The sequence below is a fragment of the Dioscorea cayenensis genome, chromosome 5, assembly GCF_009730915.1.
Source record: "Dioscorea cayenensis subsp. rotundata cultivar TDr96_F1 chromosome 5, TDr96_F1_v2_PseudoChromosome.rev07_lg8_w22 25.fasta, whole genome shotgun sequence".
NCBI lineage: Eukaryota > Viridiplantae > Streptophyta > Magnoliopsida > Dioscoreales > Dioscoreaceae > Dioscorea > Dioscorea cayenensis.
In genome coordinates this window covers 31,843,074-31,982,242 of record NC_052475.1, presented here as the reverse complement: position 1 = coordinate 31,982,242, position 139,169 = coordinate 31,843,074, and the positions used below count along the sequence as shown (strand labels likewise).

General features: G+C 33.6%; 21 protein-coding genes and 2 pseudogenes across 34 annotated transcripts in view; 15 read left to right on the top strand and 8 right to left on the bottom strand.

Moving 5' to 3' along the window:
- Positions 1–4,770, top strand: part of LOC120260356 (39S ribosomal protein L46, mitochondrial) — a 5,532-nt gene extending 762 nt beyond the window's left edge. Inside the window, exons 3-7 of the mRNA XM_039267808.1 lie at positions 272–346; positions 1,183–1,312; positions 1,453–1,578; positions 3,762–3,930; positions 4,418–4,770. Of these exons, the coding sequence (XP_039123742.1) occupies positions 272–346; positions 1,183–1,312; positions 1,453–1,578; positions 3,762–3,905 (475 nt within the window). The 3' untranslated portion in view covers positions 3,906–3,930; positions 4,418–4,770. The remainder of the gene's footprint in view (positions 1–271; positions 347–1,182; positions 1,313–1,452; positions 1,579–3,761; positions 3,931–4,417) is intronic.
- A 1,485-nt stretch (positions 4,771–6,255) lies between these two features.
- LOC120261828 (E3 ubiquitin-protein ligase RGLG2-like) lies at positions 6,256–10,843 on the top strand. 4 transcript variants are annotated; one of them, XM_039269822.1, is made up of 12 exons: positions 6,256–6,344; positions 7,512–7,737; positions 8,730–8,814; positions 8,943–9,083; positions 9,193–9,306; positions 9,386–9,483; positions 9,564–9,643; positions 9,753–9,858; positions 9,958–10,085; positions 10,161–10,302; positions 10,398–10,454; positions 10,538–10,843. In XM_039269822.1, the coding sequence occupies exons 2-12, from the start codon at positions 7,555–7,557 to the stop codon at positions 10,616–10,618; spliced, it is 1,215 nt and encodes a 404-aa protein (XP_039125756.1). In that variant the 5' UTR covers positions 6,256–6,344; positions 7,512–7,554; the 3' UTR covers positions 10,619–10,843. The 4 variants fall into 4 exon arrangements, with proteins under 4 accessions (XP_039125756.1, XP_039125758.1, XP_039125757.1 ...); XM_039269824.1 differs by lacking the exon at positions 6,256–6,344 and adding an exon at positions 6,427–6,545; XM_039269823.1 differs by lacking the exon at positions 6,256–6,344 and adding an exon at positions 7,024–7,094.
- Positions 10,844–13,035: 2,192 nt separating this feature from the next.
- Positions 13,036–15,576, top strand: LOC120260292 (disease resistance protein Pik-1-like). Its single transcript, XM_039267727.1, has 4 exons — positions 13,036–13,098; positions 13,260–13,338; positions 13,450–13,657; positions 15,462–15,576. Exons 1-4 carry the CDS (start codon positions 13,090–13,092, stop codon positions 15,574–15,576), a joined length of 411 nt encoding a protein of 136 aa, XP_039123661.1. The 5' UTR covers positions 13,036–13,089.
- Positions 15,577–22,765: 7,189 nt separating this feature from the next.
- Positions 22,766–23,599, top strand: LOC120262087 (heavy metal-associated isoprenylated plant protein 47-like). The gene is made up of 3 exons (XM_039270142.1): positions 22,766–22,878; positions 22,996–23,074; positions 23,218–23,599. Exons 1-3 carry the CDS (start codon positions 22,870–22,872, stop codon positions 23,499–23,501), a joined length of 372 nt encoding a protein of 123 aa, XP_039126076.1. The 5' UTR covers positions 22,766–22,869; the 3' UTR covers positions 23,502–23,599.
- An 8,254-nt stretch (positions 23,600–31,853) lies between these two features.
- On the top strand, positions 31,854–32,756 carry LOC120261751 (heavy metal-associated isoprenylated plant protein 47-like). Its single transcript, XM_039269732.1, has 3 exons — positions 31,854–32,028; positions 32,102–32,180; positions 32,276–32,756. Exons 1-3 carry the CDS (start codon positions 32,020–32,022, stop codon positions 32,575–32,577), a joined length of 390 nt encoding a protein of 129 aa, XP_039125666.1. The 5' UTR covers positions 31,854–32,019; the 3' UTR covers positions 32,578–32,756.
- An 8,526-nt stretch (positions 32,757–41,282) lies between these two features.
- Positions 41,283–41,707, top strand: LOC120260291 (heavy metal-associated isoprenylated plant protein 47-like). The gene is made up of 2 exons (XM_039267726.1): positions 41,283–41,355; positions 41,448–41,707. The coding sequence occupies exons 1-2, from the start codon at positions 41,283–41,285 to the stop codon at positions 41,705–41,707; spliced, it is 333 nt and encodes a 110-aa protein (XP_039123660.1).
- Positions 41,708–44,307: 2,600 nt separating this feature from the next.
- On the top strand, positions 44,308–45,055 carry LOC120261878 (heavy metal-associated isoprenylated plant protein 47-like). Its single transcript, XM_039269886.1, has 3 exons — positions 44,308–44,417; positions 44,530–44,608; positions 44,708–45,055. The coding sequence occupies exons 1-3, from the start codon at positions 44,409–44,411 to the stop codon at positions 45,031–45,033; spliced, it is 414 nt and encodes a 137-aa protein (XP_039125820.1). The 5' UTR covers positions 44,308–44,408; the 3' UTR covers positions 45,034–45,055.
- A 2,879-nt stretch (positions 45,056–47,934) lies between these two features.
- On the bottom strand, positions 47,935–51,591 carry LOC120260444 (heavy metal-associated isoprenylated plant protein 41). Of its 4 annotated transcripts, XM_039267922.1 has the most exons (5): positions 51,374–51,591; positions 50,838–51,036; positions 49,729–50,759; positions 49,578–49,653; positions 47,935–48,255 (listed from the first exon to the last, which is right to left on the bottom strand). In XM_039267922.1, exons 1-4 carry the CDS (start codon positions 51,543–51,545, stop codon positions 49,604–49,606), a joined length of 1,452 nt encoding a protein of 483 aa, XP_039123856.1. In that variant the 5' UTR covers positions 51,546–51,591; the 3' UTR covers positions 47,935–48,255; positions 49,578–49,603. The 4 variants fall into 4 exon arrangements, with proteins under 4 accessions (XP_039123856.1, XP_039123855.1, XP_039123857.1 ...); XM_039267921.1 differs by having other exon boundaries at positions 49,578–50,759; XM_039267923.1 differs by having other exon boundaries at positions 49,578–50,759; positions 50,838–51,059; positions 51,374–51,468.
- Positions 51,592–53,813: 2,222 nt separating this feature from the next.
- Positions 53,814–55,038, top strand: LOC120262386 (MADS-box transcription factor 5-like). Its single transcript, XM_039270486.1, has 2 exons — positions 53,814–53,888; positions 54,482–55,038. The coding sequence occupies exon 2, from the start codon at positions 54,512–54,514 to the stop codon at positions 54,959–54,961; it is 450 nt and encodes a 149-aa protein (XP_039126420.1). The 5' UTR covers positions 53,814–53,888; positions 54,482–54,511; the 3' UTR covers positions 54,962–55,038.
- Positions 55,039–55,640: 602 nt separating this feature from the next.
- On the top strand, positions 55,641–56,555 carry LOC120260290. The gene has a single exon (XM_039267725.1). It carries the CDS (start codon positions 55,641–55,643, stop codon positions 56,553–56,555), a length of 915 nt encoding a protein of 304 aa, XP_039123659.1.
- Positions 56,556–57,142: 587 nt separating this feature from the next.
- On the top strand, positions 57,143–61,049 carry LOC120261939 (regulatory protein RecX). Its single transcript, XM_039269961.1, is given in 8 exon segments — positions 57,143–57,311; positions 57,493–57,701; positions 58,278–58,504; positions 58,693–58,785; positions 59,300–59,321; positions 59,323–59,388; positions 60,272–60,740; positions 60,832–61,049. Coding segments are annotated over 5 exon segments (504 nt in total). The 5' UTR covers positions 57,143–57,311; positions 57,493–57,701; positions 58,278–58,466; the 3' UTR covers positions 60,557–60,740; positions 60,832–61,049.
- A 670-nt stretch (positions 61,050–61,719) lies between these two features.
- LOC120261937 (110 kDa U5 small nuclear ribonucleoprotein component CLO-like) lies at positions 61,720–66,810 on the top strand. Its single transcript, XM_039269957.1, is given in 13 exon segments — positions 61,720–62,599; positions 63,104–63,172; positions 63,264–63,731; positions 63,733–63,837; positions 63,839–64,225; positions 64,227–64,460; positions 64,551–64,649; positions 64,757–64,915; positions 65,470–65,555; positions 65,698–65,896; positions 66,017–66,127; positions 66,204–66,410; positions 66,493–66,810. Coding segments are annotated over 13 exon segments (2,982 nt in total). The 5' UTR covers positions 61,720–61,840; the 3' UTR covers positions 66,592–66,810.
- On the bottom strand, positions 66,789–68,976 carry LOC120261938 (peptidyl-prolyl cis-trans isomerase FKBP16-1, chloroplastic). 2 transcript variants are annotated; one of them, XM_039269959.1, is made up of 8 exons: positions 68,869–68,976; positions 68,457–68,642; positions 68,041–68,075; positions 67,829–67,922; positions 67,573–67,633; positions 67,378–67,423; positions 67,016–67,086; positions 66,789–66,929 (listed from the first exon to the last, which is right to left on the bottom strand). In XM_039269959.1, the coding sequence occupies exons 1-8, from the start codon at positions 68,922–68,924 to the stop codon at positions 66,852–66,854; spliced, it is 627 nt and encodes a 208-aa protein (XP_039125893.1). In that variant the 5' UTR covers positions 68,925–68,976; the 3' UTR covers positions 66,789–66,851. The 2 variants fall into 2 exon arrangements, with proteins under 2 accessions (XP_039125893.1, XP_039125894.1); XM_039269960.1 differs by having other exon boundaries at positions 68,457–68,633.
- Positions 68,977–69,928: 952 nt separating this feature from the next.
- On the top strand, positions 69,929–73,534 carry LOC120260489 (zinc finger protein CONSTANS-LIKE 10-like). Of its 2 annotated transcripts, none has more exons than XM_039267975.1 (5): positions 69,929–69,996; positions 70,580–71,407; positions 71,886–72,107; positions 72,555–72,847; positions 73,096–73,534. In XM_039267975.1, exons 2-5 carry the CDS (start codon positions 70,829–70,831, stop codon positions 73,223–73,225), a joined length of 1,224 nt encoding a protein of 407 aa, XP_039123909.1. In that variant the 5' UTR covers positions 69,929–69,996; positions 70,580–70,828; the 3' UTR covers positions 73,226–73,534. The 2 variants fall into 2 exon arrangements, with proteins under 2 accessions (XP_039123909.1, XP_039123908.1); XM_039267974.1 differs by having other exon boundaries at positions 72,540–72,847.
- A 267-nt stretch (positions 73,535–73,801) lies between these two features.
- On the bottom strand, positions 73,802–77,034 carry LOC120259851 (protein YELLOW LEAF 1, choloroplastic-like). Its single transcript, XM_039267300.1, has 5 exons — positions 76,951–77,034; positions 75,869–75,954; positions 74,974–75,122; positions 74,290–74,365; positions 73,802–74,178 (listed from the first exon to the last, which is right to left on the bottom strand). Exons 2-5 carry the CDS (start codon positions 75,927–75,929, stop codon positions 73,979–73,981), a joined length of 486 nt encoding a protein of 161 aa, XP_039123234.1. The 5' UTR covers positions 75,930–75,954; positions 76,951–77,034; the 3' UTR covers positions 73,802–73,978.
- A 494-nt stretch (positions 77,035–77,528) lies between these two features.
- Positions 77,529–81,372, top strand: LOC120261329 (pentatricopeptide repeat-containing protein At5g15980, mitochondrial-like). Of its 3 annotated transcripts, XR_005536596.1 has the most exons (4): positions 77,643–77,756; positions 77,828–79,427; positions 80,370–80,480; positions 81,250–81,372. XR_005536596.1 is itself a non-coding variant. In XM_039269183.1 (2 exons), exon 1 carries the CDS (start codon positions 77,633–77,635, stop codon positions 79,391–79,393), a length of 1,761 nt encoding a protein of 586 aa, XP_039125117.1. In that variant the 5' UTR covers positions 77,529–77,632; the 3' UTR covers positions 79,394–79,427; positions 81,250–81,355. The 3 variants fall into 3 exon arrangements, 1 of the variants encoding a protein (XP_039125117.1); XR_005536595.1 differs by having other exon boundaries at positions 77,529–79,427; XM_039269183.1 differs by lacking the exon at positions 80,370–80,480 and having other exon boundaries at positions 77,529–79,427; positions 81,250–81,355.
- A 2,998-nt stretch (positions 81,373–84,370) lies between these two features.
- On the bottom strand, positions 84,371–87,111 carry LOC120262248 (protein phosphatase 1 regulatory inhibitor subunit PPP1R8 homolog). The gene is given in 4 exon segments (XM_039270331.1): positions 84,371–85,134; positions 85,136–85,426; positions 85,875–86,355; positions 87,011–87,111. Coding segments are annotated over 3 exon segments (1,281 nt in total). The 5' UTR covers positions 86,342–86,355; positions 87,011–87,111; the 3' UTR covers positions 84,371–84,611.
- A 470-nt stretch (positions 87,112–87,581) lies between these two features.
- On the bottom strand, positions 87,582–90,625 carry LOC120262241 (U-box domain-containing protein 14). The gene is made up of 2 exons (XM_039270322.1): positions 90,239–90,625; positions 87,582–88,620 (listed from the first exon to the last, which is right to left on the bottom strand). Exons 1-2 carry the CDS (start codon positions 90,541–90,543, stop codon positions 87,798–87,800), a joined length of 1,128 nt encoding a protein of 375 aa, XP_039126256.1. The 5' UTR covers positions 90,544–90,625; the 3' UTR covers positions 87,582–87,797.
- A 698-nt stretch (positions 90,626–91,323) lies between these two features.
- LOC120260862 (GPI inositol-deacylase) lies at positions 91,324–104,524 on the bottom strand. Its single transcript, XM_039268437.1, is given in 19 exon segments — positions 91,324–92,250; positions 93,193–93,457; positions 94,345–94,484; positions 94,658–94,739; positions 95,588–95,916; positions 96,043–96,129; positions 96,284–96,447; positions 97,257–97,401; positions 97,536–97,655; positions 98,001–98,111; positions 98,397–98,426; positions 98,428–98,580; positions 98,788–98,939; positions 99,278–99,464; positions 99,552–99,689; positions 101,048–101,219; positions 101,381–101,571; positions 103,150–103,404; positions 104,003–104,524. Coding segments are annotated over 19 exon segments (3,348 nt in total). The 5' UTR covers positions 104,294–104,524; the 3' UTR covers positions 91,324–91,914.
- Positions 104,525–105,897: 1,373 nt separating this feature from the next.
- LOC120261034 (GBF-interacting protein 1-like) lies at positions 105,898–118,665 on the bottom strand. 3 transcript variants are annotated; one of them, XM_039268692.1, is made up of 10 exons: positions 118,446–118,665; positions 117,398–117,441; positions 116,090–116,189; positions 115,072–115,201; positions 113,543–114,144; positions 111,194–111,584; positions 110,288–110,597; positions 108,982–109,146; positions 107,965–108,468; positions 105,898–106,916 (listed from the first exon to the last, which is right to left on the bottom strand). In XM_039268692.1, exons 1-10 carry the CDS (start codon positions 118,597–118,599, stop codon positions 106,617–106,619), a joined length of 2,700 nt encoding a protein of 899 aa, XP_039124626.1. In that variant the 5' UTR covers positions 118,600–118,665; the 3' UTR covers positions 105,898–106,616. The 3 variants fall into 3 exon arrangements, with proteins under 3 accessions (XP_039124626.1, XP_039124627.1, XP_039124629.1); XM_039268693.1 differs by having other exon boundaries at positions 105,898–106,913; XM_039268695.1 differs by having other exon boundaries at positions 111,194–111,575.
- A 1,140-nt stretch (positions 118,666–119,805) lies between these two features.
- LOC120260289 lies at positions 119,806–121,248 on the bottom strand (annotated as a pseudogene).
- Positions 121,249–122,544: 1,296 nt separating this feature from the next.
- On the top strand, positions 122,545–127,641 carry LOC120260330 (DNA-directed RNA polymerases I and III subunit RPAC1). 2 transcript variants are annotated; one of them, XM_039267771.1, is made up of 9 exons: positions 122,545–122,735; positions 123,344–123,529; positions 123,732–123,861; positions 123,962–124,042; positions 124,311–124,498; positions 124,589–124,684; positions 124,772–124,865; positions 126,294–126,407; positions 127,300–127,641. In XM_039267771.1, the coding sequence occupies exons 1-9, from the start codon at positions 122,625–122,627 to the stop codon at positions 127,401–127,403; spliced, it is 1,104 nt and encodes a 367-aa protein (XP_039123705.1). In that variant the 5' UTR covers positions 122,545–122,624; the 3' UTR covers positions 127,404–127,641. The 2 variants fall into 2 exon arrangements, with proteins under 2 accessions (XP_039123705.1, XP_039123706.1); XM_039267772.1 differs by having other exon boundaries at positions 122,589–122,735; positions 123,348–123,529.
- Positions 127,642–132,401: 4,760 nt separating this feature from the next.
- On the top strand, positions 132,402–136,942 carry LOC120261220 (annotated as a pseudogene).
- Positions 136,943–139,169: the final 2,227 nt, after the last annotated feature.

Sequence of the window (139,169 nt, the reverse complement as noted above, 5' to 3'; positions counted from 1 at the left end):
CACTGTCCACTCCATGTGAGATTTTCTGTAAGTTTTTTTCCAATCCTGCTCACATTTCATTTCTCAGATGTTAACATCATGAAAGAGCACAAAAGTAAGAATTGCATATGGGCACTCACAGCAAGGAGTAGGTTGTGTGGGACATCAGTATAATATGTTACTATTTTATCATAAAGAATCTCAGATAAAAACTTGTTTTTCCTATGTATGATTGTCATTGCCTATAGATAATTTTTTTCTTGAATATTCATGTTGGTTTGATTTTGGCCAGGGGAAAGGGTGATTACCAAATAGATTATGTCCCAGCTCCTAGAATCACTGAAGCTGACAAGACAAATGATCGCAAGTATGTTTGTGTGCATGAGTTTATTTGAATGTTGTTTAATGCAACATGATATGACAAATGTATAGATATTTTCACACGTAAGTTTCCTTTGAAAAGGAATATGCTTTACATATAGCATCCATATCCCGTTGAATTATTGTTCTTGGTTGCAAGGTAAATGTTGTTTGTATATAATTTGGCTCCTTATTGTTATCTAATTTAGTTAGCCAACCAAATAGTTGGGACTAATGGCCTGTTGTTGGTGTTGTTGTTGTATTGTTATCTAATTTAGTATTGGCACCTCAGACAATGGTGTCATTTGCTTGATAGACTTGTGATACTTGGACTATGTCTCGGCTCTTCAACATGTTTACGCCTAAAATCATTTGGAGTATCATTAACTTGAATTTGTTTGACCTAGATATGTCTGTGAATCTTTGTAATTGAGACATTAAACCATATTTGAACTTTTAGATGTGTTTCAACTTGTCTAATTGACTACAAAATCCTAAGAGGACTGTTGATAGTTCATCTCTTAAGAACACAAAAGCATGCTTTCCAAATAATTTACTATAGTTTTGTCTGACAAGATCAATGCCCATTTTCTTCTTCTTTTATGATGAGATGATTAGCTTCAAAAAATAAAATCAAAGTTTCAGTTTATGTTTATTATGATTTATGTAATGTGGTGTTCACTTTTAAAATAATAAGCAGCTTCCTAAAATAATGGTGGGTCTTACAATTATTTGTTATTATCCTTGTGAATTTTCCTTAATCATGCTTTTCAGAATGTGTTCTGATTTTGATGTGTTCTGCAACTTTAGTCACTCATATCGTTTGATTCGTTTATTCTCAAGGTCCTTACAAAGAGCATTGGACAGAAGACTTTATCTTCTACTCTATGGTAGACCATATGGTGCAGCTGACACGAAACCTACTTGGCACTTTCCTGAGAAAGTTTATGATAATGAAGAGACTTTAAGAAAGGTAATATATGCCTTTTTCCATTTATTAAAGGTGGAGTAGTTGCCTATATGTGGTCTTTAGGTTGTTGTTTGAAGCATCATTTATTCAATAAGGATGTCAGATTCACATTCGTGTTCATTTTGTAAATCCTTGAAATTTAGTGTGCAGAATCAGCACTGGAATCTGTAATTGGAGGGCTTTCACATACCTATTTTGTTGGCAATGCTCCTTTTGCTCACATGACTTTGGGACCAACAGATGACTCATCCGACGTTCCATCCTTTAAGGTGCTTAATTAATTTTATGGCTTCAAGACATACTCATTATCTTCACAATTTCAACTGTTTTTTAACGGTTTGTTGTCCTTGAATATAAGGATGCAATGACCTTACCTGTTCAGTAGTTGGTATAGACATGTCTAGCCCGTGTTCTAACTGTACCAGGCCAGCATAACCCACCAACCCCAGAGGTTGGCACAGCACGGCCTGCGGCCCATTCAGTTTTAATTTTTTTTAAAAAAATAAAAATTCCAAAAAATCTCAAAAAAAAAAAGTAAAAATTTTAAATAATAAATAGGTAAATTTTGGGAGCGTTTACCAAAATAAAAAAAAATTAAAATAATTATGCACATAAAAGGAAAATCCATTAATAAGATAGCACCGTGTCGGGGTGGGCATGATGATGGCCGATTGACAACTCTAGACATGTCCTTTATGCTACTAAAGCATGCATTTTTAGGTATTTTTAACTGTAAATTAGCATGCTTCTTTTGTTTTGATATTCCAGTGGTTATTTACAATTAGCCATCCAGCAGTTTTGAGTTTTCTTTCCTGAATTCCATTTAGTTTCATTTGTTTTGTAATTCAAGGATTGATATACAACACGAAATTTCAATTTAAAGCCAATGCCCATCTTGGTTTGTGAACTGTTTTTCTGTATGCATTACACCATAACATAGTGTTTGGATTCAAAAGTAGAAAGGAAAGCAATGGGAGGGAAAGTAAGGAAAAGGAAAGGAAGGGTTCAATCTTTATTTGGATAGACAAATTTTATTGAGAGAAAAGAAAAGAGAGTTTTCTGATAAATCTTATTTGGTTAAGGAAGTGAAAGGAAAGGAAAATGATATATAATAATATTATTTACCAATTATACCTTTATTATTAATAAAAAATTATTTATTTCTACTTAAAACACATGCATTATAACTATCTCAAATAAATTCACACTTTTAATAGATTTTTTAATAAATATTGAAATTATTACAATTATCATTATTATGTTGATGTTGATTTTTATACTTTAATTTTGCCCATTCTCAAATACCACCATTTATTATTTTTTTTTGGGAAATATATCATATATTATTGTCTTGTATAAGATAAAAAAATGTTGTTATTTACATCATCACAATGGACTGATGCTTGATTAGGTCTACTAAAATATAAAATAATTAAATTAACATTAAAGCAAAAAAGAAATACATAAAAACAAGGATATACGATAGGTGTCATGTGAATACTTGATTAAAATAATATTAGATCGAAAAAAGTGAAAGCAAAAACTTATGAAGTGACATTATGTAATTAATTTAAAAAATTAAAAGGATTAAGGTCTTTTAAAATATTTTAAAATTTTTAGGAGGTTCTCCCTTCCCCGTCAAATGGGGTTTTGGAGGGTCAGAGTTAACCTCTTTCGTTATACTAAAAATATCTATCCAAACGAGGGAATGACTCACTCTGATCCTCCAAAACCCTCGGTTTACTTTATTTTCTCTCGCTGGCTTTCAATCCAAACATAGTATAGCACACCATGATATGTGATATTCCAGGTTCCATCTATATCAATACAGTGCATATATTTGTAGAACTAGCTCTACAAACCACCTATTCATTCCCTCTTTTCTTCTGCAAGTTGTGGTGAGATTGATCATTTTCCAACTTAAGTTGGTTACATGCTTCTCACTGCGCCGCACTTAGTCATGGGTCTCTTTTTTTTTTTTTGTGGTTCAATACTCTCGACTAACTTTCCTATCAGGTTTTAGGAAATTCTAAAATATACTTGGCATGTCGATTTTAACAGTATAGTTTGAACAGATGTGGTTCTACTTTAGTGAATTGAAGTTTTCCTTAGGAACAACAAGAAATATTGCTTGTTAACGTGGGTGATTTCTTTAGCAGGAGGAACTTACCTTGGTTCCCATTCCTTTTCCATTAGTATATACCTATTTAATGAACATAAATGGTACCAAGCTTCCTAGTGCCTGGCCAAGAAGTTTCTGTTGGCTGTAAATGGTGATCCCAACAACTGAACAGATTAGTATTTTTTCCAAACAAGTTCATTTTGTAAATTAGGAGCTACAGAGTATGATTTTATTTGAGAACTTCTTCTACCCTTCTATTTATTTTGAAATCTGACTTTGGAACTAACTATTTTCTTTTTCCCTGACTCTTTTCTCTGCAAAATTTTTCAGCGTTTCTTTTTCAAATCACAAGTTATTGGCACTAGCAAATACAACATCAGGAAATGTGAAGATCATGTCTGGGTTACCAAGGATGAATTGATGGAATATTTTCCTGAGCAAGCTTCTTTCCTCAATAAGATGATTATTAGCTGAGATTCATGATAATCTTGTTGATGATGTGAGTTTTTATCTGTTGCTTCAATATTATCCTGTTGTCTGCTGACTTAATTACCAATGCTCATTCTATGTATTGATCAATGACCATCTTGGCGTATTCTTGCATTTCTGCAGGACAAACTCACGTAAACCCTTTGACAGAACATTTATCTGCCCTATTTAAGGGTACAAATTTTTGAGGATCTCTATTAGCCTGTCAAAACTTATCATCCCTACATAATAACTGGGCCACTTTTTTTAGTTTAGGAACAGATAACAATCTTTGGCACTTGAGATACTGAATTGTTTTTTGATGTTCTGAACTGAACATTTGTCTATATTACCCTGATGTATCAACAGGATGAACGAATATAGCCTTCCAGATATCAATTGTTTTTATCAGTCAATAGTGTGTTGGAAATAGTCATACTTAACCATTGAAATTAAGCACGATCTTCCGTCATGATTTCCATTATCAGTGGCTTACTAACTGCTTGTTTTGTTTGCAGGCATTACTATCGTCAACCAACTGATGTCTTTTTCTGATTATTGGATTGTATTTTTTTAATAGCCAGAGCCAGACCGTACAACAAACTTAAACTATGCTCCATATGATCTTGTTTCATTTTGCTTCGTAGATCATCAAGGTTTGGCCTTGATTGCGTTTTACCTGAATGTTGGCATGGGGTTTGCAGCGCTTCATACATGAATGCGTAACCATTATAGTCTCCATCTGATTATTTAAACATAGAAAGTTTAGTAAAAGCCCAGTTGTCTTCTCAAATTTTGTGTTTAATCTCTTGGCACAGTTTGTAGAAGTTGGCAAAAATGAAGTGATTCAGGAGACACTGTTGTGTGAATATATTTGCAAAGCTTCTTGCAAATCGATTTTTACGGTGATCAAACTGATTCTCCGGTGAAATTTTTCATTGATGATGTTGAAGATTAATGGGGACTAAAAAGCCTCAGTCATCCCAATCTATATCTGTGTGTGTTTCTTTTTGCCATTTTAATCTGCAATTTTTTTCAGGGTTCAATATTCAGGGGTCAAGATAGTTGTGTGATTGTTAAAAATTTCTAGCTTTTATTATATCTTAAAACAGCAAACTTTCCTAGAAAATTAATAATAATATTAATAACAATAAATGCTAAATAATCTTATTTAAATTTTTATTGGAAAAATATAAAGATGACATTCAGAAGGACGCTTTTAGATCGCTGCATGAAATTAGTAATTATATATATACGCGCATGTTCTTTTGATGTACTTTTTAAATTTTTGTGTTTTTTTTAACATGATTTTTTAATTATGTAGATTTGCAGGTTTGCTTGCCTACCTACCCAAGCAACAACCGTCATTATTTTGGCTAATTAAAAATTATTATGAGTCAAAAGTGTAATCAAGTCTCTAATATTGCACTAATTATTATTTAATTTATAACTTCAATATATTATTGAGTGTCTTCTTCTGGACAACTCAAATAAAAATATATGAGCACTTCTTTCGTGAAACAATCGTTGTAAGCATTGTACTATTATTTTTCTTTATTTAGATTGATATCAAAATAAAAAATAAATAAATTAAGATCTATTTAATTTAATTACCTTGATGTTTTGCAGTAATAAAAAGTGGTAATTATATATATATTACTCATATAAACACAAAGCACGTAAAAACATTAACTTCACCAGAAAATAAATTTTAATTACCTCATCCATCACTTTTTTTAACCAAATCATCCATCACTTTCTACTTAAATATCTCTAAAAAAAAAAAAGAAACTTATCAAAACCTCAATCAAAAATCCTTTTGTCAACAAGTTTCGCAGTGGGCCCCATAATGATTTTGAGTTTGATTGAAGTTCATTAAATTGGATATATATCGATAAAATTTCTATTTACTAATATGCCCACAAAATTTCAAATAATTGCATTTATATACTTAAGAATAACATTATTATTATCTTCCCCGTCCTCATTCTCATTCTTCGTTTTTTAAAAAACGGATAAATTGCTTAAATTAAATAAATAAAAATAAAATTCACTCTGAAAAACAATACAAAAAACACCAAAATGTCTATTAGATATGGAACATAAATAACAACACAAAACAGAGAAACAAATGGGACTCATTCTTCTCTCTTTAAACCAAAATAAATATGAATAATTTTATTTTATTAAAATAATTTTAATTATTTTAAGACAAGAGGTGGAAGGATTGAAGTTTTTGTGGGGACATATATGAAAATATCTCACACCACGAAAAGGGCGTTTTGGTCTTTTCAAGTTAGATATATCTTTAATTTTGCAATGACACCCCCATACTTGAGGGTATTTACGTAATTGTAACATCCGCTAAGGAAACTTCAAAGAAATCGAGTCTTTGGAGTTTATTTTCAGGGAAAAGAAAAGGTCTTGGGCTAGTGCTCGGATTTGGTACGTAAATTTCTCAACTTTTTTTTTTCCGATGATTTAATTTTCACAATAATTATTAGAATAATTCATACGAAAGTTTATTTTGATTGACTACGTCGCTTTCTCTGGTCTATGCTGATTTATTTTTTATTGATTTTTTTTTTGTTTGGTATATCTTTCAATTTGGATTATTGTTTGGAAAATCCCCAATGCTTAATGCAGGTATGTCTTTTGGTTTTTTAATCTTAGGATTAGGGTTTTTTTCAGATCTGATGATTGTTTTTCATGTCAAAATTTGATCTTTTTTGCAAGGGGCTTGGGACTGGATTGTGTTGTTGTTGGACTGTGGGATTTTTTTTTTTTGGGAAAAAAGAAAATTAGGTTTTGTGATTTGATTCTTGTATATTTTCTCATGTTGTGTTTGTGGAATTTCTCCCTTTTTTTTCTCCGATGAAATTTGATTGTTAGATGTATTGGAGATGACAACCAAATTCCTATACTCTCTATGATAACCGCAAACTATCTAGTCTTATCATTCATGTTGCTTTTCAATGTCTCAGTGTGTTATTTTTTCTCCCATGGCTCTTTCGTTGCACTTTCATAAGACTTTTATGTGTTAAGCTTTCTCCACTTAGTGTCGCTTATTCATGATATATATATATATATATATATATATATATAATGTTCTTTGTTTCTTCAGTGCTTCATCCTGGTTTCGGTTTCATGGTGAATCCATAGGCTGGACTAGAGATGCTTGGTTTTGTTATGCTGGTATTGAAATTTAATGTTGTTAAATTTGTGTATTAAGGGAAATTTTTTTTTTGGTTTACTCCCTTTCAGAATTCAGTTTGGTCATTTGTCTCATCTTTTTCTCCTGTGCTATTATTTAGCAGTTCCATTTATTACTGAAGTTGATTATTTTGCTCTTGTATACCTTGTAACTATTTCTGTATTATTTTATTAATTTTGGCTTGGATTGCCTAAGCTTTTTTAGGGGCTTGTAATTGGTATGATTTCACACTTCTCTGTTTTCTCTTTAACAAAATTTTGGTTTTGGGTTTACAAAATAGGAAATTTTGTTTTGTTATCGGAGTTCAAATTGAGATGGAATAATTTTCTTTTTCTTTTTCTTTTTGGGTGGCCATGGTTAGAGGTTTTAACTTTGGTGGGGAATTGGTATTCTTGTAGCACATTACTCTCTGAAGAGTTTCCAAAGGACTGAATTGAGAGAATGGGTGGAAAATTCTCAAAAACACAGAGTTACTACAGCCCTTCGTATGAAAGTAGGCAAGCAACTCCAAGGAGTACCTCAAGATATACTCCCTTCCATCAGACCCATGCACAACCAGATGTTGCTGAAAGGTTGCAGAGGAAGTATGCAAAGATCGGTGATCACTATAGCTCCCTTAGTCAGGTATGAAGAGATACATGCAAAGTTTTGACTTTATCACATTTTATGTATCTCGTAGAAAATATTGTTTTCCTTTGTTTATGCTATGGGTCCATTGATGGAATTTTTTGTTGTTAAATTCTATGAACTCTGAATGTGGGATTGATACACATGCCAATCATTTACTTTAGTGAAATAAGGTCTGCTTACTGTGAAGGTGGAAATATGCTTCTCAATGATGATTTATACTCAAATAAGCTTTTATCAAAATTTTCATGAATATTTGATCTTTAATCAATTCCATATCTGGGCTGCTTTTGAAAAAACTTTAAATTCAGCTAGAACTGTTTGAGGGCAATACAGATGGTAATCAATTTGTGTTTCCAACTGTTTGCCTGCATCATAATGGCTGTATTTTGTTCAAATGTGGTGTATTTTGTTGAGAATCAAAATCCTTATTTTGTGATTATTTGACAGGAAGAACTATGTGGTTGTATTAAATATCAAAAGATTGTCCTAATGATTATCAGTTATGGTTGGCTTATCACTTCGAGTTAACATCTTTGATTCGAAGCCAAGAGCTATAACCTTGTTCCAAAATAATGTGATCCATGTGCTTGGCATTTTCCATACTGATGGGAGATAGTCAGTCATCTCATATAATGCTAAATCTCTAATTAATAGATGATATTCTCTCTGAAGAAGTACTAATAAACTACAGGGCGATCAATATGTATGGCTCAATCAGAAATTAGTGCTATGAACTCCTTGAATGTTGAATGATGTATGCCTGTCAGTTTATACCTTTTTTATTGTAAACTGAGTGAATCATCAGGTTTTTTGAAAAGTAGTCATTAATGTTCCAGTGGTTTGCTTTCTTGTTGATTGTCCATAGCATATTGTAAAACTTAGTTTTCTGTTAATTGAAATTTGGATATCCTTTTTATGCTTTTTAATCCAAACCTAACCTACCCTATGTCAATTATTTATTAACTTCTCTATGGATTACATCCTAGGTGACAGATGCTCTTGCACAAGCTGGTCTTGAATCCTCAAATCTCATAGTGGGGATCGATTTTACCAAAAGCAATGAATGGACAGGTTTAGCCCCTCAGTTCTATTTTCTTTCCGCTCTTGGGTTTTTTTTTTGGATCTATACACTTGACACCTCTAGGATTTAGTTTCTTAATGTACGGTAGAGGTTACAGTGAATATCCTTTTATATTCAGGTAAAGTCTCTTTCAACCGTCGGTCCTTGCATCACATAGGAGAGTTCCAAAATCCATACGAGCAGGCTATCTCTATTATTGGAAGGACCCTCTCAGCTTTTGATGAGGATGACCTTATTCCTTGTTTTGGATTTGGTGATGGTTAGTGTTACCATCATTTGCCTTACGTTTGATATTCCCTAATCATGTCACCTCCCATAACAGTTAAAAGTTGATGTTAAAGCTTTTATTGTTGTGTTCTCTATGTCAGCATCAACCCATGATCAAGAGGTATTTAGCTTTCATCCTGACCAACGATCATGTAATGGGTTTGAAGAAGCATTGGAAAGATACAGAGAAATAGTGCCAGAACTCAGGCTAGCAGGTTAGTGTTCTGTTCGCATTTTCACCCTTTGTGTAGGCTTTTATGAGGTCATTCATGAGATGTTGTCTTTTCCATGAAGGACCAACATCCTTTGCGCCGATGATTGAACAAGCCATTAGCATTGTAGATGGCACAGGTGGTCAGTATCATGTCCTACTAATAATTGCTGATGGACAGGTATGTTAAGATTCATTTTTTTACCCTTTTTTTCATAGTATTTACACACAACTTTCCTAAATATTTATGAGTCAATCCAGGTGACACGGAGTGTTGACACACAAAGTGGCGTATTAAGCTCACAAGAACGTCACACTATGGATGCCATTGTTGAAGCAAGGTAATTAATCATCAAGTTTCAGGGGATGATGCCTTGATCTGTTCCTTTTGCCCCCTTTTTGATAGACGTCTTTACCTTTAAATAACTACTTTCTGATTTTTTTTTGTAGTAATTACCCATTGTCAATTGTTCTGGTTGGAGTTGGTGATGGACCTTGGGACATGATGAGAGAGTTTGATGACAATATACCATCCCGGCAATTTGATAATTTTCAGGTTTTTTTTTTAATCTATCGCTTGCACGAAGAGGATGAATGTTTTTTTTTCTCCCCTTTTCTGGGGCCTCCATGCCGAACTTTTTTTTCTTCCATGCAGTTTGTGAACTTCACTGAGATAATGTCTAGAAATGTCCCTTTTACACAAAAAGAGACAGATTTTGCACTTGCGGCATTGATGGAAATTCCCGCACAATATAAAGCGACTATTGATTTGCAACTTCTCGGGTATCATATTTACTTCTGAAATTAGTCCAATTTATATTACCATATTTAACCATATGTGTGTATATATTTTTCCAGTCGACGTAGAGGAATTGAGTCGAGGTTCTGCCTCCCAACACCAGTGAGAAACAATGATCGAATGCCTTCACGAGCCAACAGCTTTGCTCAAAGACCTTCAGTCCACAAAAGTGTTACTTCTGCTCCGCCCAGTGATCGTCAGGTAAGAAAATTTTTATCTTGTTCCATTTTGTGCTCTCAAACAAGTGAAATTTCATGAGATGACTAATTGCTTCCAATCGAGTATAACGTATGCAGATATGTACCATTTGTTGCTGGCAGAAGAAAGATCTCGCCTTTGGTTGCGGACATCAGGTAAAAAAAAACAACACTCTTGCTGTTCTTCCACTTCATTATTTTTAAGGCGAAAAAGTAAGATTGTTTATCGTTCATTGCAGACCTGCTTTGACTGTGGGAAAGATTTAAGAGATTGCCCCGAGTGTTTTTCCCGTATATCGACCAGAATAAAACTTTATTAATGCTCCGAAGCAATAAATCAACTCGTTGCCGGCAATGTTTCAGATAATGACTGCAATACACAATTATATGAATCGATAGAACTTCGAACAAGTTGATGTATATGTTTATAATCAACCATACAGTTTCGGTTTTGATTTTCATTTTGTTATGTATATATTCATTGCAGTTGAATGAGAAACTGTTTTATCATTCATTGAAGGAATAAATTTGATGCTATTTCTCTACTTGTCCAATGTTGCTGATGGCACTCGATTGCAAATTATGAAAATTTTTTCAGGTTTTTTTTTCATATAGACCCCTTTGGAATTTGTAATTGTTTGTATATGCCTGTAGGTCATATATGTAATTATCAAGTTTGTTTAAGATGCATATGCAAAAAAGATATTAATCAAATATTTATATATTTTATTAAAAAAATAGATAAACCAAAGATAGAAACACAAACAGGCCTTAACCTTTTCTTTAGGGAATTTTATAATATATTATTATTATTTTCATAAATAATACAAAAGGTTTGACACATGGTATTTATCTTATTTAATTATTAATAATTTAATTTGAGTCATTTCCTTGTGTTGAGAATAAAATCAAAGAAAACCATTAATTGGTGTCAATTCTATCAATGTCCTTATCAATTCTGTAGCTACCTAAAGTCACAAATGAATAATGATTGATCACAACAACTAATGAACTAAAAATTAATGCAATGACATGTGCTTATCAAAAAAACAGTAAAAAGAGTATGGTAAATAGAAACAATTAGTAGTGAAAAAAGTCACAAACTAAACACAAAATCCTCACCAGAGGTGAGAGAAACTCAAGAAAAGACAAATAGGAGAAAACAAAGACATAAGATGAAGACAACAAAACCTGCGAAGACAATTGTCTAGTGACACATGTCTGTCTTAGCTACTAGAAGGGGACTACTCTTGATCAACTTTGCCTTATCATTAACTCTTGACAATTTTTTCTACTCCAAAAAATTGTTTTCAAAAACTTATTTTAAACAATGATATCATCATCTATGCGGTGTTTATTAATTAGCTAATTAATACCAAAATTTGTGAAATGTTAATCTTCAAATATACAAAAAGGTCAAGGAAAAAAATGGAATTGCATTCTTTTTAATTTTCAAAGGCATAGTAATTATGATATATATATATATATAATAATAATAATAATAATAAAACTAAATAAACTACTTTATATTATCCTCTATATAAACAATTACAAATATGAAAACAAAAAAACAAAAAAACAAATAGACATGGTGTAATATTGAACTCACAATATATGAAAAGAAATTCATGAAAGTGGGATTTTATTACTTTATGTTCTCAAATACATGTTAAATATGTTACAATATTATTTTACATATTAAGAGCCGATTGAACTCACTTGTTTACATCATCGTCATAATAATTATAATAATAATAATAATAATAATAATAATAATAATAATAATAGTCACATCCCCCAACCTCTTAGAACCACCCACTTTAGTTTAGAAAATAATTAATAAATAAAAAGAATCCTTAAAGAGATGATCAACTTCTTGTGTGTGTTAGGCCAGACTCTTTGCCGACCAAGTTGAATATCATGATCTTCAATGCTTAAGAAAGCTCATGGTCATGCTCATGATAAAAAAGTTAGGACCATATATCTAAATTAGATCTCTCATGGCCAAGTATTTTTTGGTATTTGAGTCAAATAAGAAAGTTGTTAGCTTTGCACACTTTCAATTTTGATAAAATAATAATAATAATAATAATATTAATAATAATAATAATATTAATATTAATAGTTTTGTTTGATTTATCTAGACAGATTTTGAAAATAATAATATTTGATCTGATATTTGAAATTTATCAAGCGTTTTATTTGATAAAAGATGGCTTTCCAAATGCATTCTTCTATTGAAATTAAAAACTTTAAATAACTTCTAGATTTCTTTATCTATGTTATAAGTGCATACACATTTTCTTTGGTCGGTTTAGAATTAAAGAATAGATTTTCATAAAATAATATAATTTCATATAGAAATTTCAAAGAAAATTCTTACATTAATTAATCGCATGCCACTCTTGTTATTAATTATTTATTAAATTATTTATTTAATGTTAATTATTGTACTAATTTGGATACAATGTTTTCGGTAAATTAAGATATTCATGTTTAAGCAAAGGATTAAGGATTTGACAGCAGATTAAAAGTACGTTTAATTAGTCCACAAATTTGAATTAAGTTATTATCATTTTCTCAGTTTCTAGTATGGAAAAAAATCATTTAAAAAGCAAAACCAAACAAGCATCAATATAATTCAAACTTTATATATATAAATATATATATAAAAAAAGTAAGCTGTTCCTTTCTATAAATAGAGAGGAGATATCTTGTTTCATTGAAAAGAAACAAGGCAAGCTAGCCCTCACTTCCACAAGACAAGACAGCAGCTTTAATCTCCTCCAACATGGTTAAGGTAAATCAAAATCCTTTCATATATTTCTTTCAATTGCCAATCTTTCAATACTAATTATTTAATTAGTTGCTAAACATCAAAGATAAATATTATGTAATATATATGTTTTTTATATATATATATATATATATATATAACTTGGTGTGTTTAATATGTTTTAGCAAAAGATGGTAATGAAGCTCACCATGGAAGATGCTAAGAAGCACTCGAAAGCCTTAAAAACGGCCGTTAGTTTTTCAGGTAATGATATCTTAAATTGATAAGATGAAAAACTCAAGCTTATATATACAATAATAAGAGCATTATAGAAACTTTTGATTAAATTTTCTTTTGTTATTGTTCTTTAATTAGGTGTTATATCAGCTGGACTAGAAGGAGAAGCGAAAGACCGTCTCGTAGTGATTGGAGATGGAGTAGACTCGATAAGTTTGACAATAACATTGAGGAAGAAGATGGGGCATGTGGAGCTAGTTAGTGTCTCTTCTTATGATGAGAAGAAAGATGGGAAGAAGGAGAACAATAATAATAATAATAATAAGTCTAAAGGGGAAGATACTAAGTATGTATTGCCTTATCAGTATCATTTTGTGTCACAGCCATACATGCATGGCTGTTATGATAATAGATATGACCCTTCTTGTTCCTTGCTGTGAAGCAAAATTCAAATATTGACCTTTTGATGAATAATCCATGAGGGTATTAGAAATTATTCATAGATTAATTGTGAAGTTATATATATATATATATATATATATAAATAGATATAGTATAATTAAAATATGAAACAGAAGCTAGCTAAATGACTTAGGACTCAACCATCACCATCTAATCCAACAGGGCCTCAATTTCACTATCATATGTGCTATTACTTCGGACAAGCATTCTATATTAGATATTGAAGATAGAGCTTAATCCTGATCAGTTTTTGCCAGGTTGATATGAATATATGGATGATCTTCGTAAGCGATTATTTTCTGGGAATTTTTGTTAGCTTAGCATTAATTATAATTCCTTTTGTTCTTGTTTCCTTAGACTACTAGTGATTGAGATCTCTTTCTGTTTTTTTTTTGTCTTCTATTGTTATGGCTTTATATCTATTACTTTTTTTTAATAAATTCTAATTATTTACCTATATATATATATATATATATATATATATATATATATATATATATCATCGATAATAAGTTTTATGTCTGAATTTTATTAGTTGGTTATTCATTATTTATGAATCACCTCATTTAAAATCTAATCAAATTAATAAATTTTTAAAAAATCAATAAGTCATCATAATTAATGTATCAGTATATTTTCCTCCTTGTGGGGTGGCACTTATCACCTTTGTCAAAAAACAATTAATAATAAATATAATTTTAATGTTAAATATATATAATATAAATAAAAAATCAATTATATATATATAGCCGGTGAAATAGATAATTTAATGACACTGGTTAGTAAACCAATATAAATTAATAAACCACGCATGAGATTGATAAGATCAGGAGAGATTTTTTGTGGAAGGGGCCAGATCTTGGACCAAAGGGTATCAGATTGGTTGCACGGAAAAGGATTTGCCGTCCCCGTAATATGGGTGGTTGGGGAATTCTTGATTTTCAGGAATTCAACAAAGCTTTTACTTGGAAAGTGGTGGTGGAAGATCACTACTATATCGAATTCCTGTTGGTCCAAGATTATCAACGCAAACTATTCTACTAGTGAATTTCCTGCATTATTATTTCAAAATCCACCAAGAAATAAATCTTTTTTCTGGGCAGAGATTAACACCATTATACCTTCTTTTCGATCATGCATTAATTACCAAGAGAACACATATTCTTAGCCTCTTGAGAAAAATGGTATTTTCACTATTAAATCATTCTACAATTTCTTAATCGATGGAGGACTTTGCAGTCAGCTATATTCTCATTTTTGGAAACTCAAATCTCCAAGCAAAGTAACTTTATTCTGTTGGCTAGTCAGGGAAAACAAAATTCTTACTCTTGAAAATTTATTCAAAAAAGGCTGCAATCCAAACGCCACTGACACATGCATTCTATGTCACAATAACTCAGAAACAGTGGAACACCTCTTCCTGGAGTGTAAATTCACGGAGCCTATTTGGTCTTTTTTCAGACAAATCCTTGATATTGATTCCTCTCCACCCTCAGTTTCCAATATCTGGTCCAATTGGATCCCCACTTTACCTTCTTCTTTTAGGAACCTGTGGGATCTTTGTTCTAGAGCTATCTTCTGGACTATTTCGCTGGAAAGAAACAATCGCATCTTTAATCATAATTGTTCACCTGTCTTCTCTATAATTTACAAGTCTGCTAATATGCTGCTCTCTTGGTTTTCAACAGATACCTGGTCTCATCAGCAGGAAGCTTCAGAGGCCTCCTAGAGAATCAAGCGCTCCCTCAACTTTTTGAGCACCAGACATACAGATCATATCGGCGATTCGGCGCACATTACTGATTCAGAGTAGTTCTTCTCTATTTGCTGCTGGGCAAGCCTATGTCTCCATAAGATAGCCTTCGCCGATCCAGCCTATTACCTTACTCTTGTTGTCCCTCTCTACTTTTTTATTGTTCTGTTCGTTATTCTCCTCATCTCTGGTGAGGATTTCATACCGTTTTTATTTTCTAGTTCATACCGATCTAGCCTATTAATATGTTTTACAACTTAATAATTTAGAGTTTTTTATTTTTCCTCTTTGTTTAGTCTTGTAATTCTATAATAAATTTATTTTATTTTATAAAAAAAATTATAATTACTTTTAAGTTATTTTTTATAAAAAAAATTATATATTTTTATTAACTTTTTTTAATATGGGTGCGGGGGCGGGGGCGGGTATACCCACGAGTACTCGATTACCTGTCAGGTGCTAGTGTGGGTTGGGGTTTTTTAAACCTATTGGGTTCGGGTATACTAGCGGGGTAGCGAGTACGGGTACGGTAAAACCCGCACTCGACCTGACCCGTTACCATCCTTGCCTTCAATAGCCTTCAATCATACCATTGATAGGTATTTCTTCAATTAAGCTCTATCCATATTTACTGTTCAATCAAATCTCTCTAAATATGATTTTGATATGATCTTGTCTTGAAGTTGTAATACATACCAAAAATAGCTTCACCAAGATCTCCAAGATATTTGCTTCCAAGTTAAGGCTTCTTGTTATGTCACCAATTATGCCACGTCATAACGGTTGCCTCATCACCTTGTCTTGGTGTCAAATTATACCAATTAAAATGCATTTGCACTAACATAAACAATTGGTGATCATTTCTCAGCAAGGTTAAGTGTGGACCATGTGGCCTAATTAAGTCATGTCATTTGACTTGTAAGAATAAGGCTCTTGCATAACTCCTTGAGACTTTGGCATTGAGACTTGTAATCCAATAAAATAATTATTAACTAATCTTAATCAATTGATCGATAAATTTTCCTTTGTTTGAATATTAATCTATGCATTAATATATGCATATAAATATAATAATTTATCATATGTGATGTAAGGGATTAATTCTTACGTCAAGAACTATAGTTTTTCAGCGTGTGTATATATATAGTTTTCATAGAATTAGACAACAATAATAAATGCTAAAAAAAATTGATGAGGCCAATTAAGTCATTAATGACTAATATGTTTTATCTATAATTATCTAAATTTTAGCTGATTATAATAATTTTCAAGATAATTGAAGTTCTAGAAGGAAACATCACAATCATGCAAATTATTTAATTAATGGCTGAACTTGTATTAAAAGTTATTATTAATTAACATTAGTCAAAGATATACATAATTCTAAATTTATGTGACGTTAGTCTATTTTAGCTAAACATATTGGATATATTTTAATAAATTTAATTAATATGAGATTATTAATTAGTTCAATAATAACAATATATATTTATAAACTCATTTAACAAGAATTAGGTAGATTTATTTCTTTGAATTTGATTTTCATGTTATTTTCATAGTGAACATCATGCTTAATCAAACTTGAACTTGATTTGATCAATTAAGAGTTAAAAACTCCAATAGTGATAATTCTAAAGTGATCAAATCCATTGCCAGTTTTTACTTTTTACAGTATATATTAATATTGTCTAGCAATTAAATATAATAGGTTTAAAATTTTAATGATCTCTATAATTACATATTTATTAAATTAAATGATGATTAAGGATAATCTTCTTTTTTCTTATTATTTTTAGTATTTATTACATATAATATCATTAAACTTATAAAAGGGAAGAGAGAAGTCACAGAGTGCAACCCAAAATGATGGCTTTTGGTTTGGTTCACTGTCTCATGACTCGGAAAATTAGGCTTTTGCATTCAATCATATAAAACTCTGTTGAATTTTGCACATTGTTATTATTATTATTTTTGAAAATAATAAAAAAGGTTATTAATTAATATTATTTTTTCAGTTGAATATTAATCAGCACTTTGAGCTTGATAATATTGGTATGATTAGCTTCATTCGAACCAGTGCAAATGTGCAATATTGTTGTGTTTCAACCCATTTGGGCTAGGAGAATAAGCTTGGGCTTGGCCCAAGTTAAAAATGAAAAAAAAATAAATGAAACTATATCAATAACGAAGAAGTGGAGGGTAACAAAATAATTTCCAAGGCTAAAAATCTCTCATTTATTGGGAATGAAAAGGAGTCATTCTTCGGAGAGTGGGTGACTGTGCAACATGTGAGGAAGAGAGAGAGAGAGCTACCACCAAGAATTAAAAAGCGGGGAGAAAGGGAAGAGAGGGAGCTATGGCAAGGAGATCGGACGGTTAAACATCGCCAGATCAATAGATAAGAGGCCCTACCTATTGATTAGGTTTGATCCTTTCTTTACCTCTATTTGTTGGTTGTTATCCATCCTTGGTAATAATGATGGTTGTAATGTTATACAAAACCCTCTCTTATGAATGTTGTCGCCCAATGCATGTAAACCTCTAGTTAGCTAGAGATGAACCATTGTAACCCATTGTTGACATAGTGGATGCATGTTTAAGAGGCTCTAAGGAGTCCCGTGGTTTTACCCTCAATTCATAGGGTTTTTCACGCTAAAATTGTGTTCTTGCATTGTTGTATGTTTGTTCATCTCATTCTAACAAGAATTGAGGGGTTTGGTAGTGTTTTATGCTTGGTTTGAAGCATTGATGCATTGTAGAAGCCTTGGGGAAACCTTTAAAGCCTCAAGGAAGCTCTACAAGGTTGTTTGCGGTGTATGCGGGCAGTAAAAGGGCCGCACAAGATTGGCAGTGAAGTTCATGAGTGATTTGCGACCGCATGAGCTCCACACATGAGCAGTGATTTGCTACAGTGCTGTGAACATTAATTTGGTGCAATAACTGGTGGACAAAAAGGCTCACCGGCAAGCTTGTGTCCACATACAGGCCACACATGAACAGTAAAATCACTACAGTGCAGTGAACAACGAAATTGCTAAAGTGACTTCTGTAGTCTTTTTCATTGTTGCATTACCAACAAACCCCAACAAATATGACAAGACTAGACCTGTCAAAACGGGCCGGCGGGGCGGGCCATCCCGCGGGATACCAAAACCCGCCATTTGGCGGGGTGGGGCGGGCCGGCCCGCCATTTGGCGGGTTGGCAAAATGCCAACCCGACCCAACCCACCTTGGGTTGGCGGGTTGAGCCCACTAAAAATATAAAACATTTAAAATTTTTATATTTTATATATTGATTATTTTTTTTAACAAACCAAACCAAACCAAAATATATTTATTAAAGCACAAAACATAATACAAAAGACGTAGTTCAAAAAATATTTTACATATGAGGTTATAATAAATCACACAACTAAAATAATAAAACAAGTAAATAAAAATATATCCAACCAAGTTAACCAATTAACCCAGCATTCAAAAGTTCCTACATGAATTGAACAACTATAGTTAAGAGAAATATCAATACCATGATATTATATAAAGCACCTAAAACATTTATCCTTATTTAAGCTTTAAAAAAAAAAAAATTTAGTAAATTAAAGGGGTGGGCTAGCCCGCCCCGCCCCGCCTATGACCCTAACCCAAACGGGTTGGCCCGTTTCGGCCCGCTTTCAAGCGGGCCTACAAAAGGCCAACCCAATTCGCCAATTTTTGTAGCCAGGGCAGGCCGACACGACGGGTCAGGCCCGTTTTGACAGGTCTAGACAAGACCCAACTTTGCCAACACATGATTAATGCAAGTGCTTAGGCATTTAAGCAATTCATGGGTAGCATGGAGCCAAGTCCCACTATTGCACTGTTTATTTATTATTTATTAAATCATAGTATAAACGTCATACAAGAGAAATCGTATTTTTTATTTCTCCAAATTTGCATAATAATAAGATATTTGTTATTATGAAGTTATAGTCTTTGATATATTATTTTAAATATATATGACAGATTTTTATTATTTTACATATTAATCGATCTTACATGATAAATCTCTAAAAAATTATTAAATCATAACAACTGAAATATTTTTTTTACTTGTATGTGTTTTAACAATGCTTATCACTTTTGTAAAAAAAAATATAACATTGATAATCATTGGACGGTCATGAGTTGGGTCTAGTTCATCCTTGTAATTATAACAAATGTTAATAAATTGTTTGGTTATAATATTAATGATTACGCTGTGTATTCCTCGTTTGAATGTGACTTTTTTTTAATAAAAAATAATTTTGAAACTTTATGAAGTAACCATGTTGGATTGTGAAAAACGTGATCGTCTCAAGCGAGTCAAGTCTTCTGAAGATTTTTTTTTTTTTAATTTAAATAAACGACATTCATTAATGAAAAAACAAGCAGTAAAGACAACTTGACAACAACCTCAGCCCTCTCTATGCGTATCTATGCTTCTGCGTATGATCTATATATTTAATTATTTTATTTCATGAATTTCATTATGACAGCAACATTCTCTATTTTTATTTTCTGGGGTTTTGATTTCAGGGCAATTAAGTGGAAATATATATATATACGTACCCATTAACCCATATATATGGGCGGATACATAATTTAAGAACGTCTTCAGATTTTAAATTTATTATAACCATTAGATACATAATATTTTAATTTGAGTCCATAATAACTCAAATAATCATAATCATTCAACCTGATTTCTATTACACCTATATGAAAAGTTTTTTATAGCCATCCAACCTGATTTCTATTAGACCTATATGAAAAAAAAATTATAACCATTTTTGCACTGTTATTGTTACTATTTATTTACCAGTTATTTTTCTCTCTCTTGTAGTTTTTCTTCTATATTCTCCCCCATTTTCAGATGTTATATATATATATATATATAGTGAAGCTCACTGTAGAAGATGATAAAAAGCAGTCTAATTGAGGTAACGGGTCAATATTTTTATGTCTATCAAAGATGATAGTCTTAATATTCGTTCTACATGATTAGAAAATAGAAATACATGCATGACTAAGTTGAATAAAACTAATCTATTGACAATAATAATTAAATTTTGTTTAGAATATCAAATAGACTCACGCCATGGGTGAGTATTTGTTGGGAGCCAGAAATTGTAGAATAGAGGGTGAATTATAAAAGAAAAAATAATTAATTAAATTTATATATTTTTTTAAAGTTTATTTATATGTTAATTTATAGTTTAGTTTGTAAAAATTAGGGTCAAACAATAAGTTTTTATAAAAACTCTGTTAAAAATATAATTCTATATATTATATAAACTAATTTATAAAAATAATCAAAAACTAATATATATATATATATATATATTACATAAAGTAATTTATAAAATATCAATAGATCAAATAATAAATTTTTATAAATATATTTTTTTTAAAAAAAATTATGTTTTAGACTATAGGTGATAATTTTTAAAAAAATTGATATTTTTTAAAAAAAAATAAAAAATAAAAACCCCTAAAAAAGAGGGATATAAAAAAATAAAAAGTAAAAAAGATAGAGAGATAGGGGAAGGGCCTCCCTCTGGTCCACTTTATTTTTTTTTTATAAAAAAACAAATATAAAAGGACAAATAGGTACAGAGATGCATTAATAATGGTAATGGTAGTTTAACGATGTCCTAAAAATTGACCATGTGACATGGACTAATTTTTATATGAGATGTTTGTCACTGTTGGTACAAGATGATAGGATTCATTATCATTTACGATAAATGAATATATTACATGAATAACTCAAAAGCGAAAGACAATAATAATAATACTACTAATGATGATGATGATAAATTAAAATCTTTGATTTATAATTAAAAAAAAAACAATGCTACATTAGTCGTAAAAATAAGTACATTACTTTTGAAATAAACTATATAGAAGGGGAAAAAAAGAATTTTAAAAAAATTAATAAAGAGAAGATATGGAATGGATTAAAATATTAACTTTAAAATATTTTAAATATTAATTTATTATTTTTAATTTTAAAATATAGTCAAAATTGTACAGGATTAATTAAGCATTAAAGTAAAAAAATTAACACTTTAATTCATTATGATAAATAATTCTTATAATTATAATAGTGAGATTTTAAAAAAAATGTAAAGCTTTAAAATTCATGATGATGCCTCAAAAATTATAAGCCCTAAAGCCATTGCATAATCTTTGTTGTCCTCTCATTTAAAGTAATTGCAAACCTTCTTTTCATTGCATTTAATGATATATACATATATTTGGTAGAACTGGAGATATTTCCTACCGTTATAATTAAGCAAATCATTAAAAAAAAGTTTTATACTAAAAGTCAGTCAATGTTTAATCAACATTAATTACCTTTGATTTTGATAATCCTCTAAGTTTGTTAAAACACAATAAATCTATAGATTATTAGTTCTTGATGAAATTTCTAATTATGCATTTAGAATGTGTTTAATTGGCAACGTAGAAAATTTATGAAAAAAATATTTCGTGAGTATAAACTATTTGGATGGAGGGAGTGGATACTATTAAAATACTAATCATTTTCTCCATAGTCATAAAGGTTGGCATGCATGGAAAGACTTGGACTTGTTATTAATTAATTATTTAAAAAAGACTTGGACTGTTGAGTATTTGCTAAGACTCAATTGGTCTCATGACAATCAACCTTTAGAACTCATACCAAAATTAATCAAGGCCTTAACAGTTAAAAGATGAAATTATAATGAGTTTAAAGATTTTGATACCGTGTATGTTCATATTATTAATTTGTTTATTTATTGATAAAGATAGAAAGATGGCATCATCTATCCTGATATCAATAAATATTTATATATACCAAAACAACTTAGAAACACTCTAATTTTAATTAATTTGATTAAAAGAAAAGAGATCAAATCCTATCACTAGTACTAATAAAAGTGTTACTAATTAACACATGATTTGGGTCTAGTCTTGTTGTGGAACTTGGCAAACAAATGTTTAATTAAGTTGACTAATGACGACGGCGTCCAAAACGCTTTTCAACGTGGCCACATCCATGACCACATGCAGCTCTTGCTAGCTAGCTAGCCAACATCTCCCTAGCTCTAAAGAATGTACTAAACTTGATCTCAAGTCTCTAAATTAATTAACTCTAATTAATTAATTAATTAGAAAACTCAAGTATGATCTCCTCTGCCCACTCTCTATTTATAGAGATATTTTCATAGGTTTCAGTGCAAACACTGAAAAGAAAAAAATAAAAAAAGATTGAAAGAAAGAAAGAAAGAACTCCAACTAGATTGGTGAAAGGCTTGCTTTGAGTATTCTTCCACCACATGGGAAAGGTAGAGTTTTAAATCCATTTTGGAGATGTATATATATATATATATATATATGTATATATATATATACATATGATGTTACGTAATCAACTAACTTGGTGTGTTTGATGAATATTTTAGCAAAAGATGGCATTAAAGCTCACAGTGGAGGATGAAAAGAAACGGTCTAAGGCCTTGCAAACTGCTGTAGGATTTTGCGGTATTTAATTATTATTATCAATTATAATACTTTTGATAATCTCATATCATATTTCTTATGTGTGTGTATATATATATAATTATTTTGTTTTTCTTTATGTACGTGTGTATATATATATAATTATATATTTTGTTTTTGTTTAGGTGTTATATCGGTGGAAATCCAAGGAGATAAACTTGTGGTGATCGGAGATGGAGTAGATCCAGTGAAGATGACAAGTCGTTTGAGGAAGAAGATGAAAGGTCATGTGAACATTGAGAGTGTTGCTGGAGTTGAAGAGAAGAAAGAAGAAAAGAAAGAAGAAAAGAAGGTTGAAGTTCAACCAGTAATAAACTGCCCTTGCTTCAATCAACATCCCTGCTTTGTGCCACCGCCTTATGTTTTAGACTATCCTCATGACAATTACCCTAGTTGTTCTATGATGTGAATATATATATATATTCATATATGCTGGGTAAGCCTGTGTCTCCAGACAGTAGCCTTCGCCGTCCCAACTTGTTTTATTTTCTTTCTTCCCTGCTTCTTACTTTTCACTGCGTTTTCCTCATCTCCCGGTGAGGGACTTCATTGTTATTTACTTTTAAAGATTTTTTGTTTCGCACTTTTCTATCAGACTTTGCTCTCATCTTTTTAATAAATTGGTGGTTTATCCAATTTATTCAAAATATATATATATATATATATATATATATGCATGTAGTGTTTTTTTTTAGGCATTACTTTATCTTTCTTTTAATTCGGCATGGTTCTCTCTTTTCTTTTACTCCGCGAGTTTAGTGGACTATTTTATATTTCTTTTATGGTAAATATATTTTTTTTTTTGGTATGTTACATATGCATCATGAGGCCCACAATTAACTTGGCAAACGTTTGTAGCTCACATAGAGCCCAAGTTATGAATGCATTTACTCAGAATATTCTGTGTTAACTTCTTGAATTTGTAATTTGGTGAACCATAATTTTTTTTAATATAATATAGATAAATCATAACGTCATACTTACGGAATTAACACCTCAAAATATTTATGTTTTCATTTTATACAAGCTGAGATCTAAAGTTATCTTTTTTGATCCGAATATGAATATCCTATTTAAAAGCTCAGTGCTAATAAATAATAAATTAAAAGTTTATTGATTATATCAACGTATTGGTGATCAATTTTTCATATTTTAGTACTTATAAATAAATATTATTGATTAATACCCATCCAATTCTTTGTTGGTATTTGATAGACAATTCTATTATATTATAAATATTTTAGGCTTGTTTGTAAGTGTATATATATATTATCCAAAATTGTCCATATATTCTCAAACATTTGGAAAATACAAAGTACAAACAAGCAAAGAAATGAATGATGTTTTCATTAAAATCTTTGTTTGACTTTTCCTCTTTTATTGAACTTTTCCAAGGCGCTTAACCATCGCGGGTAGTGTGACTCTTTTTTTTTGTTTTATTTTTTGTTTTTTATATATTTTTTTCGTCTTTTATATATATATTTTTTTATCTCCTGTACTATGTTTCCTGCATCTATATTTGTAAATGTATCTGTACTAGCAATATTTTTAACGCATTTTTGTGTGATTTATTTTATATATATAAATATATATAAATCTCAAATCTTTACCTATATAATAATAAATTAATAATAATTAATTATTATTATTATTATTATTAAAAAAATAGACAAATCAAGAGAATTCGTTAATAAAAAACAATGACAAAAATACAAATCAATAATTGTTAAAAGTAATTTTGACTATTACTGGTAGAGAAATGATCATTTAAAAACAATAGTAACTAATACATACATGATGTTGCAAAAGAGATATTTTCCAAGCAGAATAATTATGTAAATCATTAAAAAATAATTGACTTTAGATTAAAAGTTAGTAAATGCTTAAATCAACATTACTATTGTTTGTCACTCCATATGGATCAGCTAAAAAAAAATAGGCAATAATAATGTTTCGTCACCCTCAGCATAATACAAGGATTAATTATATTTATATCTGATTTTGATATATAATTTATTAATCCTCTGAGTTTCTCTAATTAAAACACACTTAATCTATTAATGAGTTCTTCAACATGTTTCTAATAACACGCTTGTACTTGGACTCTGATAAATTAATTGATTTTTTTATTAAAAAATACTTGCATTTTGAGTATACCCCATAACCCAAAATAGCTTCTATGACGCTTCAATCTTCAAAACTCAAACCAAAAGATGAAATTAGATGATTCCAAAAACTTTGGATACCATTTTAATTAATTTATTTATTTATTAATAAAAATAAAGACCAAGACAGTCTGATAGCAACAAGCAGTGGACAGTCAATGCAAAAATCTCATCATTTATCTTGATATCAATCAATAGGGTGTGCTCCACATCTATATATGTCCTTAATTTAAATATTAAATATAGATATTTATTGTCAAATGTAAAAAAAAAATCAATATATGTATTAAAAACAACTTAAAAACAGTACTCTAATTTTAATTTATTTGATTAAAAAAAAGCGTTACTAATCCATGATTTATGTCTATTCATGTTGTGCAACATGTTTAAACACTTATACGTGTAAAAAAAAATTCAATATATATATATATATATATATCGAGAACAACTTAAAAGCAATACTTTAATTTTAATTTATTTGATTAAAAGAAAAAAGCGTTACTAACCCATGATTTATGTCTATTCATGTTGTGCAACACGTTTAAACACTTATACGTTGTTTAACTTGACCAATGCCTGCCACATCCCAAACGTACTCAGGGGCCGTTTGGTTCGCGGTAATGTAAAAAGATTATCACGTGTTACGTGGTAATCTGAAAATATTATCACGTTTGGCATTACACCGGTGGTAATATGGATGGTAATATCACATTACCAACTTATAAATATTACTAAGAAAGTGGTAATCCGATTACCACCGAATTTGGTGTCTATCTTGGATTACCATGGTAATCTTATAACTTTTTATATTTTAACAAATTGATTACCATGACAACCAAACACGGTAATGAACTATTCCCGGTAATAAGAGTTTCCAACCAAATATGGTTATATTAAATTACCGCAATATTCTCAACCATATAACATTCCCACTTATATTACAAGGGTAATCTCGTTACGTGGTAATATATCACTACCACGAACCAAACGGCCCCTTAGGGTCCGTTTGGATCATAGAATAGGAATGATAATGGTAATGGTAATGGTAATGAAAAAATTGTTCGGTTGGAAGGAATAAATATTGGGAATGGAAAAAGTGACATAGAGAATTGTATGTAAATTACTTTAATGCCCTTAATATAAGTAATGATAAATTAATATATAAAATAATTACATATAATTAAATACTTAGAATAAATAATTTTTTTATCATTAACCAATTAAATAATTTAATAGGTAAAAGAGTCATTTCACTTTAATTACCATAATTAAATACTTTTATTAACTATTTTATTTAATTAAATCTATGTAGGGGTAAAAAAAAAGTCATTTTGGTTTAATTATTATAATGTATATATATTACACAATTCTTGTTAATTTTTATTTATTTTAATTATTATAATATTTAAATGACTCAATTTATGTTCAATATAATTTACTTTAATTATTATAATTAGTTATTTAAATTAATAAATATTATTTAATTAAATCTCAATGAGGGGCATAATTGTCATTTCACTTTAATTACATGATTAAATACTTTTACTAAGTATTTTATTTAATTAAATCTATATAGGGGCCAAATTGTCATTTCACTTTAATTATTATAATATAATTTGTATAGTAAACAATTTTTGTTAGCTATTATTTATTTTAATTATTATAATATTTAAATGACTCAATTTTTGTTTATTATAATTTAATTTAATTATTATTATTAGTTATCTAAATTTATTATTATTATTATTTAATTAAGTCTTAACTAGGGGCAAAAATGTCATTTCACTTTACTTATCATAATTAAATACTTTTATTAATTATTTTATTTAATTAAATCTATGTAGGGGCAAAACTGTCATTTCACTTTAATTGTTATAGTATTTAAATGGCTCAATTTATATTAATTATCATTTACTTTAATTATTATAATTAGTTATTTAAATTAATAATTATTATTTAATTAAATCTTAACTATGAGCAAAAATGTCATTTTACTGTCAATAGTATTTATTCCCCTCAATGCCCACCAATTTTGGGGGTAATCAAATTCCTTTACTTTGCACCATACAATTACCTACAATACTTATTACTAAGCTAATAGTAAAATACCCAAACATGGGTATATATCCCTATTAGCAATCAATCCCATGCCAAGTGAGAGAGATCAATTTTACCATATTTAAAAAAAAAATATTAACTTGAAATGTATTTTTATTAGTTAAATTATTGAAAATCTCATATGTTTGTTTTAGGTAATAATAAACATTTTTATCTTTTTTAATACATGTGTTCAGATATTTGTTATATTAGCACATTATTCTTCATTTAAAATAATTATTTTGTTGAATTTTTTTTTATATTTTACATTTAGGCTTCAACCCACAATTAAATTATGGTTCCGTCATTGGATGGAGTTTAAAATCCATTTTGGAGACTATATATACACACACAAAATGTCATGTAATTAAGTAACTAACTTGGATATATATATATATATATATATATATATATATATATATATATATATATATATATAAAGTTTAGGTTTTAGAGTTTTGAATACAGAGTTGGATAGTATTTAGATTTAAAATTTTATGGTTTTAATATAATATTTTATAAATTTTAGAATTTAGGAATCTATACGTTTCAAATTTAAAATTTATGGAAGAAATACTAATGTGGATGTCTAGTTGGCATCTACATCATTCTGAAAATTTATTTAATAAATATAATTAATATGTAAATATAGTATCATTTTAATAATAATATGCTTCACAATGAAATGACAATAATAATAATAATAATAATAATAATAATAATAATAATTATTATTATTATTATTATTATTATTATTATTATTATTATTATTATTATTATTATTATTATTGTCATTTCATTGTGAATTTTGCCAACCACACATATATTAAAACAATATTAGAGATCGTAGGACTTGCAAAGTTTATAAAGGTATGTCGGGAAAACTTAGAAAGAGAAAGATATGTTGGTTATTCTTTGCGAAAATAATTATTAGTGTTTGGCTTGTAGGGACAACTTCATTTATGTGATGTTAGGAATGAATTGCAACAATATTTTACCCAAATTTGAATAATAATGAATAGATTCCAATTTTATTAAAAAAGTATAAAAATGGATATATTATATTGTTGTTATTATTTTTAAATAAAAATGAATAGATTAAAAATTTATTAAAAAAACATAAAAATGGATATATATATATATATATATATATATATATATATAGAGGAAAACATCATCTAGAGACGCCCCTAGATTTCAAATCTAGGGATGTTTTTAAATCTAAGTCGTTGGATCATTATCCGATGGTTGATTGATTATATAAACACTGTACACCTTTTTACTGTTCATGATCACTGTACAACACTGTAGAACGCGGTTTCTACTGTTCATAATGATAAGAGCCTTCAGATTTTCATCTGATGGCTACTATGGACATCCCTAGATGATGTGTTCTATATATATATATATATATGTGTGTGTGTGTGTGTATATATATAAGGAGAATAAAAAAAAAATTCACTACAATGGATACTGACTAATTAGACATATAACACATACAGATGATGCCCCGGAAACAATTACTAAGAGGATTATTCATCTAAAATGGCACAATCCAGAGTGGAGCTAGATATTAGTCAAATCTAAGGTTAGTCACCATATTCCCAGAGTCATTCTTACATGACCTAAAAAATTTAGATTTCGTTTGATCATGTAGATTGAGCTTGGTTTTTGTTTTTTTTCCAAAACAAGAACATTGGAGGTAAAATTTTTAGTAGGACACTAAACTTTGGTTCATTTTTATTTTGATCACCAAACTTCAATCTGTATCAATTTGGTCACTTAATTTTAATTTGATTTTGTTGGATAATAAATCAATGATTTCAACCCCCAATTGATTACATAGCTGTCTGAAAATTAGAATCAGTCATCCCATGACACATTATTAAGTCTATTATAAGTGTGCATGTCATCGAAAAAAAGCCACATCATTCATTTGGGAGCCAAAATCTCTTGATTTACTACCCAATGAAATCAAATTAAAGCTGAGTGACCAAATTGATGCAAATTGAAGTTCGATGATCAAAGTGACAATGAGCCAAAGTTTAGTGACCTACTAAAAAATTTACCCATTTGGACTTTCTTCACCCAAATTCTTGAATTTCAATCTCACCCTAATTCAATATCCAAGATCTGTACTGATTGGCTCCTTCTCTTCATTCCCAAATTCAATCTCTTTGGGATTTTATTTCAAGAGCCATTTTCTGGTATATTTGGCTGGAAAGAAATATTCGCATATTTCAATCTCTAGCATCACCTTCCTACTCTATAATGATTAAAATTGCTAATTTTCTTGGTTTTCTACATCTGCAGACAGCCATCAACACTCTCTGAATGAGGCTTCCCAGAGGATTAAGCGCTCCATCACCTTCATTAGCGCTAGGGTTTTGAATCAAACGGGCGATCCAGATCAAAATCAAGCCTTAGAGTAGGATACTCCTTCCATCCTTTGTTGGCCTATGCTTTCAGACGGAGGCTTTCGCCACCGAGGCTGCTATCTTCCTTTCTATTCTTGTTGTCTTTTACTTGTTGTTTTTTCTTTTCTGTTCTTTAGTACCTCATCTCTGGTCAGTGTTCCTTGCTACTTTTGGTACTTTGTTTATTTATGTTTGGTTTGTTTCTCATTCAATAAATTTGTATTTTATCCACTTTTATTAAATAATAATAATAATAATAATGAGAAAGAAGGTTACCAATTTATAATTAATTTCAACATAGATCAACATGTAATTAAATCCTCAATGAATAACTAATAAAGTCACATGATTTTGATTAATTAATTAAAAACTACAAATTTGTTGGAATCTTTCTAGTGGTTCACACTTCATTGTTGATCAGGTCCCCACTAACGTATTTTTCCAGCTACACCCAAGTTGACCCGATCTGACCGGACCTAAACTTAGTTGACTTGATTAAGTCAAACAATCAATATATTCCCCCTAACCTATTTATTAAGTATGGCCCAACACAATCAATATATTCCCCCTAATCACACTTGAATTTTAAGCTAATAATTATTTTTAAGTTGACCCAAAGGCAATATACAAAGTAGACTACTTAATGTTTATTTATTTATTATTCACTCTGTTTTTTTTACTTATCAATATTACTTAATTTAAACCAATTAAAAAAATTAGTTGAAATTAGTTGCTAACCTAAAATTTATATAAATTAGATTAACTTTACAATATTACTCTCATTTAAAATATACTTTGAAAAATGTATAGTTGAGTACAATTTATTGAAAGTTGTAGAAGTACATTAAATATAAAAGATAAATTTGAAAAACAATATTTAATGTTACACAAAATTTATAAATAGACAAACAAAAAAAAACAAAGAAAAACTTGAAAATGTGACAAGTAATAAAAGAATGGAGGGAGTATCTTATTTTATAAAACATGGATCAATTACATACTACAGGCATGCATAGAAATAAAGTTAATATTTCAATACATCTATATCCAACCCATAGTGAACTAAGGGGGCGTTTGGATCACGGATTGAAGGCTTGAGAATGGGAATCTCATTCCCAAGCCCTTGTTTGGTAATCAGGAAAGGCATGAGTTGCCTCCATGCATGGGAAAAGGATTACTCCTAGGAGAGATATCCTATTCCACCCAAAAATGGGGGGAGAAGTATGCCTTAGTTATAAAATTACTAATATACCCCTAACATATATAATTACATATTTATATATTTAGCTTTATTTATTAAAATAATTTAATTAAATTATTTTGGGAAATTAAAATAAATAAAATTTAATTAATTTAATTAAACATATTTAATGATATTAACTAATTTAATAAATATATAATTGTTAAATAAATTATTAAGATTAATTATATAATTATAATATATTGAAATATATATTTATATTATAAAAATAATTAATAATAAATAATGTTAAATATTTTCATTAAACATAATCTATTATTTTATATAATATCATATTATTTATATACAAGGGTATTGATGTAATTTTACTACATCCTACCTTTTGACTTTTTTTATTCTCAATCCTTATTCCCTTAAACCAAACGCATTATTCTCATTCCCCTTATTTTCATTCACATTCCTCTTCTTTTTTTATTCCCCTTATTCTCATTTCTATTCCGCAATCCAAACAGGCCCTAAGATTCAAATTCACCTCCTCAATTGATCACAAACATTTTGTTTATCAAGTTGGTGCCAAAATTGTAAGAGTTCATTTATTTTTTATTATTATTTTTTTTTATTTTGGCCAAGATGAGCAGCTAGGCTGATAACAAAGCGAGTATATGTATAAGTCTTGCAAAGCAAGTGGAGACAGGGTTCACATAGACATAAATACTAGAACCACTCATATACAATTATTACTCATAATTACAAAAATATATTCTCATATGTCATTTGAAATATCATTATTTACGAAGGGTTATAAGAAAGACATTGTTACTGATAGACCATTTGGTCTTTGATAGTAAGAGTTCATTTTATAACATAGCTTTACATAGTACCATTCAAAACCGCGTTTGATAAAGACAACGTGTTATCCCCTTTACCCACAGTATTGCTTTCTCTCTCTCTGTTTACAGTCTTCTTCTTTGGTTTGTGTTCATTCCAAGAACTCTCTTTCTCTCTCTCTCTCTCTCTCTCTCAATTGCAAAGAAGGCAGGATATAACATGGGAAAGGTGAATCCAAACCCATTTGATTAATATTTATCATGCATGAATAAACATCATCTAATTTGTATGGATTTTTCAGCAAAAGATGATACTGAAACTCAGTCTGCAGGATGATAAGAAACGGTCCAAAGTTATGCAAATTGCTGTCAGTCTTAACGGTACTCATCACTCTAGCTCCGGCTCTGATTCCATGTTATATCAGTATAAATTATATATATATATATATATTTTTTTCTTGCTTTCTGTTCTTTAGGTGTTATATCAGCTGGACTTGAAGGAGAAGCGAAGGACAAGCTTGTTGTGATTGGGGATGGAGTGGATGCTGTTAAACTGATAAGTGTACTGAGAAAGAAGATGGGCTGTTCCGTTGAGTTGATCAGTATTGGTCCTGTTGAGCAGAAAAAAGCTGATAAAAAGGATAATAAATCTGAAGGTGATGGCAAGCAACAACAGCAGCAGCAGCAGCAGCAGCAGCAGCAGCCAGTTACTTTGCCTTACCATTACTATGAGTCTCCTGCTGAGACCAAATATGATCCTGGTTGCTCTTTGATGTGAATGAATCGTAACCTGATAGAGTTTGTATTTGTGTTTAATAATGTTTTGTCAGAAATTTTTCATCAGCAACAGAGCACTATGCTGATGAATTGTACAACAGATCATCAAATATTCAATCTGCTGAGAACTGCAACTTAATTATTTCTGCATAAATATTCCATGATTGTTTTAGTTATTAACTTGTTAAATAATTCCATCTCGTGATAAATCCTATCACATAAGAAAAAAAAAACACACACTGTTGATGATTTCAAGAAGAGAGATGCACTTCTGTTGATAATAAGCCATACTTGTTCCTGCAGAAATATTGTATAATTGCTTCATTGTCTATTTTCTGAAGGAATTTTACCTCATTACAGAAGCTAATGTTGATTAATTGCAATGAACCTTTCCTTAGCTACACACCAAAAATAAAAAAGAAGATGATAAGATTTATCAGTCAGCATGGATGATCACCATGTAATTAAATCCTTAATAAATGAATAAGTAATGAGTAGATGATATTATATTAGTTGTTGGTGATACAATTTTGATTAATCAAACGCTACATTTTTTATTGGTATCTTTCCAATGCACATATCTATCTCACTTTATTAAAAGTCATCAGGGTCACTGCTAACTTTATATTTAGAAAAGTCCAAAATAATTAATGTGCATTCAAACACACAAGAAGTCTTGTATTTCTCTCTCTTAAAACCTAATTCCACACGCTTGACACCAACCATTCCCTCATGGTTTATTTTATATGAAGCTTCTAGGCTTGTTCACTTGGTGAACCTTACCTAACTAGGGAGACTAAAAACTCAGTGAAGAGACCTGACTTGGATTTCAATTATTGGTTATACTCAACTTGAACCTTAAATTCGAGTCCATTAAGTTGATCATCAATGCAAACTTAATTTATATTAAAATAATTTTGACGTGACAATTAAACTTATATTATGAAGTAGACTCACAAAGTATGATTAATTCAAAGGCGCGTTCAATGAACACAATGTGTGTTTTCTTACTTAGCCACTATGACACGCTTCTTCTAAGTCTTGCTTTCATTTTGCTTTTTCTGGTTTTCAAGTGTTAACAAGAGGAGGACAAGCTTGTTGGTGATCAGAGATGGAATGGTTCTGGTTAAAATCGACGACGGTGCTGAGGAAGAAGATGAGCGTTGTCGACGAGATAGTCAGTGCTCCTACTGCTGAGGAGAAGAAAGATGATCACAAGGATGACAAATACAAAGGTGATGGTAAGAAACAGCAGCAGCAGCAGCAGCAGCAACAACAATTGCCAGTTAGTGTGCCTAACCATGATCAGATGATCATGCGCAAGGATAATAGATACAGAAATGATCCTGGTTGCTTTGTCATGTGAATGAATCATAATCTGAGTTTGTATTAATTATGTTTGTTGATGACATAAAATTTGAGTTTGATAATGTTTTGCACATAATTCTTTTATATGTATTATTATTTTCTGCAGTAATACAGCTTAATGTGGATGTGGGTGTGGATATGGATGTGGATGTGGATGTGGATGTGGATGTGGATGAATAAATCCTTGTATATTACAAACTAGTGAAAACAGAGCACTCTGTTCATGAATTCAAGAAGAGATCATAACATGTCCACTCCGTTTGAAAGCAGCATCCTATTTCTGCAGAAATGCTGCATGATCGTTTTAGTTATTAATTTCTTAATGAACTCCATCTCATGATACATCACATCACATGAGAAAAAAGCATTTGGTCCATGAATTCAAGCAGACATACGGTGTTCAATATTTTGGGCTATATGCTGTTCAAGAAGAGTACAATGAAGGTGAGGCATCATCAGAAAACTGAACAAGAAGGAGAAATATAAAAGAGATTTTTTTTTTCTTCTAACTAACTACGATTATATTCAAGAGATCATACTTGGGTTTGGAGATCAAGAGACAATTAAGGACTCATGGGATACATGTTATTTTTAGTACCGCTAAGACCCAGTTCATCATTAACGGAACCACTCAAAGATACATTAGATGTAAAAGAGATTTGAGACAAGGTGATCCTCTATCCCCTCTGCTTTTTGCTCTTGTTGCAGATGTCCTAAGTGCTATGTTCTCTCATGCACTTAGATCCAAAGTGTTAGTGGGTGTTCCTTTGAATCAGTCGATCAACATTTGTCACTTACAATATGCAGACGACCTCTTAATCTTCTCAGCTGGAGGACAAGAAGATCTTCAAATTATCAAATTAATCCTTTATCTTTTTGAGAGGTCTTCTGGTCTATCCATCAATTACTCGAAAAATTGTTTGTATTCTACACATTATGGCTTCCAACCACATTACACTTATGCCAGAATTTTAAACTGCTCCAGAAATTGTTTGCCAATTACTTACTTAGGGATTCCTCTCTCCGGACGAAAGACCAAGACACATTGAATGGGCAAAAGCTCATTGGAATGGTCCGATCTAGGCTCATTTCTTGGAAAGCAAATTTTTTATCCCTAGGTGGCCCTTTAACTCTCATTAATTCTATGCTCTCAACTGTTCCAGTCTATTGGATGTCGGTCTTCAAACTTCCTACCGGAGCCATCAAAGAAATTGATCAAATTCGAAGAGATTTGTTATGGAAAAGTCCTGACTTGGGTTCCAAAGGAATCAGATTAGTTGCCTGGAATAGAATTTCTAGACCCCAGTGACATGGGAGGCTTGGGAATTCTCAACCTCCACGAATTTAACAAAGTTTTACTTGGGAAGTGGTGGTGGAAATTAACTTGCAATCCAAACAATGGTTGGGCTAAAATCATTTAAGCTAATTACTCAATTAGAAACCCAAACGGAATCTTATTTCACAACCCATCTAGAAATAAATCTTTCTTTTGGGAGGGAGTGAACTCCACACTACTTCCTTTTCGATATTGCATAAAAAAAACTATCAGAATTGGTTCTAACATATCCCTTTGGTTTAACCGATGGCATGCTGGGCAATTGCTCAAAGATCTCTGGCCAACACTTTTTTCCTGATTGTACTTCTCCTTGGATAAATATCAGACAATTCATCCAATATATTAATAATCCAGAGACTATCTTTCACTCAGCTTCCCCTGATATATTAACCGCTCTCTTAGAAATCATCCCTGATTGTTCTAATAATCAGGAAGGTATCCACATATGGGCACTGGGAAAAAAGTGGAAATTTCACAGTTAAATCTTTTTATAAATTCCTTATTGATGGTAAAATGCGTAGCTCGCATTATTCTCAATTCTGGAAAATCCGTTACCCTAGCAAAATAACTCTTTTTGCTTGCTAGCTAGGGAAAGATAAAATTCTCACTCTTACAAATCTTTTCAAGAAAATGCGCAACATTCAAAAATCCATAGATACATGTGTCCTTTGTCAGGTAAATTTTCTAGTAAGTCACTAAACTTTGGCTCATTTTCACTTTGATCACCGAACTTCAATTTGTATCAATTTGATCACTCAACTTTAATTTCATTTCACTTCGTAGTAAATCAAGATATTTCAACCTCTAAATGAATGATGTGGCTCTTTTTCGATGACGTGGACATCTCTAATAGAATTAATAATGTGTCAATAGGAGAACTGACTTAGATTTTTAGACAGTCATGTAATCAATTGGGTGTTGAAATCCTTGATTTATTACCGGTTGAAATCAAATTAAAGTTGAGTGACTAAATTGATACAAATTGAAAGTTCAGTGATCAAAGTGAAAATGAGCCAAAGTTTAGTGACTCACGAAAAAATTTACCCGTTCTTTGTCACAAAGCCTCTAAGAAGCTTAACCATCTTTTTCTTGAATGTGATTTTTCCAAACGAATCTGGGCATTTTTCTCTCAAGTCTTAGATTCTAATTCTTTTCCACATTCAATTCCTTCACTAGACCAATCTTGTGGAATATTTGGACTAAATGAAATACTCGTATTTTTCATTTGATTGCCTTAACAGTTTTACAATATAATTGTTAAAACTGCTAACATGTTTCTTTCTTGGTTTTCAACAACTGCTGATAGTCAACAACTATCTCTTAATGAAGCATCCCAGAAAATTAAGCGCTCACTCAATTTCTTAAGCGTTAAGCGTTAGAGTCTCAAATCAAGTTGGCGATTCCAACCCTAACCTTGTGCGGGAGTAGGCGTTTCCTTCTGATAGTTTGGGCAGGCCTGAGGGACCAGACAGTGTCTTCCACCTTTCCAGCTATTTTTTTCGTATTTTTATTTCCTATTGTACTTTGTTTTATTCCTCACTTTTGGTGAGAGGATTTATTTTCTGTTTCCTATTGTTAATTTTATTCAATAAAGTTGTGATTTATCCATATTTATTTTTAAAAAAAATTAAGAACTTCTATATTCTCTTTACAAAGAGCTCGATAGCATTAAAGTATTTTTTTTTTACAATGTGAATAAGCTACCACACATTCTACTAGACCTCAACTATGCGTTAGAAGGGAAGGGATTGAAACATGCTAGTTTAATGTTTTACCACTTTTTATATATAAAAAAAAATGTTTTACCACCCGTCTGTTGCAGTGGTAACTAATTTAAGTTTCTTTATAAGTCTATGTTTTGGTTGAAGTTTATTATTACTATTACTTACAGAAGTAGTTTGTGTTGTTTATATATCTTTTGTTGGTGTAGTTTTTTACATAAGAAAAAAAAAACAGCTTTGTACTCTTATTTTATTGATTTGACTAATTAATCATGTAAGATTAAATTAAATGCAAAGGCTTGAGTGTGATGTGAAACTCAACATGGACATGGAGGATGAGAGAAAAAGCGGTTTCAAGGCAATGAAAAACAGTTAATTGTTTTTATGGTAAATATATTCACATCTAGCTAGTAAAGATAATAGTTTTAATAATCTCATATAATTTTATACTATTGAACTAAAATGATGATTATTTGTTATAATTGTTGTTTAGGAGTTATATCAATGATATATAGTTCAAGAGGGAAGCAAAAGATAGAACATGGAGTAGACTCGGTGTACTTCTCAAGGTGTTATGTGTTGGCGAAGTTGGAACTAAAATACCATCACATGTTTTATAGTATTTTCATGACAATTATGGTTATAATCCTTCTCGTTCTTTGATATGAGCCTAGTAATATCATAGAGCCATTTTGCATGCATTTCTTTCTTTCTTTCTTTGGGAGTTTGACGTTAATTATTATTGAGGTTTTATAGGGATTAAAGGAGTTGTTAGAAATAATTTAAATATTCTAAAATTATTATAAATTCAAATACACCAAACGAAGTCCGGTGGTAATAGTTTCATTATGTGATTTGTGAGACTTCATTGTCCAAGTTCAAAATATAGTATTAATGTCAAAAATCTCTTATTGTGAGAATATGTTTATAACCGATCAATTCTCATACCGATGAGATAAGAATATATTGATGGACTGTCATTGTGTTAGTCCACATTTGTCACATTTGTAAAAATCAAATATAATAAAATTAGTCCATACTTGGCACATTTGTAAAAAAAAAATTAATTAATTAAATAAAATAAAATTTGATTATTTGAAATGTAAATTGAGTACGAGGAGCTTTGAGTTATTTTAGTCTCAATGCTCTTGGTTTATGTATTAAATTAATAGAGAAACTATTGATAATATGCGTTATGTCTATTACAATTAAGTTGCTGGTGATTTTAGAATTTACTTGATTGATCTCTTCTTATATTTCCTTTGATCAGTTTAGAACTACTGAATATGTTTGGGTGGAAGGATATAATTTTACAAAAAATTGATACCCTCATACCCTCATTCTCATATGAGTCATATCACTCATGTATTTTATTAGGGTCAGGGTGCATGCGTACGAGCCAGGGATTGATCATATAATCTACATATAATTTGGACTATGAACCAACATCCATAATTGATGACTTGTTACCATTAGAGGTAGGCACGGACTGTCCGACAACCCTGGCCAGGCCCGTGCCCGGTCCGGAACAGGCCCACCGGACCAACAACCCATAACTGGCCCATCATAGAGACGGGCCGGTTACTGGTTGGGCTTGTCCCAACCCGTGGCCCAGCGGGTTGGCCTGGCGGGTCAACCCGTCGGGCCAAATCCGGCTTAGAACCTAGTTGTAACCCGGCCAGGCCCGCCGGATCAACATGAAAGCCGGGCTGGTTCCGGACCCTGTTTCTTGTGATCCGGACTGGCCGAGTTCGACGGGCCAACCCGGCCCAGCTGTTTCTACACCCAGCTGGGCCGGGTTCGGATCAGTGGGCCAGTGAACCACAACCCGACGGGTCGGGCCGATTAACCGGGCTGTGCCCCACCTCTAGTTACCACCATCTCTTTTATCAAGCTTTAAACTCTCACCTTTAATTTTTAAAGTGGTATTAAAGATTATTGGGGATTTGGTTCTTGTAGTTTATTATTTATCAAAGTTTTTTTAATATTAATTATGTTCCATAAAACCATTTTTTACGTCTAGTGATTGGGAAATTAAAAGTTTTATATTAAAAATAATTTTCTAAAAATAAGTAAAATCATAATAAAATATTTTATTCAGTACCAAAAAAAAATAATTTAACATTAATTTTAAATTTTAAAAATTAAACATTATATAATTAAAAATAACTCATCAATCTAATATATTCGGAGTAATATTTTTATGCAAAATGCTTTAAACAATTATATGTAAAATCCCATAAATTTTGCACAGTTAAAAAAGTATAGTGGTGGCACAAAATGTAAGGTAAATACCAACAAATATTATGAAGTCCATGAGAGGTGAAGAAAAGTAATGAAAATAAATATAAAAATAAATCAAAGTGGTTTATACAAAAGATTTTTCTTTTCTTTCAAAAGTGGAATGAATTTTGGGTGAATCACAGTGATTATGTAAATAATTAAAAAAATTGAGTTTTATAGTAAAAAGGTGGTCATTGTTTAATATCTATTAAAGCATAACTTTTGTTAGTATCTGAGTATCTCCATAGGATCCCTCCGTCTTTATATATATATATATATATATATTATCGTTTACTCGGTCTCTTTCTTTATAAACATATATGTTTTTTTGGTCGGATTAGATCTATAGAATAATATAATTTTATAAAAGGAAGTTAGTATAAATTGTATATGACTCTTGTATTTATTATTTATCAAAAGTATTTTTAAAATATTATTTATTTTCCAAATAAAGAATATTTTAAGTAAAACAAAGTGATAAATTGGCAAAATGGAGGGCCATAAAACCATTTTTTTGAACTTCAAAATTCATAAATCCATGACAAGGCAAAAGACTAATTAAGGATTTGACTGTAGAGTGTAGATTAAGGGTAAATTTAATTAGTTCACAAATTTAAATTAAATTATTATTATTTTTAGTTTGATGGTCGGAAAGAATGTTTTTAAAAATTGTTGACTAGCACAATGACAACTATTCGTTGGTTGTGATTTAGAGATCTTGTGTTCAAGTATTTTAAATTACAATTCATTTTTTTAGATCTTATGTACGAGTTCTGTGTGAAAAATACTTTCTCCAGGATTGCATAGTGAAAGTTATTCCTACAAAATTAGTCAAATAACCATAATTGATGCATTTCCGCACTCACTTTTTACTGTCACTTACCAATTTAGTAAAAAAAAATCTTTTAAAAAGCAAAACCACCAGCAATTCAGCAAACACTAATTATAATCTAAACTTTATTAAAAGCAAAAGGCACTTTTCTTTCAAAATTAAAATGAATTTGCGATAGGGTGACGCATGACAATCATGCAAATTATTAAAAAATGGGTTTTGTATTTAAAGTTGGTCATTGTTTAATCTTTAGTAAAGCATTAACTTTTCTTAGTATCTCCACGTGATCTCACTTTGTTGACAAAACTAGTCAATGTTCAGAAAATACCATCTACTTTTGATAATTCCATGGTTTTTGAAGAAATTTATAATTATGAACTGGGTCATAATAATGGTCATGCAGGGGAACACTTGGACTCTGACTTGGTCTCAACCCTTACAACTCAAACTAAAACTAACCAAGGCCATAATAATTAGTATCTGAAATTAAAACACAGTGTTTTATTATTTATAAATTCATGAAGCACATATACATTAGTACCTTGCACATAAGAAAAACAATAAAGATTCATTCATATGCCTTCATTTACACATTAATTAAGTTGTAAATTTGCACCAAAAAAACTCTTGGCATCACTAAGTCCAGTATGTTTTAAATCAAAATAATAAAAAAATTTTAAACCAAATTTTTTATAATAGAACAATACTGCCGTTAGACCAAAATTTGTTTGGTAAAGTAAAGTGATTTTGATTAAATCAAAAGGACTAATATAATTAATGTCACTAGCCCCTTATTTAGGTCTAGTCATGCATGTTATTAAACATGTTTAGTGTTTAAGTTGACTACTAATTCGGTCGTCAGAACCCTGTTCAGACGCGTCCATATGCATGGCCCCACAACTAATTATGTGGCTCTCTGGCTCTATAGAATTAGAATGCACTAAACGACTCTAGTTTATTTATAGGGATTATATCTTCATGGGTTTCAGTACTCTAACTTCTTGGGAACAAGGCTTCCTTTTAGTACTCCAACTTCATGGGAAAGGTTAGTAAAAATCTATATCTCTATATATATATATATAAATAATGTTATGTAATGAAGTAATTACTTACTTGGATATATATATATATATATATATATATATATATATATATTTCAGCTAAAGATGGTATTGAAGCTCACAATGGAGGATGACAAGAAACGGTCTAAGGCCATGCAAACTGCTGTCAAATTTTATGGTATTAATTTATTATTATCAGAGATAATATTTTTAATATTCTATAAATATATACTATTAATTAAATAGAATTGTTTTGTTTTTTTTATTTAGGGGTTGAATCAGCAGAAATTCAAGGGGAAGCGAAAGATAAACTTGTTGTGATTGGAAATGGAGTAGACCCTGTAAACTTGACAACAAGTCTGAGGAAGAAGATGAAAGTTGAAGTGCATGTTGAAAGTGTAAGTGGAGTTGAAGAGAAGAAAGAAGAGAAGAAGGAAGAGAAGAAGGTTGAATTTGAACCAATAAATTACTGGTCTTATTATAATCAACAACCCTACTTCCTGCCACCACCATATATATGTTACATTTGAAGTGTAATTTTTTTTTACTTTTTATTGGAACACATGCATTCTCGCTAAATTATTAATCAATCCTTTGCTATATATAGTACGTCATCATCAATTCATCATCATCATCATCATCATCATCATCATCATCATCATATATATATATATAATGTTTATTGCCTGTGGAGCTATCATATATATATATATATATATAGGTCTTTTATAAAACCTCAGAGTTATATGGACCAAATTGCAAAGTGAGGTGAGTAGCCAACACCTGCACTAAACAAGTGGTAATTAAAACGCTTCGCAGTGCAATGGGCAGACGAGGGGTCAAAATCACGAACTCGCATTGGTACAAGGACTATTTATAAATTGTTTACTAGGTCCCCAGTATTGCGTAATATTGTTTATTTAATGTTTAATTAAATTTTATAGTGTAGATTTTCCTTGAGTAAAGTCATATTCTCCACATTCTCAAGATTGTATGACATGATGGATGGAATTATGATTCTTGATATATTATTTTAGGTACATATGTTAAGCTTTCATTTGTCTTATACATGTCAGCACACTCCACATAATAAATCTCTAAGTCATTGTAATTGGTGTATTTTTATATTTACGTGTTTTTTTGACGGTGCATGTCATCTTTATCAATATATATATATTAAATATAAGAGTACACGCGAACGTTAATGCGATAAGTTTACCGTATCAATTGTTATATTAATTTTAGAATTAATCAATTTGAGTGATTAATAATCAAAATTTTTATTCAGTCAAGTTTATAAAAATTTTCTCTTTTTTCATTTACATTACATTAATATTCGACTTAAATTTATTTTCTTCTTTTAAGCCGAACAAGAACAATCCAAAGTCGAACACCTTTGTTGACCTTATGAGTGCAATGAGACTGTTATTTAATTTTTGCAATTTTTTTTTTTTTTACCCAAAAATATCTTATTCGGCTACTTACGTATCTATCAATTGTGATATGCATTACTAGTCCAAAATATAATATTACAATTGATCAATTGCAATAACATTTTACCCAAATTTGATATGTTTAATAAATGTATTAGCTCCAACCGACTCATGTAAGGCATTTAATATTTTATTATACAATGAATACACGTTCAAATTTTATCTAGATTAACAATAATACACTAATTAACATACACATATTAATCCTCTTAATTATAAAAATAATATAATTATATATTAGAGGTTAGTTCTATTAGAGTACTCATTAATAATGAAATATAAGAGCACTGGTAATTTATAATTAATTTCAGCTTGGATCAACATGCAATTAAATAGTACTTAATGAATAACTAATAAAGTCATACCATTTTGATTAATAAAAGACAAGTGTTTTTGTTGGTATCTCAATGATCTCATTGAAACAGTCCTTAATTAGGGTCATGCTCACCTCAACATATTTTGAAAAGTTCAAAGTCCAAAGTCCAAAATGATATGTACTCATTCAAGCACAAAAAGAAGACTATCATGTCTTTCTTGAACACTAACCATACATGCATTCCTGGTTTACAAGAAGCTTCTAGGGTTGTTGCCTTGTGAACCCTAGTTTAGGAAGACTTGGACATAAAGAAACCCCAAACTCAATGAGGAGACCTAGTCTTCAAATTCAATTATTAATTTCACTCAAACTCGAACTCAATCATTAAATTGAGTCTAAACTTAATTTATAATATATATATATATATGAGAAAAAGATTTCTGTGGATGTACACATACGTCAACAGACAGCAACATTAGAATTAAAATAATGCACAATGAGAGCTAATGCTGTGTTAATTGAGTTGATTAATTTAATTTTGAAAAACACTGTTTGTCCCACTTTTTTATCGTATAATATTCATGAAAGTCGATGATCATTCATTTGATCAATAGTCGTGAACCATTTGGATTGAAATCCAACTGCCCAAGCTGCGTAGAGGATCGATCTTATATATATATATATATAATGCAACGCAAATTGAGACTTCTATTTTTTTCTTTTTGATAAAAGTGGATATACTAATTTATTATATAAACTTTAATGACAAAAAGAACAAATTGAACTAATTTTACTCAGTATAAATTTTTTATTATTAATTATTTTTGGTCGTTAACTCACCGGATCCCAGGCGGTTGACCCTCTACACTTGTTTAAGTGACCAAGCCGCTACCATTTGAACTAACTCCCTACTACCAGTAGTTAACTAATTATTTTTCAAGAGTATATCACTAATACCAAAAACTTAACCTAACCCAAAAGAAACTAGACTTAGTTGATTTGATCAAGTCAAGTAATCATCAAATCCTAACTAACCAAATTAATATTAAGTCCATCCAGCTCATCACAGTCTACGTACTCTGGTGCATTTGATCTCACCTTAATCTAACAATTATTTTGAGTTGACTCCAAGTCAATTAACAATAAAAGACTTTGCAAAAATGAAGTATCCTTCAAAACCGCGTTCAATAAACACAAAAAAAAAAATAATATTTTCTTATTTTTATAATCACTTAACCACAACAACACGGTTCTTGGACCTCTTGCTTTCTTTGTCCTCTATTTATACCCATCCTCTTCGCTTTCAGTGCATTCATTCCAACATCTCTGTTTCTCTCTCTGTTTCTCTCTTGTTTTCTTGCTCTCTCTCTCTCTCTCTGTTTCTCTCTTGCTCTGGTGCTTGCAAAGAAGGAAGAATATAACATGGGAAAGGTAAAACAAAATCCATTTAATTAATATATAAGTTTGTTAATCATCAATATATATATATATACATGAATGAACATCATCTGATTTGTTTTCCTTTTGATGTATATTCATTCAGCAAAAGATGATACTGAAACTCACTATGGAGGATGATAAGAAAAGGTCTAAAGCCATGCAGATTGCAGTTAGTCTTAATGGTATTATTATTATTATTATATAATCATATTGTCTCTAATACCATGTTTAATACATTTCAGACTAAATTAAGTTTTTCTTTTTGGATTTGTGTTCTTCAGGTGTTATATCAGCAGGACTTGAAGGAGAAGCAAAGGACAAGCTTGTTGTGATCGGAGACGGAGTTGATTCGATTAAACTGACGACGGCATTGAGGAAGAAAATGAGCCGTATCGTCGAGCTGGTCAGTGTTGCTGCTGTTGAGGAGAAGAAAGATGATAAAAAGGATGATAAAAAAACATCTGAAGGTGATGATGCCAAGAAGCAGACACAGACGCCAATTTATGTGCCTCATTATTATGAAACGATACCACCCCATCACTATGTTTATGGTGGCTATGAGTATCCTCCAGACAACAGTTATGATCCTGGTTGCTCTATCATGTAAATGGATCATAATCTCAGTTTGTATTTGTGAATAATGGACGTACAAAAGTCACTCTTTTTATATGAATATAAAGCAGATCTCAAACAGATCTTAGAACCCTAGGATGTCATGAGTATAAAAAAATAGTATAAAAATCCGGATGGACGAGATATGAACAGATGCATGAGTGAGCAGTCTTATCGGGGAGGGATTTCGAACCCATGACCTCCACTTATCTTTGGTGTCATCATACCATTGGGCTATCCAATGGTTGACATTTGCAGACTTTAATAAATAATCTTTTTTTTTTTATTGTCACTCTATATATATAATATATATTAAACTCATGGTCACTGTTAATGCTGATGCCAATGAACCAGTAAAAGCAGAGTAGATTGTTTGATAAGTGTCACATATTTCTGCAGAAATATTGCATAATTGTTTTAATTATTAATTTCTTAATGAATTTCCCTTAATGAATACTATTAAATTAGAACAGAGCACTCTGATGATGCTGATGAATTCAAGTAGAGACAAACAATTCTGTTGATAAGCAATACTTATTTCTGCAGAAATATTGTATAGTTGTTTCACTAGATGTTTCTTAAGGATTTTTTTTACTTAATTACATACAACTAATGTTGACTTCAATGAATCTCTATAGTTTTAATTTATCAACTTGATGAAATGACGTCTTTCCTAAACCATAAACACAAAAATAGAAGTGGTACTCTGTCATCAAGTTCTAATGGACACAGTAAAAAGTTAATTGTTTAGACAGCAACATTCCAAAATTTTACACCATGACAGAAGCTAATGTTGACACCTGATGCTGACGATCGTCAATAATTTAATTGGTCAAGTGGAGGATAACATGAGACATTTTTCTTTTTATTATCATAAAAAAGGAGCAGAATTCAGAGATCCAATCAACACCCTTTTCCAAATTGATCTTGTGGAGAAATATTTTTCTCAGTTGCGTGCAAAGACTGAAGCTAAAGTTGACTTCAATGAGCGTTGTCACATAAATTGACAAATTCAGAAAAAAAAAAAAATATATATATATATATATATATATAATCAACAATTAAAACCAAATACAATAAATAAATAGTCTGAATAGTCTGAATAATCAGACAAGAAGAGCAAAATTCAGAGATGAAATTTGACCAAGCAAAGATTTCAGAGAACAGAAATCAGTATTGGTCCTATTGGAGCAAGGATTGAAAATAAGTATCCGATGGATCATAGGTACAAACCGTACTATTTTAAAGATAAAAGGAAAGATTATTTTCTGAATCACACACAATGGTTGATGCTAATGCTAACACCAGCAATGACTACTAACCAATCAAATAAACAATGTAGCATCCAAAAATCACTATCTGAATGAAATATGACAACTTTAATAGCAAATTCAGAAAAAAGAATTATTCAAAGATACAAGTTATTCTGCTAGTGACCTTTGGTTGTTAATTTAAGCACTGAAGCGTCAGTTTGTGGCACAAACCAATGCACTTGACTCAATGCAACATGTGCATGAATCTATGCCAAGATATTCCAATAGACTAGAAGTCACTCACCAATCAAAGTTTTCAGAGTATGTCACTGAAGATAAGAACTAGGTACTCCGATGCTATGGATTTGATTAATAAATCCTGCAAGATTAAATCAAATGCAAACTCTTGATTGTGATGTGCTTCTTATCTACTTAACCTTTTTTAGTATATAATAAAGTGCTAACCTTAGTTGGTGAACTATATTGCTTTAAGCCTAAAGTAATGAACCTTTTGGACCAAAGATTCAGAATCTGCAAGATTTTACCACTTAAAAAAAGAAGTTGTTACATTGAACTAGGAAATGAGTAGAAAGTTAATATTAGAGATAACCTTCGAATAAGCATGGTATTTATTATCAAAACATCGTTTATTAATTTCATCCATAGATTCCAAATAATAACCAAAATCATTAATTCCCAACCCAATGTCAACATCTTATCCAGCGTTTTGAAAATTCCACCTTTATGTATTATACTTGGTCATGTTTTCCAAAATGCGGATCTTGTTATAGCAAGCAAAATTGCTTCTATAAATTGTGGGGGAGGGGTGACTACAAGCTCCCATCATAAAGAAAAAGATAATAAGATTTCACGGAGGAGTGTCATTAGCAATTAGACTCCATAATTTGGAGTCAAGAGTCTGGGTCAATTAAAGTTAGTCCAAATTCTATCCAAGTGGTTTTGCTCTTCCTCAAAGCAACTATAGCAACCATAGCGAGAAGTCCTCAAGAAAAGAATCATATTATTTCAAAGATGAAAAGAAAGACTATTTTGTGAATCACACACAATGGTTGAAGCTAAGGCTGACACCGAGTCACCAACAATGATTTAATTAATCAAATAAACAATGCAACATATTTTCTTGGTCAAAAAATCACCAACAGAAGGAAAAGGAATTATTCCAAGATACAACCATCATTTGCTAGTGACCTTTGGTTGCTAATTTAAGCACTGAAAGGTCATCTTGTGGCACAGCTGATGAACTAGTGAGATGCATCTAGTGGATGAAACTATGCCAAGATTTTTATCTAAAAATGAGCTTGGACCCTAATATTATGGATTTCATTAACAAATCCTGCAAGATTAAGCAAACTCTACTAACACCACCACTTTCCAAAAAATTTTCTTGATTTGTTTGTGGATGTATCTGACCAGAATTCATCATCTTCTTCATCAATCTCATCTTAGATGACTGTCAGTTTCGTACACTCATGATCATGTCCATGCTGAATGTTTGACTCACTGATCAACAACTTCCAAACTTGTTCTAAATGTACCTTGGTCATGATAGATAATGGAGACTATAATTGGAAAAAAAAAATGCATTCAAAGATGGCAGAGAAATATGAATTAGTACTAAGGGATCGATCTTCATCCATATCCAAAAACCAAGTCTCCGTTGGCTAGAACAAGTAAACAGAACATTTATTTACAAGCGCTATTTCAAAACATAGATAAAGTTACTCACAAAAGGATAATACCTCATTTACATTACAGAGCTACTCCATATATGATTATGCTTTGAATAGACAACCACAATTGATTTGCAATATGATCCTGAAGATTTTCTCCCAATTGTGCCTCATTTCTTCCAGCAAAATTGATTTAAATCATCATTTGCATATTTAGCTCGGTAATAACAGCTGCACTATTCAAAGCTTCAAAATACATCTCCCTCTTGTGATCTATGGACGGCATTGTGAAATTGTGAATAATAGTTAGTTGTATAAAGATAAAAAGTTATATGAAAACATAATCATTACATTTTTCACCAAATAAGATAAATGACACAGAAAAATATAAATGACAGGAACATTTTACATGAGGATATAGATATTGTCAAGCATAATAAATAAAGATTAAAAAAAAAAATTAAACCAGTACCCTTTCAAAATGCAAAATTAAAAATTAAGATGAACATTTAGGATGATCATTAACCATTTTGCATGAGGCAAAGAAAAAGAGATGCGTAAAACATCAATAAAAGCATGGATAACTAATCCTTATATTATACAAGGATAGGTTATATCATATTTATTTAAAAATATTTGGGTGGACTTGCATAACTACTTCTATACCTATCTGCGATTTATAAATGTTGTTTGACAATCTACCCATGGATAACTTCGATCCTTAAGCAGGTTGCATTTCCATCAATTATCTCTCAAGATTTACTTCACAAATGTTTATCCAGTTGATTATAAGGATGTGCATTTTATTTGTGTGATCATAAGACTTAATATATACGACATTTCCACAATAATTCTTACAAAACATTTAATTTCATGAGGGACACAAAAGTAATCGTGTGATTTGTTAAAGATATGTTCATCAAAATAATTTAAACTGAGCATTTTTTTTTCACCCCAAAAGTGCCTGTTGAAAAACACAAGTGTATAAACCTTTAAGAAGAAAAAAAAGCACCAAGACTGTTTTTTTAATGCTTCTGTTTTTTAACAAAAGCAAATCCAAACATGTCAATATTGACCAACAAGTGCTTATTTCATAAGTTCAGCATTTTTGGACCAATATATATATATATATATATATCCAAACAGGAACTAATAAAGTGTAGTGTGCTTCCTATCTATAAAACATTTCTTAGTACATAATAAAGTTCTAACCATATTGCGTGAATTACATTATTTTAAGCCTAAACTAAGGAGAAGCCTTTGGGCCATTTCATCTATATGAAATTTGTTCTCTATCTCGAAAGCAAACTCGAATGAAACCTACCTTTCTTAGTGTCACAATAACTGCAGCCAATGTCAATGTCATTAAATTTTTCAGCGTTCATCAGATAAATGCTGTGAAATCAAAGGATTACTATCCAAGCAGTTACACTGCTCAGTTTGGAAAACAATTCAGTAACCAATGAGGTAATGCTGAAAAAAAAAACCATTTCAGCATAGGCAACACAGATTTTGATTCAGGAATGCACTTTTCCGTTCATTTTCCAGAGAAGGAAAATTAGCAAAAAAAGTAATTGAAGATAAAGAGTGAAAACCTGATCTTTGTTGGAGCATCTAATACCTAGACCCGCCTCTTCCCAGAATCTCCCCATAAGGCAGAAAAACTGCTTCCTGAGTTAGTCTCACAGGCATTCTGGGCAAACAAAGTGGCTGGAAATCGTTCAAAGGTGGTGAAACTTCTGTTTCCTGAGTTAGTCTCACAGGCATTCTGGGCAAACAAAGTGGCTGGAAATCGTTCAAAGGCGGTAAAACTTCTGTTTCCTGAGTTAGTCTCACAGGCATTCTGGGCAAACAAAGTGGCTGGAAATCCATCAAAGGCGGTAAAACTTCTGTTTCCTGAGTTAGTCTCATAGGCATTCTCTGCAGACAAAGTGGCTGGAAATCCTTTAAAGGCGGTAAAATTTCTGCTTCCCCAGTTAGTCTCACAGGCATTCTCTGCGGAGAGAGTGCCTGGAAATCCTTCAAAGGCGGTAAAACTTCTGCTTCCAGAGTTAGTCTCACAGGCATTATCTACAGAGGAAGTGGCTAAAAAATGGAAATCCTTCAAGGGCTCTTGAACTTCTCTGGAGAAATAAAATCGGCCAGCACCAAGAGGACGAGGTCGTGGTGCTTGGGGAATGTAAGGTGCCAAACCTTCTGGTTCTTGAATTAGTCCTGTCTGCAGTCTCTGCAACCAATCTGACCTGCAATTTCTATAAGTTTCTTGAACACCTTTGAATTGGTTTCGTGGCTCAGCAACATACCCACCAAGGTTATATCTCAGATAAGGATCAATACTTTCAGAGAAACTTTGAAGTGTTCTTGGGAAGCTTTCCAAGCTGGACAAGTAAGCATTTTGAGGACAACAAAGGGCAAGAGGATGGACATTTCTATCAGGTAAGGATCCTTCAGAGAAAGAAGAACACATATCTGATATCGCTGCAAGAGGCTTCCTCTTGTGAACATTACCGATAACAAACATAAATGTGCAGCATTCACCTAAAGTAAATTGCTTGTCACACCTCGAGCCATCACCTCGTTTGTTATTGTAGCCCGGATAGTCTTCAATGTTGAATTTGGGAGATCCTATGGGTATCAAAGAATGCCTTGAAGCAAGTTCTTTGATGTTCCACTTACAGTACGGAAAATCAGTCTTGTGGGTGACATGAACTTCACCATATTGGCGAAGCAAGCGCTTCGCATTATTGAAGAAGCCTTGCACAAGATTCATATGCAAACTATAGAAATCCAAAATAATCAACAAAGTAATTAAGTGCACACAAACAGTGTAAATTTTTATAAACATTTGTACTCACCAGATCAACCGCGGATCATCTTCCTTCCCTTTAAAACCAGCATGAGGGAAGTTATACACAATTCGATCAAACCTCCTCATCTTCAAATCAGTGTGAAATCCCATCTTTGTTGCATCAATTCCATGCAGAAGTGTTGCTCCCATCATCTTCAAAGTTTTCAAATTTGATCCACCTTTAGCATACATTGCCACCACATGATCTGAAATTGAATTCAATTTCATGTTATTCAGAATCTTTCACAATGAGATCAAGGGGAAAAAAAAAAAGGAAAGAGAGAAATGTTATTAAACGGAGACACAGTGCTATAAGATAAGAACAAGATGAAACCTTTCTAATCTTTCTTAATAGAACAAAAACGAAAAAGAAGACCAAAAGCAAAGAATCGACGAAAATCACCAAAACCCTTCCAAAAAAAATTGAAACAAAGGACAAAAAACACACTCTAAACCACTAAATACAACAAAAAGATCCAAAATTACAAGCAAAAACACAAAATAGCCAAGCTTGAAACATCAAAAGGGAGAAAAAGAAGAGACCTTCACTATCCAGAGAAGTAGCCACTATGTTGACACCAGAACCAAAAGCAATGGCAAGTGATAGTGAAAATGAGAAATCTCCTTCCCCTACTAAAAGTATTTGATGCATTGATGAGTAGTACTTCAACCATTTCTCCTCCTCCTCCTCCCTTTCCTCCAACCAAATCACCATTCTCCTTCTCCTCCTCCTCCTTCTCCTCCTTGTTGCCTGTGCACAAAGGAAAGGTGAAGTTTGTTTCTGTTTTCAAATATGTTTATGTTTGCAAAGTCAACCTTATAATTGTTCATATTTACATTCATAATTTCATATATGTATACACATCCCCATATAATTTATATTGTTATATTTAGTCCAAAGATTACATAAGCTCAGAGACATATATATACATAGATATGGAATTTATGAGGTTTTACTTAAAAAACGCACTTTTATTGGGGTGTGTGTCTATATAGGTTTACATGCCAATATTAATTTTGGTAAGGGTTTAAATGTGAATAAGCTTTGGAAATGACAATATATCAATATATGAATTTAATTGTCAGCTAGGTGTCTCATAGAGACTAGCCGTTTGATTTTTTTCGAATTTTAAATTTAAAAATCAGTCCTCCTATTTGGCATGTGACTTCTCAAAATAATAATAATAATATATATATACATAAGAAATACATTATCCGTGGATGTTTGTAAAGCATCCGCAAATAATGACAAGTATAAAAAAAATAGAGTGAAGAAAGAAAGTAGATAACAGTAAATGAGATTTATAATGGGTTAATTGATGTATTATTGTGATGATTATTGAACGGTTGTGATGAGAGAAATGTATATTTTTTATTTTTTACATTATGATGTTTCATCTAAATTTTATTAGTCATGTTTTATCTTTTATGTTCATTACATTAGATAATTTACCGTCATTTGATTCAAATCTAATGACCAAAAGATGAAGTTTGTAATATTCTTTTCTATGATTATTCATAGAAAACAAGCTCTTCAGTCCCTCGATATATATATATATATTTTTTATATAATTAAAAATAAATGTAGGAAAGGATTATTGATTATAAAAGTAAAAGACAATAAAAATTCAAGGAGCAGAAGAAGATGAGAAGAGACTGCATTTGAATAAAAAATTATTGATTGAAATTCAAATTTGGCAAGAATTCCAGTATTTTATATGAGTAAAGAAAATGTCCATAAAAAGGTTGATTTACCAACCAAATCAAAGCAATAATACTCAATCTTACTTGAAATAAGTAATAGACATCCACCGTTCGGGTCGGATCCAAAGATCAAGATCCGGATCCTGTATCAGAATCCTAACGGTATTATATTGTTTTATTTTATTTTTATTTTCTTTTATAACGTTTCTCAACACATGAACCAAATTTAAGTAATAATCATTCAATCAATTCTAATATTGGATAGCCCAATAGTATGACATTAAAGTGTAAGGGGGAGGTCATGTGTTCAAATCTCCTCCAATCAAAGATCGTCTCCGTGATCTGCTCATATAATCGCTCATCCCTGAATCCTATATTATTCTCATACTCGTATATATATCAGACATCCCGGGCTTTTCAAGATCTGCTTAGATCTGCTTTCTATTCATAAAAAGAAAGTCACTTGTCGCCTACTATTCCATTCTAATATTGGCCTAAATCTGACTTGAAATCATCTTACCATGGCCCGTTGGCCTAAACTCAAAACATTAATATGAGATTTTTTTAAAATTATTTAAATTTATTATATATATATATATATATATATTAATATATATGGATGCATAGTAGTCGTAGATTTAAGATCTAAATGAACAGGTGAACTGTACAAAACTACAACTAATCAACCCAAAATAATTATTTTTACTGTGCTCAACTATGGACATTCACAGTTGATGTATTATATATATACAATTATATTATATTATAATAAAAGTTTATAAATATAATATATTATAAACCCACATTTTATGAGATATTTATAGATTTAAAATCTGTTTATGTTCTAGTGAAGGTTTTATCTTCCGTTGTTTTAGTGATACATGTGATTTATTTATTTATTTTTTAAATCTATTGACGTTTTAAGAAAAAATATAAACAAACCATTACTATTGGAATAACCGGATGGTAATGACTCCAATGCAAAAAATAAAAAATTTCACTCCTAGCAAAAAACAAAAATATAAGCAAGCTCCATGTAAATCTTAGAAAAGGGAGGGAAACAGGGCAGAGTGATAGGCTAATTGCATACAAAATTTTAAGATTTTGTAATAATTATTATTTTTTATAGTTTTAAAATTAATAATGAGATTTTTAAAATAAGGAAAGTTAATGATGTTATTTTAGCAGCCATAAGCTGTCTCTATATATATATATATATATATGTATATATACTGTAACGGGTCGGATCTAAGAGATGCCTGTTCTTAAAATCCGACCCGAAATTCCAATTCTCGCCGTGTTTGCTTTTGCTAGTCTTCCTCTCCTGCCTCTCAGTTCAGGTAGTAGGACTGAGGTAAAGATTGCTTCTTTTTGTTCTTTCTTTTCAATTTATTGCAAGAATTCGATGGTTAGAGCTTGATTGATCCCTTTTCTTCTCTATTTTGGTTGGATTTCTCCTTGTTTTTAATTGTCTCTGAGTTTCTTGGGGATTAATTTTGGAGCTTTTACTTTTGTTTTTTGTTTGACCTTTGCTCCATTAGTGTTTGCTGGGATTGAAGAAAAACAGAGGAAGAAAGAAGATATCCTTAATGAATTCAAAAAAAATGAGATTTTGATTGATCTCTTTATTTTCGGCTTTCTATTTGTTTTCTCTGTTTTCATTATCCCCAATGCATTATCATTGGTGTGTTTCTTTGGAATTTTGGAGCTTTGGTTTTGGTCATTCTTTGATCTTTCTTATATATATGCTTTTAGTTTTGTAGGTCTTTTGAAAATATATGAAGAAAAGAATGGATAACTTTGGAAGGACAAAAAAGTAGAAATCTTTGTTACTGATTTCTTGGTTTTCATGCATATAATTTGGGAATAAGGAAGCTAGTGTTATTGGCCATTCTCTCTTAGATATATGGAAGCATTTAATTGATGAAATATGTGTTTACTTTGCAGGATCAAAAGGTTCTAATTCTCAATTTAAAGATGGGTAGAGCTAAGCTGCCATTGAAGCTCATCCAAGATAAAAAACAGCGGAGTATCACATTCAGAAAAAGATTTGAGAGTGTAAAGAAGAAGGCTTTTGAACTTTCAATACTATGTGACGTCCCGGTGATATTTATGTTCATTGGATTGGATGGACAGATGCATGTTTGGCCAGAGGATCGCAACATGGTGCTCGGCATTGCCGACAGGCTCCAACAGCTCAAGAAAAAAGATCGTCGTCGACTGTGTGAAGACAGTCTCTCAGAGTGTCTCCCTGGAAAAATCAATGCAACTGAAGCTGATTTACATCAAGAAATTCCGATGCCTCTACCGCAACCATTAATGTCTGCATCTTCAGACATCTTTGGAGAACCATATCTGCAGTTTGATGACTTCTTTGGAGGGAACTTGGCATTTGGAGAAGGTTGTTCATCATCTTACTTTTCATAATTCTCTGTTGTCTGCTGATGTTGTCTTGTGTCTAGACTAGTTGTTGTTTATTGTTCCTGACTGTGTGAGCATGTTGCTAGCTATGTCAAAGACCATTTTTTTTTTTGTAGAATTTGATGACATTGATCAGGTGATTATTTTCTTGAATTTTGCATGCTTTCTTAATTATAATTCTTTATTCTGTTATTGCAAATGAATTTTGGTCATGTTTAATGTTTAATAAAAATAAAATCCCACCCTTCATTTTGTGATCAACGATTGATGATTGAAGATATAAACATCAAACAATAAAACAGCCAAGAATAGTAAGAAGAAGATCAAGTTGTATGGTAAGTTTCAACCAATTTGACTTGGTCTCTCCTTCATTCTCCCCAAAACGAGGGAAAAGGAAAACTTGACAATCATCAATGAACAACAATCATCATTCATTTACTCTAAAAAGAAGAACCTCTTGAGACATAAATTCTGTTAATTGCTTGCTATATCGTCAGAGATTTCTCTTCAATTGCCTTATTGTTCCAATTTAGAATCAACTCCAACATGATCTTGAATCCAATATCCAAAGGTAATTCATTAGTTACATAATTAACATCATCCAATCAATCATCACACTTTGTCTGTTGTTCTTGAAATTTTTTCTGCATTAACACAAGAATGTAGTTGATTTTAAATCGGAGCAATGGAGGAGACAACCACCACTACCACAACCACGGGAGAAAAGCACGGCGAAGAGCAACCGGGGAGTGGGAAGACGGCACAGAGCTCGGTGATCACCTTCTACCAAGTAAAGATCGCCGGAACACCACGCAATGTGACTGTAATCTGGTGCAAGAGCCTGATCAACCACACCTTGACAGTATCTGTGGAGAAGCCAAACAGTACTGACAATACATTCACCTGCAAGGTTGAGCTGAAGCCATGGCCATTTTGGAGCAAAAAAGGTTTCAAGTCCTTTGAAATGGACGGGCAGCGCATTGACGTCTTCTGGGATCTCCGGTCAGCAAAGTTTTCAGGTGGTCCGGAGCCCGCCGGAGGCTACTATGTTGCCCTGGTGTGCAATGAAGAGGTGGCATTGTTGTTAGGGGATTGCAAGAAGGAAGCATACAAGAGAACCAAGTCCAGACCATCATTAGAAGATGCAACCATAATCTGTAAAAGAGAGAATGTATTTGGAAAGAAGTGTTTTTCATCAAGAGCAAGATTTGATGAGAGGAGGAAAGAACATGACATTGTTGTGGAGAATTCCATTTCAGGGCCAAAAGATCCAGAGATGTGGATCAGCATTGATGGGGTTGTGTTGATTCATGTTAACAATCTTCAATGGAAGTTTAGAGGCAATGAAACAGTGATTGTGGAGCAAGTACCAGTGCAAGTCTTTTGGGATGTGCATGCCTGGTTGTTTTCTAGTTCTGGCCCTGCCCATGCATTCTTTATATTCAAGCCGGCGTTGCCGGAAAACAACGCCGGTGACGATAATGGTGAGGATAGCGGAGGTGATGGAGGCGGCGCTGCAATGTTGTCGTCTCCGTTACCGTTACCGTCTTCCTCATTGCCGGAGTTTTGCTTCTTCCTCTATGCTTGGAAGGTGGAGTGAAGTGTGTATGGCACATGTTGCACAACATTGTTGTTCTTGTTAGGGTGCATCTTGAGTTTCCATTGATATATATATATATATATATATGATTATAATTTTTTTTTTTCAAGACATTAATTGGTTTTATCATAGATGGTTTTTAAACTTAATACAAGAAATTTTAAGTATGATTCTACTAATTTGATTACATGTATTAGTTACAATGAAATCAGGCTTATTCTCACTTTTGGATTGTTTCAATTTAATAACTTTTAAAATAAAAAAAATAATAATAATTTTTTAAGATAATTAATAATCTATCATTATATTATATAATAAATAAAATAATTAAATTTATAAACCCATAATTAAAAATAAATCATGATTCCGAACCGAGTCCACTTAATTATTTTTCTGATCTCTATACGAATTCATTGATTTTGTTCTCTAAATTACATTGATATATTTACTTTAATTAAATTTACGTGAATTCCGTTAGTAGGCGGCACAAGGATGGTGTAAATAAGTTTTTATGAGGGTCTTATGTGTAAATAAATTATTTATAAAATTATTTTTAAAAGAGAAATTAAGTGAAGTTCCCTCCAATTCGCGTTTCACGTTCGTGATTAATCTCTCAAAAATTCCCGCTAGGGCTTGGAGCCCTAATTCGAAACAAGGAAATCCGCGATTGGAGTGGAGAACGAGGAGGATGGCGATCATCGCAGTCAGCCGGAGCTTTCTTATCTCTCTGAATTCCCAAATGTTGGTCTCTTGTTGGTAATCAATCTCATCTTTATTACCCCTCATTTCGTAGTTTCCCCAAATTGCGTGTTTTTCTCTTTTTGCCTCTAGAAAGCTTCAATTTGGTTCTAGAATTTATATGAATTAGTTCATGATCACGCCTTCCTGTTTTCTTTTGTTTTAATTGTAATTTTGTTTTTATTTGTTTTAAATTTAGGGCAAAAAATAGGCATGTATCTTCGGGTCCTGTTAGATATGTTCCTGGGTCTCACGGTCAAGAGAAGGAAGGCCCAAGGCCTAGTCAGTTGGATGCTTCTGCTATGAAAGATCCTATTTTGATGAGAACCAGACAGTGGAAGGAGGAAAAGAACGATCTATATGATTCTGAGCTTCAGCAAAACCCTTTTGATGCTGAGTGTTGGAATGGTAGCTTTAATTATTATCATTATTATCATCAACATAAATTTACTATATTTATTTATTGGGCTCTGTGGATCTTTTGTATTTCTTCTCTTCCATTAGAAAAATTGCTAATTGAAGTCCATATATATGAGTTGAATTTGTACGCCACAAAGAACAGCCACTGTTGGTGTTTGAATTAGTAGCAAACGACTCCATTTTTTTTATTTTTTTATTTTTTGCTGACAGTGCTACTGCCATTTCATTTTCAATAACATGTAATAGTGGTTACATGTGTTTTTACAAAAGAATTAGCCAAAATATGCTTCTAACTTTACATTAATATTGTTAATGGTTTCATGTGTTTAATGACACGTGTACTTATAGCTGAATGGCTTTTTGTTAATTTTTTTATCAGAATGCTTCCCACTTCTGATTTGTCGTGAATAGAATAGGTGCAAAACCACTTGTTGAAGTATGCTCAGTATAGTTCTACTGCCCTGGAAGTGTTTGAGCTTTGTGCATACTATAAAATTGAATGGTTAATTGACCCATCAAATGGATGGTTTTGTGTTGATAGTGTTCCATTTTATTTTCTTGCAGTGAAACAAAGCAATATGTGTGAATTATCAGTTGAAGAATCTTGTGTTCTCAATGATAGCACTGATGCTAACCTTGATTTCATGAGCACTGATACCGATGAGTCTGAACCAATTCTTGAAGAAGAGCAAAATGCTGTTGGTAATTTGATTATAAAATGCAGTGAAGTAGATTACAAGAAAACTAGGCAAGATGTGGAGAATTTGGCAATTGAATTGCTTTGCAGGAAGGTTTGGTCCCTCTGTGTTTTTTTGAAGTTTTTATTGTTTAAATTTATGGCTGATCATGCCATGTTTTGTGCCTGTTCCTTCCGTGCTTGTTATCATTCCATGAAACTTAAAAATTAAAAATATAGATCCATTGGATTTGGGAGACACAGGCAGGTCCTAGTGCATAATTATATTACCCATACTTGCAGAGCATTTACAGCACTTGAGCTGCGAAAGAAACTACATGGGAAAAGATATCCTCTTCATATCATTGACTCTGTCATAGCAGATGTAAAGTGCAAGTGAGTATTTAGACTTCTCTTATATCTCAGTGCTTTCTATTTAGCAATTGCTATTTATAACTATCTTTTAGCAAGCTGATCGTGAGAATGAGTAGCATGATTGAAAACTTTTAAGTAGAAAATATACATCACTAGTTATAAATTGATGAATTGACATTGCATAACTGAAACAGATTCTGTTCGATATGATCTCCTTTAATTTTTGTATCTTCTTTTCTTGCAATAGATTTCAGGATACATGTGATATTGGATAATTGCAATATTATTTTTCATAAGTCTTGCAATTGAATTTTTTTTAAATTTGATACTTATCTATTTGAACCATCAAATCATTATGTTAGCCATGTCCTGTTGGGCCTTCTCATTTACTGTTGGATGTATTTTCCTTTTATTCAAGCATCACATTCCAGTATGTAAATAGTTTAATAGCTTCCTTGCATTTTGGTTTGCACAATGAAGACACCAACCTTAGTTTCTTGAGTCTGGAAGTAAGTTTAATGCTCTGATCCAACAGGGGTTTGCTGAATGATGACTTTGTATGCTGAGTCATTCTCTCGATCTCGATGGCTGACTGCAAATTGGGGCCCAAGGCGAATAAAACAAGTCAGTCTTGCTTACAACAACTATATTTAATCCTTTTCTGTTCTAACTATGATGTTTCCTTGTTTGCTTCAGTCGAAAAGAACTGTTCATACACTTTCGCTTTGCTAGCATGTGAACTGTCATTGATTTGTTAAGCAACACAAAATCAAGAAGACCTCTATAGAGATATGCTAGGAAGTAGGAACCGTGAAGCATATACGATTAGGGTCATGAAGGAGTTTGCTATCTGCTATTTATGGCAATGTTTGATGATTTGATAATATATACAGGGATCATTGCATACATATCCACAGAAAGAAGTAGTTGGTTTTATACCGCTGTAACTGTAAAGACTATTATCTTATGTGCCCTCGCATATGTGTGTGTGTGTGTGTGTGTGAGTGAGAGAGAGAGAGAGAGAGAGAGAGAGTGTTGGGTGGTTGAGGAATGAGAGAAAGATTGAAATTGCACTTTCATTACAATTTATTTATTTTAAGTTTATTGCCGGCATATATGCATTTTTTTCCTTATATATAATATTTCTATAGTTTGTAACTATACCTTTTGAGCAATTGCTTCAAGAGCCACAGCCACCCAGTCATTTTCTTTTTTTATTTACAAAGAAGTTTATGGGAGAAAGTCTTAAAGTTGTGTTTCTAAGAAATCCTGAAGAACCTCTTTGATTGTGTTTACTGATGAGCATTTTCATGACTGAAACTGACCCTTGCGTTGCATCTTCAGACTGTTATTTCTCAATCTCATGTTTTTCTTCAAAGCTTAATTGGCAATCTTTCAATGCACTTGTATATTCTATGAAATTCTTGCTTCGAACTGGCTTAGAGAGTTATTTGCATTTGCTAGTCATTCTCAGACTTTGAATCAAGCAGGCATTGTACAATTTCAGGCCCTTGCTCAGAAAGGTGTGAGCGAGACCGTCGCTAACAAAGCAACAAAGCAGGTTTTCGAGGAGGACGATCCAGATATGAGCAACCAGGACATGCTGCATGGAATGTCCAAGTCTTCAATGGATCGCCTGTTTGTTCAGGCCTCGAAGCAGTGGTTGCGAGGCCAGGATGCATCACCAGAGAAGCGGAAAGCTAGGATCATAAGATGGCTCCAGTACCGTGGATTCAGCTGGGGAGTTACCGGCTTCATACTGAAGAAACTTCAGTCACAATTCCCACCATGAGAACTAAAATTGCAGAGGAACTCCTCCACACATAGCACCGAGCTAAGTTTCAATCAATGTACAAGATGCAATTCTTTGTACTGACAATGATGAGCTTCCTTTTTATTTAAGGTTTTAAGCGCGCAATATCTCCTGCAGAATGTGACATGGCAATCACTGATAATCAAAATTGCACCAGAGCAAGGTACCATTTACTGCCTTTCTTCATTATTAATGTTGACCAGATTATTTGTTTGGTTAATTTTATTTTGATCAAGTTGGGGATAATCTATCAGAACCTCCTTACTGGTGACTCGGTGAGTGTTAAGCAAGGAGAAATCACCTGAATTTGATGACGTGGGTGGTGGTGAAAAATGCTGTCAAACTGTAACAGGAGCTGTTACAAATAATACTTTTTGTAGTGAGAGCTGTTAATGTATCCTTGCATGATGAAAAAATGCGAAAAAATGTTGTCTTGATAACATACATGCTTCATATCTGCCTGTGTTTTTCATTCCGTCATGTTCAACTTTCAGTGGATCTTTGTATTGTTGTGATGTTTGCTCCTTTGGCAATGTTTTTGTTGTATAAATAAAATTGTGATTTATTTTTTATTATTATTATTTTAAAAATATTGCATGCTTCATATATTATAACTTCCAGGCGTCTAGAATTCTTTTTACTGACCGAAATTTTAACAATTCAAATACTGTGTTAGTTTTTAAAAAAACTGCAGATTTGTGCCTTGGCCATGTTCAACTTGTTATATTTTGCTTATGCTCCTATGAATTTTCATTTTGTGGGTAAAATAACATTATTGGAAACATAACTGCCTGTGAAAAAGCAATATCAACAAGGTTCAACTGTTCAAAATTATCAATTTAATGGAACATACATTTTCTAAACAACATGAAGAAAATAAACAGTAAAAGATTTAAACAGATTCAGATTGTTAAAGTTACATTAATCATTAATTTAATTAATGCACATCAAAGTTTGCAGCAGATTGATTGAATACAAAATTCAGAAACAAAGAATCACGCACGCAGAGAGACAAGGGAGTGTTATTTGTAATTATACAAAATTTATGGGAATATTTGGAAAAAAAAAGCCATCGTGATTGATTTCATCTCAACCGTTCATCCCACCGTCATCAACCAAGCCGAATCTTGAAGCATTTAGAACATGCAGTAGCAGCGGCGGAAGCTATCCTATTCCCTCCTCCACCCCCAAAACAAAACCCTAGAGAGAGAGAGAGAGAGAGTGAATACCAGTCCAAAACCCAAACCCTAGCTTGCTATCACCATGGATGACAGTCTCTACGACGAGTTCGGCAACTACATCGGCCCCGAGATCCCCTCCGAAGATGATTCACCCGCCGCCTCCGACGATGACGCCGCCAATTCCGACGATGGCGACGTCTCCGACAGGCGCTCCCCCTCTCCTGCAGCTCCTGGTGGCTGGCTTTCCAAGCCCGCTCTTGAGGATGCCATGGATACCGACGAGCCGCCGCCGTCGCAGATCGTTCTTGCTGAGGACAAGAAGTACTACCCCACTGCCGAGGAGGTCTACGGCGAGGGCGTGGAAGCCCTTGTCATGGACGAGGACGAGCAGCCCCTCGAGATGCCCATCATTAAGCCCGTCCGCAACGTCCGCTTTGAGGTTGGTGTCAAGGACTCGTCCACGTACGTCACGACGGAGTTCTTGCTAGGGTTGGCCTCGAATCCGGCACTGGTGCGCAACGTGGCGCTGGTGGGGCATTTGCAGCACGGGAAGACGGTGTTCATGGACATGCTTGTGGAGCAGACACATGAGATCTCGACGTTTGACATCGAGGGGGAGCGCCATATGAGGTATACCGACACTAGGATTGACGAGCAGGAGCGGAAGATATCAATCAAGGCGGTGCCCATGTCGCTGGTGCTGGAAGATAGCAACGCAAAATCCTATCTTTGTAATATCATGGACACGCCTGGTCATGTGAACTTCTCTGATGAGATGACTGCTGCACTTCGGCTTGCTGATGGCGCTGTGCTCGTTGTTGATGCTGCGGATGGAGTTATGGTAGTCACTCATCTTCATTTCTTAAGTAATTTGCTGATTCTTAGGAAAATTTACTTTGCTATTATATGATTTGACATTTTGTTTAGAACTTTAGGTACTTCATGAATTAAGTAGAAATCAAACCAAAAGGAAAAGGAACAATCACATGGCAGAAGAGTTGAATTTAATGTTGTTTGAGCTGATTTAATCTGAATATGTCCTGGTAGGAGTTCACTGGCTTTCAGTTGCCAGCTTGAGTGCTGGCTATTGCTTGTACTTAACTCTCAATCCTAGATAGCCACAGGAACATTTCTGTATTCTCTCATCTTAAGGTCTGGGGAGGCTTATGATATCTTGAAGTAAAAATTTGGTAATGTATGTTGATTTCCATATGATCAGAATTGTTATGATGCTTTGTTTTAGTGAGAAGAAGTAAATTGGTTACAGTATCTTCTTTGTGGTCATGTATGCTGTGCTGTGTTACTCATATTTCATTATGTAGATTTATTATTTCCATTCCAACAGGTAAACACAGAGAGGGCTCTGCGACATGCAATTCAAGAAAGACTTCCCATTGTAGTTGTTATAAACAAAGTATGAGAACGTTATTTTTCAGCAGCTTTGATTTCTTTACTTTCTTTTTAAAGCATCGTTTGGAACATCTGAATCCTCACTTCCTTTTTAGGTTGACAGGCTGATAACAGAACTTAAGCTGCCCCCAACAGATGCTTATTTCAAGCTGCGCCACACACTAGAAGTTATCAATGATTTGATATCTTCATTCTCGGTTAAGGCAGGAGGCACGCAAATAGTTGATCCTGTAGCTGGAAATGTTTGCTTTGCAAGTGCAAGTGCTGGGTGGTCTTTCACCTTGCAGTCTTTTGCTAAATTATATGTGAAACTCCACGGTATCCCATTCGATGCAAACAAGTTTGCATCCCGCCTGTGGGGAGACCTGTATTATCATCCTGACTCTAGGACCTTTAAGAAGAAGGCCCTTCCAGGTGGAGGCGAGAGATCTTTTGTTCAGTTCATTCTTGAACCATTATACAAAATTTACAGCCAAGTTATTGGGGAGCACAAAAAGAGTGTAGAGGCAACACTTGCAGAACTAGGTGTTACACTGCCCAATGCAGCTTATAAATGGAATGTTACGGCCTTTATTGCGGTTGGCATGCAGCTCTGTGTTCGGATCTGCTACTGGATTTACAGATATGCTTGTGCAGCATATTCCTTCTGCCAGAGATGCTGCTGGAAGGAAAGGTAGAACATATATATACAGGTCCTCAAGACTCCAATATTGCTGAGGCTATGAAAGATTGTGATCCTTATGGGCCTCTCATGGTCAATATAACCAAGTTATATCCCAAGTCTGACTGCAGTGTATTTGATGCATTTGGGCGAGTTTATAGTGGCACTATTCAGACTGGTCAGACATTACGTGTACTGGGAGAAGGATATTCACCTGATGATGAAGAAGATATGACTGTCAAAGAAGTAACTAAATTATGGGTGTATCAGGCTCGATACCGCATCCCCATTAGCAAAGCACCTGCTGGTTCATGGGTTCTAATCGAAGGTGTGGATGCATCAATCATGAAGACTGCAACTCTATGTCCCATTGATATGGATGAAGATGTCTACATCTTTTAGGCCTCTTCGTTTCAACACATTACCTGTCGTGAAGACCGCAACGGAACCATTGAACCCAAGTGAACTACCCAAGATGGTGGAAGGTCTCAGGAAAATTAGTAAGAGCTATCCTCTTGCCATCACAAAAGTTGAGGAGTCTGGGGAGCATACTATCTTGGGAACTGGGGAAATTTATTTGGATTCCATTATGAAAGACCTTAGAGAGCTTTACTCTGAAGTGGAAGTGAAGGTGCATAAAATTCCGATGCAATTACTGATTTCCAGATGTTATATAGGCATTTTTGTTCTCTAGAGTCATACCCACGTTTTTCTATTGCAGGTGGCAGATCCTGTGGTCTCTTTTTGTGAAACAGTTGTTGAGACATCATCCATGAAATGTTTTGCAGAAACTCCTAACAAGAGAAATAAAATCACTATGGTAAGTACTTCAATATCTTCCATTTCCCTTGGTTGTTCCATTTCTGCCAACTTCTTGACATGCTATCAGGTTTTGAAGTGGCTGAATTTTTCTTTTCTAACATATAGATTGCAGAGCCTCTGGAGAGGGGATTGGCAGAGGATATTGAGAATGGGGCTGTAGACCTTGACTCGCCACAGCAAACAGTCACCAAATTCTTCCAGACAAAATATGAGTGGGATTTGCTTGCAGCAAGGGGCCTGTGGGCGTTTGGACCTGATAAGCAGGTAAAATATTATGACGTTTGCTAGACATGGACATTTGTGGACCTTTTGATAATCTCATACCTAGATTGTCAGTTTCATTTTTCTAGTTTTTGTTTTTTATTTGCCCATTAATAACCTTTGATGAGTTATTATTTGTCAGTAGTTAGATTAGGTGTTAGCAGGATGGGTTAGACCCAGGAGGGAATTTATGAGTCTTCCCAGAGGAGACTTGTCTGTTATACTTTAAATTCTGATTCAGTGATCATAAGTATCAAAAAGTGCATGTGAATGGCATCATGCTGCACGCTTTTTCACATTCAGAGCAAATTGATAAATAAAAAAGATCGATAAAACAAAACAGTGGCTAGAAGGATACTGGAATTATCTTGAAAATGTTTTTGCAATGCATTCGAGAGTTAGGCTGGAATTTTGTAACTAGTTATTTTACTTCGTCTGTTCTTTCTTGCTATAGCACTCTATTCAAGCATCGACGGAAAGAGTGATCTGATTGAACTTTAATCCAAATTCAAGTTTGATGAGTTCTTGATTGTGGTTTTCTTTGGCACCATGTGCAGGGCCCAAATATCTTATTGGATGATAGTCTTTCTAGTGAAGTTGATAAAAACTTATTACATGCTGTAAAGGACTCTATTGTTCAGGGGTGAGCATTTTTCTGTCATTATAAATAGAAACTCATTTTTCCATAATTGGCTTTCTCCTTACTTGCCTTGCAAGCAGTGTTTCATTCTTTTGATTATTGTTGTAGCTGCTGATCTCCGCTTTTAAATGCTCATCTTTGACAGCTTCCAATGGGGTGCCCGTGAAGGGCCTCTTTGTGATGAGCCCATCCGAAATGTAAAATTCAAAATATTACATGCATCAATTGCTCAAGAACCATTGCATAGAGGTGGTGGCCAGATCATCCCCACTGCAAGGCGAGTTGTTTACTCTGCGTTTCTCATGGCAACTCCCCGGCTTATGGAGCCTGTTTACTATGTAGAGGTAATGCTCCTTGTTGTTCTAGGAAATCTGGAGAGAAAATAGGTGGTGGTAGTATTGTCAAATCATTTGATTTCTGATCATCTATGGATTATTTTAATTTTCCCCTTGGGAATTTTTCAGATTCAAACACCAATAGATTGTGTCTCTGCCATATACACAGTATTGTCTCGGAGACGTGGGCATGTAACAGCTGATGTCCCTAAGCCAGGCACCCCTGCTTACATTGTGAAGGTTTGTGTCTATTGATATTCAATATACTTCCCAAATGAACACTTAAACCTTAACCATCAGCTGATAATAATTTCAGGCATTTTTGCCGGTGATTGAATCATTTGGCTTCGAGACAGACCTGAGGTATCATACACAGGGGCAAGCATTTTGCCTTTCTGTATTTGATCACTGGGCTATAGTTCCCGGTGATCCGCTTGACAAGAGCATTGTCCTCCGGCCCCTTGAACCTGCACCAATTCAGCACCTTGCGCGTGAGTTTATGGTGAAAACCAGACGCAGAAAGGTACAAAGCTCTTCATATTCTCTGCTATTTTACTCTGTATTTTTTTGAAGATAAACATCTGATCTTGAGCCTCATTTGACAGGGTATGAGCGAGGATGTGAGCATTAACAAGTTCTTTGATGAGGCCATGGTTGTTGAGCTTGCTCAGCAGGCTGCTGATCTTCATCTACAGATGATGTAAACCAAGACATGTACTCCTACAATTTTATTAAAAATTTAAACACTGTTCTCTGCTTTTGTATAACTAGACAATTCTGCAAGCTGAGTTTTGCTGACTGTAGGATAAATTTTGACTAACGTGAATTCAGAATGGTACATTGTTTGTAATGGAAATGTCACTGGACAAAATTCAGGTTGAATTAAAACAAGCATATGCCTCATTGTTGGGGATTTCTTACAATGTTTTTTTGATTTGAATCTCATAATATGATTAAATGCGCATCATAAGACCTTCAAGAGTTGAACCTCGAAAATTAATGGCTCCTTTGCATGAGAGAGAAGGCTTCTCCTTGGGCCAAACTGTGAACCAAGAATAAGAAGCAAAACTAAAATATAGACTCAATTATTAGTTTGTTGAATCATTTTCAAAACTTATAATTCCAGACCTCATCAGGGATTGGTTTCAAGTTTTCACTGACATATCCCACCTCTGGAGGTATCAGTGCTCTTCTTTTACCTGAAATAAACAATTTTCCAAAGTTAAATCTGAGTTGCAATTTCTCCATAAAATCAATTTCTGAAGTTGTCCATCTCTTTCTTATTCTTTGTTGTATGTTTGAGAAACCAAAACCAAAACCATTTTCAACAGGAGTCTTTAGATTGAGAGAGTTAATTAAGAAACTGAAAAACAAAAATCATAAAAAAGTTTTCATCAATAATTTTTTCCTACCATATTTTTTTTATCCTCTATTTCTTATCAATCCAAAAGTAAATAATCAACTTTGAGGATGGAAGATGCATTGCATACCTCCAACCTTCATTCCAACCAAAACATCTTTCAAACCCTGAATAATCTGCAGAAATTAACATGAAATGTTTTCTTGTAAGTAACGCGGAAAAAAAAAAAAAATATACGGAAATTAACATGACCGATGGCAATTAACCAGTGAAAACATTAACAATTAAGAAAAATTAGCAACCCTACATACACTCAGAAACCAACCTCTGCATCATCCAGAGGAAGTTTAACAGGTCTGCTCTCACCACTGAATTGATCCACAGTGCTACAAATGAATTTACAGACAACATGTTAATAACTTACTTAATACAAGCACATCAGCTAGGAAAAATAAGTATCATAGGATTTCTGCATTCCTCTCAGTATCAGACTTTGTCTACAATCATTCAAGAACTTTATTTAAACTGCAAATTGGTGTTTAATAATCTATGTTATAGCACAATATGAATTCACATCATACCTATGAACAAAGTACCCATTAGAGCGTCGACAAACATAATTAACTTCAACTAAGTCCCCTTCATGTGCCTCTATTCCTTCCCCTTTGACAATATCTTCATATTGAAATAGAATACATCATTTTTGTTGTTGATATGCTCTCCTAGATCTAGAAATGGAAATAAAACCAGTACCAAACTCGAGACATAAATCATGAGAAATTATATGCTCTACCTTGAATCTTAACTCCATTACTCAGCTTCCGGTACCTGAATGCTTCAACCTCAAAATAAACACAAATGTATACCATTATAAAATTTGCATCAAATATATATAAATGCTCTCATTCACATGATCATAATTGAAAAAGCACAGGAGTGACATCAACAAAAATAGTGAAAAAAAATCTCAATTCACTTCTCTAACAATTGATTAAATGAATCAAATACAACAAATAAAACATACAGGTTTACACATGCAATTGCAAAATTCATTGGGACATTTATACATTTCCAAACCTTTCAATTTACATTTTGTTTCACAAAAGAAGAATGAAACATGAAAAATGCAAGACATTAATAACCATTAACAAGCATCAAATAAAGTCACAAAACTATTAAAACTGACAGTAATTACTCATGCTTTGTTACCGAATAACATCAGATTCCTTCTCCAGCATTGGGGCAGGAAGAACAGGACTAACATACAGAAAAGCTCCACCAAAACCCACAAATTGTGATATGAACCTTCTCCTTGATACTCTACTCATTGAATCATATGACAACCCCTTTATCCAAACATCCTTCACTCCTAATTTCTCAATCAATCTGGTTTCACTACAAGTGACAAAATTTGGTCTTTAGAGTAAATTAAATCTTATGAAATCAAATAATATCTTTGTTAATCCTAGAGAACAACAACATTGGTTCCTTTCATCCATGATTCAAGTTGATTGAAGAAAAAAAAAACCATTTTTTTAATGTAAAATTGTACAAATCTTCAAGAAATCAATGGAATGAAAGACATAGAAATCTAAAACAAGGAAGAGGAGCGAAGAACAACCGTGGAGAAGACCAGAGGAAGGCTCTATTGACGACCATGCAAGCTCCTTCCATCATTCAGAGAGCATTCAGAGGAGAAGCAGAACGAAGAGGATAAGGATTTTTTACATTTTGCCCCCTCGAAAAAAAAAATTTATATTCCACGTTGTCTGAGGCATTAAATTTCATTTCCAATTTTTTAATTTTTTTAAATGAAACAATGTGTAAGGTTACCATTTTACCCCTGGACTAGCATACACATTATCAGCTGCAACCACAAGGAGCTAACTTGCATATAATTTTGGAATAAATTACATTTTTTTTGGAACTAAAATTATTATTTTAGTCCTTTATAAACTTATCACAGGGATTATTTGGAAAAGAATATAAATAATTTAGACAAGTTTTCTTGGCATATTTTTGCTCAAGAAATGAGAAAATAAAGTGGTCAATTTCTAATATGCCCATATAAATCAATATTTAGTTATATACCCCAAATAAAAAAAATATTTTTTATTTGTTTATATTCATGGTTAAAGTCTTCTTAAAAATCATATAATTTTTTTATTATTATGCCTTTCAAGATTTTTTTGTTGGTTTAAATTAATTTAAAACCGAAAGTTGCATAAAATTATATGAATTTCTCTTCCATAATTTTTTTTAAAAAATAAGTTGAATTTAAAGAGAAAAAAATTTAATTCAATAATTTTTATTTAAAAGTAATTAAAAAAATAAAATAAAATATCCAAATGGACCAATAAAAACAGTGTTTGGATGTGAGTGTTTCTCAACCACTAAAAAGAGATCATAAGACGGAGATCTCGGGCCCCACTGAAAAGGTCTTGACACGTGGCACCACTAATCGAAGAGCTTTCGATCTCATCTCCTCCATCGTGTTCACCCTCTGATACACCGGCCTTGATATTCGCCTCTATTTACGGAAATAACCCCAAACGCAAAATAAGCCACCAACGAACATGTGGCACGTGGATGGTAATGGTTAGTTAGGTTGTGCTGTGGAGAAGGTTACCGTTTCTTTGGTTTTATTTGTATTTCGTGTTTCTTGTGTGTAATTTGGTTCTTTGAACGCCGGAAGAATTAACTTCCAGTTTGGAAGCCAGGGTTTGGATAGCAGCATTAGCTGAGAAAGGTGCTTCCTTTTTCCAAGTTTTTGATGTTTTATGATGAATTAATTGTGTTCATTGTTGTTCCTTTTAGATTGAGCTGCGGTTTGTGTGGAATGGATTACTGTTTATTAGTTTCATTCAAGTTGCTTGTTTTTTTTTTTTATTGAATTTTGAGTTTGTAGTTGAGTTTCTTTATTTATTTATTTATTTTTTTGGTTTGAAGTGATTTAGGTGTTATATCTCTGAACTGAAATGAATGATGATTGATTTGTGGTGATGAAAAGGTTTTGGGGCTCTGTTTTTGCTGTTTTTGTTCTTTGTTTGGATATTGATTTGATTATTTTTAGTGTTTGTATTGGATTGAGTGGAGCTGGTAGCATTTATTCTATAATATTTTGATTTCTAAGTTTAAATATGAATTTAAATGCTGTGTTTTCTAAAGGAATTCCTAGTTTTCAAGTTGTAAGTACATAGCTTTCTTGAGTGTGTTAGCAATGCATCATGCTCTTGTGAATGTGATAAGCAATCCTTTAGTTGTTTTCATTAAAAAGTTTTAGTGATATTGTATACACAACCAAGGCCTGATTTTTATCAATATATTTACAGGTCTGCAGAAATTGATCATTATTTCTTTAAGCAATAAGAGATGCGATTACTTCTTTGAAAAGCTGAATGATCTTCTGCAAGAATCTTTAGCAAAGACGAGTTCATACATCCACAAATTTCTGAATATCTTCTAATGGTTATTGTGATTTTTGGTGTTCACTGTTCATATCCATAATTGTGTGCAAGGGAACGGATTTCTTCAAGCTTAAGCTTAAGCACGAGTCTTGATTTGATCTCGAGTCGGTGAGCATGGTGTCTCCTTGTGACTATTGCAGGAGAGAAAGAGCAATGGTTTACTGCCGATCGGATGCTGCTTGCTTATGCTTGCCATGTGATCGCAATGTTCATTCGGCCAATGCTCTTACTCATCGCCATTCTCGCACCCTTCTATGTGAAAGATGCTATTCCCAACCTGCCACAATTTGGTGTGCCGAGGAAAAAGTTTCGCTGTGCCAACATTGTGATTGGATAGGACACGGTAGTTCCGTCTCACTAATGGGCCACAAGAGGCAGGGAATCAGCTGTTACTCAGGCTGTCCGTCAGCAGCTGAACTGTATAGAATTTGGTCTTTTGGTCTTGATCATCCACCAATCCAAGAGTCAAATTGCAAGCAAGTGTCAGGTTTGATGAGCATTAATGAAAACAGTGTTAGTACTTACTGGAGTCCATCAGAGGCCAACAACACCATAGATTTAACTGGTTTGGACATGGTGCATGATTTAGAAGATGTAAGTAAGTTCAATACCTGGATTGGTTCCTCTTCCGCGTCTGCAGTAAACTCAGTGCCCTGTAGTTTCGTTCAGACCGCTGGATCAGTAACGCCCAAGGTGCATAACTTTCCTCCAATATTTGGTCATTTTTCACTTTGACATCAAAATTACGCTGTCTTCTGCAAATCTATTCTTATCTATGAGATCGGTCAACTGTTTAATTAGAGATAAATAACTGTTACTTCTTTTATTGGATTATTTTCTTTCTTCATCACCTTTCCATGATTATTAAGTCTGTTTGCAAGAACACAATCTGCTAGTTTACTCTTGATGGGTTCTACACTAAATTTTGTGTCATAACCATGCAAATTTTTGCACATTATAAAGGCTTTTGACTTTGTATAGTTTATTTATTATGTTCACAAAACGACTTCAGCTCTGCCACAATAAAGAACACAATTCTATGGTCTACATTGTGATCTTTACTTTATATAGACTCAAGTAACTTTATTGCTATCAAACCATGTTCTACATTGATCTTTAATTTACTGTTTTTCTTTGCAACTCTTACCCTATTTTTTAATTATTTCTGCAGCTATGCTCTAATGAGAAAAAAGATTTTGGAATCTGCAAAGATAATTCCTTGAATGAAGATTTCAGTGTGGATGATGTTGATTTGTCATTTGAAAACTATGAAGAAATTTTTGGTGATTTTTATAACATGAGCAAGTTTCTGGAGGACGATGACATGGATGGCTTGTTTGAAATGGACATGCCAGCCACCAATTCAACATGCCAAAGTGAGTTTATTCAAGAGGTACTTATCTGCCATAAGTTCTTACCTTTCTATATGAATTTCTAATATCCTCAATTAGCATAGTAATGTTCATTTCAAATTCCATTCTCTTTGTGAGAACTCTTAAGTTTGATTCTGTTTTGCTTGTTTGTGACTCCTTAGTCAATTAAACTGATTCTTCCATTCAGACTAGTTATCAGTGATCTATTAAACATGTGCCAGGGAAATGCATTTAAGAAATAAGTTGGAGATTATTAGTTTCATTTTCCTAGTTCACCCATGAAACTTTTCAATAATTGCTTTTTCCATGGTTCATACTTTTAGCAATAGTAGTCTACTACAATTGCTACCAATGTGAATTAGCTGCTAAACCTTATGCACAATGTTCTCATTTTTTTTTGGATCATACTTCTTATTCTAAGAAAAAATTCTCAACTATAATCATCTTGATAGGTTAAATCAATGCAGGCATCAAGCGGCAATGTAGTTTCTGCTGATTCTGTGATGTCAAATCCTGGGATGAATGCAGATTCCAATCTTTGTATTCCATCAAGACAAGCTCATTCTAGTGTATCTCTTTCCTTCTCTAGTTTAACAGGTGAGAGTAGTGCCGGAGATTACCAGGATTGTGGCATTTCCTCTGTGCTTACTAACATGGTGGAACCACCATGGTTACCGGCTTGCCTTGACAGTTCCTCATTCTCCCCTGCTAACAGGGATAGCGCTGTCAAGCGTTACAAGGAAAAGAAGAAAAATCGAAAGTAAGTCAAGTATATCACATCAAAGTAGTATTTACAGTAATCTAATAACCGATACCGAACAATGCTTTATGTTAACTATATTATATCAACAACCACAGTTGCTATACCATATTTATCTACTACTTCATCACAGCAATGCAACTTATTCTAATAGATTTTCTTGCATTTGGATCTTCAAGAGCCAAGGCACTTTTACTTTATGAAAAACTATGGTTGTTGATACATTCTAACTATTAGTCTTTGACAAGGTTTGAGAAGAAGATTAGGTATACATCTCGGAAAGTAAGAGCTGATATGCGGAAGCGAGTTAAAGGACGGTTTGTTAAGGCCGGTGATGCATATGATTATGATCCGTTGTCTCAGGCAAGGAATTGCTGAAGGATTCATCAACCAATAACAAACTTTTAATGGCCATAGTTCTCATAGCAAGATAAAAAAATCAATCTTCCATTCTTATGGTTCAGAGAGTTTCAGTTATCAATGCTTCCTCTTTTTCTGCATGATTTTTTGTCTGTGAATTTTGTTGTATTCAATCTGTTGTAACTTTGATCTGTACTTTGTCATTCGATATAAGAGAGGGTTTTAAATTATATGTAAACCCTCTCAATTGTGTTGTAATTGGTTTCTGTAAATCCTTGATTGTAAACATTGCTGTTTAACTTTGGACAACATGAATCTGCAAGAAATCTTTTTTTGTTGTAAGACAAAAATCGGTTTTTCGTTAATTAAGTTTTTTATATATATTTTTTCTTTTAAACTGAGATTAATTCTGTAATTCAAAATGGAAGTTCACGAGCTCCAGCAAAATAAAGCCTTTTAACTTCATTAAGCAATCATACAACCATTTAGTATTTAAACATGGCTGCGACAACGATCTGTAGCTTTTATTTCCGACAACTTGAACACAATATTTGCATGGTTCAAATTTCAGTCAGTCAAAAGAATTAAAATGTCTAGAAGTTGGAATGCATGAAGCACTTATGCTATCAAGCCAACACTTGAACAAATAAACATTTTTCATAGTGCAAGAATAATCTCGTTACAAGTACTATAATATGTCATTGTTTAGTTTAGTACATTAAGAACGGCCGGAAATACACGCATATCTGAGTAATTTGGAAGAATGACTGATCACCGCCGGCTAGTGTCTCTGTAGGGCCCCTCGCTCTCTTTATCCTTTAGCATGCCCAGAAATGCAAGAAAACCAAAGAAGAAGAAGCCACCAGACCAGCCAGGGCCCCCTCCGCCACCACCGCCTCCACCGCCATCATCATCGTCACGTGGCGGGAATCCAGTGCCCCCATCATCAAGTTCAGGCGATTTCTCCTTGCCTAACATTCACCAGTCAGTTTCAGATAAAATGATATACAGCAAATTGATCAAAATAAAAACTAGCATAAAGTGATCTGTTCAACATTAATAACGAAGAGAGTAAAGTTTACCTTGAATTGGTGCAATTGTAATTGTTGATGATTGACGTGTCACTGTCTGGGTTTGCTCTGCACCACACCTAGCATTCTGCATAAGACATCAAAGCCTTGAATAGAAGGAGATATTGTAATTGCCAATATAAAGAACTGCATCTTGTCTCCAGTTCATTGTTTATAACTTATAGCACAAAATGAAGTTGACAACATATTTCCTGTATGTTTCTTTCCCAAAGAATCTAGAATAATAATGCGAAGAACTTTTTAGGCCAGCCAGCAGAACTTCTTGTAGAATGGTGAACTACTAGGAAACAGTGGCACTAAGGCAATGGTACACATCTCTTGCTCCATTTGTGTGCATGCTCTATATGTGGTTTTTGAAGGAATTACTGAAAATTACAGATGATAAGAATGTTCTATCTTGTCTTTGCAAGGAAACCAATATAAAATAAGACATAGCAAATAGATGTTTCAAATGATGTGTATGCAGCCCCCTTGTTACAATAAACATTTCAGTAGCACTTAGCCAAAGTGATAATAGACATGATCCAATCCCTATATCTCTAGATATATGCGAGCAATGAGATTTGGTTTTTTTTTAAAGTTGGTATACTAATAATTACTTCTGAGGAGCTTAGCATATATCAAGGTTTTCAAATCCATCAACCTTTAATTTGTACACAAACCAGCAAGACATACCAAAGACGCAGCACAAATCATTGCAGCAGAATGCCGACCATATGAAGTTGGTCCATGATGGAACAATTGAAGTTGCACACTAGGCACTACCAATCCTGATTTTGTAATTTGAAGTTTCTGTTTCTGGCCCAGGCCACTGTTTTTTCCTCCTGCGTTCATTTGACCAGAAAATCAATGTTATCTACTTATCTTCTCAAGCAGGTTAATAAGAAGACATTGGAAAACAGATAGAAAAAGCAGTATGCTAGCCAAAAATAAAAATTCACAGTTATGAATAAAAAGTCTTCTAAGGTAAACAAAATTATTTGTCCCTCTAGCATCTTGGTTGTGGTTAGTTCTCATAAGAATTACACGAAGAGGAAATAAATGGAAAAACAAACAGTTATGTGCTCATCAAAAAATGAAGAAGTGAAAGTTATTAATCACCCCGTAATCTTAATTTCTTCACTTAAATATAAACATCCAGCCATAATGACAATGATGGTTAGGTAGCAACTATTGCTATATATGAAATAAAGGGCCTAGACAAGTTAAATGATAGATGGCATGTCTGCATGAAGTAATTTCAAAGAATCCAGATATTGCAACAGGAGGCTACTAGCATGGAACAATATCAAACTGCAGAATAAAGGTGATGGGATTCACAAATATAGTCCATACAGTAGTGAATTATATCTAGCTAAACTCTAAAAATTAATCATCTTTATCAGATAGGCAAAGAAACTAGGGAAAACAGAAAAGTGATAAATGTATATTGATTGGCTCTGCAATTCAAAAAATAGTGGGATTTACATAGTGAAAAAAAAAGCCTAGCTACAGATGATATCTCACATACCAAACTCAAGCATCTTCTCGATATGGAATTATTTAAGTCTATAATCGAATGAAAACATACCTAGAGTTTTCTTGGGTACCGCTGTGAGTGAAGGAGCAGCAGCTGGACTCAATGAAATCATTATTATGCTCAATCAGAAATGAAACCTGCAAAAATAACATTAAACAGTCCTAACTGACCATAATTTTATGCAGAAAACAATAAACAATGATAACTCTGCTGTAAAAATTGACTTTCTTCAAGCAAAAAATTGAACTTGGTCTACAGTTGAATGAATAAACCAAATCAATCCAAATCTCCTGGTAAGTAGCAAACCACAAATGGTCCATCTGGTAAGATTTAAGATACTCATGCATTACTGAATATTGAAAAACTAAAGTCTCTTTCCCCGTAAAATTTAATCCAGCCCCAGAATCAAGAATTTCCTTACATAGTTACATTTTAGTTTCACCCATAGCATCTAATGAGTAAACATGCCAAATAACAGGCACCATCATTCAATTCAAAAGAAACAATCATGCATTAGAAATGCCCATCTTTCTTTATCCCCGAATGATTAAAAAAAAAAAATGCATGTTATAGGCCAAGCGCCAAAATCAAATTATGTCACTCTTGATAAAATGAACATCCAGACATAGGTTACAACCTTAAATGAAATGCATTTTGAGTATCCAATCTAAGCCTCCAAATCAATCTGTAGCGAACAATGACAAGCCCCAAAAGCAAACAGCAATTTCACGAACCCTAGTATAGCAGATAACCAATCCAAGCTCTCAACTTGATATTTATAATGATAAAAACAGCTCATTTTTGTACACAAGGAATCAAATTCATATGACAATAACATACACAGAAGAAGAAACTCTAATTCAGAAAAACTATTAATCAAAACACCAAAATTCCTTAGAAACGGCCCAAAAAAAAACAAGAAAAAAAAGGAACATAGCAATCAGAATACCAAATCATAGAATCAACAACCTATGGCCTATGATAAAAGAAGAACAAGATTTCAGGAAATAAAACAAGAAATAAAACAATTGGATGAATTAAAAAGAACTCCAACAATCCAAAAGGAAAGAAAAGAATTGGAATTTCAAACCAGAACAGGGGGGAAAGGAATCAGAGAGGGAGAGATTGAATACCTCTCAAGCTCGAAAGGATCAACGATTGGCTTCGCGGAGGAGAAAGAGAAAGAGAAAGAGAAGCACTCGAAAGGAAGAAGTCATCCACAACACAGCTTCTGCACGTGTTTCTCACGTGATCCTTTTTAAAAAAAGAATTTTCTTATATTTTAATTAGTTATAACAGAGTTCTTGAGTTTATATATATTAATTAATTATTTATGACATTATATGTTATTTTCTTTTTTAAATAGTCTAAATTAAATTTATTTATTTATAGAATATTTGCTTTTAAATGTCATTCCCATTTAAATAATAGTTTTATAACTATAAATAGCTTTGGAAATTAATGTGCCAAATTGAAAGAAATTTATAATAGTTTTCTTTGCATTATTTTATCATTTAAAAATTCTTTTAAATAAATTATATAAAAAATATTAACATATAAAAAAAAATCATAATAAATATACACAACTTTCATTGTGGTAGAAAAATTAGAAAAAATAAATAAATCCGATATAATAATGTACATATAAATATTTATCTATAAATAGTTATTTTGGACATGATAATGAAATACCGAAACTACCCTTCCGCCGTCTCTCCAATCCCATTTGGTTATCCCTCCGCAAAACCCTAACCCTAGTTTTTTCCGCATTACCTTCGAACGCGCCGGCCGGGCTTTCCGTCGCCGAGGGAGAGAATGAGGAACGCCTGGAGATCACTATTAGTGCAATCTCTCCATCGGATCCCATCCAACTCCTCGCGAATCCAACCTCCCAACCTCCATTTCATCATCCAGCGGCCACTACAGCCTTGCGCATCTGGTTCTTTCCTGTCTCTAAACTCTAGGTTTCGATTTTTCTCTTTGGGTTCGACACCGGATTGTGATGGCCAGGATCATCAAGCACTTGCGGTGGAGATCTTTTCGAAGCCGATCGGTTCTGGTGAGATCGAGGCAGAGTTGGAGGCTGCGAAGCTCTCGCTTGATAACAAGATGCTGAATTTGGTCCTCCGGAGTGTGGAAGATCGGCCGGAGATTGCTCGGAAGGTGTTTGATTGGGTTTCGGAGAAGCAAAATCGCTTATTGAGCTCAAAATCATATAATTTGATGCTTGGGATTTTGGGGTCTGACGGGGACTCGGAGGGTCTCTGGGCTACTGTTGAGATTATGAAGAAAAATGGATATGGGATCTCCAAAGGTGCCTACTTGAAGGCATTGGAGGGGTTCAACAGGAAGGGGATGGAAAAAGACTCAAATTTATTGGAAAGAACGTATTTCTTGAATTCCCATGAGAATGTGGTTGTCCGGGCATGCCCTAGGGTTTGCAAGATACTGAGGGAATGCAATGAATCAGAAGAAGTATATAAGAATCTGAATGAATTGGAGATTAGTTTGTCCTCTGATTTGATTCTTGCAGTCTTGGACCGCATTGGTGCTGATCCAAGAAAGGCTTTGATGTTCTTCCGATGGGCTGAGAAGAATCCATCATTTAGAGTGGATGGTTCTGTTTACAATGCATTGGCAAGGGTTTGTGGTAGAGAGGATTGCATTGATGAATTTCGGGTGTTTCTCCAAAAAATGAAGAATGAAGGGTTTGAGATGGAAAAGGAAACGTATGTGAAGGTTTCTGATAGGTTTTACAAGAGGAAGATGATTGTAGAAGCTGTAGAATTGTTTGAGTTTGCAATGCATGGTTCAGAGAAGCCTCAGGATAGTGATTTGTTGCTCCTCCTGAGGAAAATAGCTGTTAGCAAAGAGTTAGATATGGATTTGATATCTAGAGCTGTCCGGATTTATAATGAGAAGGCAGGTCAATCTGTAAAAGCATCAGTTTTCAGTAAAGTTCTTAAATCACTGGCCAGTGTGGGGAAGTTGGGGGATTCTGATGAGGTTTTGAAGGCAATGGAAGCAGGAGGGTTTGTACCAGACCGTGGTATACATGCTCAAGTTGTTGTTCAACTTTTCAGTCTAGGTAGATTGGATAAGGCTCTTGAATACATGGATGGTCTAGAGAAATTGGGTCATACTAAAGATGCGGATTCATGGGCTTGGTTTTTATTGTGTTCATCAATTCAAAAGTATTGCAAGGCTCATAAACTGGATAAGGCATTGTCTCTCTTGCATGAGATGATAGAAATAAGAGGTGCTGCACACATAGACACTTCGGTTGATGTGTTGGTGAGCAGCTATTGCCATAATAACAAAGTTGATGCTGCCTTGAAAATTTTGAAGGAGATGGTTACCATGAAACAACTTCAACTTTCATATGACACACGCAAGATTCTTATTGAAAAGTTGGTTAGTAAAGGGAAGCTAAGAGAAGCTTCAAGGCGAATGTCTGCGGCATTGCTTGAGGCTGGGAGATATGAATTGGCTTATGGTTTACTTTATGAATCTCCAGGCAGTGGATCAATCTATCACATGAAGCCTGAAGAAGCTGCTTTGTCTGTAGCTGTGTAAGCCATGAGCATCAAGGATGCCCTTGTTGAGAGAAGTAATGTTACTTTTCTTTTCAGATGAAATAATTCAATATATTGAGACTTGGCCCAAACACTTTTCATTGAAGAGTTTCTTACTGATGTTGTAGTTTGGTAGTAAGTGGATGGACATATTTTCACCAAGTTCCCTTTCCTAGCACCTCTTATTATTTTGTCAAGGTTTTGACAGCATCACCACTGTGTGTGTCTGTGTGTGTTAATCTTTTATTTGAATTTGAGAGGCAAGTGCAGTTTAGGCAGGGCTACTGCAACTTGATTGAATTGCATAGATCATATATGTGAGGACTCCAAGTCATTGGAGATTGCATTCAATGTATCGGATCTATGCATAGCTAAGAATTTTCGGTAGTTCTTCTTGTACCTAGTCTCACATTATTTTACATCCATTCTATTGCACTCATATAAGTAATATTCCTTGTGAATGACTTTGCTTTTGACATATGATTGCCATAACTAATTTGTTGAAGAGCATGGAAAATAAAGTAGTTAATAGCTTAATATAAGACAGAGAAGAAAAATGGTTTTCTTCTATAAAAAGATGATCTATGAAAACTAATGATTTTGCACTTATTTTGAGTTCATACGTTTTGATTGTTGAGAATGTTCAAAGCAATATCTTTGTTCAGATATTTCAAGTCGTTGAATTGATTATACTTTCTTGCCTCTCAAAATTCCAGCGCAAACTCTATTGTTTTTATTCCTGTTTCATTTTAATCTGATAAGTTGTCTCCTGAGTCAGTCGCAAAGGTTTTAACTTTCAGCTGGTCTGTATTGTTTAACCTTGCTTTGGTATAAATTTCTTATCTATTTTCCCATTTATGAAACAATATTGATGCTTTATAATCTGTTGTGTCACAAAGTTTAGATGCTCAAGCTTTGTCTCTTACAAATAACATTGTGCCACTTGCATCATTCTTACATTGTATATGCCTGTATAGGATGCATGAGTTTTCCCATCCAGATTGATGATCAGATCCCCAGTTTGAGGATTGGCTTCTGTTGTACTGCAAACTTTTTATGGAGAAAATGTAAATTTCAATAAGCTGAAGGTACACTTTGGGAAGTTCTGTTTCAACTAATCTTTGTTTTCCATACCTCGGCAACTGAAATTCAGGGGCTATGTGAATACATCTTTATATTTGAACTACTATATATAAGGTGCTAAATACTTTTTCTGAATTTTGTATCATAGGTGATTATATGCCTGGTAAGGTGGTTATCCAAGTTGATTTATGTTTTACTCTGTTCAGTACCTTGTGAAACGTGCTCTACATTGTTTTAGCATATATTTATGAAGAATTGATCTATACAGTGCTGGCATTGACACATCTGGTATGCATATGAATCAATTCATATAGTGATGTTGCAATCCATCTGCAGCTGCAGGTTAATTTTGGTTTTCGATAAGCATGTTAATTTCTTACCCAAGGATCAATATAACGAAGATCAATAGTTAAGAGATTTAAGGTTTAGGAGAATATTGCCAGATTGATAGGTTATTTTTCATGCAGACCATTGTGAAAGAAGTTAATTTGATGTATGACTCTGAACTATGTTATTGTAAGCATGCCCCTACATTTGCACTGCTACTTGGTTGTCATTATTAACTTATGAATTTTAATTTGAGTGGTATATTCATAAACTCATCGACTTATCAAGCATGTATAGGTGCTTACATGGTGATTTAGTCTTTCACAATATGAGATGAACAGAATTTTGTAGACAGAAACATATATGATCACATGAATTTTGTTAAATAAATTGGATATTGAGAATACATGATCACAAAATGAACTCAAGTCAATCCTTTTTTTGCAGGATATCAAATTTCAAGAGAAGCATCTGATGTAAGTTCATTCCTGCTCAGAGTTTGCAAAGTTAGTTGTCTTATCAGCTAACTCAGAGAGGCCAGAGCCGAAAGAAGTACTGCCAATGTGAGAAGTACTTCTATGCATCCTACACCGAAAAGATCCAGGATGCGTGGTAGGCGAGCACAAGCAGTTTCCCTTCTGACTCATTTGCTTCATCAAACAGCGTCCTCTCTGTGCTTCAGGAATGCTGATCATCAGCTTCTCCGATGAGGGTGTCGGCGAGTCAGAGTTCTTAAGGTTTGCTCCTTCCGTCATCATATTTTTCTATGTTTCAACAGTGGTATCTTTGGTTAATGATAAGAAATTGGAATTATAAAAGATTCAGAATACTACACTAGTAATGTGTCTTTCAAGAAGCTCAAAATTTACTATCATTGCTTGAAATACTTGCAAGCATGGATTACTTAAAATTCTCTAGTTTCGTGGTATTATTTTATGCATGAATGAGTTAATCTTTTTACCTTTTGGGTTTGTTGAACTAGTACTTAATTAGCTTACGTTTATAGCATAGATTTTCCCCCTTCCGTTCTTATATATATATCTATCATTGGATAACCCCATAATTACACACATATATATCGTCATAAAGTTTATAATTGCATCTACTTTCGGTACAAACAAGATTTTGGCATATGTATGTACATACCCCTGGAACGATCGTATGTGAGGGATATATATATATATATAGAAAAAAACATCATTTGTTCTGTTGACTCGTATGTGAACATGAATGTCTGTAATCTATAGATGTTCATAGATGATGAAAAATAAAAAGGAGGAATAACGACAATAACAGATTAGGTTAAGATCTTAAACAAAAGCTTCTTAAAAGATGTCAAGAAAATTCTATAATTCTAAGCAATGAAAACCAAAACATAATATAGTTTTTTTTTAAAAACATGTTCTAAATTATAAAATTATTATGTGGCTGTGAAAATAAAAATAAATTACCTGAAACTTTCTCTTGAGGGATTGAACAAGGATCAGAGAGAGAGAGAGAGAGAGAGAGAGAGAGAGAGTTATATGGTTTAGAGAGAAAGAGAGCTTTTTTTAATATAAGAAACAGAAAAAGTGGCCAGGCTTGCCTGCCAACTTATGTTTTCCATTATGAGTATGAGACCACGTCAATAAACAACAGAATCCAATTAAAGATTAAAAAAAAAAATTAAAGAGTTATTTTACATTTATACCCTTAAAAAAAGGTGAGCTATTGTGTAAATATTGCTGTAAAAATCATGTTTTTTATAAAAATAAAAACAAACGAAAAGCAGCATACTCACATATTCAAATAATTGGTATAATTTTGAAACAAACTATTGTTGAAATTTTTTTATCAAAAACTAATGTTGAAATCAGCTGTCCCCTGTTTTCTTCTCCTCCAAAGAAAAATGTAGAGTTGTACTTGATACAAGGAACCAAACTCTCTTCACATCCTTCTCCTTCCAACAACTCTCTCTCCTTCCTTTTGTGAGATAATTTTTTTCATTAAATAAAGTTTCACTAGCTTCTTTCTTGTGTGTATATATATATATATATATATATATATATATATGTTTGTACTTCTTCATCATCATCTTCTTCTTCTTTCTGACAAAAATCTTATAATTTCTCAGTACAAGTTTGAATCTTCTTCTTTTGACTCTAATTCTTCATTATCATCCTCTTCTTCTTTTTCTAATAAAAACCATTTATATAATTTCACCAATAGATCAATATTCTCCTTCTTCTTGTTGCTCTAATTAATTAATCTCATGGTATATATCCTGTCAAAGTAATAACCATGCATATGCATGGGAAGCCACCAGGACCTCCACCCTACACAATGCTCTCCAATGACAATTCCGGCAACTCCATCACCACTGACATTATTAAACCCCCACATACCTTATCACCGGAAAATCCCACGCTGCCTCTCCGGCCACCACACCGGTACCACCAAAAGCTCGCTGTTGTTCCTTCTTGCTCCTCCTCATCATCACCATCATTGTCTCCATTTCCATCTATCTCTTCTTCCTCCTTCACCCCAAATTAATTCCCTTCATACAATATCATCAACCTCCATGTCCAATCCTTCAACATCAAACCTAATGATCACACCCTCCAAACCAAGTTCATCATCACTATTCGTGCTGAAAACCCGAACCAAAAGATCGGTATCGCCTACCGAAAAGCTGGCCAGGTCCTCTTAACTTACCATGATTTAAACATAAGCTCCGGCAAGCTGCAAACATTCATTCTACCAAGGTTACCATAATGTTACAGTGATCAATGTGTTAAGCTGGAAGGCAAGAAAAAGATTGATCCTAAGATTGAAAAGCAGCTTTTTAGAGAATAAAATGAAGGGGACTGTGATCTTGTTGTCGGAGATTTGTCGCCGGGGAAGGAGACGGCCATCAAATCATCGGATTATAAGATCAATGTGGAGTTTTAGAAAGGGTACCTTTTGTAATTAATGTAAAAAAAAAATGTATGATATAATACTTGTGTTAGAAGTTCATCAATGGTGGATTAGGGTTTCAGTTGTACGTAGAGTCAGTTAGTGAATGCATGCATAGTTTTTGTAGTGTTTACCATCAACGTTCAATTCTTTGACAGGGTTAATATTAGGGTTAGTTAATTATTGGTCCTTGATAGGGAAAAAAAAAATTCAATAATCCCTTAGAAATAGTCCATGATTTTAAATTTTTAATTTTAAAACCATATTATATATATATATATAAACAAAACCGTTTCCAAAAAATAAATATATAAATAAGAGACGAGAGAGAAGGAAGGATCATCTCTATCTAATTTATGAAAATAAAATAAAAAGGAACTATCCTCTCCCCAAATTATATATATATATATATATATATATATATACCAAAAAGATAAGAATTATATAACAAGATCATTCTTACCAAATTCAAGAACGGCAAAGCAAGGGAGAAAACAATTAAAAATAGTTGCACTACCTGTATAATATTTTAGAACATCAGTAATCTAACTAATTAGGTCTATTGCAACACTAAAAGTCAATATATGTTTGAAACACATAAATAATGATGGAAGCATTAGGAAAAAAAAAATGATAAATTAGCAGATCATATTATAAGCAGATTGACATTTGAATAGTCAAAATTAATAAAGCCAATTCACATCTTAAAACTAGCCAAACAAATCTGATCAAAGCTGACATACCTTTTCACTATAGTCTTTCTATAAGAGTAATGAGATTACAACAAAATTCCTCAGAAACATCGAATCCAACAACTGCAATGCGCCAAAGAGCTATCGAAAGATCTGAGCAGTGAATAAACTTAAATATTTCTAATCCCCAAATAAATCATCACTCTCATCTGAGGAACCAGCTCTGTGTTTCTCACTGGATGTCGTAAGAGACTTATCTTCATCACCACTCCCTATACCTGTTTGTCCGTCGAATTTGCTTGCCCACGATGAACCCAGCTTTCCAGAAAAGGAATCCCCGTAAAGATCATCATATATCCCACTCCTCGGAACACTTTTGACTTTGTTCAAAACCTGCTGTAGTTTATCAGTAACACCTTTTGGGGAGGAATTATCTGCATTAAAAGAAGGCAATTGCTCCTTCCCTTTTGGGATTACGGTAATCTGGACAAGAGATTCATATTTTCCAACAAGACTACCCTCTTTTACTCCGATTGGACCAGGTTCAGTTTCAATATCTGCACCATCAGATGTCCCAACTACTTCAACCAATTGCCCACCAACCTGATCTTTAAATGCCACCCTTGCTCTTCTATTTCTCTTGGCAGGTCTTTCAATCTCATGGTTATCTTGGCTTTCACCTGATCCACTAGTTGAAGCATTGCTTGCCTTTAGAAGAAACATCAGATTTTCTCAGTCCATAGCGGTTGAGAACTGTATTGTATGCCACAACAGCATCTTCATCAGACGGGTCTGGTGGAGAAGGTAAATTAACTTCAGCAGGAAGCACAGGGGTTGGAAAAAGGGCAGAAGTGTTCTTTCTTAGAATGTAAGTTCTAGTTGATGCTGCAAATTTTAATGACTGCCCAACTTCAAGCTCTACTGGGTTATCTTTTGTCAATCTCTCATTTGCAACAAGCGTGCCATGAACCGATCCCAAATCAATCACATAAATGCTGCAGACAGGAAAAATATACATTGGTTGACAAATTATTGAAAGCTCAAGAATGTCAAGACGCAAACCATTAGCAGGATGCAGAAGAACAAAAAAAGTCGCAACCTTGCATAGCATGTTTCGTAAATATGGTACGTTAGAAGATAATAGCAGAAACAAGCGAACACCACAAAAGGTTAAAAGTTAAAGTTGATAAATAAATGATGCTTCATGCATCTCCCAGAGGCAATTTTAGGTGGTTGAACCCTGATATTGGTACTCCTAAGAAAGACAGGAACTGCTACATCAAGCATGTGGAAAGTCATGTAAGGTAGTATTATAAGAGGCCTAGTAAATCTATAGATGGACAGATAGTAATGATCCGTTACCAGTCAAGAAAAGGAGTAAAACTAGACAAGCAAGAATTGAATACATAGCACAGGTCATGAATATGAACTCAATTGACTAACCTTCCATTCTTGTGGGGTACAACCGCAGCATGCTGGCGAGAAACAGATTGGTGGTCTAACACAAAGTCACATGTGACCATCTGCCTCCCAAATATATGCCTTCGCTTGTCCAGATTGATCCGATCAAGTACTTCTCCATCTTTCAACACTTCAAGATAATAAACACCTGGGCGGGGCTCTATTGCCCAATCTGGAGGCTGCCAAACTGACTGACCACCTCCAATCTGAGTGACCGGATGAGCTGGAGCAGCCCCATCAGACACCAAGCCTTTAGAAGCTGCATTATGATGTTGCTGAATAAGGTTTGGGGGGTGAGAATTTTGTGTCTTGGGTGTTGTGACCGGAGGAGGGCATGCGGTCGTATTTATTTTCGGGGGCTGAGAAGTTTTAGCAGCCGAATTTAGTCCCACTGAGAAGGGCTCTATGGATTGAGCTTTTTTGAATCTATCTAAACCACCTCTGTACATTCTTTCACTTGTCACTGTCACATAAAATGCATCCAAAATTAGGTCAAATTTTATGCCCAAATAAAAAATTTGTCTTACATTCATAGAATCTAAAAATGCATCTTACAGACCAACCATCGAATGAAATGAATCAAGTCTTAACAAAATGAACATTTTGATGAAGCCTGAAACCTCAGATTAAGTGCAGTTAGGAGTTTCTAAGACCAAAAACACTGTAAACTCAGGCTCCAAATCAACATAACAAACCATAGCAAGCCCAAAAACAAACAAACAAACAAACAAACAAACAAAGACTTTATCAATCCTATAACAGTAGAAGAATTAATACGTAAAAACACCCAAATTCATCAGAAACCAACTTAAAATCAACCAAAGTAAAAATAAAATAAAAAAAGAAAAGAAATCAAGTGAATGACCACCTTAATCAGCACACCTAGGGTTTCTGAAAATCCAACGATCTGCACAACCATTACCATATCTTCAGCATTAAACAAAAAGATTCATCCAATAAAATAAAAAAATAAAAAAGCGCAAATCTTGGAGAACCAATCACATAAATCAAATACAAATCAATCAATTAAAAGGGCATTAAAATCACTAAAATTCAAATAAAAAAGAGGGAAAAACATCAAAGAGAGAGAGATCAAGAAGGGCAGAGAGATCGAATACCTTTTTTTTTTTTCTCTTCTTTTGTCGTCGCTCCGACTCCGAGAGCTCCGGAGCGACACGAGAGAGGATCAACGATGAGCTTCGTAGGAGAAAAGCCAGAGAAAAACAATCAATAAAGGGGAACAACAACAACGATTGTGAACTAACCTAGAACACTGCTCCTACACGTGCTTCTCACGTGATCTCAATTTTGAATATCATATATATATATATACTTCATAATGTTGGTTATTCAGGATGGAACTTACAAAATTTATACTCATAATTAGAAAATAGGTTTAACAAATAAATTTCTCAAATGATTGTCCAAACATAATTTTATATATTAATTCAAAGAAAAAGACGATAACCTATTGTTAATTTTAAAAGTAAAGTTTATTTGAGAAGTCTGGTTTTTACTTTTTACTAATAGAATTATTTTAAAATGAATATATATATATATATATATATATGCTATTACAATCAAAGTTCAATTTTATGTTTTCATAAATAATTACCTTATTTTATGTAACCATATAAGGTTAAAAAAAAAATGGTAAACTGTTGTATTTTTGCACAATTTCCCCGCAAATGTTAAATTGATACTGATAGAAATTAATATTTATCTTCCTCTTAAAAAGAGGAGCATTTGTACAAGAAAATTACAACAGCAAGTTTAGCAACCTGTAATTCTAAGCTCAACTCAGAAATTTAACATCAACCAGTTCTCTGGAAATGATCAAAGTCATATCCAAATACATTGAGAAACTGATACACTGATTAATTAGAACATTATGATAAGGATTACTCAAGTTAAGGGAACATTTGGAGTGTGCAATGCAGCCCTGTGTTGAAGCTTATTGATGCTCAGTTCCATGTTTCGCCGAACCATATCATGCAATAACTTCTTTGCTGTTTCTTCAGCTCTCTCTGGACCGTCGACCCTTGTAGCAATGTCGTAAACTATAGTTTCCAAGTCTTCAGATGGCACCCTCTTCGGCTTTGACTCATCTCTGAGCAAGTCGAGTAGCTCATGGGCACTCACCCGAGCTTTGGTAGTACCATCGGCAGTTAATAAAAGAAGTCCTGGAATTGCTCCTTCTTTGAGGATTAGTTCCCGGTACTTCTCCCGGCATCCTTTGCATAAGGAAAGTAGAATCCCCACTGCGTATTCAGTGCTAAATGGAGAACCCTCTTCGACAGTCTCTACCAAAGTCAGAATAGCACCATCAGATTCAGCAATTACGCACCTCCCTTCTTCAGATTCTGCAAGAATTCCAAGTAGCGAGGTTGCTTTCTCTGCAAATTTGGAGTATTTCTTGCTATCTTTCAAAAGAGCAAGAAGAGGAGTGATTGCTTCCACAGAAATCTCAAGAAAGGTATTCTCTTTGCAAATAGAGAGGTTGTACAAGGCTGTGACAGCATCAACCTTGCCCTGAATGCCACCGGAAATGAGGATTTGAACAAGAAGGGGCACTACTCCAGAGGCCGCAATGATTGTTTTGTTGGCATCCGAAGCTGACAGTGTTAAAATCGCTGCTGTAGCTAACTCTCTGAGACCACAATTCTCAGATCTGAGTAGCTCTACAAGATGAGGGACAGCGCCTGTCTTCACTATTTTGTCCTTGTTTCTATGAAAAGCATAAGATTACCGTTAGGTGTGCAGTCTAAAAAGCACTATACAAACAAACACATATAAGCAAACATATATACATGTCCATCTCTTGTTGATCATTTATCAAGTCATCATACTGATATATCATGCCAATATCAAGAAATTCCAAGAGAAAATAAAATAAAATAAAGCTATAAGACACAAGCTAGCAACAATCACAAGAAAACAGACAATGTCTTCATTCCTCACAAACGACTATCACTCACATCTATCGTGCTGCAACATCTAATAACACCATAGACCAGGCATAATATCACATGCCTATGGAATATATGATAGATAAAATGTGAAAGATTCTCATCATTTCTGGAAATTACATTTGAGAAAATTTCCTCGTAAAATTCAGCATGTGATTTCAAAGACATGAGTCTTTTACTTGTGCTCATTATATTCCATTCTAATGGTCCATCTCTTCCCGTGAAAATCAAAAGCAATCCAGATTCCAGGCACAAAACAAACAATAAAAGGCATAGGAAAAAAATGATTCTTCTTTCATGTGCCAAAACATGCAACTTTAACCCATTAGTAACACTTAAGAATACAGTTCTTGGATGCTGATCCTATCTACAATGTACAAATAACAGGATGCAATACAGAACATCTGATGCACATATGAGCCAATCCAATCTATCAGCCTTATTCATGCTCAAAAGTGATAAGCCTCTGATAAATATTCTCCAACATCACTAAACAATCCTTAATTGTCACTTTCATGATTAAAAAGGGCATTAACTCATGTCGCAGATGGTTTTATTCTTATCACACAATGTCTAGATTCTCACCATATTCTCATCAAATCAGCACAAACAATAGATTCCAATTAAAAAAATAAATATGGGGACACACAATCACATGTTCACGAAGGTGCGCTCACACACACACAACACAAACAACCACTAATCTTAATATTAGCCGTCAAAACCATTAACTTTCCACTTATTGGCTTCATTCGCATATCAAAGGCATCATATTCTTACCCAAAACATCCAAATTTTCTCAAACAATCATAAAAGAATTAATTATAAACTAAGATAACATAAAGCGACAAGCATACAAACAGACAAAGGAACAAGCGAACAAACAAAATTCAGTAGGCTTATTCATGCTACAAAGTCACAAAGCTCAAACATCAAATATTAACACTCAATAGTGTCTCCCAAATTTGGATTGAGATTAAAACAAACAAAAAAAAGGAAAGTATATATGTTTTCTTGTGTACGAATAAGAGAAGAAGATAATATGGACAAGCAAATGAAAAATAAAATCTTTATCAATATAACTTTCTGTTTATCTTCCTTAGAATCCCCCCCTTTTTTTTTTCTATTCTTCAATTTTCCCTCATCCAATAAAACCAGTAAAAGCATCAAGACTCCAATAATTTGAGTTCAATCTCATATCGAAGACTACAGATTTTCAGCAAAAACCATCCAACTCCTCAACAAATCAGCACAAATATTTTATTCCAAATTAGAAAACTACACAAACAACAAAGACAAACAAACATAAACATTAAAAATTAAAAATTAAAACGAAATGGAAAAAAAGAAATTCAAAAGGAAAATCAGAGAGCTCACCTCTCGTTGCGAACGGCGAGGTTAAGTAGGGCGAGAAGGGAAGCCTCACGAGTTTCATGATCAGGGGAGGGGAGCATAGAGACAAGAGGCTGGACAACAGCAGCTGAGGCGAAGAGGGAGCGCGCCTTGGGTGATGAACGGGCATGACGGCGGATGTCCCGAGCAGCCTGGACACGGGCCACGGCATCGCCATGAGAGAGCTTAAGGGCGAGCTCGCGAACCAAGGCTTGCTTCTTCTCATCCGGCGATGGCTCGCCGGAGTCCGGCGAGCAAGGGTTAGGGTTTGGACTTGAATTTTGGCACATGGTTTTGAGAGCCAATAAATTTGGTTTCGCGGGAGAGAGATGAAAAAGGTGTTAGATTTTCTACAGCTGAAATTTTATAAATTAGTCCAAGAAAAGATGTATAAATATTTGAGTTTAAATTTAAGTATATATATTTTTTATGGTAATATTGATACCTCAATTATTGGTGTATATATATTAAATATATATATATCAAGAGAGAGAGAGAGAGAGAGTTTGTGTTGTGTGTACATGTATGTGAATATAACTTCTTTTTTTTTTAACTTATAATCATATATATTGGACCCAGCTGAGGGATGTTTTTCTACTAATTAAGTATTTTTTTTTGGTTTAATATATAAATGTAGGAGAAAGCGACCAAAAACCTTTATCTGAAGTAAATAAACTGCAAATATATTTTACATCACTTCTATTTTACACAAAAACACTAGATTTATAAATGAAATAAATTATGAACCCTGTTTTGAAAGATATTTTTTTGAGCCGGCATTTGTCCAGGCTTGAGAATGGTACTACAGATTATGATGTCTCATTTTTTTGGCGAGGTATTAACTGTCAAGCAGGCATTGGACAAGCATTGTAGTGTACTATATATATATAGTTTATTGAAATATATTTAATTACATTTCTAAAAGCTTTCTTGAGTACAATAATAATATTATTGAGAGATTAAGAGTAAACATTGTGGTTCATGATATTATTTGAATTAAAATATCTAATCAAGAGTAGACGACAATATATTTCTCTATCAATGGAAAAGCTTGATGATGTCCATGAATAAGAGCAGACAAAATCATAAGAAAGCTCCATTAAAAGAAAGAAAGAAAGAAAGGAAGCTAACCAAAGAAAATTCACAGCCACAAACAATCAGTACAGTAGTCAACAAAACAATGATACTCTATTTTCCTGGGCGGACATGCAAAGCATCAAAACTTTAATGTCACTAACAAATACCCATACTTGATCAGCAAAAATCTCAACAGCCAATTACCCTCTTGAACATCAAACACAAATAAAAATAAATGATAAGTTTATGATATTCATTTGGACCTGATTTGCCGCAACCGCAAGGGTCATAATCTATCAAGCTCAGTACAACACCAAAATAGGAGGTGGGTGGGTGGCGCGGTCTCATCCTTTCTGCAGAGTAATACAATAACAGGAAATATTTCGAGCATTGTCCTCAATTAGAAACCGGAGGAAATCCCTGCTTAACTCAATCTGTGTCACAAAATTTGTCAACATGAAGCCAGGTCACTTCCTGCAATGTGTTGAAGTGGTAAAAATTGATGGAGCCGTGTATGAAATTTCACTTCACATGGGAGAAACCCAGGTAAGAAACTTGTGAACAAAGTATTGCCTATGAGAATGCTAATGTTTATGAGAGTGTCGCCTCCGGGTTCTATATGCTGCATCACCTTTATGTCTGTTTCTGTTACTGATGAGCGTAGCTGCAAAAGACAGGATTCCAATGCTTGCCAATGCGTAAAATACTCTGTAAGGGGCCAAGGCCAGAGCAGAGAGAAAAGAGTAATATCCAGCAAGAAGGTATACTAGACTAAGACCAATTTCCCGACCAAAGAGTCTAGGTAAAGGAGATGAGAGGGAACTGATGTCTGGTGAGGTGCCACAGAGACCATGGAAGAGTACGCCTACACAGAGAGCAGAGTCTGCAAACCAAGGAAAGCGCTGCCCCAAGCCAATTCTCTGAAAATTAAATATAAGGAACATATGTGAGTCATGCTACAAAAAAACTAGATGATGATATATTTACATCACATGCCTATGTATCTTCAGAAGAGTAGGGCAGGCAGAAAGCATAAATTAGCTGGGAAATGGCTCACTTTTTTGTCATACTTGCTAACCTAGTTGGCAATAACAGCATTGAAAGTATCAGTGTTTGTTGCGCTTGTTGATAAGCACAGAATATGAACGCAGCAATCAGTTGATAATTGATGTTGGAGCCTAGTCTGCAAATTTCTCATACACTTGGCTTACTGGGAATAGGCACTAACTGAGATGATTTGGTAGGTCTATTCACTAAACAATGAGGTAACAGGAATATAGATAGCAAAAGGATTCCACAAAACCTGGAGATGACATAGTTGGGTTCATGCAATTTAACATAATGTACTAGAACAGGCTAAGGGCCTAAAGAACAAGGTATAAATAATTCTACTTTCCCATCAAAACATCCTTTACTAAGGAAAATCTCTGCTTAATTGAAATGATGTAATCAGACATATTAAGTATTGAATAGTGAAGGATATGACTGAATAGAGGAATAATAGAGAAAAGGAAAATGATGAAGGAAAGGAAAAAATGGTTTGCATTTGAAATTAGTTTTCATTGTTTTCTTTTCTTTCCTTGATATATAAACAAAAGATCGCAAACATAAACATTTTTATACATCTACGACATCATAACATGAAATACTTCACCAAAATCTGGCTACAACTAATTTTATAGGTTGGCAAGCCATTGGCTTAACACAAATAACTGTATACTTCTTTTGAAAAATTAGGGTTGTCCATAAAATTGGTTCTCTTTACAGTTCTAATCAATAATTTGAGAATTCTAACCTTTCTTCAGGCATAATGTAATGTACAACAATTGCATTTAAGTAATCATGGAAATAGAAATGCATACCTGTAACCAAGCCACTAGTGAGGGTATAAACATGAGAGTTGCAAGAACATGCAAGATCAGCACTCCATGCTGATAATTAAAAATCTCTAACTGACTGTCACCATAGCTTCTTGCAGAGTTTGGACTTGAAGAGCTGTTCTCATCCAATGGTAGAAGTGGACCAAATACACCACTAGCTTTGGCTGGCAATGAAGATATGCCGTTGGTTCTAGAATCATAAAACTCCTTTCTTTGTGAATTACTGCGAAACGAAGCCGCCAAAAAACTGTTACAAAAATGGGATATAACTCTTAGACTCGTATACCATTGATTACAAAAAATGAACACAAGAAAATAGACCAAACAAGAAATTTGTTAGTCATTAAATTAACTTCCAATACCAAGGGATACCTTGATCATATTTCCCATGGTGCCTGTTTAGTGACCCAAATTTTTGTTTGACCAATTTGACTAAAATATTATTCATTTTCACTCATGAAAATTTTTCAGCCCAATAAGAAGAATCAACTCCTTCACTTTTTCTTTTTCTTTTTCTTTTTTAACTTGAAACAAATATCATAACAATAATCTCCTCTGAGAGAGGAAGATCAATAATCTGTTAGTCGAAGCACATGTTGGCCCTAGTTGACACAGCTTTAGAACTAATATTGAGTTCTTTCAACTCGAGGTTTTACTAAATCTTAATGGTGATCACGACAGATGGCTGGGTTCAATAATTTTACTGATCATTTATTGCAAGTTCAAGGGTAACCATAAAAGAATTGAAATTAATTCCCTATTAATAGTGAAATTACAGGTCGTGCAGAGACTAAAATGATGCATCTGAACCATTTGAAAGGGCATAATTCCTGTGCTGCTATGGTATTTCATTATCATTTAATCCCTGTAATTTCCAAATATAAACTTTATGACTATGACTAATTTCCAATAGCCAATAGCATTTTCTGAGATGCTTGATGCAAAGACCTAGGATAGTGTACATTCCATACACAGCCTCTAGTCAGACAAGCAATTTTTCAATATATACATGCAACAGGCCAGCTAAAATCACATGCTGTGATGTTCTATTGCCCAGTTAAAAAGTAGCAGCAAATGACCTTAACTAGGCCTCTGCGATTAACAAAGATATAGGATTTGTTTTACTTTATTTACCTGCATAAAGCTGCATGACAATGCAAAGCATGGGAAAGGATCAGAAACATCAGGCCCAGGGCTGGATGAATAAAGCAGATCACAGGGATTGTGACAATTGCAACCACAAGATTTGGGCTGTTTCTGATGATGCGCACAAGCTGCAAAAATAGTCATCTCATCTAGTGAGAGGGTAGAAGACTAATAAATAGCACAAAGAGAGCATAACACAACCAGAAATAATTAGCACAAGCAGTTCGAAATCACAGAAGACGATACTGGAGATTATGATTGCAGTATGAGAAAGTTATATTAAAGGTTAATATAAACATACCCTCAATTGAAAGAAGACAGACGAGAAACTAAGTAAACGACGAAGATAAGTCAATCGAGGATTTTCCTCCCAACCCTGCCACCTGCATAACAACCAAGCCTGTTTAGAACAAAAGCATTCCTAGTAAATGTTTGAGCTAAGAGGTATAAATCCCATGAAACCTGAATGCTGCACACACATTCTCTTACATCTAAAATTCCTAATTTGACAATGTTTTTGTTTTACATCATACTGCAACAGACAACAAACTACAGTAAATATCAGCAGCCAATGTCTGCTTGTGACTGTTAGTTTTTAATAACAAGAGTGATAAGTACATTGAGGACAATATCCCTATTGATGAAGATCCACCAGACAAACATATCACAAGCAAATTACTGAAATGTAATCGATATCAGATTCAGTCACAAAGCAGTCAAGTGTTCCACACTAATTAAAAAGCAATTTAGACTTATCACACTGGATAGTTAGTCATTAGCAAATTCCCAAATGCAAACTTGCATTAATTTCCTACACGGCTACACCAGTAGCGGGATAACTGAGTGGTATCAGACAGCCAGCATTCTCAAAAGCAATCTCACATATATTTCCACATCCATGGCAACCAAAGAGAGGGAAGCAAGTGAGAAGATTAGGAACGGTGCTCACAAAGCTTGTTCTATCAATGGATTTGTGAAACACATGTTAGAATGGCAGAAGCTAGCTTCCAGGCAGAACTGTGATTACTCAACTTGGTTGCACTATGCAGCATGATCTATACATAAGAGCATCTGCTTATCAAGAAACTTGGAACCAAACAACCAACAACAGATAATGTCAAACAAGATGAGCACATGCTAAATCTACATGTTCTACAAGCCAGACCTACCACACATTTGGTCACTTTGTTTAATCCAGAAAACGCTGAAGAATAAGAAGAAGAATACTTGCCGTTTTTTAATGAAAACTTGTACAGTGGCAGCTACATACAGGACAAAATAAGAGATCAATATCACAAGTATAACAGATCCATTGGCCACTAAATAACAGACTGTGGAGACCCCAACAAAACTGGCAACTGGAGTAACTGGTTCGCTTCTGAGCAAAGAAAGGAGTAATGAAACAGATATAGGAAGCACAGAGAGAAGCAAAAGTGGGAACGGTAATCTCAAATTCAACTCTACAGCTGTTATAAGTGATGGCATAGACAAGTCGAGTTCCCATGCGTCTGCTTGGCGCATCAAAGCAAACAATATCACAGCTACCATAAAGCCACAAATCTGCAAGTTCCACAGCTAAAAAGTTCAACTCACAATAAACAGCCTCAAAGCATCAGTGCTTACAATAATTAAACAAAGATATTAAACCATATTCACAAAACATAAAATTCATCATTAAATGTAAACCTGTGATGAATACAAAAGAAAGAATCTGCTTGCTGCAGCAGTGAGTGAAACAGAAAAATTGAGTTTGTATGAGCAATGTGGATCGACCTGCAAAAAACAAATATTTATGATTGTTCTCTACAAGAGGCGAGCAGAATAAATAAGCTCACGCATGCCTGATGTAAAATGGAAGGCTTTCAGTCATGATTCATGACCAACTTGAATAAGCAACTATATAAATAAAAAAATTCTAGATAATCACCAGCAAAAGAATGGTGGTTCTCTCAGACACAGGATTTGAAACCCACATCGCAGGAGATGAATCAACAACAATAGCCTCAGAATACAGATTAGGAATTATATGTAGACCTGACACAGCATCCCAAGCAAGGGCAACCGGAGGGAAGCAGCGCAGTTTGCACAAGTCTGCAAAATTAATGGGAATGCATCATATCCACAAATTCTTGAATGCAAATTATTCATGTTTGCTGAATGATCCATGTGAAATAAAATCAGACAAGAATAAGAAAATTTTGAAACACCCATGGGGGAACAAATATGCTGATTTTAGTGTGAAAAGCTTTACATTCAAGGAGAAAAAAAAAATGTGCAACTAACAGAGTAAAATAGCACAAAGAGCTAAGTGCATAGTCGTCGGAAAGGCACTAACTCAAGGGCAAACGTAAACTTGCAAATCAACCAAAAGAAAAGGACTAAAAAGTTAGGATAGTTTATTCATTCCCCACAAATATTTCAAAAGTTTGATTGCATTCCTTTCATTAGCAAAAATAAGTCCATATAAACTGTGTTCATTCTAATTACTCTGGAACAAAAACATGCCCTTTTTCTCATTTTATGCCATTTAAGGCATCATGACTTCAACAGGATTCACAAATTCACAACCATAAAGCAAGCAACCACATATCTCTATAAATTAAGATCTGTCAATTCATGACTTGTATGCCAATTCCATCAATTGTTTATTACTTTAAACCAGACCTAGAATAAATATTCATCTATAGCTCTTAAATGGCAAAAAGAAAAGCACCATATAGATCATGAAAATCATGTTTGCAGACAATAGTGGTGACAGAAGCTTAAATTAGAGCTTAAGAAGGTGGCTGTGGTAACACCTTCTGAGAATGCTTGACAGAGTAACTATTGTATTTTAGTCAATTGACAACAATGTTAACCATCCACTGAATTACAATAAGAAATTCAGTTAAAAGTCTTACTGCTCTGGTCCACTCCAGCTTGATCCCCAGAAGTTTTAATTCCACAGCCCACAGTTCTCAGTGAAACATTAATTGGAAAAAGGCCTAAGCTCAATGAGAATGACAGATTTAAAGCAAGAGGATGATCTTCCTTCAAGAACATTTCCTGAAGAAAAAAAACTGTCATTTTAAGTCATACTATGCTTAAGTTCAACCAAATATAAATCCAAGGAGAAGAAAAGGTTGCATGGTTTAGGCATCCTAAAATTTAAATGCAGATATTTAATTATTCAGACAGACCTCTTCAGCATAGATTGTGCGAACTGAAAAGCCAGGAGAAAATTTTCTCTGGCCATCTTCAGGATTAAAAAATTGGCCTACAGCCATAGAAGCAGCTGGGGGAGGCCTACCTGAAATAGTCTGCACATATATGTCAGTTCACGCATATAATTGAATTGAAGCAAAATCACAGCCACAGAACTTAAATATATGCCACTAAGATATCCAGAAACTACTAGCAATGTTCAAAGATTCACAAATTACAGCAAGAAAAGTATATCATGAATAAACCTTGGTTAAAATAAGTTGGGCGAACAACCAAATAATTGGAACAAAATAAAAAAATCAGATCAAATCCAAGCAAAAATTGCATAAAGAAAACTAACACAAACACTTGGCACATGATAGAGCAGTTGTAGTTAGTTTCAAAAATACGAGTATATGTAGACCACAAAACAAGATGCTAGTGCAAATTATAAACAATACCGGGCTAGGAGCAACTGAAATTGTCAAGAATCGGAAACCATGCATTTCCTCTGGACTCAATTGAAGCACAGCTGATGGAGGTGCTTGTTCAGTTTGACTTCCAGGCTCAATCTGGACAAATTAACATTTTCAGTCTACCCGACAATTCATGTATAAAGTATGCAGTTAGAAATCTAGTGAAAAACAAAAGAAAATATTGCACAGAAAAATAGAGAATGCAATCAAAGCATTTCATTAACTTAATGAATTCAGCCAAACCTTCAGATGGAACCAAAGTCATATAAACAAATAGGTCAAATCCACAACCTTAAAAACCAAAGTCTTTTTATTATTAACATGTACAAAAATTTAAAGCTAAACAAGCAAATTTAAAAGAAAGACCAGAAAAGTCTGTACCTGCCTTGGGGCAGGTCCTGCAGGAATCCTGAATCATCCGTGTTGTCACCTCAAGGATTCTTTTATGAGAAGAAACTTCTGCTTCTGATAATGTCTTACTCCTCTCAGGCCAGAGGTGTAATCTGACGCCGGAACATGGTATCAGGTTTGTAACAAAGATGAAGTGGCCTTTGCCATCCGATCCCTGAGTAAGCAACCATACTTCTAAATAAGCAATGAGAAAAAAATGAACCCACAAACTATCCTGGCATACACCAGAATAGCAACTAAATCACACAAGAATATTTTGGGCTTGGAAAGCATCATCCTTCATGGAGATAACAACAGAAATTGCGAACCAGAATTTAAACATAAAGGAAGCATTAATCTACTTAATCACATGTTTTCTCACCAGTTTCCTGATGTCTAGCCACCGTCTTTTCCCATCCATTGCTAGAATGGTAACAGAACTTGATTGCACATAGATATCTTTCTCTAGGCCATCATCAGTCCAATGCAAAGATGGTGAACAGGAATAGAGATGCCGTAATTGAGATCCTTCCCCTGAAAGACTCAAAATAAGAGATTAAAAAAATAATAAAAAAATCAAAGGTATGAAATATTTAGACAAGTTGTAGCATACATAGTTACTAAGAATAAAGCAATATTGGCAGCAGGAAAAATGAAATATCAACTTCAATATAAGAAACACTGGAAATATATGCTACACGAATAGATACAAAAGGCATACCATGTGAATTGATCATATTTTTAAATGCTTATGAAGAACATTTTAAAAAAAAAGTTTCACCATCTCCCGTTCTAGTATTTGTGTACAAAGAGTAGAACTCATAGGATAGTAAAATGCAAATTATCAACCAAAAGACTCATATATGCTGTACCAGTATCATCCTTTTCATCCTTCGTGGGAAAATCTTTCACCGGAGATGATTGCATATGCTCAAGCAATTTAAAATTTTGAGGTAAGCCACTTTGAAGCATTCTGACAAACACAAGAAGCCTCTTTTTGACGCTTGGGAAAGGTTGTCCAGTTTCAGGATTTACCAGATTAAGAAGGGTGTGTGACAACTGTAGAACATACAAGCGTCAAAACGAGTCACCATTGCATAAATAAGTATCACCCATTGGTCAGAATAGTAATATCATCTTATGCACCTGCACAACAAGTTGATTACACCAGAGAATAGTCTGGTGCTCCATCGAGAGCCATACATTCTTCATTCCTGAGCTACCTACCATAAAACCATGGCTGGAGGGAACAATTCCATCAAGAGAAGCCAACTTTGATCGGACCTGGAATAGTGGCATGAAACATACACAGAATCATATATCATATAACCTTTTCAAGTAGTTGTGAAATCAATGCCATCCTATCATGTTCAATCAAGCAGAGTAAAAGATATTTCAATATAAACAACCTAAATGGTTCTGCTGACAAAAATATATTACATATAGAATATGTTGGACAGTCAAATTTGTTAACCTAATGCAACGTTTCACAATAATTACAACTAAAAGGTGCTTAATTAACCAAAGCACTTTGTTATCTAACTTTACAGACTCAGTCCACACAACATCCGCCACTATCATCACATTTGCCTTAATATAATACTATAAACAGAGAGCTAACACTTCAAGGATAACTTGTTAACTGCACTCTAGACAATCCAACGGTACAACCTCATCCAACCATAAATAAACTGAATAATTTACAATTTATTTTAGGAATGCCCAGAGATGGGGTGCGGAAAGTCTAGGGCTAAGCAAATTTATAGGAAACAAGCCCTGGCACATTCAAAAGATACACATTAATATGGACCTGTTAGCCCTAAGCCTACCGAGTAGGCTCATATCAGACTTATGTGTTGGTTATTTTAAGACCAGCCAGACTGGCTCACACTCCTACTTGTGGACCATAACTGATTGACGTAACATACATGATAGTGCTAGTTTTTCCATTACCTTAAGATATATAAATACGAAAAAGTCCTTAATGGTTGCACATATAAAATGGTAACATATCATGATTCTACAATCACAAATAATATGCAACCATATTTATGCCTTCCACGTAAGATGATGAGAAAATGTACCCCAGTGGCTTTTTAGGTGTTAAATCATAATTATCAAATTAACTCCCACAATCAAATGTGTTCACTCCCTAAATATCAACATCACTAAAGGAACTTGCACAATCTATAAGACATTAAAACAGACATAGCCCATAATCAAACACATGAGAATATGTATGCTACAGCATTTCACCCCTCCACACACCTTTCTTACTGCAAAAATAGCTTAAAGATGGTGACTAATTTAAAAACAAGAAAAGTTACAAATCCTCTATTATAAGTCAGTCCATCAAGAGAACAATTTCCCACAAAATATACTAGTTGAGCTTCCAACAAAGAAGCCACACTCAAACAATAATTATCATGTTGTTGAAGGCAAAACAGAAACAAAAGGTCGCATAGTCCAAGGTCAGTCACAGAAAGGCTGATGGGACACAGTAACAGGCTAGTTCAGGAACTATCAATACTTAATGATGAAGGAGAGTGGGAATTGATGGTTACATTCAAATTAAGCAACATTATGGTATGGTTTACTGAATACTATGAAAAAAATGATGTTACTAGGGAAAAAAGGAAAACCTGATAATCATGAATGCCACCAGATATTGATACAACTACAACATGAGAAAATGAAGGGGCTGATACAAGATGGCCGCTATGCGTAGTTGTGGCCTCATAACCTTTTCTCCAACCTTCATTCACTTGAGAAAAAAACTGACCCAGGGAAGGCTGCAATGCAATAGGAGGCGACCTGGATTAAGTAACTCAATCTTGTCAAGTACTAAACAACAAAACCACAAATTTAAAGAAATTGCTGGAAAGGAAATACGTAGAAAATAAAGATAATGATAGTACACAATAAAATAAATAAAAATTTATGAATGTCAAAAATGAAATGAGAGTAGTGCTCACTGGTGTGGACTTGAGAGAGTTACAATAGTCTCTACTGCTGAATTCTGTAAATGTGGATGGACAAGTGCAGCTCGGGCCACAAAGCCACCCATGGAATGGCCTACCAATATTACACTAGTGGGCAAATTTTCTGAAACTTCAACACCGTCTTTGGATCTGGAATCACGAGATTCACGATATTGATCCAGGATCTGTAAAGGGTAAAATCTATAATTTCCAGAGAAATTCAGAACTAAGTCATAGATATCTAACACCGACTTTGAATATATTAACAAACATGCTAAGATGGAGACCAAGTATTAATATATTTTGAAAAAAAACTTTGTGAATTTGATCATATTGGTCTGGTTATGCTTTAAATTTATTTCCAAAATAACATTCAGAAAGTTTAGTATGTTAATGCCATACATTATTCATCTCATCTATAAAAACATAAATAGACCATTAAGAATAGGCATGGTTTACAATTCAACTAATTCACATTGAAATTGCCCCTTTTTTAGAATCATTGACATTTGCGAATACACATATTCATGAAAAGATAGATTTACACATAAATATAAACACATTTGGAGGTAATTGGAAATAATTTGGATTTGAAGTTACATTTGATTGGAGTTACACAGACTTGAAAATTCATATTAGCATAACTTTTTTGTTAGGAGGGGATGTCTACAAATTTGGATTTAGAAATTTTATGTTTAGTTGAAAGGATTTGAAATTTTGGTTTTGAAAATTTCTCGTTTCGTATATGCTCCTGAAAATTTGAGATTCTTACACATGATCATTAAACAATGAATCAAAAATAAATAAAACGTCTTCTATAACTTTTATATTGACATCTTTGAACACCTAACATTTTCTAGATAGCTTATATATTTACTTTTTATATGATTTTCATTATAGTTTGATTAATGCCCATTTAAAATATATGTATATATATAATTTTTATTTATAAAATTATACACCAAAAAAGATACTTAAAAAGAAAAAAATCGTATTTAACCAAGGGATAAGAATTTCAGTTTTTGAAGGGTATATATGAAAACAGAAATTTTAGAAGGGTGGATGTATAGCTTTAGGTTTTTGTAGTGGTGTATATATAAATAAAAACTGAGATTTTTGTAATCTATCTATAAAAGATAACAGAATTATTAATGAAAACTATAGAAAATAGGGTGCAAAAGAGAATCAAATAATATAAGTGAAAATCTAGATGCATAATGAAATCCAGATTCGACTTAAGCTCATTTTAATCATAACTCAAAATCAGGATTTTAAACCTTATTTGGAAATTAGCTATAAATTCTAAATACCATGTAGTAGTTCATGCTACAGTGAACTACTCTGAAACACAAGATTTTATCCATTTATAGAATTGAAAATCTCAATAATAAGTTAGAAGCAGTCAAATACACCCTAATATGTTTTGCATGTATGAACTACCACGTCCACGACATGTTGGGGTAAAACCTATACTAGAATTCTAAAGTTCTCTTACAAAGGAGAAAAAGAGGTCAAACACGGAACAAAAAGTTTATCTATTCATTCTTCACATCTAGTATTGTCATAGTCACACTCAGTAGGGATCTTCCTTCTGCTAAATTATAGTCATAATACACACACAAAAAAAAACTAAACATATTAGTGCCAGCTCTAAATATTAAGCTCAGCAACTTTTTGTGGCCTTAATGTTGTTAGCAGCTTCCTAAAGCAAATAAAAAATAATAAAAACAAAATAACGCATTTATGTACAAATCAGGAGGTACCCGGTGGATAGCATATACAACATATTCAGTGTGCTCTTCAAGTATTCGACCATCCATAGCAGAATGTTCTCCTTCGAGATCCACAGCGAACCAATCCAACATTCGAACATATTGGCTAGGAAATGCAAAATCATCTGATTCCTCCATAAATTCTTTTCCAGCCTCCACAGATAAAAGTGTTGCCTCCTGATAAAAACTAGGTTCAAATGGCCCTCCTTGATATGCCCTAGCAGATTCTGCTGCCAGAGACCGCACCTAAAAGAAAATATATAAGTATTAGTCGAAGGAGAAATAAAGGATGACATGGGATCAAACACAGAACTATATAAACAGTTAAAATCATCTCTATACACAAGTGCACACGCACACTAAAATGCACAAAAGAACACCTATATACAAGTTAAATTTCACAGGGCACAACAACCCTGCAACACGCTTGTCTTAGGCATCAAACTTCATGGCAGAAACCTAAACTCCTCCACACTTTTCAATTACAAGAATTTCAGTGATAGAGTGTTTGAGGTCATTGATAACCAGCTTTGAGGCGTTTCACCATTAGAAAAAAACTACATGCACGATCTACTTCATGCTAAACAATCAAGTTGCCGAATGATTTAGGGTTTAGGGTTTAGTTTCAGTATATGACAACTCCATTTTTCCACTATTTCTCAGAACTCCCTACTTCCACAAAGATAATCTTAGAAAAACAAGCCTGCAATAAATTAATGTTCTGTTCTTGATTATGACATATAGTATAACGAATTAGGATTTCATATGGCATCAAGGACTATAATCAATATGATCTTGGAGTGAAAATGAACACAAGAATCTAAAAAAAGCGTTAGGGTTTTGCCTGTTTGTAGCTGCCGCCATTCCCCGGAATGAAGAGCACCGGAACCCCATTCAACTTCTTGAGATGCTCCGCGAAATCGATCTTCTTCCATCCTTCATGGTACAAGAACAACCCATACTTGTCCGAAGAAACATTGGCCGGAGTGGCGATCGGAATGTAGGTAGGGTACATATAAGTCATCACGCAGCCGTTTGGCACCGGCTTCAGGAGCTTGAACAAAGCCGCAGTCATCAGCCATAGAAATCCAGCAGCGAGAGCCCCCACACGGAATTTGGCTCCGAAACCGTCCATGGGACCGAGATCTAGGGTTTCAACATCGGAGAACGAGATTCCGTGTAGGTTTTGCCGATCTGAGGGTTAAGGGAACTGAAATGGGCGATATGGAGCTCGATCTGGAGAGGGATTCGAGCTCAGAGAGATGGAATTGAACCGAAGCGAAGAAGGCTGATGGGATAAGCACGAAGAGCTTCGAGGATTCAGATCTCAGGAAGAGAAAGAAGACGAAATGGTGAGAGGTTTATATAGAGCTACGAGCGTACTCATGAAACCTCAAAAAGTTAAACAAATAAATAAATAAAACAATTTTATTAAATTTAAAAAAAAAAAAAAAACTTTATTGAATTTTTACATTTTAACGCTCCAAAAATTTGAAAATCATATATGCATATAGAAAACCACGTGCAATAGTTTCTACTTTCTAATTTTGATAGTTTGACTTTGAGGGCAGTCAGGATAAGGTAATGTATATAGGTTCTATGTAAAAAGAGTAATATTTTACTCGCATAGTAAAAAGATCTATCATCATCATCATCATCATCATCGAAAGTTTCAAACCCTTGCTCTGTATTTATATGTTTCCTTGACATCCTTAAATATAGACACTTATCAATTATTGGTAATATAAATCTTTGTAAAGTTGATGATAAACATGTGCCATTTGAATCGAGTGATTCAATGATAATGAGAAATTATTACAGAAAATCCCATCATTTGATAAAAAAGGCTACCTAAAATATAGATTTATAGGATCACAATAAAAATTTAAAATTTATGAATATGAAAATTATACTAATATTGAAGTTATTGAAAGGAGCAAAAGTAAATAATCATGATTCTATATCAAATTCATGCCCATTTTTTTCAAAATTCAAATAATTCCGTTATTTTACTTATATCTGATTTCTTTTCTGTTTTTTCCCCAAATAAACTAAAAACTATATTTGAGTTGATGATATAATGGTATTGTCAATTGTGTATACGAAACCAATTTGAATAAAATAAAATTAATGTGATAGCCGGCAATGCAAAGAACATGGATAATGTGACACCAAATTGGTAGTCCACATGAGCTGTGCACGTACATAAAGAATGGTGTTTGATTTGGATTTAACTCAGTCTCCCAACTTAACTTTGTGCAAGCATACAAAAAAATCAACAAGAATGAATAATGTAAGATTACTAAACCTTGACTAGAACAAGATTCATTATAATGCATTGAGTGAGTGACTGGGCAAAGAATAATAATAGGTAATAAAAATTCATCCCCAAACTGAAGTTAAAATCCACCTGTCCCATCCTTCATCTTCATTAGGTGAGAAAAATCAAATTGTATTGGAATTGTCCATGATTCAGACAGATGAAAAAAAAAAAACATAATAGCAAACAGAAGAGATCATCCTTTTTTTTCTTTTCATTTAAAACAAGAATACAATAAAGTAGTTCACCAACATCAGTCACCAATTCTTATTCACTTCAAATTATGTTCAGCCAAATCTGAAGAGAACCACATACAACAGAAGAAACTTTATGATATCAATAAAATCATTAAAATCAAATAAAAACAATGGTCACAAAATTATTATAATAATAATAATAATAACAATAAAGAAACAAACTAGGGAAAAAAATGTAAAGATTGTTTCTGTGACTTTGTTCAATAAAAAGGAAAGTTGTTGCATTCGGAGAATGACAAAGTCCTATGAAGTCAAAAAGAGAAATAGAAATATCCACAATAATGTAAATTAGGCAAAACAACCAAATGAAGGTGTTGCACTGCTGCTGCTGCTGCTGTTGTTGCTGTTGCTCCCATTGCACCGAATACAAACTTAGTAAACACATACTCTTACTACCAAAATTTACTTTACATGTAGTGGCAGGGGGACACTGAAAACCCCACTAGACTTAAGAAAAGCTTACCTCACAAAAGTTATTATATCTATGAACCAAAAGGGAGATGAAGAGAGCTAAAAGAACAAAACACAAACACTGGGAAAGGAGGGGAGTGATTAAAGAAAATTCAAAGAGCAATAGCATGCAACCTGCACAGACCCAGACCCGGCCAGACTAGACGAGACTAAACATCTTTACCAACTTTAAAATGGTTAATATGAGTCAGAGGTGGAGTTCACTCAATTTTCCCTTGAGAAATCTGGAGCCCTTCCCTACATTTCAACCATCCTTTAAATATATATATATACAATCTCCTTCCAGGCCATCTCTTATGAATGCAAATCTGATGTCTTCTGACTGAATCCAATTGGAAAACTGGAAACTCCATTCCTATGGTCTGTGTATGTTTGCTTTTGTGGCTACTGCTAACAAAAGATGTGCTTTCTCAGTAGTTATTAGTCCAATTGATCTGTGCACGCTGTTGCTGTTGATAAACACCAGCAGGAGGCCCCACCATTTCAACTGCACCGGACATAGGCTGAGATTGTGGGAGTAGCGGATGAACTGCAGTGGCTGCAACTGTCTGGGTGGGGTGGTAGATCCCTGTGAAAGCACCATGGCCAGCTTGAGACGGTGCAAATGACAAGGGCTGGCCCGGAGGAGGCAGGCTGTAGAAAGAACTCGGTTGCAGGGCAGGAATATCTCGTCCTGGAGCAGGAATCCAAACTGCCGAACCTTCGCTCTGCTTGTAGGGGCAACCAATGTAGAAATTAGTAAACCAAATGTGCAGAAAAACAGTAATCACCAAAACTGATATGAAGTAAATTTCACTGTTTATAGCAGTCAAGCAAAATGAACTGCCTAGCATGGCATAAGATAAATGTATAAGAATTTGCTGAACAAAGTTGAGAATAATCTGATCTTGGAAATAGGAAACTATAGACCTAGTGGTACCAGAAAGCTGAACTGTTATTAAACATTGTGAGCAATTAACCCATAATTAAGATTTCACAGGTGCGAAAACCCTAAAAAAAGATGAACAGGAAAAAACCAGCACAAAATACACTGATCCATACAGTACTTTTGAACCTTCAAAGAAAAATCAGAATATTTAGCTTTAAAATCCATCCCCCATTTCTAAAATATGTACTACACATACAACCCTCAATCTCTAAACTTGCTGTAACCATCAAAGGAGACTGAAAATGTAACCCTTTTTTGCTATAGTTAAAATTGAACTCATAAGATGATAAACATAGAACTTGATAGACATACAACTTAAGGCATATAACACCTGCTTTTCTATCAACTATGACAGCATATTGAATATTGTTGGGGGTATATTTTACAATGCCATCAAATGACAATAGACTCAATCAAACTTTAGTTCCATAAAAGTTTTGAACAAGAGTTTTGGCAATTCTATCCTCACCCGTACTTGAATTCTTAAGTTGTGCCTTTTTCCCAAATTAGTGATACAGCAGTAATATACTTTATCAAGCACACAATCAGGAAACAGAAACATAACTTCAGTTTCTCATATCAAAAGGCTTATCATAACATGTACCATTTGGTACTCCAGACCAGATAAAATATTGAACCAAGACATTGAAAATAAACTTATTGTTTTAGATTACTCGACAAAATATGTCTTACTTAAAATTTTATTTTCAGTGAATCAAATGACTGCACAATATCATCCATTTGAGAAAAAGCATAAGGACTTGGACTTTTAGAGGACAAGACTAAAAATAGAGCAAAAGAACATCAATTCTCAAAAAGAAAATAAATACCTGTTGCCCTGTCATATAGACATTATTTTCCTTGAACTGGGATGAAGTAAGATCCTCATTGCTTGTAGAGTTTCCAGTAGTCACAGTAGGGTTGGGACTATAGCCAGCTGTGTTCAAGTTATATGTTCCATACCCAGTAGGCATTCCAACGTGAGTTGAGTTCCCACTGTTAGTTCCAGACTTGAATTGAGAAATTGTATACTTGACAGGGGTGGCAGAAGGTGCTGGTGCTGCAGGTGTAAATATGCCACCAGTGGGCGGCTGCTGGTGGAATGCGGCATTGCTCAAGAAAGGGTGAATATTAGCTGGAGGAACAAAAAACGGCGAGATATACTGACTATATGGCAAGTAGTTCGGATGATAATGTGATATATGTACACCAGCTGGTTGCCGAAACACAGGAACAGGTTGCTGAGTAACAGGAATGGAACTCTGTATGACTCCAGCAGCTTGGGTGGCAACTGGAGTTGGCACAGCCGAAGAAACAACCAAAGAATTCCCACTCTAAAAATAAAAGATGGACGCAATGGCCTCATTAGAAATCAGAAGTGGAAACATATAAATCAAAGCATTATCTGAATAGCTAGCATAAAACAGTCAAGATGGCACTGATAATTATAGTCTTCGGAACCATAAAATGAAAAAAGAAATAGAAATGAGGATTTATCAGCTTATCAACTCTTCAATGGATCATAGGTGAAGTTTTAACTTCTTAACTAGATCAAACACAAGAATAGAATATGCATCATCTAACCAGGCACTTCCTTCAAAATTCTAACATGCAACTCACAGCTTGAGAACAGAAAATGCAATTCATAAGAACATGGCAAAAGCATGCAAAAGAAAAGAATCCCAATAGCAATAATGACAATCAAATCATTAAGACAATAAATGCATAGCTAGCAACACCAGTATAGTATGGTGGGATCAGAATGCACAGATCAAGTTTCAATGCAATATTTTCAATGAACTTTCCATCTAATAAACTTGGAGGATAAATGAGAATGGCAATCAGACCTCTTGTGGAGACTGCCCAGTCTGAGCCGGTACAACTGCAATGTTCCCATTGAATTTAGCAGCAGCACCAGGTGGAAGGAAGGGAGAGAAGCGACCATCACCATCAATGGGAGGCCGATAAAATGGAGTATAGTAACTTGCAGAAGGATCAAAATGATGCTGAAGCTAATAAGACATAAAAGAAGTTAAATTCAAGTAGTGCCTAAAAAGAAAAGCCTTACTTCAAATATTTGACTCAACCACCTTAATTGTATCAGATATTAGATATCATCCACCATTGCAGATAACTGTAGCATAAACTAAAATGACCCTATAGACATAAGCAGCTTGGCATGGATAAATGATATGTACACCTATATTTGCACGCGTACATGCACACGTGCACACACTGCAGCTAATTTGTAGTGTACATGAGGATGAGAAACCCTATAGGCATGAGCAGCTCGGCATTAAAAAGTAATATGTATATCTATATCCACACACACACAAATTGCAGAAAATTGCAGCATAAACTAAAATAAGAAAGCCTGTGGGCATGAGCAGCTTGGTGTGTAAAAATAATGTATATCCATTTCCACACACACACACACATATTACAAGATGGCGCCTTAAGTACACTACCTTGTTCCCAAAAGCAGCATTACATAAAAATAAAATAATAACATAGAAATTGCTATCAAATAATGGAGACAAATAAAAGCCAATAAATGGAAAATCAAGCTATCTATGCCCATCATAATGTTGCTTATGTATATCCATTTCCACACACACACACATATTACAAGATGGCGCCTTAAGTACACTACCTTGTTCCCAAAAGCAGCATTACATAAAAATAAAATAATAACATAGAAATTGCTATCAAATAATGGAGACAAATAAAAGCCAATAAATGGAAAATCAAGCTATCTATGCCCATCATAATGTTGCTTATGTCCAAGAGGCCAGTTGGAGAGGAACTCACATCACTAGATAATGAACCAAACATCAACACATTTTCATGGCATGACCGCCAGAGGGTTAATTATTCACTTAAGTTTGATAGTTACGCACCAGATCAGATTACATACCATCAAAGGTGATAGAATGTTGACATAAAAAATTTACTAAGTGAAAATCAGGTCACAAGGTCAAATACCACAGAATATAATGAAACAGCACAATTTCATAAAAGGATTTTGGTATCAGTACAGATACACACAAAACCATAAATTATTCCCCATAAATGAAAAATTGCCTGATGCAATCAGACACAATATATTGCGTGATAGATTACATAAGGTGAGAAGTGTGGCAGAGGACTTACAACAAAGCTAGGGAGCCGAGAGGCATCACGTGGCTGATTCTCAGTGCCCTCAAAGGTAGCAAATTGGCTAAGCATTTGCGGTACCAAACCCAAAGTTGAATAGGTTGGTGTCGTATGGATAACCGAGTGTTGAGGGCCTTCTGAAGCCAAAGTTGATTCTGGTTTAGACTGATCATACTCTTGTATGTCAGGGCCTCCTGAGGAAATACCAGCTCCCATCAATGACAAATTTTCTAGTTTCTCTGTGGATGAATGAGGGTCCTCAGGATAAGCTGCCGCTTCTTGTGTGGTTGGAGGTGGAACTTGAATGCTTCAGTCAAGTACAAAGAGACCAAATGAGCTCAAACAGACCCACATTGAAAGAGTAAATGTAATATAAAAGAGTTGTCACTTGTCAGAACAAAAAGAAACACAAATGAGAAGAGAAAATAAGCGCTGCTAAGTAACAAAAGCATAATAGCCTCAAAAATTAAGAATAACTGGTGGCCAACTTCAACTCAAAGAAATGATAGTTAGGTATCAAGTGTCAACCACAGGCTGATATGGTGCACTTTAGGTTAAAATTAAAAAATGAGTTTAAATCTACCATTTTCCATTACCATGCACAGTTAACTTGAATGAAGGGCAAGCCAACCATTTTGAGAGACCAAAATGGCATAATAATCACTAAAAATCCTCAGCAAATGTATAGCAAACTTCATTCAGCATTCACGTGATATGATGATAAAGTTTGGGCCAATCATTGATCTTTTGAAGTTTTGAATAGCTATACTACATGTGTCAATTGTATACTAAACAAAAATCACCCTTTAGGCAAAGATACTTCGGAAAAAAGGAAAAAACAAATAAGAGAGAGAACTACCACTGGAGCTGTGAAAGAAATAGAATGAGGGGATTAAATCTGACCTTGAAGAAGGCTCCTCAACATTTTCCTCAATCTCTTGTGATGTCTCAGACAGTGGTGTAGAGCTCTTTTCACTGTCAGCGCGATTTCTAGAGTGGGTATTGAGTCCAAAATTTGCATCAAAGCTACCAAAACTAAACCCAGATCTTTCAGATTCTGGAACTTGAAGGTGGTTAGGAATAATCACAAGCTTAGTGTCAGAGAAATGCAGATCTTCTAGCTTCTTTTGGAGTTTTGGCAAAGCATCATCTGAACCTGTAGAACTTGATGGAGGTAGTAATCTACCAACAGCTTCTGCTGGGACAGATACAATGTCAGAAGTGGCCTGCACCCCCGAGACTTGAGCTGAGTTTACTTGAGTTGGCTTTGCTTTCCATTCCTTACCTGCACCAACTACCAGTAAGTATATCATACTAAACTTCATGCGATCAGCAGACTTTTGAAAGCTGAACTTGGAGAAAATTAAAAAAAGACCAACAACGTTTATTCTCATTTTCTATTATTTTTTCATTAGCATCAAAAATAGAATAGAACTAATGGAGTATCAACGAGGGTGGAATAGATAATTTTGTCTGGATATCTGGGCAACAGAGCTTATAATGCTCAAAGCCATTATCATACAGACATAGGCTGGTTTGGATTAGAATGGTATCAGATATTAAATATCCTTCACCTGAAGTGTGCTTTTTTAATATTGTCTTCCCCTAAGGGCCTCTACAAGAAGCTAAAGTAGCTTTGCATTTGGATGCCATACTTGCGATTTGCGAAGAGCGCTCTAGAGTTGCATAGGTTGTTTGGATAAAAAAATAATACATTAGTGCATTCTTTAGAGACATGAGCTGAAAAGAAAGGGGAACAAGTGTGGTTCATAAGATATAAAGACAAGGAGAGTATATTCTTGAATTTTTAAAGACATTTTGGTCCCAAAGAAAAAAAAAACTCTAGTGCTATTATTGAGGACATTTTGGTCTTTCTCTTTTTTTATTCTTTTTTCTTGGCATTTCTACATTTTTTTTTCAAAAGGCCAAATCAAACACTCTAAGGTTGGGCCAAAAGTGCTTTTCTATATTAACCAAAAAAAAAAGTTTGTTCACAAAGATGGTCAACCCAATAGGACCATAAACTTAAATTGCACTATATCAACACCATAATAACCAATAGAGACAGCATTTATTTGAGTTGAAGATCTATCAATTTCAATAAAAGACTACAATATTAAAAAATTAAGGATATGACGAGCAAATGTGCTAATGCCACCACTAGCTTAATTCCTGCTAATCCATTGCTAAATTAAATGTCACCATTAAAAGCATTAGCTAGAACTATGCATTATACAGGTCTTAGCATAAAAGCATGCTGAACACAAGTTCATATTTGAAAAACTCAGTCCAAGTTCAATTAGGAAACTCAGGAAGAAACACATTAAAGGAAAGGAAATCAAGAGTTTATCTAAGAACATAAAGATTTCATTTTGATCCCAAAGGTAAAAAAAAAAGTTCTCTAAAGTACTATGAGATTGAAACTTGTCAACTGGCTATGGCACAAATGATGCCAAAACAGGAGAATGCTTTAGAGCAGTCATCTAAAGTTTTTAAAGAAAAAGAAAGAAAAACACCTTCAGGCGGACTATTCCATCCAATGAAACCCACCACAATTTAGGAGTCTACCAAAAAATTAGTCTGATCTAATTGGATGCTATTATCAAGTTTGCCCACACTTCAACTTCACACTTTAGACAAATTATTTGAGGCCCTACAACCCAGTCAAACTTAAACCAAGCAATACATATTTACAACATCAACATAATGAAGCCAATGGTTTAATCATGGATTGATTGTTGAAAGAAATGGCACAGAAACGTGTGCCTTATTTTATTAGTAAGGAAAATGAACCAACCACCAGAAATTTCACATTTTTCAACAACAATTTATCTAAGCTTAGAACGACTCCGGCAAAAACAAATGGACAACCATTAGGGCAAATTTGGGTTAGCATTCGCAAATTCAACAATATTTTAGGCCAGAATCATATGGTATACCAACATAAATAAGGATTGGCTACAGAAGATGTTTTAGGACTGCATTTCAAGGACCATGCCACCATAGGTTTCTTGAACCAGCTAAACCATACTTCTGTTCCAGTAGATTACTCCTTGACCACACTACGAACATTGCAAATTGATAAAAGTTCTAGAAAAACCATAAGAATGTTAATGTTGTCCCTGATATTAACCATATTCAATTAGATCAACAGTAAAAGATGTCATCTAGGTCCTGCACAAGTAAAGCATGCTGAAAGGAGAAGGTAATAGATGCATAAATAGGAACATACAAAATCAAAACATATAATACCTTTATGAGGAGCACTTTGCTGTTGTGAATGGCTGCTGTAATTAGAAGATGGCCTGCTGCCCGCAGAACTAACAAGAGAAGATGATGCATCCTGTGGTGCATCCAATTGTTGGTTTGCTTCAACTGCAGGTTCTTTACCTAGCAACTTTCCATGCATGTGATTATTTTGCAATTCTGAAGACTCTTTTGAGCCTATGGATGGTAATGCAGAATCAGCAACATCATGCGATACAACACTATTAAAGGCTTTTTCAACCGGTTGCTTATTCCCAACTTCACGTTTGATTGTACCCACTAAAGCTGGAGCACGTGTGTCAAAGCTTGGCACTAGAACAGGGTCTGAAGCTGAAGCATAGACCCCAGCAACAGGTGCTGACCTCATGGCTGACTGAAGCTGATCAGGAGACTCAGAACCCAGAAAAGATGGCCTTGATGCAGTATTAATTTTAGCATCAGCCAGGGGCCCTTTCTTGATAGATTCAGTAGCAGAATTTTCTTCTGTTTTTATGATACAATTGACACCAACTTCTTGAGAGATATGCCCTTGTGGTGGCATCAAACTTTCTGCATTTGAAGGACCATTGGCAAGTACACCTACAGAGCTGAGAAGAATAAAGCAGGCAAATTACAATAATGCTAAAAAGGGGCATGCAAAAAGAGATCAGATTCTGCAGTACTAACTGTGATCTATGTAGAGCAGGAGCAATATGTAAACTTTTTTTTCCATTATCCTATCAGGAAAATAGCGAAACATGAAAGGAATAATATCAGGTACTCAAGCATTAAAAAAAATGAACAATTTGATTGTTTAAACAATAAAATAAAACCATAATGCATATCTTAATATTAAGAAAAAGACAGCACAAAAACACAGAATCTAAAAGGCTTTCTTTCGCATATCCTTCGTCATCCATCTATATGGCTCTGTGCATAATTCTGGTGTCCAGGAAGCTACACAAGTAAATTTAATTTGAAGACAAAATTAGGATGTCATACTTTCTTCAACTGGAAGATCCAACATTCGAAGGTGCCTCTAAGAGTCTAAGCCACTAGCACAGCAACTACAAAAGTTGGATATGCACTCTTAATCTGGAATGTAAGATTTTCATCTGGGCTACGAGGAATTTGATGAACTAATTGAAATATTGAGTTTAAAATTGAATACATTAGTTATTAAATCTAAACAAGTAGAAATTGAAGAAAAAACCAAAGGCCAAACTTTCAAAATCAAATATATAGTTTATAATTACTAAGAGAAAAAAGTTATAATGCTACTTCTAAAGGCTACTATTCTAAACCAGAATAAGTTAACCCAATTGAAAACAATCTCACACAAAATATATATATATCATGCATTCACTGCCTATATAAGTTGACTTTTTGGTATTATTATCAATATGTATTGTCTGCATAGCTAAAAAAAAATTTATTAAGAAAAATAAGAAAGAAATGTATAAGTTTAAGATTAAGATCAAGATCAGTAAAAAAAAGTGAATCTTCAAGAAAATACCATAACGATAGGCAAGTACCTTTGTAACGGAGTTGTGGACTTAATTTCAGCATCATGCATAATGGGAGATGGAGTAGATCCAGTGTTTTTCTCTGTGCTTTGATTAATTCTATTTTCTTTTTCGCCAGCATACCTTCCACTGTTCACCTCTGCAGTGATAGCAAAGATGTGTGGCTCATAATAGCAGGAACAGTTACTTTTGTTTCTTATAGAAGTTAGAAGAGCTAAAGGTTAAATGGTGTTATAACAATATTAACTAGTTTTGGGCTCCCAAGATTTACAACCAAAAACTGTAGGTAGGTACAAAAGAAGGCATACTAAGCACAGTAAAGATTGTGGACCAATATTTCGCATTCTAACTTGATAAATCGCATATTTACCAATTGCAAAAATTAAAAAGAAAATCCGAAACAACCATAAGCCAACCCCATGCAGACAACTTCCAAAACTACATTAAGAAAAGTTTGTAACTTAAGTGGTGGAAAAAGTTTGGACGTTGAAGTATAATTTAATGACATGCAAAAGAACTGCAAATATTGGCACAAAACAATGAAGGTAACATCTAAACCCACTTCAGAGCTCAAACAAATATTGATCAAAATAGAATTCACAGGCAACATGGCTTTAATGAATGGTTAACTGTTACTACAAAATTTTACTACTAGAATTCAAATAATGATTTCACTAATTGAACACCAGATTGCAAACGAATACATATTGAAAAGTTGCCAGGAGGTTGAAGGAACGTAACATAGTAAACATACATTGAAATAAGCAGTCAGACCTAAAAGGTAAACTAGATAGGTTTTTTTTTTATTTTTTCAAATATAATACAACTTTACTACCATCCATCTTAATGGGGCACACATAGGATGGTGGAAATATAGATGAATTTAAACAGCTATGCAAGCCATTAGGATAATCAGAATGCTGAAAAAGTAATAATGCTGAGGCATAAAACCAACAAGAAAAAATCTGGTATTGAAGAAAAATTTACTCTTTAGCTATAAAATCATCATGCAGTGAAAAAGAAGTACCATTTGCTACATAGCGAGCAGAAAAACTTCCTCTCCCACCCCTGTTTCCCCTTCCTTGCAAACCTGGTCTCCATCTAGAATCTGTAAATTCTTTGGAGTTCTGTAAAAGGAAAGAGTGAAATAAATAACTTCTCATAAACCAGGAAGCAACACGCATAACACATCACTGAGCCAGCATCTGTTACAAGGGTGCACAAGTCCTAACCATATGGATTAGAAGTGAAGAGGATACAATTGCATTGTGGACAACTGCACATATTCAAGCTTAATGATGACATGATGATCTTGTAATATTTTGCATATACATAAACCATAGCCCACTAGTTAGACGTAGATGCTTCCAATCACCAAAAATTAAACAGATGTTCATCATCTTGGACATGGTTACAACTTCAAGATTTTACTTTAAATAACTGTGGACAGATATGTGGGCACAATTGCAATAAACGAAGGAGTGTAATCAAACTAATTGGCCACTTTCAACCACCTGACTTCACAATTTTAATATACTTGCGCTGTTATTTATAGACTCAAACGATTGAATGAAGGGGCAGACATGATTTGGCAGCATGGGAGAGCACTATTACACAAATATAGTTGTAGTGAGAACAGACATTAGCATTGCACATGCATCTAAAAACATCACGCGTTGAATATGGGATATGTAAACTTGTTTTTCTCCCTTCTATAACAATGAATCATTCGCCTACTACCTTGAATCATGAACTTCAGAATAGAACCAAGCAATCCATTCTCTTGTTGTGAATCTCATACAAGATACATACTTGCAATAATATACATTCTTTTCCAGGAAAACATGGTTAAATTCCACATGAGCTTAGTAATTGGTTATGACAAGTATCTTCATTCACATCGATCTCAAGCTCAACCTTACATACAGCAATATATGTATATGATGTAGACACCTCTTAAAATTAACACTTAATGAGGAAAACTCAAACCGAACTGTATTAATAATAAGAATATTAGAAAAGTAATTTCAGAAGGAACTGTTCTAATTGCTTTATGAGAAATCTAAGGCATAAAAAAGATATTCATCAGCTAGAAGCATGCAATGCATCACATGAGTAATGATCAGTCAGAAAAATAACATGACCACCATGTCAAAATCCAATATATTGATGGAATAAATCATCTCTCTTTTTTTCATAGGCATAGATCTTCGTTCCTAAGCATAAATGCTATGACGCTAAAAGAAACTCAAACCACTTCGTTTTGAATAGAAAAGAGGAACCTATCATAAAAAGTTTATAACAAGGAGGCATTGTGTAAATGAAATATGTGTACCTCCTTTCTCTTGTCACGCTTTCTTTTGACCTCATGAAATGTATCTGAAAGAGCATTAACAGATCAAAAACACCATACGAAAATCATTTAGGAAAATAAGAAAGCGAAAAAAATGTGAGTGGATATACATTTAAGTTTAACAATATATGTCACATAAAAGAAACTCTTTGACACAGTTATATACTAACCAAACTAAATCAGGGAACAGTAAAAACATCATAAGGGGTCAACAGAAAAGGAACAACTTAAGAATTAATAGATGTACGCATGACAGCTTTTTTAGCATCTTGTGTGTATCTAAACTAAACCATAAATGTCTTCTAAAAACAAAAGAAAAAACTGGCTTGACTACCCATTTGAAACATGAAGCCAATATGTTAGCCATAGTTGTAAGGACAGGAAAAGCTGCTAAACCAACTAGCAGCCAAAGAATTTTAGTATGGTCATCAAAAAAACACTGAACCGCAACGACGACAACAACAAAACACAGTACACTCTATGGTCAGCTCAGGGTAGCCCATACCATGTTGTAGAAACGAAAGAATATCATTGACGGCGTTATAGAGACATAAAACAATACTGAATCACATTCTACAGCATAAAATTGAGTGGATCAGACGTTGAAATTAGGTACTAGCAAAACCCATCCAAGACATCAAGAACCATCTTCGTCAGTGAAAAAACGAACAATTTCGTGAAAGAAATGCAAATATCATTCTCTACTAGATCAAAATCTCAACTTCCAAATCAAAGCCAAAAAGAAAAGATTTAAAAAAAAAAAATTTTTGAAAGAACCGACAAAATCCAAAAGCCTTCATTCCCCAAAACCTCGAAATCGCCATCAAAAACAGTCGAAACACCGTCAAAAGCAAAAAATCCCTCAAAAGAGAAACCCCAGCCGAGCTTCGACTTGAATCAACCTCAAAATCCCCAAATCAAATCACCAAAACACAAACCCCTCCGAAAACCGTAACAGATCGAAGCTAAACAAGAGCTAACGAAGCATAAAAGAGAGGATCAATGGGTAACGTGGAGAGAAATGAGGTACCTTGGAGTAGAAGGCGCTGTGCTGTCTCATTGGGATCCATGGCGCACTCCTTGAGCATTGCGTAGACCTCCTCATCGCTGTGGTTCCTTGCGATCTCTTTGATGTCCTGGATCGTCCTCCGCACACTCCCCGGGATCGAAACCCTAGCGCTCATCTTGGTGGCCGCGTTACCGAAAGAGAGGGAAACCCAGATAGAGACACAAGAAGGAAGAAGCAGGAGGAGGAGAAACGAAAGAGAAAGAAAGAAACAGACCTTTTTAAAATATATATTTTTTTATTTTTTTATTGCAAATTTTTATTTATTTTTAAATTTTATTTATTTATTTATTTATTTGACAAAATAAATAACCACAAAGTGAGAAGCAAGATTGGCTGTTAAACTATGAGCTCTATGCCCTCGTTTGGATTGGCTTATGAAAAAAATGTTTTTTTTAGTTTAGTATACATGTTTTCAAAAAAAGTGCTTCTCAGAGTAGTAAGTTAAGCACTTTTTATATTTTTTTATTTGGATTAGCTTTTACGTATAAACAGAAACTGTAAAAAAAACTGAAAACAGTTTTTTTTTTCATGACTAGCTTTTGTTTACAGTTTCTGGTTTTTTAGAAAAGTTAATACAAATAACATTTTTGAAACCCAGAAGTGCTTAACTTATAAAAAAACACTTCTGGGTTTTCAGAACTAATCCAAACAAGACTATGTCTGTTATGTTAATTTTAAGTATTATAATAATATTATTATTTAAATTTTTAGAGAATACTAGGGAAAAAGAAGGAAGGCTAGTGAAGAAATTTATCCTTTTTTTAAAATTATTTTTTTCATTAGTTTTGACTTTTGAGATGACAAAATAGGAAAAGTAGAATCCCACATTTATGAACCTCACAAAATCATTTATTTCCCATAAAAATACAAAACAATAAAAAATAGTTGACGAATTAAATTTGAGTCAACTCTAAATTGATATGTTCCTACTTTTTAAGATAGTTTGATATATAGTAAATATTTAACAGAACCCAAGTTACCCTGTTTGATCTCTGTTGTAGAATTGATTTTTTTCAGAAAAATATATATATATATATATATTCTAAAAGTTTGGAGTGTTCCAGGTTACTTAATTTTCTCTGATTATTAAAATTTATATGAGTTATATAAGTGAAATTCAGTGAATTAACTCTTGACTTGTTATTAATATTATTAGGTAAACAATAATGAACTTATATCTGATGGAATTAATCATTCAAACACTTCATTATACACAAACAAACACATAATATAACATGGTGATTTTGTAACACTCATAGTTTTAACCTCTCACAAATCATGAGAAACTGTTTATAATTACATCATTTGAAACTATGTATGGTTAGAATGTATGACAACCTTTAACAACTACCCATGGAGCTGTAGGACATGAAGCCAAGTCACAATGATCACCAGTCACACCACCCAACCATTTCAATCCATAGATGCTGTAATTCTGCAAGGCAAAGAATGAAACAACACTGATATAAGCAATGCCGGCATCGAGAGCTGCCGACAATACATAGTTATACCTCGCCCACTAGGGGTGGACATAGGCCGGGTTGGGTCGGGGCTGGGTTTGGCTAAACTCAAATATACAACCCATATATTCGGTGTACGGGCCTAGTATTCGGCCCAGTGTTTTGATCCAAACCCGATCCCATTCAATTATCATTAGGCCACATTTCAACCCGACCAAAAATAATTAATTTTTTTATGAAATAATTGAAATAACTAAATAAAACTACTACTACTAACCCCTAAAATTTTTCAAACATTTAAAAATACAACACAAGTATTATAAATGTTTACTCTTTTCAAGCCTATTACTATTATATATATAATTATATATATTATAAATAATATATGATATATATATTATTTATTTATTTGGATCGGGCCGGGTCGGGTCAAAATTCAGTTGACCCAAGCCCAGTCCGAAATTCAATCGGGCCAAAATATTTGAGCCCAACCCAGTTTTTTGGGCCAACTTTCTAAACCCAGGCCCTGTATTTTTTGGGTTGGGTTCGGGCCAGCCCATGGATCGCCCGGCCCGTGTCCACCCCTATCGCCCACCAAGCCTTATATCGACGGTAAACAAAGAAGTTAAAGACAATGCTGACTTTAAAATATGACGAATAATTCACCGTCTTGGCTGTCGGTAATGCAAAAGCTCCCCCGAGAATGGCAGGTGTGTTGATGAGCTTCAGGAATTTGTTTTCCGGGAATGCTTTGGTAAGTAGCCACAACAGCACTGGTGCGAGCAATCCGAAAAAGAAGAACCAGGTGATCTTGGAGTATAAACCGAGGGACCTGAACATACGGTGCAGGCCAACAACACCCCAAATGATTGATGCATTGTAGAATTTATCATCTTCTGAACATGTCCATGGACTACCCATAAGCAGAAGATCTTTATTGCAAATATGATCGACGGATTGTTTAATAGCCACAATGCAGTCCCGGCATACACTTTCAATGCTATTATTGTTCCTACTAACTTTTAAAGACATAGAAACAAATTGATGTTAAAATAGAAGAGTTATAGAGGTTGATGAAAATTTACCCAGGCGATAAACATTGATTTGGGAAGGACCTTCATATAGTGACCAAGTTTGAAGTCAAAAAAATGAAACCTAGAGCTTGATTCATGCCAATATATACACAAGTCTTGAATGCTACATTGGCTAAAGGCTTCCTTGGCAGTAGATATATATCCAATAAGCATTTCTGTCACCACATTTATCCTTGGACCCTGTACCCATGCATTATTTAATATGTTCATATGTCATCCTTCAAGAAAAGTCACTATAGCTAACTAATGATATTCATCTTCCAAATCTAGTGATATCTTACGGTAATTGTTAAATTCAACTCTAATCGCTATGTAAATTCATACGGAGTACCAAATAGTATTAATAGTAAATCTTCATTGTATATATATATATATATATATGCAATAGTCATTAAATGATGATCTAATAACTAATATCAAACATCATTTAAGAACAATAACTTTCGAAACGTCTGCAAATAATGTTTATATATATATATATATATGAAAGAAAATAAGTATTAATAACTTACCATGTTGGTAGTGGCATTAATGATTCCAATAGGAAGGATGAAGCTTTCACAAACCAAGCAGGACAAAGCTAAAGACACACCCAAGATGGGCCACAAACCACCAGTGTGCTTACTACAGCGTAGTTCCTTTTCATGATCCTTGTATGCACATCAGCAAACTCATCCTACAACGCCAATGCCGCCCTTTTCCACAACTCAAATATAATACCTATATTCATAATTGACACATTAACAATCATAGATAATACTTGGATGAGAACCAATTAACATTATCAATGGAAAAGAAAACACTGAGATTAATCTTGCTGTAACTATTGTGAGCATCATAATCAATGGTGAAAGTTTCAGGGTTTATGATCCTTATCCAAGTTCAAAAATTAGAATGCCGAACTAATGCTGCAAATTTTTTTTTTTTACAATTTTGGACAAGTCACTACCCGGGATTTGCATGTAAAGAGCTCTCTTAAGAAGCCAAGTTTTACCGACATGTGTCTTCACCTTTTGTACTATAAAGAATTTGGTCTTATCACATGTGAAAGGGATCTTATAAGACTAGACTAAACACAATTTTTACTGGTTAATGAAATAGTCAACAGTCTTTTGATTTATTAGTATCAGGTCACTTGTTTAGGGTGTTCATTTCGAGAGACCCGAGATCGAACCCTAAAGCGCATGAAAGATAAGGGCACTCGTGCGCCAAAAGTGCATGCCCCTAACTTCTTTCGAACAGATGAGGCTTGTCACATATTTCTCTTCTTCTCCATTTTTTTTAAAATAATAAATAAACAATCAGACCATGTGGGTAAATCTGTAACTGTGAAATGCTACAAGGATGTAAAAAAAAAATTACAAAGAGTAGTCAGCTACTGTACATCATGGGCTTAAAGATCGCAGTTCGGCCCGCCAACATGGGTTGGTGGATCCGCAACCCGTTAATGATCGCGCCCGAATCCGCTAACGTTCTCATCAGGCACACTTATTAAGCATCTCTCTCTAAAACCCTATACCCCGACATCTCTTCTGTTATCGGGATTTTTAGGGTTCCGATCATCGTCGGCGATAGGCGGAGGAACGATGCCGAAGGTTTCAGCGCTGGACATGCCGGACGTGCCGAAGGGAAAGCTCCCCGAGCACCTCGAGGTCCAGCGCACCCGTGTCGTTTGCAACGCCGACGCTCCTATCCATGTATGCATATGTTACTTCTCACCATCGATCTAATCTCTGTGGACCCTCTTTGCGTGTTTGTCATCGTTTTTTTTTTGATTTGGTATTGGATCTCTGTTGTCCTGGGCCGTTTGTTTTTATAACATAATAATAATTATTAAAGGAGCAAGTTTTAGACTTGCGTTGAATTCCTTTTTAGATTTTCTTCGATTATGTTTTTGTTTGTTAGTGTCTATACAATCTGAATTCTTTACTGTGTTGTTTATTTGTCTTTGTTTTCTTGTTTTCAATTTGCTGCTTCTGAATGTTATGTTTGGGAGTAGTTTAACGGCGATTTTAGTTTCTCGATTTAATCATAATTCATGATTTGCCCCAAAATAGCTTTTTGTATAATATTTTGGCTGTTGTTTACTGCCTTAACGCATCAAATTTTGTTGTTGGAAATTTGCAATAAAAATCCATTCTAGAGTAATTCTGTTAGCTTTGTGGTTATCTTGTTTAAATCCTGCAGTTTAGTTTTCCCATTCAGATTATTTTCTTGTATTTCCTATTACTTCAGTTTCAAAAGGTTATTTTGTGATATTTGGATTGATGTGCTTTTTTCTTGGGAACGCATTTTGTGTTTGAAGACAGAACCATTTCATTATTCTGGGGCCTTTGCGTTAATGGGTGTAGATAATAGCGTGACCTTGGAGAGCTTCTGCAAGAATCTCAAAATTGAGGTTATTGAGTTAACAGAGGATACGATGGAGTTTGATATGATTGGCATTGATGCTTCATTGGCTAATGCATTCCGGAGGATTCTCATTGCTGAGGTATGGTAGTATTGGAGCTCACTGACTAAACAACAGAACAAATGGATAATGTAGAATACTATCTATGCTCTAGAAAATGGATGATGAACAGTCAATGAATGCGCCTCATGTGATAATTGCTCTCTTCTTCTTTGGTCTTGATTCAACAATGTTGCTAAGACATGTATTTATGAGGCCCTGGTCTTTTCCTTTTCTCCTCAAGGTTCCGACTATGGCTATTGAGAACGTCCTCATGGTTAACAACACTTCAGTGATTCCAGATGAGGTTCTGGCCCATAGGCTAGGACTTATTCCTCTTAATGCTGATCCCAAACTATTTGAGTACCTTTCAGGTAGTCCTTCTGTGTTATTTCCTTGTTTTAGAGTTAATTGTGAAACATGTTTGCATTTATCTCATTCTTATGAGTAATTGTTAGTTATTTTTCTCTGCAGAACATGATACTCCAAATGAAAGGAATACTATAGTTTTTAAATTGGCCGTCTCTTGTAAAAAAGGCAGTCCTCGTCTTACAGGTATCATATTTGTCCATTTAGCTTAAGTTAGTTTTTTTTCCATGTATCATACTTTGATTTAATTCTTGCCGACTCCAACTTCACAGAGAACTTTATTTATTCATTTTGGGATTTACTTCTTGTATTTTAGTCTTAGTCCAGCATGAGCATACCATTGGGCACTTCGATCTTTGATTTTCCTACTTTTTCTATCTGTTACCATCTAGTGCAATCCTAATTAATTGATTTTTCTTTGTTTATGTCTGATTTTACCTTAATCAAATTGTAGTGAAGTCAGATCAACTGAAGTGGTTGCCAGGAGGCAGTGAGCTAGAGATGGAATCTCCTACTCCATCGGCAAAACCCAGGACCTATACCTCATTCAGTCGCAGTCAAGATTCCATGCCTGAATTCGCCAATAAACCACTAGGTGTCAAGCATCAAGATATTATTATTGATAAACTTGGTCCAGGACAGGTACATATTATCTTTCCTTTTTGATAAACTTTAACTTTAATTTTCCTTCATTCAAAGGCTTAGACTATAGATAATTTTCTTGTTCTGTAGGCAATTGAACTTGAGGCGCATGCTGTGAAAGGCATTGGTAAAGTTCATGCCAAATGGTCACCTGTAGCAACAGCATGGTATAGGATGCTTCCTGAGGTGAGATGTATTTTTTGTTACTATTGTCTGGCTGTGTTTGAGTGCTGTCAAGTTGCTTGTTAATAGTTTCTTGAATATATTGGACAGGTTATATTATTGAAAGAAATAAAAGGTGTGGATGCAGAAAAACTTGTGAAGAAGTGTCCAGTTAATGTCTTTGATATTGAAGATGTCGGCAAGGGTTGGTGCTCCTTCTGTTACTAGTAGCAGTTCATTTCCTTCATTTGACTGTAATGTCATTGTTATAATTCTGCTGAAGCTTACTATTATTGAAAGTAATAAATATTTCAATCATTTGTAGGACCTCTGTTGAACAATGATCTGAATATACAATAAGGATGATTCATCAATCGAAACTTGACTACCTTCCTAATCTTCGTATTATAAATTTGTTTTTATATCTTTAAAAAGACTTTTCAAAATAAATTTTCATTGAATATGATTTGATTTAGCTAGTTAGATACATTCTGATGATTGCTTATTCAAGTTTCCTTCCTGTTTCATGATTTATTAAGGGTGAGTTATTTATTGAGCTTGCTAGTAGTTCATATAGTGGGCTTAAATCTGATTTAGGTTCAAATCCTATATCTTCCTCTTATTCTGAAGGTTTTCCTGCATTGGTTCATAATCTTTACATTCAATTTGCTTATGTGAAATCTGAATTAACAAAAATACTGCTCATTGGTTAAGGACAGTTAGATAGAAGACAAGCTTGACTCTTTGATCATGTAAGGTTGATTTCAAGCTAGAGCTAGAAGCAGTTAGTTTTTTAGATTCATTTATCCAAGTTAGTTGCTGTAATAAATCAGTCTAACTTGGAGATTGTTTTTTATTCTGAGAACATGGCGCATGCACAGATGATGAACGCCAACGCTGAATGTTTCTTTTGGACATTTAGCCAAATTGGAATTGGGTACAATTTCATCCTATTAGTTGTAGAACAGGGCAATTAGTAAAAGTTGACCAAGGGTTATATGGAAGATCTAAGGCTTGTAGAAATCATATTTGACAATTCATATTAGGCAACTTTTATTTTAGACTATATGTCCAAAATATTTTTAACTAGGGAATGGGACCTCATCTTGTAACTCCCGTTAGTTGGCTACTGAATGTTGAAAATGGAATTAGACCTTGTGTCTAAACTCTTGTAAAATGCAAATTGCCTACTGAATGTTGAAGATGGAATGGGACCTTAGACCTCCTATCTCAACTCTTGTAAATTGCCTGCTGAAATGGAATGAGACCTCATATCTAAACTCTTGTAAGTTGCCTATTGACTGTGCCAAATGGAATGGTGCCTCATGTCAAAGCTCTTGTAAATTGCCTTTTGGCTGTGCAATTTCTTGAATGTGGTAGATTTAGCACATGACTTAACGAGGTTGTCTACCAAGCATGTCCTATATTGGGTAAAATTTTACTGTAAACTTATGGGCTACCATGCATGTTGATTATATCACTTTGGGTTCCCTTTTAACATTTGTACTTCTTTTCTCTGTTATCTATTCTATGCAGTACCTCATTTGAAGTGGGTCTTGAATCTGGCTTTCAATGTATTCTCATTTAAATTTGCCTTTACTAAGTGTTTTGTCTTTTTTGTCCTTCTGAGCAGGCGAGAAAAAGGCAGTAGTGGCCAATCCACGGGCCTGTACATTGTGTAGAGAATGCATTCGGGGTGTCAATGAGCCACAAGTAGAACTAAGGCGCGCTAAAGATCACTTCATATGTAAGTACTGCGCCTTTTTTGATGAGTATGCATACTTAATTTTGTAGAGTTGGTATTCTATGCCAAATGTTTATTCTCCATGCAAACAGCCTAGTATTTAGCAAACATTGGAAAAAAATCTCTCTTCAGATTGAGATCAACTGTGGGCAATAACAATCTCTAAACTTCCTGCTACGAATCATGTAATTTGGAGCAGGAAAACTGTGCAAGTATATTTCATGTTGAACTGAGATTAGAAAGGGGGAAAAGTTGACAACAGAGTTATTGAAGTTTTTGTTGTCAAATGTTAGATCATGTCTGGTAGTGCCAAAACATTCAAATTAATATGACAAAATGATCTGTATGGTTGTATCTGGCCAAGGACTGGTCTTTGCAAGTAGGCACATGCAATACACGAATCTTGAGGAAAAAAACACCTTCAGGTGAAGGGGAAAAGTTTGCAAGCTGTATACCCATTTGCTTTTGGAGCAAAGGGAAGAGCGAGGCAAAAGACAAACATTTTATAAGATTTTAATGGAAAAAAAAATATGACATCCCTATGAGTACTCAATGCTTGTGATAGATTTTGTGTCTTAGGTCTGAGGAGAAGATATCATCCTTCATATTTATGTATCTTTGTATTCATAAATGCTGCATAACCATACGAAATTATCCAGAATTCTTATGAATATAACAGGAGAACCAACCATCCTGCTTATGGTTCTTTTACGATATACATTCTCTTTGGAAATCTCAAAATCGACCTGCCTTTTGTTTGGCTTGCTCTTATCTTGAAAGTCGCTTATGTTTGTGCATTCTTGGACTTGAATGAAGTTGCTTCTAGTGTCTAGTTACAATTTCTTTTTCCAGCGATATGTTGTTAATTTTTCATATTCCTGATTTATTGTTGCAGTTAAAATTGAATCAGCTGGAGCTATACCTCCAGAGGTGCTATTTACAGATGCTGTGAAGATCTTAGAAGAGAAATGCGACAGAGTGATCTGTGAACTATCTTAGCAGGAACAACAAGGGGGAAAAAAGAAAAAAAAATTGTTGCGGTGCTACTTGATTGTTTACATCTTGTCCACATGCAAAATAGCAAATAGTCAAGAACACTCTTAGACCACTTGGAAAAAACCCAGTTGTTATATATTATTATTATTATTATTATTATTATTATGCAGTATCCCTTTGAAAAGCCTGCGTCTGTTCTGAACCTTAATTTCTTTGCAGTTTGATGAGCCCTGTTGCATTATTTTCAACATCACTGGCATTGGAATGATATGTGCGTTGAATAATTGATTCATTGTCATTACAGGACCATTGTTCTTCTGATGCCATCCACACGGGGAGAGAGAGAGAGAGAGAGAGTCCATGATGAGCCACAAAAACTTGAAGCAGGAGGCTCAAATCTCAGGGGGATGCTCCCATACCTACCATCTTCCATCATGTGCGGTGCACATGTTCCCACTGGTAACACAAAGACATGACATTTAGTTTATGCCAGTCCTTTGGATTATTACATTGTGGATGGTAGTACCCTACCAATAAGGGTCCTGCATGTGCTTGCAGCTTATGCTCCCATGTATATTGTTGCCATTAGGGGTTTTTTCCTTCTCTTATTACTCTTCCCGGAGCTTCTGATGGGGCATGGGTTGGTTGGATTTCAGTTTCAAAGCTTTGGACGTTAGGCATTCTAGAATTTTGAGTTAGGCCCTTGTTTTAGGAGCACTTGCTGTAAATAAATATTGGCATAATAACTTCACTTTGGAGTAGTGTTGCTGACAAGCCTATTTCCGACCTAGTATCTGAAAGATGCTTTGTGGACCTAGAGTTGTCGTCTGTGGACCAGGTTGGCATGATATGTCTTGTACCGCAGTCTTAGTGCCCTTCAATATATAATACTATAGGCTTATCTTTTTCACATACATTGTGCCTTGCATGGAGATATCATTGCAATGGTTTGATTTGCATATATTTTTAGAGCAAGGTTAATCACATCCAAGTGTAATTTTGTCATTCCCATGAATAGGCTTGCATTGGAATAACTTGTAATATTTTTTTTTTTTTAACAAATAGGTGTAACTTGTAATTTTGAGAGTAGTTAGGGACGTGCACAGGTGTGGAGTTGATATCTTAATATATGTGTCCTCATTTTATATGAGTTTTGGGGTTTGATCTCGGTTTTTTTTTTAAATGAATAATTCACATAAGAGACTCAGGTGCAACATATTGTGTTGCCAATTTAGAACTTTCTTTTTTAAATAATGGACCTAAGACTGTTTTTTTTTTTTTTAATGTTATTACAATGCCTAAATCCTAAACCTCAAGCTAACATCTTGGCAAATTAGCAAACTCCCAAGTAGACTTCACATGAATTCTTGGATATATCCCTGAAAAGTCAAGAAACTGGCTTTATCTATATCATTGATGCAGTTTAAAGTTAAATAAGAGTTATTATAATGCAAGCCTATGTAGTATATATTTGGCACTAGAACAGATGGATAATTTTGTTAGTTATAAGTCATAGTTGTCAAACGCTGCAGTTGATGTGATTATACATGAGCCACATTAGCCGAAATTTTAGACCAGAACTACACTCACTAGTACATTTTAAACACACGCATGAGGCATATGTATGATTGGAAATATTATTATGAATATTATTAGTGACAAGGATTGAGAGAGAGCTGTGACTTGAACTCTTTTTTAATTTTTAGTGGTTTTAAAACTGGGATTGTGTGTAGGGTAGGGTCAAGCTTGTGAGATTGAAGTGGGGGAAATGAAAGGAATGGAGGCTGTTGAGGGGTCTTCCATCCCATTGAGAGAGTCTTAGTCTTTTGAGTACATTGCCTTTGATAGCTACTCCACATGGAGAAATGACTTAACACACCCCAATCTTCAATAGAATTTTGATTAGATTTGTCCCCCCAACTAGGCCTTCATTTTTGCTGCTCCCTTTTGGATTCTGACTCATCTTGTCCATGATTGATATATATATATATATTTTATTTTATTTTTTTTTCTCCCTCTGCTTTTAACTTTATCTGTTTGTTTATATTTAATTGGCCTGCAAATGGTTTCTACTTCAAGCCAAGCAAGTCCATATATTACTTGAAGTGTAACAATTGCCAAAATTTCCTAAAGACTTAAATGGATCATTAATCATCCCAATTTGGGATGGAAGAGGTTAAATATCTATCTATCTATATATATATATATATATATTGCATAGGGGATTCCATAATTGGCTGTTAATTGTTATTTTTAACAATTTTCTATTTTGATTGTTTCTTATATTCTACATCACAAAGGCTCCACCATTGAGCAGGCAATTTAATTAACTAGCTCTTCAGTGTTCTTTTCTTGTGGAGTGTCATGTTTGAGCATTAGTACCTGCATTTTGATTTTTTTTTTTTAAGTTAAAAATATTTAAGTGGAGAAAGTGACAATGCATATTATTTTAAAGACATAGGTCTTGTATTTCCAAAATTTTGCCACTTGTTTGATTTTAAACAACAATGACGAATGAATTCTAGAATTAAAGCCATTAATTAACGTTTATAAAATTTAAATAATTATTTATTTTTGCCTTTAAAAGTAAAGTAATGTTTATTTTAACCATACATGTGATTAAATTTTATAAGCATCCCTTACCAATGGTTTTAATCCTAAATCCAAAAATAAACAAACAACCATATGAAATTAATCAGAATAATGAAATTTATTTTCATTAAAGATATATATATTTTTAAAAATGATGTTTGACAAATTATTTATTCAGACATAATAGCTCTGTTTTGTGTTCATCACTTCTTGGCCAAGACATCAAATATGTATTAATGTATATATTCATCATTGTTTATTTTATGTACAAACAATTAAAAGTAGGGACCATTTGGGCATTGATGGACAAAGCATGCAGTTTCTAATGTACTACTGCACAACACAATTGGAAAAGAAAGAAAGGGAGCTGAACCTGCACACAAACACAAATGAACACTACCAACCATATCTATTACATCTTATCTTTGTATTTTTGGGAAAATGAATTGCAACTCCCTCAATACTTCTTATTTTATTTATTTATTTATTTATTTCATTTTCACTAATCAACATTTGGTAGTCTCATTAAAGTTTGAGGCTCTTCCCGCATCAAGCAAGCTAGCCAAGCCTCGGCGGAGATCATATCTATGTTGGGCCGGCAAGTGAGGGTGATGTGAAGTTTATTATAATGTTCAAATAGTATTTATCCCCTTTTTTAATTGTCAATTTTATCTAATTTATATGATTTAAGAAAAGTTGATTGAAGTTAGTTGATAACCTAAAATTTATAAAAATTATATTAACTTTTTAATATTACTTTTTATTTCAAAAGATGCTTTTAAAAATATATAGCTGGATACTATAATTTATTATAAATTATAAAAATACATTAAATATAAAAAGTAATTTAAAAAAAATATTATATAATGTTGCACAAAATTTTTAAATAAATAAGTAAAAAAAAACTCAAAAATGTAACAAATACTTGAAAATATATTTAATTAAATTAATAAAAAATTTATATGATTTTGAAATCCAATGATTTGTTGGTAGTGGAAAAAGTTGAAGAATTTACTGCGCATATTGCACTTTGATCAGGATGCCCAATTTTTTTTTTCTTTTTTTGGAGTTTTTGATAAATGTGAGAAAGTGTAGATCATACGGTTATAGGTTATTGGTTATATATATATATATATTAATTATTTTAATTGTAGATTTTCTTTTTAATTTTAGGCATAATTATGACCAAGAACATTTACTATTGATATTTGTTATATGTGTGCTTTGTTTTGTTCATGATCTCTCAAAACAAAAAAAAAAACCATGTTAATGAACATGTGTTTTTTATACTCATAATTTTTTATAATTTCAAATATTATTTTGGCCTATTAATGTCAAATTTTTTAAATAAAATATATGTGTATTTATTGAGGAGACCGTTTCAAACTTTAAATCATATAAAGTAAAACCACAAATAGATTGAATTAGTAATTATGTTAAAAGAGAATATTTATGATTTTTTATTAAATTTAAAACCTAGCTAGGCTTTGAAACATAAAAAGAATATTTATGATTTTTTATTAAATTCAAAACCTAGCTAGGCTTTGAAACATAAGTTATTCCGATTAAAGATAAAATATTACCATATAATTAATAAATTGATATTTTGTTAATCTCATATTTTTGGGGTTGACTTGTTAATGCATTTAATATATATATATATATATATATATATATATATATATATATATATATATTGTGTATTTTTGAAAACATTGTTAAATAAATTAATTTTGTTATTGTATCATTAACATTGAAATATATATACATAATATTAATTTTAGTTGATAGTTTCTCGTAGCCTCTCCCGGCGACATTTGGATCTTGAAGATTGGTTTAACAAAAATATATGAAATTAATGAAATTTACTTTACTATTATCACAAATATATTTACGACAATAAAAATAAAATAAAATTGACCCACGTTAAATAAATATTAAAAAAGAGAAAACAGGTTAAAATGTGTGATGGTTGTTAATTAAACCCTAAAAAAAAGTTAAAATTTTATTAATTTACCAATGTTCCTAATAATTGACAACATAATTACTTGAAGGGTGAAAATCCCTCTTTGCCCTTTAACTTCCACCAAATTACCAATCACTCCAAATTTGTTGTTTTCCAAGAAGACAAGCAGTCAAAGGATGACCTTGTTGGAAAGTACACCAAGTTTTAAGGGGAAGAAAGTTACTATTATTTATTTATTTTTAATTAATTTAATTTGCACCTTTTTTAAAGGGGGAAAAAGAAGAAATTGTGGTCACGACTAAAAAAAAAAGTACAAAAATAATTTAATTGAAAAAGTAAATAAATCTTTATTTTGGATTGGATTAATTGCGCATACAAAACACCTTCATCACTTTCAATACTTGCCTTTTTTTAAAAAAATATTAATTTTCTCTTTAAAAAAAAATATAATTTTTATTTATAGCTTTATATTCTCTTTACCTTCTCACTGTTTGTTATTTGTGGGGAGGGTGAGAAGGGAGATGAGATGTGAGGATTAGAGATCTCCACCTTCTTGTGAATTTCATCATTAAAGCTGCGATCTTTGGCATCAAGGTACCTTTTTGGGTCATTGATGATGCTCTTTTCTGCATCTTTTCCTCCATTTTGATCTTTTGCTGCCCCTTTTTGCTTCTTTTTCTGCATCTATGGAAGGATTTTGATGGGTAGCGGTTGGGGATCTCTTGGGAATTGCAATTAATAGTGTCTTTTAGGATTGTTTCATTGTTGATGCAAAGGTCTTTTCTTTTTTAGCAGAGATTGGATTTTTGTTGCTGTTTGTTGTGGAATGGTTGGATTTTGATGTGGTTGGTGTGATCTTATGTCCTTGATTTGGGGTTTACTGATTGGATTTTTCATTGCTGATGTTTGATGGTTGATTTGATGTGCTTTTCATTTGTTGAATCTGAGGGTTTTTGCTATAAAGATGCTGCATTTCTGAGTGGATTTTGGTATATCTTTCTCTTGGCTGCTTAAAGGTTTGATCTTGATTTGTTTGATGTATATCTGATCTTCATCTTTTCTTCTTGTTCTTGCACAATATAAGCAAAGATTGTTAAGGAAAAAAAAAATTCTATTATTTGTCTTTGCTTTCTCACAATTTTAATTTCTTTTGAGATCTGAACATATCTCCGAATTTGGCTGTAGGACTTCTCTGACTTTTGTGATGATATTTGTTTCTAGGGTGTATTGATTTTCTTTTTTATTCTGTCATGGTTGGCTTCGATGATATTACCAGAAATTCCCCTCCGTATGCTTGTTCAAATTGTCATATGATATGACTTATGCCATCCTTTCTTCCTTATTTGTTGACAGAGAGACCCTTGGCTCGATCCTTTGTCAATGGAGAAAGTGACCTTTGATGATATCAATGTGACAGGATTGTCTTCGCTGCACTTCAAAGTGTGGAACAAGTAATGGGTTAGGCTTGCTTGGTGAATTTATTGATCAGTTCTAAGATCAATTGCTTCAAAGATAGTCATGTCTAAGGCTTGTTCTGAGCATCAATCCAAGGTAGCTAGCAACCATAAAGTCGATGCAAGGGCTCATAAGCCTCCACCTTTGCAGATTCCTAAGCATGCAAAATTAGACACTACTAACATGAGAAGATCGCCGAAATCTGTGAGTCCACATGCTTCAATCAATGGTGTTTATGAAGTTTTGGAGGGACAAAAACCGACGGATAAGATGCCTTTGAAGGCTATCCATTCTTCAGAGTCTGACAACTTGGTTTCACCGATTGTGAAAGGCAACAGAGACCAGGGAAAGCAGAATTCTGATGAAGCTGCAGTGACGGATAACTCTGCTTCGGCCAAGGCTAGTAATGGGACTAGTGGATTGACCAAGACAAGCGGAAGTGGTAAGATTAATGATCGGGCTGATTGCGTTGAGCGGGGTAATAGTATGTGCAGGGCTAGTACAAGCAGTGATGTCAGTGATGAAAGCACCTGCAGCAGTTTAAGCAGCAGCGCTAGCAAGCCACATAAAGGAAATGATTTAAGATGGGAAGCAATTCGAGTGATTCGAAATAAGGACGGGATTCTGGGTTTGAACCATTTCAGACTGCTCAAGAGGTTGGGATGTGGTGATATTGGTAGTGTGTATTTGTCGGAGTTGAGTGGGACTAGATGTTACTTTGCAATGAAAGTTATGGACAAAAATTCTCTAGCGAGTCGGAAAAAACTGCTCAGAGCTCAGACTGAGAGAGAAATATTGCAATCCCTTGATCATCCATTCCTTCCCAACATTATACACTCACTTTGAGACTGAAAAGTTTTCGTGTTTGGTGATGGAGTTCTGCCCGGGAGGAGATCTTCACACACTTCGGCAGAGACAACCTGGGAAGCATTTTTCAGAACAAGCTGTGAAGTATGTATCTATATGCAATCCTTTCTTTAATTTACTTGTAGTATTGCGTTCATCACTTGTCTGGATTCTTTATGCTTGATTTAATCATATTTTGCTTTGAGCATCAGTGGATATTTTGTGAAAATATGGTATGCTATTTAGTGAACAAACTTAATTGTGAAATACTCTGCAATCTGCATTACAAGAATGCATACACGGCCATTATTGGTTTTGTGAAATTGTTCTAAACACAGTTTAGGATGTTTTCTCTATTATTATTTCATAAGAGAGATTGCTAGACACCAGAAGTTTCATTTTTTCCGATCTTTAGTTCGCTCAAAATAATCCAATGCACTTCTCTCAAGGAAAATGAGTGAATATTGAATCATTGAAATAAACAAAATAAAAAAATAAAAAAACTGAGAATTACTTTGTATGGTTTGTAAGAAAATAAGACACCATTTAAACTGTCATCGTCAATTATCATAGTTTAACCTATATCATTTACCACACTGTCTTTTTCAACATACATGGATTACTAATTTGGTTTGAGTTATCTCTTAGTGGTGTACGACCTTAGCAACCCCATGTATTTGTACCATGTATGGTTAGATCACATGATGCCAAATTATCTCTGTGCAAAAACTAAAAAGTAGATGCTTTGGACTAGTTGAGGCAGTTGTGAGTTGTGAGAACATGTCAAAGTCTCCTTTAATCACTAATCTGAATTCTGAACTATCATCATAAAATGGACCACCATTATGTTAAAGAGTGGTGGTCCAGTTTCTTTGGTGTTTGCCATTAGCAATCTTTGGAAATTATCCCGGGCTGGCTAAAGTTTGGGCATATCCTATTGGCGATGATTCTGAGCACGTTTTCTGAATATGAAATTTATGTTTGGTTTGAAAATGTTTTTGAGTGAGTGAAGTTCGGCAAATCATGTGATTATGTTGTCTTTGCTTCATCAAAGTACATGAATGCCAGAATATGAAGAACTAACTTAAATATTGAACACTGAGTGAATCAAATGTAGAACAATGTCTCTCTTTGAACTTTCTTGTCTACAGAATCAATGCACTCTCTGACTTTGGATTGGTGCACAAATGAACTTGTGGTGGTGTGTGTGGCCGCCGTATGTGCCCGTCCTTTCCTGATAATTGGCTTGCTATGAACTTTTGTTTTTCTTTCACTAGTACAATCAATTAGGCTTTGTCTTCATACTGCTATTTTAAGTATCTTGCAGATAATATGAGATGTATTACCAGATATCTGTCATATCATTGACTTTAGGAACTTATTGACGTTGATGAAGATCTGAGTAGACCAGTCTCTGTTTTTGTTTTACCGGTAAAAACGAGGTTATGTGGCTCAAGTACTTAATCAGTGCTTTTTCATTAACACAGGTTCTATGTAGCAGAGGTCCTACTTGCGATGGAGTATCTACACATGCTTGGCATCATCTATCGAGATCTCAAGCCGGAGAATGTCCTTGTTCGAGAAGACGGGCACATCATGCTCTCTGATTTCGACCTTTCCCTCCGCTGTGCAGTCAGCCCGACATTGATCAAGTCCTCCAGCTTAGACTCTGATCCACTCCGGAGAAGTAATCCAGTCTATTGTGCTCAACCTGCTTGCATTCAGCCATCATGCATTCAACCATCATGTGTTGTACCTACCACTTGCTTCTCCCCTCGCATTTTCTCCTCCAAGTCCAAGAAGGAAAGGAAGCCAAAACCCGAAGTAGGAAACCAAGTCAGCCCATTGCCTGAACTCATTGCAGAGCCGACAGATGCACGATCAATGTCATTTGTTGGTACACATGAGTACTTGGCCCCCGAGATCATCAAGGGTGACGGCCATGGAAGTGCAGTTGATTGGTGGACTTTCGGTATCTTTCTCTATGAGCTTTTGTTCGGTAAGACTCCTTTCAAGGGGTCTGGTAACAGAGCAACGCTTTTTAATGTAGTTGGCCAGCCATTGAGGTTCCCAGAGTCTCCGGTTGTGAGCTTTGCGGTCAAGGACCTTATCCGGGGATTGCTCGTGAAAGAGCCTCAAAATCGGCTTGCATATAAGCGCGGAGCAACAGAGATAAAGCAACATGTATTCTTTGAGGGTGTGAACTGGGCATTGATACGCTGTGCTAGTCCTCCAGAAATTCCGAAACAAGTGGAACTCGATCGTCCCCAGGCTTCCGCAGCATCGAGCAGTGACAAGGTTGTCTCTGCCAAAGATAAAAAAGGTTCGGATAATTATCTCGATTTCGATTTCTTTTAGTGATTGCTCACTGAAAGTTGCAGAATGCGAGTGGTTTTCTTTACTGATTGTTAGATCCTTTCGGCCTGCTTTATTTTTCTTCGCTTGATTTTAAATCGAAATATTGGTTTGAGATTTGTATTCGAGGAACACGGTGAAATGTTTTCGTCATATTTATGATGATTATTGCTCTTTGTTTGACAAGCACTTAACCATGTTTTGCAAATTGAATTCATGCAGACACTTTGAAAATAGAAAACTCAATGATCGAAACATCTCAATGTTGTTGTACATTCTTGACATTGTTGTTGATCATTTCATGTATGAATCTTTAATGTTTTGAGTATGACTTGTTTCTAGTCTTTGGCAATATATCATTCATTTTGTCAAACATGTTTGTTGAAACATTGGAATTTGATTACATTTATACTGAAATGCATAGAAACTTCAGATCAGGAAACAAAGAAATCAAATGTAGCACTCAGTCAAAAGGCATTTGGGATTATTCAAGTGGATGAGAATTTCATGTAAACTGTGAATCATACTAATGCATTTGCTTAAGATAATAAATGATTTCTCATTCATGAATGCTCCATTTTAGTCTTTTTCATAAATCTCTTCTCATACTTTTCCATTATTTGAGAATGGGTGTCTTTATTATTATTATTATTATTATCATTATTATTATTATTATTATACAAAACAAATTCTAAAAATAAAAGCAGAAATTGCCTTTGTTATAGAGTAGTGTGCATCTAACCATGTTTTCTTAATTGATATGACAATCAAAGAAGTAACATATTATTTCAAGTATTTAAATGATTTTTAAAAATAAAATATGATATATACATATATATGATATGTTGTATAATATTATTATATATTTTGTAAATAAACGATCTGTTTAAACATGTATTTTTAAAAATAATAAAGTAAAAATATGGGATTAAAATATTTTACTTAACTGCTTTTCAATCCTAAATTTCTAATCAATATATAAAATATATGATAGTTGTTAAATAATGTTTTTAAATTTAAAAAATTATTTGTTTACACTATAATTATTATATAAAAGTTATTCAATATATCTTCATATTCAATATATTTAACTGTTTATCACAAATTATTGCAATATGAGAATTATAGTTTTTAAAAAAATAGAAAACATGTGTGACAATACTGACAAGCAAACCCAATTATATTGTGTATTTTTTTATACTAGCATTACTCCTTAATCTCCCATTTTAGACTTATAATTTTATTTATAATAAAATAGAATAGTTAATGATGCTACCAAAAAGGAAAACACCAAAATTTTACTAAATATTTTCATTTATATCTCTAAAGTCGATTTTTTGTTTTTTACAAAGGCATTAATCTGACTATTAAGAGACAGACATGTATGATGATATACCAGTTACGATGTTTTATCAATCGCTTAAAAATTTATTAACATAGTCAGACGTCATATGAAATGATGAAATTACTATTATGTGCCAGTCAAACGATTTTTTAAAATCAAATAAAATTAATAAATTTTTTGTGTCGTGTAACTATGAAAGGAAGAAATTCAATACCTTCCGCATAGACGTATTAAATCCGTTTGTAATAATAAATAAACAGTACTCCAGTGTAAGGTTGAAATCTTGAGCTTTTGCTCACCCACTGTAAAGTGGTTGCTATTATCCAAAAACAGATTTTAAAAAGATTAAAGCGGGTTTAATTTTTTGAATAATCACTAAAGTTTGGTAAAGTTACAGTTTGCTCACTCAAGTTTGATTTGTTTTCAAATAATCATTTAAAAGTTATTAATTATTTCGAAATGTCGATCACGAACGATTACAGCCCGTTCGGCGACGTGGACGCGTTTTTAAATGTTGATTGGACTTTTCACGGTGTCCACGTCGCTAATGAAGTCGAATTATTCGGGTGATTGGCATTGAAATAATTAATTTCGATGATTGTTAAACAAATCAAACTCGAGTGAAGCAACGTATTTTTACCAAACTTTAGTGATTATTTAAAAAATTAAACCGATTAAAGCGTTTGGCAAGGATCATTTCTAATGGAATGGTCAATTCAAAGCAGTCGTTGTAAAAATATTTTAATCATAAATTTTATTTTATTAGATGCTTTTATTATTGATAGATTTATTTATTTATTTTTTTGGGTTCACTGCACCAGTGAATTAAGAAAGTGTAACCTAAGTTTTTAGGTTTGGCCAGCACAAAGATGGGCCCACCACACGCTTTCCTCGTGTAAGATTGACGGCCGCCAACGGTCATGATTTGCCACGTGGAAAAAGTGGTCCATAAAACACTGACTTTTTAATCTTTTACACTTTGCCCCCTTGCCTTTTAGAATATTATATCTTTTATTTGTAAACCCTTACAAAATGCTAAAATCATTTATCAACAACATAAATAAGAATTTTATGATAAGTACAGGGACTTAATGGCAAATGTAAGGAAATTTAAATATATATATATATATGATAATAGATAATTTAGGTAAGTCCTTAGATTACTATTTTCTAAAGATGTTTAATTTGAACCGTTGGATCATTATCTAAC

What these genes read in the sequence shown, in the direction of transcription:
- LOC120261329 (XM_039269183.1), top strand. Translation starts at nt 77,633, where the DNA reads ATGAGGAACGCCTGGAGATCACTATTAGTGCAATCTCTCCATCGGATC.
- LOC120261828 (XM_039269822.1), top strand. Translation starts at nt 7,555, where the DNA reads ATGGGTGGAAAATTCTCAAAAACACAGAGTTACTACAGCCCTTCGTAT. An exon ending in ACTATAGCTCCCTTAGTCAG is followed by an intron (nt 7,738 to 8,729) that starts GTATGAAGAGAT and finishes ATTACATCCTAG; the next exon opens with GTGACAGATGCTCTTGCACA. An exon ending in CCTTTGGTTGCGGACATCAG is followed by an intron (nt 10,455 to 10,537) that starts GTAAAAAAAAAC and finishes CGTTCATTGCAG; the next exon opens with ACCTGCTTTGACTGTGGGAA.
- LOC120261751 (XM_039269732.1), top strand. An exon ending in AATTGCTGTCAGTCTTAACG is followed by an intron (nt 32,181 to 32,275) that starts GTACTCATCACT and finishes TCTGTTCTTTAG; the next exon opens with GTGTTATATCAGCTGGACTT.
- LOC120260290 (XM_039267725.1), top strand. Translation starts at nt 55,641, where the DNA reads ATGGAGGAGACAACCACCACTACCACAACCACGGGAGAAAAGCACGGC.
- LOC120262386 (XM_039270486.1), top strand. Translation starts at nt 54,512, where the DNA reads ATGGGTAGAGCTAAGCTGCCATTGAAGCTCATCCAAGATAAAAAACAG.
- LOC120260489 (XM_039267974.1), top strand. Translation starts at nt 70,829, where the DNA reads ATGGTGTCTCCTTGTGACTATTGCAGGAGAGAAAGAGCAATGGTTTAC. An exon ending in CTGGATCAGTAACGCCCAAG is followed by an intron (nt 71,408 to 71,885) that starts GTGCATAACTTT and finishes TTATTTCTGCAG; the next exon opens with CTATGCTCTAATGAGAAAAA. An exon ending in GAAAAGAAGAAAAATCGAAA is followed by an intron (nt 72,848 to 73,095) that starts GTAAGTCAAGTA and finishes GTCTTTGACAAG; the next exon opens with GTTTGAGAAGAAGATTAGGT.
- LOC120260444 (XM_039267921.1), bottom strand. Translation starts at nt 51,545, where the DNA reads ATGGTGATTTGGTTGGAGGAAAGGGAGGAGGAGGAGGAGAAATGGTTG. An exon ending in TACTTCTCTGGATAGTGAAG is followed by an intron (nt 51,037 to 51,373) that starts GTCTCTTCTTTT and finishes ATTCAATTTCAG; the next exon opens with ATCATGTGGTGGCAATGTAT. An exon ending in GATGATCCGCGGTTGATCTG is followed by an intron (nt 50,760 to 50,837) that starts GTGAGTACAAAT and finishes GGATTTCTATAG; the next exon opens with TTTGCATATGAATCTTGTGC.
- LOC120260291 (XM_039267726.1), top strand. Translation starts at nt 41,283, where the DNA reads ATGGTATTGAAGCTCACAATGGAGGATGACAAGAAACGGTCTAAGGCC. An exon ending in AACTGCTGTCAAATTTTATG is followed by an intron (nt 41,356 to 41,447) that starts GTATTAATTTAT and finishes TTTTTTATTTAG; the next exon opens with GGGTTGAATCAGCAGAAATT.
- LOC120261034 (XM_039268692.1), bottom strand. Translation starts at nt 118,599, where the DNA reads ATGAGCGCTAGGGTTTCGATCCCGGGGAGTGTGCGGAGGACGATCCAG. An exon ending in TGCTCGCTATGTAGCAAATG is followed by an intron (nt 115,202 to 116,089) that starts GTACTTCTTTTT and finishes CTATCACTGCAG; the next exon opens with AGGTGAACAGTGGAAGGTAT. An exon ending in CTCGGCTCCCTAGCTTTGTT is followed by an intron (nt 109,147 to 110,287) that starts GTAAGTCCTCTG and finishes ATGTCTTATTAG; the next exon opens with CTTCAGCATCATTTTGATCC.
- LOC120262241 (XM_039270322.1), bottom strand. Translation starts at nt 90,543, where the DNA reads ATGTGCCAAAATTCAAGTCCAAACCCTAACCCTTGCTCGCCGGACTCC. An exon ending in CTCGCCGTTCGCAACGAGAG is followed by an intron (nt 88,621 to 90,238) that starts GTGAGCTCTCTG and finishes TGCTTTTCATAG; the next exon opens with AAACAAGGACAAAATAGTGA.
- LOC120260292 (XM_039267727.1), top strand. An exon ending in AACGGCCGTTAGTTTTTCAG is followed by an intron (nt 13,339 to 13,449) that starts GTAATGATATCT and finishes TTCTTTAATTAG; the next exon opens with GTGTTATATCAGCTGGACTA. An exon ending in TCTAAAGGGGAAGATACTAA is followed by an intron (nt 13,658 to 15,461) that starts GTATGTATTGCC and finishes GGTTTTCAACAG; the next exon opens with ATACCTGGTCTCATCAGCAG.
- LOC120259851 (XM_039267300.1), bottom strand. Translation starts at nt 75,929, where the DNA reads ATGATTTCATTGAGTCCAGCTGCTGCTCCTTCACTCACAGCGGTACCC. An exon ending in TGATTTGTGCTGCGTCTTTG is followed by an intron (nt 74,366 to 74,973) that starts GTATGTCTTGCT and finishes TGTCTTATGCAG; the next exon opens with AATGCTAGGTGTGGTGCAGA. An exon ending in TACAATTGCACCAATTCAAG is followed by an intron (nt 74,179 to 74,289) that starts GTAAACTTTACT and finishes GGTGAATGTTAG; the next exon opens with GCAAGGAGAAATCGCCTGAA.
- LOC120262087 (XM_039270142.1), top strand. An exon ending in AACTGCTGTAGGATTTTGCG is followed by an intron (nt 23,075 to 23,217) that starts GTATTTAATTAT and finishes GTTTTTGTTTAG; the next exon opens with GTGTTATATCGGTGGAAATC.
- LOC120261938 (XM_039269959.1), bottom strand. Translation starts at nt 68,924, where the DNA reads ATGATGGAAGGAGCTTGCATGGTCGTCAATAGAGCCTTCCTCTGGTCT. An exon ending in TAATGGAGTTAAGATTCAAG is followed by an intron (nt 67,923 to 68,040) that starts GTAGAGCATATA and finishes TTCAATATGAAG; the next exon opens with ATATTGTCAAAGGGGAAGGA. An exon ending in TGAAACCAATCCCTGATGAG is followed by an intron (nt 66,930 to 67,015) that starts GTCTGGAATTAT and finishes CTTGGTTCACAG; the next exon opens with TTTGGCCCAAGGAGAAGCCT.
- LOC120260330 (XM_039267771.1), top strand. Translation starts at nt 122,625, where the DNA reads ATGCCGAAGGTTTCAGCGCTGGACATGCCGGACGTGCCGAAGGGAAAG. An exon ending in ACGCCGACGCTCCTATCCAT is followed by an intron (nt 122,736 to 123,343) that starts GTATGCATATGT and finishes TTGTGTTTGAAG; the next exon opens with ACAGAACCATTTCATTATTC. An exon ending in GGTATAGGATGCTTCCTGAG is followed by an intron (nt 124,685 to 124,771) that starts GTGAGATGTATT and finishes TATATTGGACAG; the next exon opens with GTTATATTATTGAAAGAAAT.
- LOC120261878 (XM_039269886.1), top strand. An exon ending in GATTGCAGTTAGTCTTAATG is followed by an intron (nt 44,609 to 44,707) that starts GTATTATTATTA and finishes TGTGTTCTTCAG; the next exon opens with GTGTTATATCAGCAGGACTT.